The sequence below is a fragment of the Rhinoderma darwinii genome, chromosome 5, assembly GCF_050947455.1.
Source record: "Rhinoderma darwinii isolate aRhiDar2 chromosome 5, aRhiDar2.hap1, whole genome shotgun sequence".
Lineage (NCBI taxonomy): Eukaryota > Metazoa > Chordata > Amphibia > Anura > Rhinodermatidae > Rhinoderma > Rhinoderma darwinii.
This window is the reverse complement of record NC_134691.1, coordinates 71,304,740-71,448,918: the sequence shown is the minus strand read 5'-3', so window position 1 is coordinate 71,448,918 and position 144,179 is coordinate 71,304,740. Positions and strand designations below refer to the sequence as shown.

General features: G+C 38.4%; 1 protein-coding gene across 4 annotated transcripts; it reads right to left on the bottom strand.

Annotated features, from left to right (window-relative positions):
- Positions 1-44,624: 44,624 nt before the first annotated feature.
- On the bottom strand, positions 44,625-133,536 carry EYA1 (EYA transcriptional coactivator and phosphatase 1). 4 transcript variants are annotated; one of them, XM_075828229.1, is made up of 18 exons: positions 133,334-133,536; positions 131,342-131,469; positions 126,493-126,558; positions 117,557-117,634; positions 114,236-114,302; positions 112,841-112,986; positions 111,600-111,722; positions 103,658-103,740; positions 102,999-103,185; positions 93,733-93,872; positions 93,268-93,351; positions 85,110-85,199; positions 57,778-57,836; positions 55,724-55,884; positions 54,070-54,184; positions 53,835-53,956; positions 51,617-51,717; positions 44,625-46,886 (listed from the first exon to the last, which is right to left on the bottom strand). In XM_075828229.1, the coding sequence occupies exons 2-18, from the start codon at positions 131,463-131,465 to the stop codon at positions 46,806-46,808; spliced, it is 1,827 nt and encodes a 608-aa protein (XP_075684344.1). In that variant the 5' UTR covers positions 131,466-131,469; positions 133,334-133,536; the 3' UTR covers positions 44,625-46,805. The 4 variants fall into 4 exon arrangements, with proteins under 4 accessions (XP_075684344.1, XP_075684346.1, XP_075684347.1 ...); XM_075828231.1 differs by lacking the exons at positions 117,557-117,634; positions 126,493-126,558; XM_075828232.1 differs by lacking the exons at positions 117,557-117,634; positions 126,493-126,558 and having other exon boundaries at positions 112,841-112,983.
- Positions 133,537-144,179: the final 10,643 nt, after the last annotated feature.

The following is a 144,179-nucleotide window of genomic DNA, read 5'->3' as shown; positions in this document are numbered from 1 at the left end:
AAACCTGCTTGCAGACATAAATATCATTTTATATCTGATATGCCTAATACCAAATAACTTAATAAACCTTAACAATTTTCATATACAACCAACCATGGGACTATTGTATAACTTTGTATAAACTTGTAAAATAACTATAAGTGCACTGTAATTCATTCTTCCAAGAGTGACCTTACATTAGAATACCATAGATTCCAGCAGGAACATCTCCTGGGAAGGAACAAGCGATGCTGCCAGCTAAAACAGACGTGAAAGGAAACATTCATAGTGAGAAAATACTTTTGGCCAAATTTCTATCATGGGGTCAAGCAAGAAAGTAAAACATTAAAATATGCTGAGGCATTGGGGAGAGTTACTAAAGGTGCTCTTAGTAGTATTGTGAAAATAAATGCCATTCAGTAAGTTTGCTCAGTAAAATTTTGACGTTTAATGATAAAGTTATTTGGCCCAGGGTTGGACTAGTTATTTCTAGTTATGACATATTAAAAGTGTTCTACTAGGTTAAGATCCCTTATTAAATTTACTCCCCCAATGTCCTCCATCATCTTCATGACTATAGGCCTTTTACATAAGCAGATGATCGGGCTAAATAAGCATTTGCACGAAGGCTCATTCCTGATCATTGCACTTTCTAAACATGGAGAAATAAGCCGACAGACGAGAAAACGCTTGTTTTTTGGCTGATCTTTTATGTGGCAGAAAAATTAATAATTTGTCGGCTGCACATCTTCCCGTCTAAACAGGGGATATGCTGCAGACAAAATGCAAACTGTATGGGGGCACATAATTTGGCACACGTTACCGGTCAGGAAATCTGGTCACGTAAAAGGACCTTATACGTGAATGTTATTGATTTACAAATTTTCACCTATAACCCTTTCACAGTGGTATAGACTTTCCCATTCGCGGCTCTTGAAGTAGTCACTGGCTGCAAACAGGTGCGCTGCTGTGGATGTCAGTTGGAGCTATGGAGATTGATTCAGATGTGTAGGTCAGAAAAGCCAAGATCAATACCAGAACCACAGTTAGAGACAAGCAGAAGTACTATGGATTATCAGAAACTTAGTCAGAAGAAAGAGTTAAGGTCAATATCAGAGAGTACAACAGGGAAACTACCTGGTATACATCCAAGGGACAAAGCAGAAGCAAAAGTCAGAATGTAGCAGTTTGCAACAAGAATTAAAGGGGTTTTCGGAGCTTTTGAAAAACACAGAAAATGACATAAATGTGTTCTATGTGAGTCTAAATGTTCACCAGATGATACTATTATAGCCCAAACGTAGTTATTTTTCATTTTCATTATTTTGCAGCACTGTGGTTTTCATTTTGCTAAGGCTGGCTGTGGGCTGGCTTACCATGTAAAGGACTATAATTTCCATGATTCCTCTGCCTTCCCACAGACATTGCCTATATTTACAGCTGACTGTATGTCCCTCTGTTACAAGGTGTAAGTGCTGGAATTACTCACCGTTCTGCTACTGACACACAGCTGTACTGTTCTGCTTCTTTACTCTTCTATACTGCACTGAATCTGCATATCTGATGCCTAGCATGTGAAACATGAACATTCCAGTGACTGGGAGGCGAGGGGAATAGCAGAGAGCAGTGGAGATAAGAGACATGTGATATGTAATGTTCCATACACAACAGGGGTGAGGAGGGGGAGCTAACCACATGTTCAGTGTACAGAACGATACACAAGCAGGAGATCAACACCAGAAGCATGGTCATGTGACTGCACATGACACTGGCTTACAGAGACATTTGAGCTACAGACAGTATATTAGCAAGTGACTAATCTTACTTAGGTTAAACCATCTGCACACAATATTTAAAGACCAAAACAACTACTTAACAGATATAAAAATAATAGCAATACTGCAAGAAGACAGGGTCAGTTCATAAGGGGGGATTCCTCTTGGCATAGTCCACCTAAGGTTATATAATCAGGTCACATTGGTTTCCATGGCAACAGAGTGCACCAAACACGGAGAGAAGGAATCCACCAGCAAGGGATCAGAAAAGTTATATTGGATCCCTGAGATGTGAGCTGCCGCAGTAAGCCACCAGCAGGGTACCGGAGAGTGGAGTTGGTTTGGCGAGATAAGTTAGGGCTCATGCACACTGGCCAGTATGTTAGTGTTTGGAACCTGTATGGCTCTTTTAGTACGGAGCCATTTAGCCTCCATGCACTGCCGTACTGGAAACTCCATGTGTATAGAGATATTCTTCCCTAGAGGCAATGCCTAATTTCACCATTTTTTTTCTGTCAGACTTGTATGGAATTCAAGATAAAAAAAAATCTATGTCTGCCTCCATATGACATTGTACAAAATAGAACCATAATACATGAGCCCTGACAGTAAATAGTTTGAAGTAGGCAAGATTACAATATTATGTAGCCAACAAGAACGTAATACTGTTGTAATCTTCTCAGCAGCAGTAAAGAGAATTTAAGATGACATAACCATCTGTATCTCATGATGATTGGCGATAACTTTATTTGTACCAAAGTAGTCTTTACAATAGGTTTTGTCCCATTCTGTGGGTATGTGGACCCACTGGGCCGTACCGCCGTAGCAGGATAGCAGCTGGCCAAACAGTGTACTAAGTCAATGAATATATAGTCCAAGCACAAGTGTACCTGTGGTAGTTCAGACAGTAGCAACGGCTAGGCTCAGATGGGACCTTAGCAGCAGACAGACACCAGGTGTGGTATAACACAGCAGGCATGACCGGTGGCACAACACGACTCCAACTTTCTAAGGCACAGGATACAGGTAGCAGGTACGGGAACACTGGGAACAGGATAACACTAAGGGACCATTAGCAAAACTAACACGGATAAACAAAACAACGCTTAGGCAAGGAATAAAGGGGCAGGGGCCTTCATATAGTCCAGGGGATCATGGGCTAATTAATGATTATTTTCATGTGCGAGCGATAGCCTTTTAATGCCGGGCACGAGCGTGCGCACGCACCCTACGGGACCCTGCAGACTGGAGCGGAAGTCAGTGCTGGCGTCTCCTAGGGAGGAGATGCGCTCACAGATCCATGGTTGCAGCGGTTGGGGGGTGAGTAATCCCGATGGTCCGCGACCGTGGAGGCTACAGTATCCCTCCTCTTTCGCCCACTCTTCTTGGGGCCAGAGCGAGAGAGGAACTTCTTAATGATGGTAGGAGCATTGAGGTTCTCTTCTGGCTCCCAGGACCTCTCCTCTGGACCAAACCCCTTTCAATCCACCAAATAAAAAATTCCTCCTACTTTTTTATCTCCTTAACCTCGAACGCATCGGAAGAACCGCTGGGAGCAACTGCAGGACTCAGTGTTTTTGTGTAGCAGTTCAGAACCACGTGCTTCAAGAGAGAAATATGAGAGGAGTTGGGGTGTCATGTCCATGGCTGCGGGCCGTCAGGTTCACTCACCTCCTGACAGCCGAAGCCATGGGTCGACGAGCGCTGACCCCAGTCTCCTCCTCAGGAGACGCCAGCGCTCACTTCTACTCACCTCAGCGGGGTGCCGTAGAGTGCACCGGACTTTAATGCTAAATTAGCCCATGAGCACCCTGGACTATAAGAAGGGCCCAGCCCTTTCCTGCAATGCCTGAGTGTTGTTTGTTGTATCCTAGTTTATCTAAGCAAATGTCTCCTAGTGTTTTCCAGTTCCCAGTGTTCCCTGTTCCTGTATCCTGTATCCCGTGCTATCCTGGTCAAGTGCCTTGTTGAGCTGTAGTCGTGCTGTGCTGTATCTATGCCTGTCCTGCTACTCCATGCCTGACGTCTACCTGCTACCTAGTCCCAGCCGAGCCTGCCATGCTACAGTCCGAGCCGCCACAGGTACCCTATACGAACTATAGATTGTGACCTGCGTCCTGTTGGACAGCTGCCATACCGCCAAGGCGGTACGGCCCTGTGGTTTCATGAACCCAGCGTGACATGTGGATCTTGATGGTAGAAGACAGCCAAAGCTTGTAAGAGACAGGGTTAATTTGCTGTAGGATCTCAAAAGGTCAGAGGAACCTTGGAGCAAACTTGTACAAAGGCACCTTTAGACCGATATCCCATGAAGACAGCCAGACTTTGGTATCTGGAAGATACTGAGGTGGCACTCTTCTTCTTGTATCTCTCTGGAACAGAAGTGCACCTGCACCAACAGAGGAAGCATCTACCCCCAACGAGAACTGTCGAGAGATGTCAGGATGATGGAGGATTGAGGCTGAGGTAAAGGCATTCTTGAGGCTATTAAATGCAGATTCTGCCTCTGGAGTCCACACCTTGGCGTTCACACCCTTCTTGGTAAGGGTAGAGATGGGAGCCGTCAATGATGAGAAGTTGGGGATAAACTACCTGTATAAGTTGGCGAATCCCAAAAAATGCTGTATGGACCGCAGGCCCTGAGGACGTGGCCATTCCAGTACAGATTTACTTTCTCAGGATCCATCTTGAGACCTTGATACGAGATGATGTAGCCCAGGAAGGGCAGAGAGTTTTTTTCAACTACATACTTCTCCAGCTTGGCATACAGACGATTCTCACTTAAACGCAGCAGAACTAGACGAACATGCCTCCTATGAGTTGTCGGGTCTGCAGTTAATATCAGAAAATCATTGATATGGACCAAAACACAGACATATAGAAGATTTCGGAAGATATCATTGACAAATTCCAGGAAGACCGTGGGAGCGTTACACAGACTGAAGGGCACCACCAGGTATCCGTAGTGCCCGTCTCGAGTGATAAATGCTGTCTTTGACTCAGCACCTTGACGGATTCGGATCAAATTGTAAGCCCCACGCAAGTCTAATTTCAAAAAATTGTTGGCTCCTCGTATGCAGCCAATTAGTTCGGAAATTAGTGGCAATGGATATTTGCTCTTGACCGTGATTTGTTTCAGAGCACGGTAGTCAATGCAAGGCCAAAGAGATCTGTCTTTTTTCTTGACAAAGAAGAACCCGGCCCTGGCCAGGGAGGAGGATTTTTGTATGAAACCCCTCTGCAGATTCTCCTTGATATAGGCCGACATAGACTGAGTCTCTGGCAAGGAGAGAGGGTATACCCATCCACGGGGAGGGGACGCATTTGGAACCAGTTCAATGGGGCAGTCATAAGCCTGGTGTAGAGGAAGTGTCTCAGCCTCCTTCTTGCTGAAGACATCCGCAAACTGAGAGAAATGAGGCAGTAATCCTGCCAATGACTGAGGCAGAGGAGGTTGGACAGGATGGATCTGTAACAGACAGTTGCTGCAACATTTGGTGCCCCATTGGAGAACCTCTCCGGAATTCTAGTCCAGGACTGTGGCATGTAGTCGGAGCCAAGGCAGGCCCAGTAAGACAGGATTGATGGCTTTAGGCAAAGCAAGAAACTAAATTGGTTCAGAATGAAGGGATCCAACTGGGAGCTTCAGCGGCTTGGTATCAGATACGATCGGGTCGGGTAGAGGCAGTCGATTCACCGAGGCTTCAGCCAAAGACGTCTCCAGAGGAACTGTGGGCAACTGGAGAAGATCCACTAGGCCTTTTTGGATGCGCGGACCCTGAGTCCCTGAGTTTGCTGCGGACCCTGAGTCCAGATAGGCAGAGACCTGTGCATCTTTTCACCAGACACTATGGTCACGGGAAGCAACAGTTTCGAGGAGAACTTTTTATTTGGCGCCGTTCCACCTAGGGTTGTCTCTCCAACCAATCCTAGGCATTGGAGATTTTTTGGCTTCTGAGGGCACAAACGCACAACATGGCCTCTGAGGCCGCAATACAGACAATGTCCCGAAGTGCGTCAGACAGTTTGAGCCGGTCCACCTGCATAGGCTCCTCTGGTGGAAAAACTGGTGAGGGCAACAGGGATTGCTGGAAGGTAGGAGCCAGCTTGGGAAATCTTCTCTGCCGATGAACCTCGTTGGATCGCTCCCGGATCCTCATGTCAATCCGGGTGGCTAGAAGAATGTGGTCATCCAGCGTAGGTGGCAGATCACGAGCGGCAAGCTCATTTTTAATTTTAGAAGACAGTCCCTACCAGAATGTAGCCACCAAGGTCTCATTATTCCAAGACAGCTCAGCAGCCAGGGTGTGGAGCTGAATGGCATACTTGCCCATGGAGGTGTCCCCCTGGCAAAGGATCAGAAGAGATGCAGCTGCTGTGTAGACTCGTCCAGGTTCCTCACATACCGTGTGAAAAGTCTGTTGAAAACACTGGAAGTCACGGGTCTCTGGTCCTTGACGTTCCAAGATAGAATTCAGCAATGCTAGGGCCTTGCCAATAAGGAGTGAGACTATAAATGCGATCCTTGCGCCATCAGAAGAAAATGCTCTGGCATGTAGACTGAAGTGGATCTGGCACTGGTTCAGAAATCCCCTGCAGGTCCTCGCGTCACTGTCGTAACGAGGAGGTAGTGGCAGCGAGAATCGTGAGTCATCACTGGTACTGACAAGAGGTGTAGCAGGAGGAACAGCCGGAGCAACAGGAACTGGTGCTGTGATGACTGCAGCTTGCACATCCAGCCGATGTGGAGGAGTTACTCCTGTCGTAATTGGCAGACTAACATGTCTGCCTGCATGACTTGTGATGTCGTCAAGGTCTTGGGTTGACCAGAGGGGTCCATGGTCTGAGCATACTATCACGATCTGTGGGTATGTGGACCCACTGTGCCATACCGCCAAAGTGGGATAGCAGCTGGCCAAACAGGGTACCAAGTCAATGTATATATAGTCCAAGTACTAGGGTACCTGTAGTAGTACAGACAGTAGCAATGGCTAGGCTCAGATGGGACCTTGGCAGCAGACACCAGGCATGGTGTAATACAGCAGGCGTGACTGATGGCACAACACGACTCCAACTTTCCAAGGCACAGGAACAAAGGTAGCACGGGATACAGGTAGCAGGTACGGGAACACTGGGAAGAGGATAACACTAAGGGACCATTAGCAAGACTAACATGGGTAAACACAACAATGCTTAGGCAAGGAGTAAAGGGGCAGGGCCCTTTATATAGTCCAGGGGATCATGGGCTAATTAATGATTATTTTCATGTGCGTGCGCTGGCCCTTTAAGGCCGGGCATGAGCTCGTGCGCTCACCATATGGGACACAGCAGACTGGTGCGGAAGGGAGGAGATGCAGGCCGTCGTTCACAGATCCATGGCTGCGGCCGTCGGGGTGTTACTAATCCCGACGGTACGCGGCCGTGGACGCTACAGGTTTGATACATTGCTTGAGATTTGATGCATCCATATTGCACTATAAGAGATTATAGTGTAAAATATTGCAATATAATTAATTAGGACATTAAAGCACATTTTACAGACAAAGTTTTATGTGTTATATTTGTTTATTTTGTGATTTTCTTCTTTAAATCATATATTAACTGCTTCATCTTGTTTAAAGTGGAGCTGTCATCGTTTTTTGTTTTTTTTTCAAAACCACATACCTCCTCTTATTTCTGGTGTCGTCTCGATTCCAGCACTGTAAGGGGAGGTCTGTGGTTTAAAAAATAAAACAAAACAAAACCTTACAGCTCATTGTACAAACACATCACTTAGGAGTTATGGGTGAGAGAGTGGCACTGGGGAACAGTCCATTAGCTGCTATCACCTTGTGTACATTTAGGTAGCCTGACTTATCTTCACAGTTGTTTAGCCAGAATAATTTGTCCTTCACTCCCCTCTTCTTTTTATTAGTTGGCTTATGTTCCAGCAGACTATCCAATAGCAGAGACAAAGGAAGGCTGCCTTAATTCCAAGATATGTCGCTTTGCCCCCCACCTTTCCTGGAAGATCCCATACATAGACAAGTGCTAATAAAGAATGTAGAAGCAGTGGGAGCAGAAGGTGCCATAATTTATCTGTCTCCCTTTCTATCAGCAGAATAAAAGTAAAACACGTTTTTTATGTAGCCAACCTCATAGACCAAAATTGCAATATGTGAAGAAACTGTGTAGCCCAAGCCTAACAGCTAGCGTATTAGTGTTGTAGGCATGTACAATGAGCGTGTGCATAAACAAGCTTAGTACATTTATACAGCCCCAGAACCATGCTCAGTACATATATATACAGCACCAGAACACATACAGTTCAGTACAGAGATCATTTGCAAATTCAGTTTAACCCCTGCCGTATACGTTTGTACGACATAAAACGACAGCTCCCAGTATAGTCTGAAATATAGTTAGGATATGCTCGGAGTTGCTGTTTAACAAAAAAAAAATGCTACCATCCGTCATCTTGCTGCAGATCATACAGTGACTACAGTACTGATCAGTCACAGGGAGAATAAACATTTACACTGAGTGACTCACAGGTGACGTCTCAGATTCTTTTTTGTTCTTTTTATCTTTTCTTCTCCCTCCGGTCCAGACCTCTCTGATGACATCTCCCAGCCATGAGAGATTTCTGCAGTTTGCAGCTCAGATGTCTTCGGTTCCTCAATTTTCAAACATTTCCGCACCTATAAAAGAAGATAAAATTCTGATGGTGCCACACTCTATACTTCTAAATATAATAGTACCATACACTGTGCTCCTGAATATAATAGTACTATATACACTGTGCTCCTGAATATAATAGTACTATACACTGTACTCCTGAATATAATAGTACTATACACTGCACCCCTGAATATAATAGTACTATACACCGTGCCCCTAAATATAATTGCACCACACACTGTGACCCTGTAGATAGCACCAGTCACAATGCCCCCTGTAGATAGTGCCAGTTACAATGCCCTCTTTATATAATAACCCTTGTAGTTGGTGCCAGTCACAATGCCCCCTGTAGATAGCACCGGTCATAATGCTCCCTGCAGATAGTGCCAGTTACAATGCCCTCTGTAGATAATGCCCCCTGTAGATAACGCCAGTTACAATGCCCTCTGTAGATAATGCCCCCTGTAGATATTGCCAGTTACAATGCCCTCTGTAGATAATGCCCCTTGTAGATAGCGCCAGTCACAATGCCCTGTAGATAGTGCCAATTGCAATTCCCTCTGTAGATAATGCCCCCTCTAGATAGCGCCAGTATCAATGCCCTCTGTAGACAATGCCCCTTTAGATATTTCCCCCAATGCTGCCCAGAAAAAAAAACACATTCTCACCTGTCCCTGTTCCCGCGCCGGACTGGTCAGATATGGCGTCATCCAGCGTAATGGTGCAGTCGGTGTGATGATGTCATCGCGCTGACTCTGTCATTAGTAAAGCGCCGAATGGGAGGAGGGGAACAGATAGTTCCCTGTCTCGCCAGTGCTAAAGTAAGCAATTGTATCCGCATCCTAAGGACGCAGATACAATTGGGTGAGAGATTCCGCTTCACCCCCGTTCTCTGAACCGCCTGTAATTTTAACAGGAGTGAATCGTGGCAAAATGGGCCCCTTTCCATCCTCAGGCCCTGGGCTCTTGCCCAGATTGCCCTCATTATAATCCGCCCCTGGGTATAATAAACAATTACTGGCACATGAGGCCAGGGGGAGGCACTTTAAATAGGACACTGCCTTATACGAGAGGCCATCAGACCTGATCCAGCATCTCAGTACTCTAGCAGCCTGGTCAGATCTATCAGCTGATCGGCTGCCCAGCCTGAAAGCAAGTGAGACTGACACCTGTATCTTCTGACACCTGTATCTTCCAAAGCACTGAACTATAACTCATTACGACTCTCAAATGCACAGATAAAGAAAGCTAGTCAAAATAATATGATACCTCAGGTGTGTAACTAGAAGTCATAGGGCCACATAGCAAAATTAGATTTGCCCCCACCACATAGCGATAGGAAACTTGAAAAATAGCAACATTATCAATAATTGCAGGTATGGATGAAAATGCCATATGTAAGAGAACCCATGTAGTAGGGCTAGATAGCGAAAAGTCATTAAGTTATTGTTCTCCTCAAAACGGAACAATGTTCTTGAGTTCGCCCCCTTCAACCTGTGCGCCAAATAGCAGCTTCTATGGCTGCTACGGCTATAGTTACACCCTTGGAAGGGGCCTGAATTTGCACATGCACATGAGCCGACGGACCAAAGCAGGCATAAGTCTGAGGCAGTAAACAAATTATTTACTTAACATTATGTTTTATGCAGTTTTAGCTGTATTAACTAGAAAGTGACCAACTCCTTGGTTGCTAGGATATACCATCTATAACCAATCTGTGGAGGTCTGACTACTATGACCCCTGCTGATTGCTGGAAAGTTTGGTTTTCTACAGGCCATATGGTCGGCCATTGTAATACTCAACTTGTATCCCAGCAGTCAAGCCCCCACCAAATCTAAAATCTACATTGATGTACTATACTATCAAAATGCCATTAATACCTTTATTGAGGCAATCAGCCGACAACAGAAGTGAGTTTAGAAATTGGAAATTTTTATACATTTTATAAATTTTGGACTATGAAAGCTTACTGAACAGTTATTAGTTTTTAATTAATCATTATTAATATTATTTATTATTAGATAATTGTATATTTTAAAAAAATGTCTTTATAATACTTATTTTAAAATATCTTATATCTGAAATCTTTATTTCATCTCTTTATTTATCTAAAACTTGGTAGGTGTTATCTCCTGGGGTGTCTTATAGCCCAAATAATATAGTCTTCAGTACAGTATATTGCTATTAATTTACTTTATATGGAGTATAGCTTGAAACCTTAGTACATAATCCTGTTTCTTCTGTAAGTTAGAAACATTCCTTACAAATCCTATATATATATATATATATATATATATATATATATATATATATATATATATATAAACAAAGTGTTAAAGACCAAAGTATAGCGGTGTTTTGGGTGTGTTGGGCAGTGGGAAGACTAAAAGGTGTTACATTAAATACATAAAAAAACAAGTCAGTAGCACACGACAACTCTCAAACATACATACATGCATAAGCCAAACATTATTCACGAAACCTACTCTAACAAATCCGGTGTGCGTATTTCGACTGTTCACATGGTGCAGCAGCAAAAGGGCAAGGGGTCCACAAGCCTCCATGCCACATGTGACTGATGATGGGACCCAGCTATGAACTCTCATCATCTTATATTAACCATGAAGCCGATTACTTTTTCTTCTACTGTCCATCAGTCATGAGCCCCGGACAGACCTTATCACCTCACAGCTGCTTCACGCAACTGAAAATGCGGGACAGACTCTCATAACTTCTTTTTAGGAATAATAAGAATATAATTCTGCTATGTAGCCAATTTTGAGACAAAAACAGTACAAAATTAGATGCTGAAAACAAATGGGTCAACAGTGTTGTTGTTGTTGTTTTTTTACTGTGGGTTTTTTTCTTGCCCCTGCTCCACTCGGTCAGCCATGCAAATCTATATCTACAATACCAAGTTATTGCTAAAATAAAGAAACAACCCATGAACGCCAAACATGAACACGTCTATTATTACTTTAAATGAGAAAAGTTAAGCTATATATACAATTTAAATGCTAGCAGTATAATAAAGTAACCGATGCTGAAGAACTGACAATCAGAATATAAGTAATGCTATGGCGCAAGACACATTTTTAGCTGTCCTATATTTCTTATTATTTCCACCATGAAGGTAGATGTGTGCCATTTCCTGTTCTCACATCCATGTTAAAAGGAAGGGTTATGAAAGAAGTAATACCTAATATATTCTGGATAGCCGTGGCCCAGTGCTGTGTCCCGTTATTCCCATTCTACAGAAATTGCTGTTCTGCTTCATTAGTGAATCAGCTTGTGAAGAGGAGATGCCAGGGGAGGTAATAAGGGGTGCAGAGCACCGTCTCAGACACACAGCTCCTGAAAATATTTTGTAGTCAACACTGGACACTGCCGGGAAATGTAGCACTCTCAAACCAAGGGGATTTAAATTAAAACAATGCACAGCAGTCAATAAATTTATGTCATGACAAGAATGGTAAACTGCACATCATAAATCATGATAGGACATACAGCAGGAATATTAAAGTTACTCTGCGACATCCTCTATTGTATAGCAAAAGAAATGTGGTTAAGTTAGGTAGAGCAACCACTGACAAGTCACAATAATATTGGTTAAGTCAAAACAGATTTAGTATAGATTTGTCATACTTGAAGGTTTCCATGCTTGTGCGCTCCATGATAAAACAGGGTTTTTCGTAAGATTTTATGTTACAGTAGGTATTTTATTATTTATTGAATTTAAAATAAAACTAAAATAATTTTTTTCTCCAGTACGGCCGTACAAAGAGTAGAGGGAACTCCATAGCAAAAAAAAAAACTTAATGGGGCCACATCTTGGTGCTGGTCCCCATGTTGACACATAGTCCCAATGCCTGCCTACCCCTCTTCTTTCTGCCCCTCTATTTGTAGAAGGACGGCTTGGCCCTATGCCAGTTACTCCTAAAAAAACTTAAGGCGAGTGGGAGCACTTTAAGAATTCGCTAGACGCATTGGGCAAGAGAATGGCATCAACCTGAGCTGTGGGCCTCTAACTCCTCAGGTCACATTTCAAGGGGACGTCCTGTATGCTACATACTCTCCTTATATAACAATTACCTTATTTAGATTACCTACTTTGCTGAGATCACCTTACTGTCAAAGTAAGTAAATCTCTCCTTGCTATTGAGTTTTAAAGAGACTCTGTCACCACATTATAAATGCCCTATCTCCTATATAAGGAGATTGGCGCTATAATGTAGGTGACAGCAGTGCTTTTTATTTAGAAAAACTATCTATTTTTACCACTTTGTGAGCGATTTTTAGTTTTATGCTAATGAGTTTCTTAATGCCCAAGTGGGCGCGTTTTTACTTTAGTCCAAGAGGGCGTTGTACAGAGGAGTGTATGACGTTGACCAATCAGTGACCAATCAGTGTCATGCACTTCTCTCTATTCATTTACACTGCACTAGCGATATAGCTATATCGCTATGTGCAGCCACATACACCACCACTAACATTACTGCAGTGTCCTGATAATGAATATACATTACCTCCAGCCAGGACGTGATGTGTATTCAGAATCCTGACATGTCTGAATCTTTTCTGTGAGATTTCCAGCCAGGCAAACATAATCTCGTTTTAAATGACAGTTTACATCATAATCTCGCGAGATTAAGTTTGCCTTGCTGGAATCTCATAGAAAAGACTCAGCCGGGTCAGGATTCTGAATACACATCACGTCCCGGCTGGAGGTAATGTATATTCATTATCAGGACACGGCAGCAACGTTATAGTGTGTTTATGTGGCTGCACATAGGGATATAGCTATATCGATAGTGCAGTGTAAATGAATGGAGAGGAGTGCATGATGCTGATTGGTCAGCGTCACACACTCCTCTGTACAATGCCGACTTGGTCAAAAGTAAAAACACGCCCACTTGGGCATTAAGAAACTCATTATCATAAAGCTAAAAATCGCTCATAAAGTGGTAAAAATAGATCGTTTTTCTAAATAAAAAGCACTGCTGTCACCTACATTATAGCGCCCATCTCTTTATGTAGGAGATAGGGCACTTATAATGTGGTGACAGAGTCTCTTTAAGCTCACTCGCTCTGATTCCTTTTATTTTCTTTGGTTGAAGCAGTTAGACTTGTTTAGTAACTGAAATGGGCAGCAAGGATGCCAAGTCAAATCAAGCAATAACATGGAGTCCATAGAAGGGTGACACCAGTACATAAATAGTTAATAGAAATGCGTTAAATTTCAAATGTACTGTATATGTCCTCACCAACATTTGCATGTGCTAAGCAGAGTAAGGTGACGGCAGACACTAATAAATGCACAGGAATGGAAGTGAAATAAAGTACATATATGCGTGTGCACCCAGCAACTAATGCTGAGCAGAGTAGGCAAATAACAAACAATCACATACATAGCATAGCATACCCATTGAATGTACTGATTCTGAGACCGGCATCCATCCTGACGTGCGTTTCGGATATTGAGCCTTCGTCTGGAGCCTTCTGCACCCCAGACGAAGGCTTCCTTTCAATCCAGCAATTTTAAAAGATTTGTCATTTTTGTATACAATAAAGTTGTGTCATTTTGTATATTGTAGCCTTGTGTGCTCATAATTCCTGTAGGTTAAATATTGCATTGCCGAGCACAGCTGTAACTATTATTCTTGCAGGGGGTAAACATTAGTTTATTTATCCGCACATTTCCCCTATATAAGACAGGCCGTTTCCTTATTGGTATCCTTCTTGTTTAGTAACTGAGTATAGCAGTGATTCCAAGTAATATCCAAGTTCTTATAAATCAGTCTGTTGAAAATAAAAACCCCAAAAACTTTTTTGGGAAGCAGAATAATAAATCGTCATAACCCCTAAACCAATTAAGACCCCAGACCAGACCCCTAAATTAATTCAGTCCCCGACAAGATCCATAAATTAATTTAGACCCCAGAAACCTAAATTAAATTAGACCCCAGACCAAACTCCTAAATTGTATTCAGACCGCAGACCAGACCGCTAAATTAATTCAGACCCTAGACCAGACCGTTGACCCCAGACCAGTCCCTAAAATAAGTTCATACCCAAGACTGCTAAATTTATTCAGACCCCAGACTAGACCCAAAAATTAATTAATGACAGTGCCTTCCTTAAAGGATGGGAAGATCTCCTAACTTATAGCTCCCTACGCATGCTTCAGTATCTTCTGGACTTTGAAAAATGTGCGTTTGAAAAAATCAATCTCCAGCTCTCAAAAGAAATTGAGGATATTAAAATCTTCAGTACTACACCTGAATTTAACAACTGTGAAATTAAATTACAGAGGAATATTGAAAACCTACAAAGAGAAATAAAAGAGCGAAAACATTGTAAATACATACGAGATCATAAGGATTTCGAAACAGGACAGGCGTATTCGTTTCGCAGACACACACCCCCACCGTACCTATAGAGAGGTCAGATCTACTGATTACTCTGAGTCTGATATTTCAGGCACAGATGATCCTAGACCCTCCTTTGATGACAAGAGATTAGGGACCAAACGCAAAACTAACAATAGGAGATACAACCCCCCTAAAAGAACTTTCTTGCCACCAAAAGGAAATAAACAAACATGTCCTGGGCCATCAGGACAAGAGAATCTATCCAGAGCACCCAACTTTGGCTCCCTCCTCTACTTCCTTCTTTGCACTACCCACTATGTTCACAACCAGCGCACTTGCTGCCCCCTTAACAGCAGGAAAGAGTGTGGGTTCATTGGGGACAAGTGCATCGATGTTAAGCGGGACTGGGAGGATACCAGCTGCTCTGAATATCCCTTCTCCTTTTTTAGGACCACGCAATGTGAGCTGGAGCCAGACGAGCTGAATGATCTTGACCTAAATGATTCCACCACCTATGAGGGTGGTATGCAAATTTACAATCTTTCATCTTGTCAATTGAACCCTTATCAGATGGCACTTTTACAGAAAGGCCTTTCCTATACCCCTACTCCTGGATATGATGAGTTTAATTGGACTAAAGACGTGAATTTATTTGCACGTAAATTAGCATTACATAAACATTTTAAGGCCAATTCCTCTCCTAATACATCTATTACTCTTAATGAACTAAAGACTCTCACCGATTTAGAAGCACTTCTTGATGAAAACGAATTTGGAGCCATTATGGCCACTGGCCCTTTTTCTTCTCTGCGGCCTAAGTCACACATGACACCACCTTTCTCTCAATATGGCCACATAGACATTTTTGTCAAAATGGTCAGTGCAGACTTGCGTAATTTAAAATACAATAAATCCAAAGTTCTTGGCAATCTCAACAAGATGGAGCAGGCTGCGTTGACTGAACTTAATAAGAACGAATCTATTATTATTATTTAGCCATCTGATAAGGGGGGCAATATTGTTGTTATGGATAGGGCTGATTACACGGACATGGCCCACAGACTCCTAGATGACATATCTACCTATACTATTCTGATGAAAAATCCCACCAACCATTTTCTTAGTAAATTACACTCTTTACTAACTCAAGCGAAATCTCAGAATCTCATCACTGTGGATGAGTTTAAAAGGATGTTCAATCCAAACCCAACTCTATCGACATTCTATGCCCTGCCTAAGGTCCATAAAGCATCTTGTCCAATACCTGGTAGACCCATCATTTTGGGAAACGATAACCTTACGCAGGGGATTAGTTTATACGTTGATGAAATGCTTGCATCCTTCGTTTCAGCCTTGCCCTCCTATCTTAGAGACACTAAGGACACTGTCACCAGAATTCAGGGAATTTCTGTTGCATCCTCCACTCTAATAGCCAGCATTGATTTTGAATCTCTATACACAAACATCAGACATGACCTGGGTTTAACTGCTGTCCAATATTTTCTGAGCACTAAGGGAATTCAGTTCCAAGCACATAATGCACTTATTATTTCATTACTCAAATTCCTTTTGTCTCATAATTATTTTATTTTTGATGGTAAATTCTATCACCAAATAAAAGGCACGGCCATGGGCACAGTATGCGCACCTACATACGCAAATCTTTTCTTAGGGTGGTGGGAAGACACTCTTGTTTTCAATGAAGATCTATCTTGTTTCACTTGTCACATTTTATTTTGGTGTAGGTATATTGACGACATTCTTATATTTTGGGATGGGGATAAGACACTTTTTCTAGACTTTATGGAGATTCTTAACGTCAATGATATAGGGATGAAATTTACATTTGAAATACACGAACGAGAAATTAATTTTCTGGACCTCAGAATTTCCTTGGATCCTGGTGGCAGTGTCCATACCGATATTTATCGCAAGACTACTGCCACTAACAATTTCCTCCACTGGGAAAGTTACCATCCTCCAGCCCTGAAAAAGTGCATCCCCATAGGACAGTATCTTAGAGTGAAGCAAAATTGTTCTGAAGAGAAATCTTTTCAATCCGAATATGATAAATTGTACCTCAAATTCCGTGCACGTGGATACCCTAAAAAGTTTCTACACAGAGCTTATGCTAGGGCCAGAGCCACTACCAGAGAAGAGCTACTTCACGGGAGAATGAAGGAAAAGGATGTATCAACATCCTCAATTAGATGTATAGGTAATTTTGACGTGTGTTCTCCACAGGTTTTTAAAATACTCCAAAAACATTGGCCGATTCTTCAAGCCGACCCTGACCTTAGGAACGCCATTTCAAATATACCCAGTATAACCTATCGCAGGGGTAAAAATCTGAGAGAGTATCTTGTGCATAGTCACTACTCCAAACCTTCTATTCCAAAGACGACTTGGCTTCCTTCTCCTGTCAAAGGCTCCCATCCATGTGATAGATGCTCGTTTTGCCATCTGATGCCAACCACTAAGTCCTTCATCAACCCGGTAGATGGTAAATCCTATATCATCAAACAATTCATCAACTGCCAAAGCAGTGGAGTTGTCTATGCGATACGATGCCCGTGTCCCAAACTGTATATAGGCAAAACTATATAGCAATTGAGAAGACGGTTCTCAAAACATCTAAGCACAGTTAGCAATGGTGAAGACACTCCACTTTCCAGACATGTCAGATCCATACATAATGGGAACACAAAAAACCTCCAAATCTGGGGGATTACTCAATTACAACTGGGACCCAGAGCTTGTAATCTCGATAGGAAACTCCTTCAAGAGGAAGCTCGGTGGATCCATAGGTTGAGCTCTTTGAGCCCCCTGGGTCTTAACGAGGGCTTCACTTATACAGCCTTCCTTTGAATAAGAGGTATTATACCTCCAATTAAACTCTCTCTTCCCTTTTAGGGCATTTTCTTATACCGCTATTCATATACTTCTTCCCTGTTCTTGTGACTTTTAATACATCGAATGAATACGGATATTTATAATTTAATATATAGACAATATGGATACTACTCCCGAACATTATAAAATTATACGGTGTATTTGATCTACTGGTTCAGTTAGATCTATAATTTACAATGTCTCTTCCATTAGCCCTTACTTTTATGTACTTATCTCTTTATTTCCAATTGACTCAGTTGTTTTATATGTTCCCTTGCCTAATGCCAGCACTATGTTCATAAGTCATCCCATGGGGACTTTATACTGGTACTTGATTTGGGTGCAAATATAATAATCTCATTCCCCTTTTATTTTTTCTTATTAATTTTTCAATGTCAGGAACCATATTGTTTATTTTTCATATTGCACTTACACTTCAATCATACAGAGAGCACATCCTATTATAACCCTCTGTTTCTCGTCTCACTTTACAACTCTTTATTCCCTTTCACACATTCACACTGACATGCTGTTACTTATTAACACATTTGCTCTTCACTATATCGTGTGCTCTACATCTCATAATTTATTATTCTTACATTTATTTATTTATTTATTTTCTCACTTTTAACTACTATTGTGCTGTTATCCTGCCTTATTCTAACATATTTGAGTCTTTCAGCATGGACGCAGCGTTATTTAACGTTAATGTACATTTGCATTCTTTCCATAATTGTCCAGAGGCATCGGTTTTTCGTTGATATGTACTTTCCCTCAGGCTTTTCGCCGATATTCTCTACTTACCCTTTCGTTCTCCGCCTCTGATTTTCTAAGAGTAGTGACATGCGCAGTCCCTACCTTTCTACACTTAGGTTCGATTCTTTGCTGCACCTCAGCACTTAGCACGCAGGCGCGTGCCTCTTCGGCTGGATTGGTGCAGCCTTTTGAGAGCTGTGATTGGCCCACAGACCTGCCCGTCTTCCGCATGACGGCCAGACTGTGTGACCTCTTTCGATTGGATCCTAGTAGTTCGACGCTTAAAAGGGACGGACTCTTCACGTGCCGTTAGTTGCCCCATTTGAACCCCTGAGGACGCTGCGGTTGCAGCAAAACATGTCGGGGGTGCTTCTCTTCACTTTTTAATTCAAATGTCTCACTGACTGCTAGATATTGACACTACTGATCCGTGTGTTGCGGTGTTCTGCAGACGCTGCGAGACACACAAACATAAATAGATTCCATTGTGTTTATTGATTGCATCTGTCTGATGCAAAATACATTCCTGTCAGTGAGCTTTGGCTTATTTTTAAACATTGTTCCTTTTTGTTTAGTTACCCGTGTATTTAATCATAATTAATAAAAGTTATATTTTAACATATTGCATATTTTCATAGCCGGCTGGGAATAAAGGCACTCCCCTTTCTTTGCCTAACCGCAAATTAGTATTCTCTTGTGACAAAAATAAATTCAGACACCAGACCACTAAATTAAGAAGATTTTATGCACCCCCGCAGACAACATTCTGATGGCGGCCAGTGTCAATACCTTGTGCCGAAGTTGACGTTAAACCACTGAAATCGTCAGACCAGCCATCATAGATGCATTGGAGAAGACAATGCTCTCTGGTCTGAGCGGTTGAACAATCAGTCCCGAGCGATGCAGAACTCCTGTTGTAGTCCTAAGGAACCCTAAAACCCCGTTTGGAAAATACATACTTTCATACTTATATTTTCTGCTTTCAGGCTCAATATCTTTTAAGTTATGCTTGTTCCCATTTGCATTTTACCACAGACTTTCCCCAGTAGTGGCCTTTTTGTGTAACAGTTTAGTGAATCTGGGCCATTTCCCAGTTGGCCGTCTCACAATAAGTGACACAGGTGAAGTGATGCCTCTTACCCCAATCACTGTACATATTTTTATATGTCTGAAGCTTACTGGAGGCTATAGGATGCATTAGCATGGGGCTTCTAATATGGAGAAAATCTGTTCGTTTTTTATTTTCCCTGTTTCCTGGTATTGTAAATGACTAATTTCATGTTGGTATAATTTGTACGTTCTAATCATGCAAAAGGAAACTCTGGTATAAAAATAGGCAGAATTTCCCAGTAGTGCTAATAAAGTATCACTGTTTGTATAGTCAACTTCACAAGTGAGAAGCATCTGGTAATAACCTGTAGGGTTAAATTGAACCTAAAATTGTCAGAGTTTTTTTCTAAAGACACATAAGAAGACAACCCCCTGTCTACCAGAATACAGGGTACCATAAATAACAGCCTGTATTCTGGACAACAAATGCAGGGGGAAATTCACTGCTTAAATAAGACAAAGCTGTATGCCCAATTTCTGTTTCATGATTAAAATGACTAGAACAAAATTAGTGACATTTCTGCATGTTGCCCCTCGCTAAAATATGATTTAGCAACTCTTAAGAGAATTTCCTATAAAAAATCTTTTAAAGAATTACTAATTATTTTATGATCTAATATGAGCTCTAAAGTGGCTCCTTAATACTTTGCAGTTCAATCCAACAACCAGTGGCATATATAGGGAATGGGGCTTATATAGCAAGGATAAGAATTAGGCACCTTTAATGTTCTTCTTGACACCACCAAACTCCTTACTAGCTGGTATAGGAAGTACTGTTGCCCCTATTTTAATTTCCACTTCTTTGTAGCACCTCTGGAGACCACATCCCTGTGCGGGTTCTCACCACCCTTAAATTTGGACTAATCCAACCTGGAATGGGCTTTCTCGCTCCTGAGGCCTCATAGCAGTTGCATGATCTACATCTATGGTACGTATTGTGTGGTTAGAAAAATGCAATTCAGGGATCTGGCACCAGGCACATAAGGATAGCAGACTTTCGAACGTATATAAGATTTATTAGGGTTACGTTTTTCATGATGATCTGATAATGTTCTGATAAAGGGACTGGTACGGTCCTGAAACACGTAATCCCAAGTAAATCTTTTGTATGCTCAAATGTCTACTATTGTGATACGCCTGGTGCAACATTTTTCAAACCCCACACTAGCCCCCCTTCCTGAATATAGCATATACCAGAGGGACAGTAGAGGGCGGCAGCCGACAGGAGCTTTTTCCCTTACTTGCTTATTTATGGTGTTATGCCTATACCATCCCAAACACAATAGGTCAGTACGATTTTAATACCTACACCTAAATTAAAAAGCCTTCTGCCCTGTATAATGTTACCTTAGAAGAGCAATGTTGCTCTCCTCTTTTTATCAATATTTCTCTATGGTATGTATGTTCTTTCCAGTAAGAACTGAGAATATCTTAGGGGGAGGGCTCCTTTGTGCCCCACAGTATTATCACCCTTCTTTGAGCTCCAGCACAGTAACATTTTCTGCAGCAATTCCATTACATATGGACAAGCCCTTACAGTAATGCCACTGATTGGACCCCACCATTTAAGTCGGCCTCCTGTCCCCCCTGTTAGCTACATTTCTGTGATGGAGCTTTGCTCATTTTAGCGATGCCCCTGTTAAAGGCCATATATATATATTTTTTATTTTTAAACACAGATACATTCAGATGTGACATATGATGCTACCTCCCATGCTATCACAGTGAGTGGTCTAATAAACACCAGCATAGACTATATGACATTTAAGCAATTAAGTACATTCTGGTTGTTTTTAAGATCATGCTTCAGGAATGTATTATAGTTAATATTTGTTTTACATTTATGCTGAACTTTTTGTTGATATTTTTTGCTAACCAAGTTAAAGTAAGTACGTAGGCTTTTGCCTTCTAGCAGTGTAACCTATTATTTACACTTCCAACATTGATGGCTTGGGGACTCAAAGTACAAATATAATTTGTTTAATTTAATAATGGTAAGTCAAACAGCCTGGACTTGGAAAAATAAAAATTAAGTATATCAGATGTGCATGTTATTTAACTTAAGAAATTGCAGTACTTACAAAGAGCAGTTGTATACTTTTTTAGATTGTCTACTTCTGACATATGCATTCTAATTATCACCTTTGCAAAAGACATGAGGGCTATATAAGTGTCATTTAAATGTTCAGTGATGCGCCATTTATACAGAAACAAGGCACTTTTTAATGAAGACTACACTGTATGAAATACTTTGTCTTTTTCTAACATTTATTATTTGGACTGGATCCAATTAAGTCTGATGTTAAAATCCTGTAAATTAATTTACATGGTATTAATATTTGGAAATTCTTTCCGAGTTTATGTAATGTTTCAAATCCATCTCAATCGTTCATTAGATTGCTCGTATGAATAAACCAACCAACTTTTAACATGCCAGACTGAGTGGCAGATCAGGAACATGTTTAAAAAATGTTGTTAAAACACAATGTACTTGCGGAAGATGTTGAAAAATTGGCTGTAATCACCCATTCACGGTGTATGAATGTATAGTTTTAGCTGAAAAAGTCCAACAGTTTCAATCACCTTATCCCTTGGTGGTCGGCCATCACAAACATTTGTTAACAAAAAGTTTTCACGCAATAAGAAACTGAAATGCTGAAAATTGGCCATTTCATTCGACTATTATCTAATGTGTATTGCTCGATTTAGAATAATCAATAATCGCTAGAGGTAGGCCCAAGACTTAACTACAAACCTCTAATTTAATAGATTTTCCCACCAATAACATTGATCACCTATCCACAGGATAGCTGAATAATGTATGATCGCTGGGGGCCTTACCCCTAATGGCATGTTCAGATGTAGCGGACATTTTCCGCTGCAGATCTTGCCGCAAATTTCAGATAATTATGCAACAAATCTGCAGCAAAATCTGCATCTGTAAGGGTGCATCCAGATGTGGCAGATTTCTCAGATTTGCTGCCGTTGTCAGCCTAAAATCTGCAGTGAAAATCCGCTGCTGCCCCTCAACAGACTGAGCATGCTGCGAAATGTAGATTCTGCACTGCCAGCTATTATTCCCCACATCATTGCTTTCTGCAATGTTTGCACTGTGCTAACTAAAAAGCTATAGAAAGCAAAGAAAGAAAAGTCTGTTGCAGATTTCCGCTGCAAACTGATCACAGCAGAATTCCGCAGCAAATCTGCCACATCTAAACATGCCCTAAATCCCCTACCGATCACTAAAATGGGGTCCCGAGTCCACCATGGTGTGAAGTACTTTGAATGGTGCCGTGGTCAAGCATTCATCCTGCTGCTACATTCAAACTCTGTTGGAGTGATGGAAATAGCTGAGCTCAAAGACCCCTATTCTAGTGATCGGCGGACAACCCAGATAATTTTTACCATCATTTTAATTTCTTGATTGAACAGTATTGCTTATCAAATCCCATAAGGGTGAATTCACATGTGGCAGATTTTTCTGCAGAAATTTCTGCGAGTGAAAATCAGTTCCAGTCACCTGAATGAAACTCAAGTACTTACTGCAGAAAAACCCCATTCAGATGATTGCCACAGATTTTCGCTCGCACAAAATCTGCCATGTGTGAATCCACCATAAAAAAGGATTTATATTGCATATTAAATTGTAAAATGTCTAATTCTATCTATCTATCTATCTATCTATCTATCTATCTATCTATCTATCTATCTATCTATCTATCTATCTATCTATCTATCTATCTATCTATCTATCTCTCTCTCTCTCTCTATCTATCTATCTATCTATCTCTCATATCTATCTATCTATCTATCTATCTATCTATCTATCTATCTATCTATCTATCTATCTATCTATCTATCTATCTATCTATCTATCTATCTATCTATCCATCCATCCATCCATCTAACCTTTAGGCCCCATGCGGGCACGGCCGGCCATGGACAGCCGCCCACATTTTTGGCCTGTGCTCCCATAAAAGTATGGGACCTTGGACCGTAAAAAGCAAAAGATAGGACATGTCCTATCTTTGGCGGTACACTTCTACAAGCCGGGTAGCTTCCCTAAATAAACGGGAACGTGTCTGTGGACAATAGAAGTGAATGGGTCTGTAATTGCGGACTGCAATTGTGGTCCGCAATTGCGGACAATTTTTACGGTCGTGTGCATGGGGCCTTACATGTAAACATAACCCTTAGTAATACACATACACTTGGATTCCCTTTATTCTTTTTCCTAACCAGAATGCGTTTTGCTCTCACTGTATATTCAAACTAGTTGCATTATATTGACTTCCGAGTACATATTGCAAACATATGTTCATTAAAAGTAGTTTTTTTTTTTTCCATCCAATATTATTCAAATTAATTAACATGTCATTTGGTAACCTACATCGGTATTGAAAAATTGTATTTTTATAGTTGTATACCTGATACATTGTACGCATTTATCATTTTTTAATATATACAGGTGGTCTCTCATGTGTTTCAAATTTAAATGCTTCAGAAAAAAACATGCAACACTATGCAGTATATAGACTCTGTAATTTGATGAATATTGAATTTTAATGTGTATGGTAATTAAATGTGTATGAAATATCAATGTCTAAAATTCATAAGAAAGCATTTCCTTGTTCTCATTTATTTCTAAGCTGCACAAGATTACATTGATTTAATAATATTAATTTTAGAAGATATATAGTGTACAATGTCAAATAATAACATTTAATATAATAAATAAAAGATTCTATTCCAGGATGCTATGGTAAAATAAGTTTAGGCTACAGACGCTGCTGCAAAATATATATTATTTCCAGGTGAGTGACCAGAGGGACTTACCACAGCAATGAACATATATCTGGCTTCTGTGGTTTGCATGACCATTAACATCCTATGAAAGCAATTTAAAATGGACAATGCTGTATTAAAGTACTCTGTCTATAGTTAATGTGCATATAGCGGGTAATGTAAACTAAGTCAATATGATATTATTAACAGCATATATTGCTAATAATTTAGGCCTTCTTAAGAAATGGTGTCACTTTCGAACATGGGTTTGCTTCTACTATGTGCAATGTCATATTTGCTAATCAAAAAAGAAATCCCAAGCAGCTTGTGAAGAATAAGAATATTTTGCCTAGGGCATAACCTTGATAAATATACTAGCAGTGGTAAGTAAAAACTAAAACCATAAAAATTTCTATATTCAATAAAAATAATTGAAAATCAATATATATGTCATCTATTCACAATTTTAGCCAAAATGAAAGCACATTTTAATATCAAATTCTTAGCTTGTATACATTAAAGTGTACCTGTTACGGTTTCTCAGGGAAGATAGTGAGCCCTTAAGGCCACTATTGGTTTGGCGCTGGCTAATTTGGGGTGGGGATTCTAAGGGTGCAGTCACACATGGTGTACTTGCTTTTTATATTGAAAAAATATTCCCTTAGGCTTACGTTGTAAAGTTTTCCCCAGTGTATGTTTATGCTGCGGAAATACAAATCAAGTAAACCATGTGTGACTGCATCCTAGGGGATTCCTGGTTTTTACCCTTTAACTCCCTTACAGAGATGTGTATTGCAGTGAAAAGTCAGAAGTTGGTAGCTGGATGCCGCAGCGACAACAGGATAGGATGTGAAGACTGGTCTGGAGCATAAAGACAAGCTGGAGCGTAAACATGGACACAGACTAGAAGCTGGACACAGGAGCAGGTTGAAGTAGGACTACAGGTACCAGACGGCTTGGGGCAGTATACAGATCAATAACTGGAAAAGAGTCAGAATTAATTGCACTGACCTTCAGGCAATAAGGAAAGGCCCTGGCTGAGTTTAAATGGTAGACCTTAATGACTTCATCCTGGAAGCAGCCAATGGAAGGCAATACTATGAGCAACAGAGCACAGCTCAGAAGGAGTAAATCAACACAAACTGTAGCAGCAGGGTGCGGTCATGTGCTGAAGGACTTCAGAGTAGCATGACACTCACTAAGGAAGGCTCCAGGATCAAATGGTGTCCTGAGAGTGACGGTATAAGGAAAGATATGAATGGACCGTATTCGCATATGGGTGTAGGCGTGCAGGAAAGGCGATTTCAAAGTCTTTCAATGGCCAAAAGTGTAAAAATGCACGCAGATGCGGCACTCAATAGCGTGCGCCGCATCTGAGTGGTTTTGGAGAGAGGGAGGGAGCTCCCTCTCTCACCCCACCGGCATCCTGCGTAAGATCGTAGGGTGTCGGTGTCTTCAATGGCAGCCGGGGAGCCTAATAAAGGCCCCCAGTTGTGCCACTAGTTATGCCTGCCAGAGGCATGGCCTAGCACATCTCTGTCCATTTTACACGGACAGGCACTAATACAGTAATACTAGTAATATTAGTAAAAAAAAAAAGTTTAAAAAAAAAGTTTAATAAAGTTAATTTAAAAAATAAGTGAAAAATAAAAAATGAAAAAAAAAAAACACTTTTTCCCCTTACAAAATGCTTTATTATTAAAAAAAACAAAAAAAGTTACACATATTTGGTATCTCTGCGTCTGTAACGACCCCAACTATAAAGTTATTAGGTAATGATAGAAGAGAGAAAAGGGATGGGAGGAAACCTCCAGCTCACCAGCTTCACACTCCTGTGTTTAATATCGCCCGGATCATCCGCGACGGCACACGGCAGGTAATGGTAGAAAAAAGGCAGAAGATCCAGCGATACATGGTATAAATCGGAAAAACTCAATTTCCAATTTATTCAAGTGCAAGCAAGACAAAGCTTAGAAAAAACACCAGGAGGAAAAACAAGGTGGTAGGTTATGGCAATGAAAGAAGCCTACGCGTTTCAAGCACTGGCTGTGCTCTTAGTCACGGCTGAATCAAAATCAGCCATGACTAAGAGCACAGCCAGTGCTTGAAACGCGTAGGCTTCTTTCATTGCCATAACCTTCCACCTTGTTTTTCCTCCTGGTGTTTTTTCTAAGCTTTGTCTTGCTTGCACTTGAATAAAGTGGAAATTGAGTTTTTCCGATTTATACCACGTATCGCTGGATCTTCTCCCTTTTTTCTATAAAGTTTTTACATTATTTAACCTGCACGGTGAACGCCATAAAAAATAAAATGAAAAAGCAATGCAAAAATTGGTGTTTTCTGTGAATCCTGCCTTAAAAAAATGTGGTAAAAAGTGATCAAAAAGTCGTATCTACTCCTAAATGGTAGCAATAAAAATTACAAGTCGTCCCGCAAAAAAAAAAGCCCTCATACATTTGCATAGGCGGAAAAACAAAAAAGTTATGGCTCTTGAAATATGGAGGCACAAAAACAAATAATTTTGAAAAAAAAAAAGTGTTTTTACTGTGTAAAAGTAGTAAAACAAACAAAATCTATATACATTTGGTGTCGTTGCAATCAACCCGCTGAATAAAGATATTGTGTCATTTATACCACACGGTAAACGGCATAAATTTTGGACGCAAAAAAGTGTGCCAAAATTGCTGTTTTTTTGCTCTTTTGCTATCAAAAAATACAACTTGTCCTGCAAAAAACAAGACCTTATACAGCTATGTCGACGCAAAAATAATAAAGTTATAGCTCTTTGAATGAGACGACTGAAAAACTAAAAAAATAGGTTGGTCACTAAGGGGTTAATGGGGGTTATCCACTTTGGGGAAAAAAAACCTTATCAGAGAATGTCTTGCTGCAGGTATCCTGAGCAATCAGCCACAATTTGTAGGGAAACCTTGTGCCAAGTGTTCAATATCCCTTTAGTGCCTCTGCAGGGGAAAGCAAAGTTCTTATTTAAATCAATGTACTGTCTGTGTAATGCATGTGTGTGCCAGGTCTTTCAAAGCTAGAGACACTCTTTGCAGCTGCATTCAGCTCTGACTAAAATATAAGGGTCCTAAATGAAGGAGCCCCTCTATAAACTCAGGGACTGGGGGACTGGAATAGGAATTCACGAGAAATAGGAGTAAGCAATAAAGGCAATTATTTTTTTTAAATCAAATAATTCTCTATTGATTTTCAAAAGTTGTACAATATAGAAAAATAAAAAAAATACCTTTGTCTTGTTAGCGCTATAGGTGCCAAGCCTGGCATGTCAATCCACGGGCCCCAGAAATAATTCAAACTTTGTATCTGCATTGCGTTTGACATATACAAAGTTTTCCATCAGAAGCATCTTATTGTCCTTTTTAATAAATAATCTGCTAGTGGGCAGGGCGCTCTGTATCAAATGCAATGCAATACTTTTTCTCGCTATGTAAAACAATCGTGCAATAGCAAGTTTACCCAAAGCTTCAAACGTAAGATGGTCTACATGACCTAGAATACATTCCAACAGAATCCTGTATCCCCCTGTAGACAGCGCCATGCAGCCCCCCCTGTAGATAGCTTCATACAGCCCCCTCCCTATATATAGAATCATACAGCCCCCTGTAGATAGTGCCATACAGCCCCCTCCCTGTATATAGCACGATACAGTCCCCCTGTATATAGCACCATACAGCCCCCTGAATATAGCACCATACAACCCCTCTGTATATAGCACCATACAGCTCCCCTGTATATAGCACTATACAGCCCCCTGTATATAGCACCATACAGCCTCCCCGTAGATCACGCCATACAGCCCCACTGTAGATAGTGCCATACAGCCCCCCATGTAGATAACGCCATATAGCCCCCCTGTAGATATCAGCATACAGCCCCGCTGTATATAGCACCATAGAGCCCCCCTGTAGCTAATGCCATACAGCCCCCTGTAGGTAACGCCATACAGCCCCCTGTAGATAACGCCATACAGCCCCCCTGTAGATAGCGCCATGCAGCCTCCCTGTAGAGAGCATCATACAGCCCCCTCCCTGTATATAGCGCCATACAGCCCCCTCCCTGTATATAGCGTCATACAGCCCCCTGTAGATTTATCATACAGCCCCCCTGTAAATAGCGCCATACAACCACCTCCCTGTATATAGCACCATATAGCCCCCCTGTAGATAGTGCGATACAGACCCCTCCCTGTATTTAGCACCATACAGCCCCCTCCCTGTATATAGCGCCTCATAGCCCCCTGTAGAAAGTGCCATACAGCCCCCTGTATATAGCGCCATACAGCGCCCTGTATATAGCGCCATACAGCCCCCTGTATATAGCGCCATACAGCCCCCTATATATAGCACCATACAGCCCCCCTGTATATAGCGCCATACAGCCCCCTCCCTGTATATAGCGCCATACAGCCCCCCTGTATATAGCACCATACAGCCCGCTCACTGTATATAGTTCCATACAGCCCCCTGTATATAGCACCATACAGACCCCCTGTATATAGCACCATGCAGCCCCCCTCTATATAGCACCATACAACCACCACCATCCCATAGATAACGCCATACAGCCCCCTGTAGATAGCTCCATACAGCCCCCACCGTAGATAACGCCATACAGCCCCCTCCTGTAGATAACGCTATACAATCCCAGCCCCCCACCGCAAAAAAAATGGCCTACAGCCTATGGTTTGTCCCACAAAAGACATGTATCCCCTATCCACAGGATAAGGAGAACGGGGGACCGAAAGTCCCCCGAAGTTCTCCATGATAAACCTCAGACTACTGGGGTCTGTGTCCGGAAGCTCAATAAAAATGAAAGAAGTGCTGGTCACGCATGCGCACAAGCGCGACCAGCGTTCCATTTATTTCTGCGAAGCTGCCGACACAGAAGTCTGAGGTTTCTCATGGAGAACTTCGGGGGACTTTCGTTTCCCCATTCTCCTTATCGCTGGGGGTCCCAGTGATCACACATGTATCCCCTATCCTGTGGATAGGGATACATGTGTTTTGTAGGAACAACCCCTTTAATTGCAGAGCAGGCATATACCTCCCTGCTCTGCCGTAGTGTTCAGTGGCGTCGCGCGGAGCCACCGCACAGGCCCCCTCATGCCGCGGACCCCATAGCAGCTGCCATGGCTGCTACAGCGGTAGTTTTGACTGTAGTTTTTCTTTTGTGGAGTATCGTCCTTTGAGCTCCCACCATTTCTGGGGTCTCTGATGGACAAAACTATTACCTATTTATTAATACACTCCCATTAATATTACTCATACTTTTGTTCTACTATCACAGAGCATGAGGGTGGGATAAATATTAAACCATAACTTTTAAAGAGGCAATAGTAAAACAAAACTCTACACCACCTTCAATGTAAAATATTAATTCTCCACTCCGGTACTCAGGTATTTGCGACACACTGTGGGCTATTCATTTGGGCTTGGGCCATTTTCTCTCCGGAGTATAGATTATACTTTCCCTAGGGAAATGCTAAGCATTCGCTCTGAAAAGAGCAGCCCAGCACTGCAACTTTTCCCTTCCTAGTTATACCTTATATCCAAGTGAATTCCATACATATTCCTTTATGTATGTGGATTCCTCTGGGGAATTAGATATTTATATCTAGCAGGAGTGCCAAAGTCATTGAAATTATTGTCGTGTTTTGGGGACTTTTGTTGGGGCCTTTGGTGCATTTAATACAATCATACCGGTGTACTGTATCTGAATACCGTAAGGTAAAATTATATTTGACACTTGGGGTAGTGTAGAGTTTTTTTTTACTATTGCGTAATTAAAACTTACGTTTTAATATTTATACCAATGTTGTGCTCAGTAATAGACTTTTTGAGCAAGGGAGGATTTCTGATAACCTGTGCTATTACAAATGCTTTTGTTCCCCCTAAGGGCACATTCAGACATGGCGGAATTGCTGTTGAATTCCGCTGCGGACAGTCCGCAGTGGGATTCTGCAGCAGACGTTTTTTACATTTCTTTCTATACATTTTTAGGAAACTTAGTTCAGACATTGCGGAAAATAACTGTGCGGAAATTAGCCTGCGGTGCAGATTTTTCCCTCCGCAGCATGCTCATTACATTGCGGAGAAGCGGAATTTCACTGCGTATTTCAGCCTTTGCAATGTAAAAACTGAAATCTGTGGCAAGTCCGCTGTGATTTCTGCAACGTCTGAATTACCTGTCAAATATGCAAATGTTAGTGCGGATTCATTGCGTAATTTCCCCGAATCTGCACCAACATTTGCAGCGGAAAAATTCTACCACGTCTGAATGTGCCCTTAAAGCTCATAACGATGGGGCAATATTAATGATGATAAGACATTTTGTAATAATTACATTATATTTCAACCCATAGGTAGCTGAACTTCTTATTGTTCACAGCTACTATCATGCACAGAAAAGTTAAGATTTTATTTCTTTTTTTAATCAAATTTTTATTATTTGAGAAGGAAACATTTCCCCATTTGTCTCAAACAATACAACAGTAATCATCAAAAGGAGCAGAAAGGTACAAAGGTATCACACATACGTGCATTTGAGATACATAAACATTTGAATTGACAATTATGCAGAATTATATTAGACAGGTATATATTGCATCTAATATTCCTAAATACAGACTAATTTAGTCTTTGAGAAATGCATACAGATATAAGCAACGGATATCCTGCACCCCACTCCAGGACACGGTGTAGATATGTTAACAGTTAATTCTCTAAGGTAGGTGGAAGTCATTCCTTAAAGTAAGGGCTTTGGACCCAGCTACTCTACAGTCGTTGTAAATAAATTTGGAGTTTTGTAAGTGTTGGGACAAGATCAACTTCTCGTATATGCAGATTATATTTACTAAATGTATTATCTCTTGTATATGAGGTTGCGAGATGGATTTCCAATATCTTGTTAGTACCAATTTTGTGGCCATAAAGTCATGTGCTACTATAGTGATAAAGGACCCCGGGAAGGCGTCTAAGCCTATAAATAATAGGGCTAATTCTGGGGTCAGCGGTAAGGACAATTTAGTGACTGTCTGAATGACATGGTGGGCTGCCAGCCATAATGGTCTTATGATCGGACAATCACAAAGAGTGTGTAGAAGAGTACCCGGAGTTCTTCAGTTCCTCCAACAGAAAGCAGTGGGTAAAGGGAACATCAAATGTAGTCTAGAGAGAGTAAAGTACCATCTCAGACTGGTTTTGAAGACTGCTTCCTGGAATGAGGTGCAACGAAAACTTTATATATGCAACCAAATGCATCCTTCCATTGGTCAATGAAAAAAGTTCAATTTAGATCTTTTTTTCCCATTTAAGTAATGGAGCAGTATTACGTAAACTGTTCTTGTCTCCCAGAACATTATAGTGAAAGGAGATACCTTTACATTTCAGAGTTGAGGAGGTGAGGTTGAGTAAAACCTCCCTAGTAATATAATTGGAGGAGGGGTGAAAAGGTGTTTCATTTGTGGTATTCTGGATCTTTGTGTTTGAGATTTGAGTTTTTTAGCGAGTAGCGCCCCGAATTTGTTATCTTGGGAATAAAATCGTGTTTTCAGTATTTTAAAAGCTTTGTTGCGCTTTTGGAGAAGTAAGTTCCTCAAATGGAGTCTAGAGTTGGTCAATTCAGTATAGATATGGAAGAAGTATTGGGGTTTATTCTGTAGCTCTAAGTTTTGGATTTTGTCTGAAGTGTCCCAAATAGCTTTGTATCTTTGTTTCTTAAGTCTACTACCTAGTTGGATAAAGGTCCCCCTTATGTAGGCTTTGTGGGAGATCCAGAGTGAGAACTCATTAATCCCTGGGGTAACATTAAATTGGAATTAATCAGAGAGTGCTGATTGTATTTTAAAGTAAAAATTTTTGAATGTTCAGAAATAATAAAACTGAGCTGGTATTGTCAATCAACAATAATTGAACGCATAACACAGTGATGTAAATGCCATGAACAGACATTGAAAAGGTAAGTGAATAAATGCCAATTATGCCACTGTCTGACAAATTAATTGTGATGTTCACTACTAGAAAATCAGAGCAGGATTTCCTTCCCAGAAATAACCTGCTCCCAGTGAGTAGGGCCAAAGGTTCCCTAAATTACAAGCCCTTCCTCACGTCAAAAATGATCCGTCAATTTGTATAATTATACCCTTGAAGAATTAAAAATTGAAGAGTGGAGGAAACGTTTCAACAAGGAGTAACAAGTAAATGAATGACTGAAAATGTAGTTTAATCATTTGCTATATATGTGGTTATGACGCTTTCTGTTATTGTTGGGTATGTGTTTATATGTGGTTGATGTTCACATTCATGTTGAAAAGCTTAAGATTAAACAGACCATGTAGAATGTTTACATTTTTTTCATTAGAGTTTTTTTTATTTCATGTCTACTTGGCTAGAATAGCTAGCTATTATGTAAAAGCATTTCTGAAAATAGGTACAGTGTTCTTTCATGTATTTTGTGCACTGGTGTAGGGCAAATGTTTAGACGTGACAATTTTATTGTATACACGTTGTATAATACCATACAAGACTGGATATTTGAAGACATCAAACCGTGAAGATTGACATTTATTGCTGTAAATTGGAGGAGAAGGAGATCCACTGCAATCCTTTCCTTACCTTGGATGCTGGTAAAATGCAATGGTTGTTTTTATTATTTATTACTTCCCAATAGCATGAATATAGCTTTGTCTATTCCATATAACAAGGGCAAGCCTCAGTGTTCTTCAATAGTAAAATTCAAATTTTAAGATAAATTTGTTTCACCTTAGTTCTTTTCATTTTTACCAGCAAGCTCTTCACTTGAAACCAAACTCCACTTACAAAACCACTTTTCTGTAATCTAACCTGCTGCTGTTCATTTACCCCTCAGATACCCCTTCTTTGTCTTCTAATGGTTACCTTCTCCCCAGGATTGGTGACCATAACATACATACTGTATAAAAAAACTCAGTTGGAGAGACTGTTGATAAATCGAAAAAAGAATGTCAGGTCAGACCCGGCATTTTTTTCCCAAGTGGAAAATTGTTCGAAAATTGTGATAAATAAGTAGCGCTCGGCAGGACTCTAAAGCCCCTCCACACAGAGGTTTCATTAATATATGGTTAGGGTCGAACGTCATATTTTTCAATGCATTTACGCAAAAACAAATTGATAAATCTGCCTCAGTATCTCTATCATAGATGAACACACAGAGGACCCACCCATGATTAGAAGGCAGCAAGATTGCTCCTTATCATTTCATAAGATCGGAGGAAAGGAAGGTAGTTAGAAGGAGGGTCATTAAAAAATTACGTAAAAAAGAGCTAGAAGTGTTTATAATATAAAACTGTGTTATGGCAGGTTTTTGAGAAGCTCTGTAGCTTTATATAAAAAATGTATAGTATAACTAAAATACCAGAACACACATAATGCTTTAACTACAGCTCTTGGAACCTTGGCTTCTGCAGATATGTGGAATAGAGGTTTGGGCAGTGTTTACATACAGATCTGTCCTACCTTTCCTCTTATCTCAACATATCCTGAAATGAGTGGTGTGAGTGAGATGACCAGCTTTGAAAACAAAAACAATTTCACGATACTCTGTCACGAGATGTCTATGCTACATGTGTCTATGTTTGGCCACCCAGTGGTTGTTATGTGACTTGCAGTCTGTCAAGCGTTTTGCTAGCATGTGCGATATTATATTTAAATGGTTTCATGAAAAATTAACCAAATTTTAGCAAAGGTAAGGGTGGACACATCTGTACATATGGGAGGAACATAGGAACATCCAAAAACTTATTGTCTCTCTTGCCTGCTCCACATTCCTAACAACAGTCCCGTTCTGCAGAGGCATAACTTCTGTGCTGGGCTCCAGTTCAGAAAAAGTATCCCCTGGAGTTGGAAAAAATACAAAAAAGAGCAACAAAGCTAACAAGGGGCATGGAGAATCTAAGTTAAGAGGAAAGATTAAAAGAATTAAACTTATTTAGCCTTGAAAAGAGACGACTAAGGGGGGGGGGGACATAATTAACTTATATAAATACATGAATGGCGCATACAAAAAATATGGTGAAATCCTGTTCCATGTAAAACCCCCTCAAAAAACAAGGGGGCACTCCCTCTGTCTGGAGGAAAAAAGATTCAACCTGCAGAGGTGACAAGCCTTCTTTACTGTGAGAACTGTGAATCTATGGAATAGCCTACCGCAGGAGCTGGTCACAGCAGGGACACAGTAGATGGCTTTAAAAAAGGCTTAGATAATTTCCTAGAACAAAAAAATATTAGCTCCTATTTGTATAAATGTTTCCCTTCTCCCATCCCTTGGTTGAACTTGATGGACATGTGTCGTTTTTGAACCGTACAAACTATGTAACTATGTAACTTGCCCTAATGTAAAATTTGTAACCAGGCCCCTCATCTATCATGCAACATTTAAATTACTAGTGTCTTCATACATGGCAGAGGAGTCTTTGGGCACCATAAGGCACCAAGATCCAGGATCACTACGATATCTGCACTCCTTGTAGCTACTCCCCAGCAGTTTTGGTTCCCATTCAAGATGGGCACTTCATCATGAACATGTCCTGTTAGTTCTGCTGTTGTGTGCCATTGAAATGAATTGTACCCATTGGTAGTGTTTTAAAGGTACAGCAAAGGTAACGTTCTACTACTCTTTCCTGCCAACTCACTCTGAATATTACCAGTCATCTCTACATGTGTTTTTTTACAGCCCGTAAAAACATTATAAGGCCTCATGCACACGAACGTAAAAAACGCCCTTCTATTGGCCACGGGTACCTTCCTGTTTGCCTACGGGAAGGTGCCCGGGCCATTGAAAAATATGGAACATGTCCTATTTCAGGCCGTAATTACGGTACGGGCAGGTCCATAGAAGCCTATGGGGCTCCCGTAATTACGGGTGGCTATGTGTGTGCACCCATAATTGCGGGAGCGTAGCAAGGCTACGTCTGGGGATAGTCACTGTCCAGGGTGCTGAAAGAGTTAACTGATCGGCAGTAACTCTTTCAGGACCCGGGACAGTGACTACTGCTCTAGTTAATAGTATTAAAAGTTAACTTACCCAAAACTCCCTGCTTCTTTCTCCAGTCCGGCCTCCCGGGATGACGTTTCATCCCATGTGACTGCTGCAGCTATTCACAGGCAAATCACAGGTCTATCACAGGCTGCAGCGGTCACATGGACTGCCGCATCATCCAGGGAGGTCGGACTGGATGTCAAAAGTGGGACGCGTCACCAAGACAATGGCCGGGGTACGTATGAACTTCTTTTACTTTCAATCGCTGTGGAAACTCTGCCCAGGGCTTGCCCTTCTCTCTATCCAGCACTGATAGAGAGAAGGGGCTGCCGATTAGTGCAGAGAAAACGGGTCCGTAAATACAGGTGGAATACTGATGACAACAATAAATACTGGTGAAATACGGGTCGATTACGTGTGACAAAGGATCCATATTTACACCACTTTTTACGGGAGGAAAAAAATACATTCGTGTGCATGGGGCCTCACTCTGGCATCTTAAGCACTGAACGTTCTATTGGCTTCTTTTCCTTGTCAAATATCTGTATGTTTTTCAACATGTTATTGTGTATGGTTATTGCTTCATCTGATTGTAAAGCATTGCAGAATATGTTGCCAACTATTTAAAAAAAGTTATTAATATTTTTCCATTGTCCTGCATAAACACGGGATTAATAAAAACGAACTATATACAGTATATTGCAGCAGTATGAAAGCTTTACATTACTCCTTGTCCCCCAATTGCTTTTTAAAATTTTAACTTGGTTCCTGAGCAACAAATATAAGTTGTATACTTAACTTTTAGTTGCCCTTATTTCCTAGTTAAGTAACCAAACAGCCTTTGCATTTGGCAAGAATTAATACTGATAGAAACATGTTCTGTGCTTGTATTTCTCAGTGTTTAATATATTTCTAAAAATGTATTACACAGTGTATATTGTGCAGGCACAGGTCTCCCAAATAGCATGACTATGTGCATTATTATGATTCAATGTGGAAAAAGTCCAGGCAAATTTTTTTCTATTCATTTGGGGAGTACATGATTCTGTATTATTACGGAAATATAAGCTTAAATCACACATTTATAGGTAGTTATTAATGTACAGAGTTAATTTTCTTCCATGCATCAGCTAACTACTCATTAAATCCAAATTCTGATTAATATAATTACAATAAATGTATTTTTTTGCCATAAAAATCAGTGACCTGTCTCGTTTACCACCTTAGAATTTTATAAAAAAAGAAAATGAAATTAGGTATCTGGTTTAATTATTTTTTTTTTCAAATAAACTATTAGGGAATTCTGAGTTATAAGAGGAGGAGTCCAATTACTTAAGACCTCCATCAAGCTTTAGTGGAGAGTGGCTAGAAAGAAAATGTCTCTCTCTGGAGGACCCAGCACATCTGATTTCAATAATCATTGTGTAATGCTTCTTTTCCCCTGTGGTGGTGCTGCAGAACAATTGAACACTTTTTACCAAGTATTGCCAGCTTATCAAAGCTAGGCATCCTGTGATCACTCTATTTTTGGGGAACCCTTCTAAGCCAAAAGTAGTATCAAAATCAGACAATCTAACAATCTATGATAAGCCATAAATAAGGACACAACGCTGTCCGAAACGCGTAGGCACAATCTAATATTGCTAACCACCCTTGCATTTGGAATTTTTTAAGAAGTCTTGAAATATAATTGGAACCTTGTTTCCTTTTAAATTACTTGGTGCTGGATCACTGTTTCTTTTCCATTACTTGCAATCTATTAAAGAGACACATAATAGTGAATAGAATGTCATGAAATATCTTCTTGTTTTCCAATATAAAAATAGTCACCTTTTAGAATAATCCACCAAATCCCTGGGATCCAACATTGGATAGAGAACTTGGCACATCTCTGCCAAAATAAACACATGGGTTGCATTGATATAGAGTGTGACACAACCAGGATTTGCTTACTAATCTTATTATTGTTAATTTACAGAAATTTCCTTCACAGGCATTTTAACTGTTTCCATCACAATGATTGAAGAGCGGACAAAATAGTTTTCATGAACAAATTAGAAAAATAAAAAAAGAGATGGCAGTCACTAGGGTAGAAGTCTCATAACAACAGTGAATGGATTGTGATGTTTGTCAAACAAATGGAAGCTCACTCATCTAGGTGAATTGTACTATATTAGCACAGCTTAAATGACAATGTTGTAGCAATGATCCCCTGGTGCTTTCCACTGCCTTCTTTTGCCAGGGCCGATACACAGTGCTGCGTATGGTATCCTGAGCACTTTCCTTTTAATGTTATAGTCTGAGGAATGACTCAGTTTATTGCGTGAGTAAATCATTTAGTCATGTGGTATCATTCTCCTTTAACCCCTTAATAACCGCCGATACGCCTTTTCACAGCAGTCATTAATGGGCTTTATTCTAGGCCATCGCCTTTTCACGGCGGCCTAATCAATGACCTGCATGGGTGTCCCATGCAGGCTGGAGCCGGAACTTAATTGTCTGATGACAGCCGGGCTCCTGCTCCAACAGTAGCGATCGAAGTTTAGCGACTGCTGCATTTGAGTTATTTACAGAGGGAGGGAGCTCCCTCTGTCACCCATCGGCGGCCCACAATTTCGGGCATCCGATGGGGTGCCTTGGCAGGCAGGGGCCTAACAAAGGCCCCCAGGTCTGCCCTGGCTATATACCTATTAGTTTTACACTGACAGGCAGTAATGCTCTGGTATACAAAGAATACCAAAGCATTATAGCTGCGATCTAAAGATCGCATAGTAAAGTCTCCGAGTGGGTATGAAAAAATAAAAAATGCAAAATAAAAATGTATAAAAAGGTACACATAAAAAAAATACAACCATTTTGTTCCTATTAAAAAAAAAAAACTACACATATATGGTATCCCCGCAATCATAATGACCCAAAAAATAAAGTTAGCATATTATTTAAACCGCAAGGTGAACGTCGTAAAAAAAACACAAAAAACAACAGCAAAATTGCTATTTTTTCCAATTCCCCCCGAAATAATAATAATAATAAAAGATTAATCAATAAGTCCCATGTACACCAAAATGGTAGCAATGAAGTCCCGCAAAAAAACAAGCTATGGCGACATTGACGGAAAAATAAAAAAGTTATGGCTCTTGGAAAGTGGCGATGCAAAATAAAATAATTTTAGTTCAAAAGTGTTTTTATTCTGAAAAAGTAGTAAAACATAAAAGAACTATGCATATTTGGTATCGCCGTAATCATACCGACCCATAGAATAAAGGTAGCATGTTATTTCTGCCGCACAATAAATGGCGTAAATGAAAAATGCATAGAACAATGGCTAAATTGCTGGGGGTTTTTTATATCCCCCCCAAAAAAGTAAATAAAAGTTAATAAAAAAATTCTACATACCCCAAAATGGTACCATTAAAAAATACAACTTATCCCGCAAAAAACAAGTCCTCATACAGCCATGTCCACATGAAAATAAAAAAGTTATAGCTCTTTGAATCTGGCCATGGAAAAACTAAAAACATTGCTTGGTAATTAGGGCCCAGAATGCATGCAGGGGAAGAGGATAAAGCAACGGCAGTATTTCAGCCTATATTCTGGGTCACCAGCACCATCTAATCCTTCAGCCCTGTTTTATCTTCTCCAACAATAGGAACCTCTATGCAACAACATTGATTTAAGGGAAACTAAAAAGGTAAATATGCTAATCACATTTTTCCAGTAAGGCTGCATTCACATTGTTTTCGGGATATTTTACATCAATATTGGGAATGGATTTTAAAAAGGAGAAGGTCATTCCCCAACATTTCATTAGGGAATGTTTCTCTTGTCATTTACACTACCAGCCACCCCCAACTTTGATAAAAAAAAGGACATACTAGAGGATGATAGAGGGCCACAATGGGGGAAGGCAGATTAGACGACCACCAAGAGCGATATTGAAGGGGCAGGGTACAATTTGTGGAATAAATAGAGAGACAATGCTTTACCTTTAACTTTCATTCTACAGCTAATTGGACACTGTGTCTGGGCGGCTATATATAATGCTGTATGACGGAACCATATATACATTTATGGAGGTTACACACATAAAAGTTACATACACAGAAAAATCATGGATGTTCAGCTAAAACAATTTTGCATGTCACTGGATGAATTAGGGCTGATAGATGTCACCATTACAGTTTGTGTGATTACAACATGTAAGTGGTCACACTTTGATTTAAATGTTCATATCACAGTGGTGCCAGAGTGGACAAAATGGTTTTGATGGACAAATTAGAAAAAGAAAACACGACCCAGGGAAATTTATAGAATATAAAACCTGTAACAACAGCCAAAGGATGGTGATCATTGTAAAAAAAAAATATGAAAACTCACTCACCTTGGTGAATCATAGTACTTGTAAAATTGTTCTTAATTCATACGATTCATATGTTGTAATAGTCTAAACATCCATCTAATGCTTGTAATAATTTCAGGGGGTTGGTGATAATTATTGTTTCGTTAAAAAATAGTTACATGTAAATTTACCGTACAATTTCTGACATTCTAATTGTATTACTTGTATTTTGTATGGCACATGTTGCTTGTTTATTAACATTGCTGTTTAGTGCCTGCACTGACCCCGCAAATTCTGGAGTTTGCTGGCCGGAGTATACAATTTGCATGCAATGTGTTATTTCTATACTATGGAAGAGTCAGAAGTATACACATTTATTGTTTTGTAGTAGACAATGTAGATTACAGTATATATGTTCTTAGCATTATGGCCATATTGGTGGCTCAGTGGTTAGCACTATTACCTTGCAGCGCTGGGGTCCTGGGTTCGACCTTGGACAACATCTGCATGGAGTTTGTATGTTCACACTGTGTTTGTAGGGATTTCCTCCAGCTTTCTCCCACACCCAAAGACATACCAATAGGGAATTTAGATTGTGAGCCCCAATGGGGACAGTAAAAAAAAAAAAAGAGGACCTCTGTACAGCACTCTGTAATATGTTGGTGTAAAATAAGTAACTGAAATAAATATTGTATAATTAATGTAACACTGTACCTTCCTACCAACACCAGCAGATGATGTCACTGACTGTGGAAATGTCACACTGTACCGCAAGCAACTTGGATTGATTCCTCTCCAGTCTCTGGGACCTTGATTTCCAAATGAAATGCAACATTTGCTTTTTTCTGAAAGCAGGACTTTGGACCACTGTGCAACAATGTTGGTCCACTGTGTTATATCAAGTCCAGAGTCAACGCAGCCGTCTACCAGGAAATTTTACAGCACTTCATGCTTTCCTCTACTGACAAGCTTTATGGAGATGCTGATTTCAGTTTCCAGCAGGACTTGGCACCTGCCCACACTGCCAAAAGTACCAATACCTGGTTTAATAACCACAGTTTCACTGCGCTAGATTGGCCAGCAAACTCGCCTGACCTAAACCCCATAGAGAATCTATGGGGTATTGTCAAGAGGAAGATCAGAGACACCAGACCCAACAATACAGACGAGCTGAAGGCTGCTATCTAAGCAACCTGGGCTTCCATAACACCTCAGCCATGCCACAGGCTGATCGCCCCCATGCCATGCCGCATTGATGCAGTAATTCATGCAAAAGGAGCCCGACCAAGTATTGAGTGCATATACTGTACATACTTTTCAGTAGGCCAACATTTCGGTATTAAAAATAATTTTTGAAATTAGGCTTATAGTACATGGGCTTATAGTATATGTGCAGCACACAAGAAAATGGCAACAGCACTCTGTGAACACTAATGCCCCCTAAGCACTACAGATATATAGAAGAAACAGTAGAAATGATCCAGCGCTAAGTCCAGTTGTAGATTAAAAAGGAAACGATGTTCCCATCTTTATTGGGGTGATATGAATAAAATAGAAGGGAGACGCAGTCCCAAGAAAAATGCGAGCGGGCAACGGTGCCCTGGCCTACGCGTTTCGAGCAGCTCCTGTGCTCTTAATCATGGCACCGTTGCCCGCTCGCATTTTTCTTGGGACTGCGTCTCCCTTCTATTTTATTCATATCACCCCAATAAAGATGGGAACATCGTTTCCTTTTTAATCTACAACTGGACTTAGCGCTGGATCATTTCTACTGTTTCTTCTATTATATACCGCCAGCCGTAGCGGGGATCCGAGCAGCGAGTCAGGAGACGCAACAAACTGGTGAGCTGGAGGTTTTCTCCCTTTACTATTTCACTACAGATATATACATATGCATTACTGCTTAATCTACTTACAAATAGTGAAGTTCTTAGCGTACAGTTTGATCAAATTGTGTGAGCCCACCTGCCATGACAAGGCATTCTCTATAAGGTAGGAACCTACGCTGCACATACATCCAGAACTGGGACTAAGTCTACATATATCTGGGGATGGTAGGAACTAACATTAAACTAATTAAAATCACCCAGGGAAGAATGGGAGGAGTGCAAGATCAAAAAATGGAGGCAGTCACTAACCCCACATATATGGATCACACAAACAACACAAAAGTTTGAACAGCACATTCAAACAAAATGAAACAAAATGTGTATACAGGTGCAAGAATGCCTGTGACTGCAAATTTATACAGCACACAAGAAAATGGCGACAGAACTCTGCGAACATACTGTATCTATCTATCTATCTATCTATCTATCTATAAAAATATTTTATGTTATGCTTTATTTTTATGTATTTCTTGATGGGGTGCCTTAAGTCATGCTATATATCTTGGCTATTGCATATGAAAGATTATGTATACATAAATATATGTTTTAAAATGCATGTTTTTTCCACAAGTATGTGCTGATTGCTAGCGAAGAAGAAGAAAGCTGGAAACAATAGTAGCGTATGCACCACAATGTTTTCACCAAGGCTATTCTTACAAACTGTTATACAAACAAGCTATAGCAATAAACCGTCACTCGCTTAGATCATTGACAAAAATGACATAATATATCAATTATGCAAAACACCCATTTATTTTACATTTTCCCATGGGAAGTCTTAACAAAAGTCTGCACTGTATATGAATCGACAAAGTTGTTTCCCACGATCTTTTAAATTAAAAATCTAAACAGGGGGCTATCAATTGGCAGCTGAATTTAAAAGATGAACTTCTCAGGCCTCCCAAAGGACAATTGTCAATCACGTTACATAAAAATTTAAATCTTTTAAATTTCATTTAATTTCAAAATTGTACTTATACGTTTTAAATAAAGTATTCTGCAGATATTACTATATACTGTACCAGTTTTATAGCGCCTATTGCATAGACAATCATTTGATACAGAAGAACAGAGCATTAAGAGTAGGAGTCCTTACAACATAACTGTCAGTTGATATGCATTATGAGGTCTTTCCTACTGCATCATTGTGAATTTTACATTACTCTGTTTCCTTGACTGTTTGATGTTACAGATTAATGACTTCATTCTATAAATTAATCAAAAATACCAATGCAGTTGAACAGTTACCCACAGTACTGATATCACCTGCACAGAACAATTACTCTATGACATCACCGTCACTCAAGCACAGAATAGTCACCCTATCACCAGGGGTGTAACATTAAAGGGATTTTCCAGGTTCTGACAACTGATGACCTATCCACTGGATTGGTCATCAGTACATGATCTGTGGGGGTCCGACACCCGGGGCCCGCACAGATCAGCTGCTCCGGTGCCTCCGTGCACCGGACGTACATGCCGGAAGCAGTTAGCTCCGGCGACGGAATAGCGTCCGAGCTGCAGTACTGCAGCTCTGCTCTTATTCAAGTGAACAGGAGTGGACCTTCAGTTCTGCAGCACGTTCGCTATGCAATGGTCGGAGCCAACTACTTCCGGGCTTCATCCATAGCATTATGCACCACAACATCCGGTGCCCGCCGGTCACCGGAGCGGCTTATCGGAGCAAGGTCCGGGTGTCGGACCCGCACCGATGACATATTGATGACCTATCCAGTGGGTAGGTCACCAGTTGTCAGAAGCTGGACAACCCCTTTAAGGGGTGCAGTGGTTGCAGTTCTACACAGGCCCTGTGGATTTGACAGTGCCTCAGTAGCAATGTAACATAATGCCTAAGTAAATACCATCATACAGTGCTTAAATAATACCAACATAAGGGGGAGTTCACACTGAGTTTTTTTAAACGGAAACCGCAACGGAAAATGCGCAAAAAAACGGCAGAAAATGCCTCCCATTGATTTCAATGGGAGGCGGAGGCGTTTTTTTTCCTGCGAGTGGAAAAAACGTCTCACGGGAAAAAGACAGGACATGCCCTATCTTCGGGCTTTTACGCCTCTGACCTCCCATTGACATCAATGGGAGGCAGAGAAAGCGTATTTTGCAGCGTTTTTTGCCCGTGGCGCTCTATGGCCGCGGATGAAAAATGCAGCGAAAATCAGGGTGCAGGTAGATTTTCCGCCTGCAAAAAAACTCAGTGTGAACCCAGACGAAAGTCGCCAAATATCAATACATAGCGTAATCTCATAACAGTGCTATACAATGTCTAAATAATGCTGCTATATAATTAAATTAATATCAAGATTCATGGTGGCTACTAAATCACAGGCCATTTGTGACACCACCATAAAGCAAGAGCAATGGATGTACTCTGTGCAGAGGTCGCTTGAGCTAAAGGCCAGCCCTCTCCCACAATGAGAATCCTTCCTAGAGCGGAGGTATAAACCTATAAGCGAATAGCTATTAGCACTAGTTGAGACATATTTGTATTATGTTTGTATTTCCATGCAGAGTGTTTTGTAGCACACTAGAATGTAGATTATGTCTTCTCAGCCAGTCTTTTTATTAATAAGCCTTTATATTATCATTGCAAATGTCTGAAGTGTAATATATAATATTCTATAAAAAAAACATTCACATAGTGGGAACACATATCGTAACTGCTAAGACTTACTGTAAATATATTACATATTTTTTTTAGTTATAGTTTTAATTAGGCAAGAAGTTTATATTTAAGAATATAGGCAATAAATAATCTCACTTCAATCGCGCTGGCACACAAAAAAATAAACACTATTCTTTAATTGTAGTCTTTTGATTTTATTTAAAATGATTCACTCTTTTCCAAAGTTTCTAATGTTTTCTTTCTTTTACAGAATCTTCAAAAATAACAAAAGTAATACAATTATAATTACAATAGGTGCATGTAAAAATAAAATTAAGCACAATTTAATTAATATTTCACAAATTAAATTTATTAATTTAACACAAAATTGAATAAGAGAAAACTGTACATATCTGTGGGTACAACATGCTATTTTTGTACAATACGGCTGAAATATTCACTTGAACTGTAAAAAAAGAAAATATTCCCTGTGTATTTTCCTTAAGAAAAAGATGCAAAGTCATTTTAAGATCCACAAGTTACTAATTCTAGCAGCAGTGTGAGTCCGTAGTTTAGGGGGATCTGTCATGTCTATAGATGTATTTTATATATTGTTTGCAGGTAGATTTCAAGCAGATAAATTAAATTCAAGAAAATCCTATAAAAAATGTCAATCTGATACAATGACAGTTAATACATTTATACAGTTTTCAATGGTTCATTTAGATCAAAGTCACATGTGCTTGTATTTAATAGTAGCTGTATTTTAGGTGTATGTGTTTAAAATAAGTGTGCCTATTGTAGTCATTTTTAAAAATGATGGGAGTAGAACTAGAGCCTATAACTGAGTGGATTGCAGCTATAGGATGTTAACAGCTCAGTATGGGCAAATCTGAGGCCAATGTAGGCATATATTCTCTTGCAGCAGAAGTTTTTCAAAAACAGAGAAGGGCAGATACAGGGGATTCCATGAGGTGCCCCCTAGAGTCTGTTGACAAACCACAGTCTAGCAAGGTGGCAGCAGTACAAAGTCATAAAACAGTCTATCACTATAGCAAAGCGGTGGGAAATTTTATTGTCCCACCACTTTCAAGCTCTAGGTTGTATTGCTCCTTATTTTCTTGTGTCTATTGTAAGTAAATGAGTATTGCTCATAATGCAATTCCCCAATGTTTAATCCCAGGTAGCTCCAAATCAGAGGGACACTTTAAATATATATATATATATATATATATATGTTACTCCCCTTTAAAGAGAATCTTTGACTAAGACGGATCTCTATAAATAATGTTCCCAGCTGCCCTAATAATGCTAAGTTAGTGGGTGCAATATTGCTCAATCAAGATCTACCAAAATTTCCATTTGGGTGCCAAAGGGAAGGTTGGTGCTCACTGTATATAAAACAGCACATTCCTCTCTGCTGATTAGCCATGAAGAATCATCTGACCGTTTCACGACTACCTTGCAAGAAAACTGCAATACAGCCGGTGGTCCCTTCCGACCATCATCCAAGCGAATGTACTGTTTTGCATGCAGTACATTATGCCCTGAAAGTGAATATCAAATTTATAGTATTGTTTTGGTATATTGTTGGCGAATCTGCCTTTATGTTTTGTTTCAGATTACTTTTCTACAATGGTATTGGCGTATTTTTGCAGATTAAAAAGTATGAAAAATAGTGTTGTAGTTTGTAGAACGCCAAAAACCTTGAACGATGTTATTGACACTTGACATCCGTGTGATTGGTGTTAACAAATTTTACTCTATTAAAAAAACACCGGTATCTACATATTTATAACTAGCACTTTGATAAGGCACTGCACAACAGTTTGTACACACGCCGTCCTGCACATCTGATCTACGTAAAATTACCCATTATTACAAATTTAAACACACAAAAAATCTTTCTGTACATGATTGTCGCAGTGATGTACATATTTCTATTTTAAATTACAGTATACATACTTTAGATTAGAGGTAGGCAACCTGCCGATTACCTGATGTGGGCAAAAACAATCCTAGAAACCTCGGCTGAGATCTGTATATCTCCAATGTTTGGAAATCCTAGATTGCCTACATCTGCTTTAGACTCTTTTTACCTAAAGTCACTTCTGAGTCACAAAAACGGGTCCTTGGTACCTTCTTTATCCTACTATATCTCTGTACGTCAAGCTGAAATGTCCATCCATAAATAAGACGTAAAAACTTTCTAGGGCACTATACTAACAGACTTTAGCATAGCTGTTTAATGTGCAGTAAAACCTGCCATTCCACAGTCAACTTTCCTTATCTGGAAACCATGAAGCCTATAAAGAGGTTGCAAGGTCTTATTTTCAATTTTCTTCACAGGTATGAACCCATTGATTTGCCTGTGGAGATATAATGAAGGCTAGTGTTCTTTAATTTATTAGGTTTTTGTATTCCCATTTAAAGTCCTATTGCTTAAATTATCAGCAGTGTATCAAACGGAAGATAAGCGCTTCCGGTTGAAATTCCATTTCAGCAATGTTGCACAAGGATACCGGAACATCTGTTTAATGTAACCCATCAGCAGGGTTTATTTGTATTTGAAAAAAAGTGCTGTCTTCCTGCTACAAGTACTCAAGTTCCAATGCGTGGTGCAGTGCCATTAAATCTGAGTGGCTTGATATTCTCCAGAATGGCATCGAATGCTGAAACAAAATAAAAAAAAACAAGAACAGTGTTAAAATTTAATGGGGCAAATATTTTTTCCTTGAATACAGATTCTCCAATTTTCAATGTCAGTGTCCGGGCTTTCTAATCAGTAATCTAATCTACAGAGGTGCTTGTTATCTTTTTACTACCTGAGCCAAAAAGTGATATCAACCCCCTATTCTCCCTTGGAAAGCACAATGATAGAATGAACATCTGCCAGATGTTTTCTTCATGGATAGCGCACCTCTGAATCTGTGGATTAACTGCGCTGTAGAGGCCTATTATTTGTCTAGGCTGTTTGTGGTCTAGCAACCAACACTTTCAAAAATGGGCCACTATTACAAAAAATAATTACTATTAGAAATGCATATGTCTATTACTAAGTTTTTACTTCCCAATAAGTTATTTTTTAATATTAGCACTGTAGAAAACATCTACTAATCTAGTGTGTACAGAACACTATATACCTGGCACCAAACTTGCAGGCCAGATGATGCACTTTCTTTCCAGTACCTCATCTTTACCGAGTCTCTGGCATTTGTTAAGGATGCGTAGTGGCAGAAGAATATAAGGCTAACCATTCTTATTGGTGGGCTTGGCATTATTAATACAGTGTGTGCAGAGCAGCACTGTATTTACATGCCACCAAAGTTACAGGCCAGATGATGCAAGGCGTTATTACACCGACCCATTTTGGCTGGTGCAACGAGCACCGATCAACGAGACAGAAGGGGGTTTTACACCGGGCAATTATCGGGCAAACGATCACTCATAGAACGCTCGTTGTCGATCATTTCCCTGTGTAAACAGAGCAGCGATTAGCAGATTAACGAGCAAATGTATCGTTTTAAAAAAGTAAAATAGTATCGTTGTCAGCAGCACATCTCCCTTGTGGCAGGAGCAAACGAGTGCCGATCAACGAGCTGTCTTGTTGATCAGTGCTCCCTGCACCGGCCAAGATCGGCCGGTGTACTAGGTCCTAGAGACCGTTGATCGGCGCTCATTTGCTCCTGTCACAAGGAGCTAGTATGGGGACTAGCGCACGTTACTCCGATCGCTCTTCCCCATACATTATTATCATATCGACAGTGCGTCTCCCGGTTTACACGGAGATATGCTGCCGACAATGATAATATTTTAGTTTTTTAAAATTATACGATCAGCAGATGAACGGGCGTTTACTCGTTCATCTGCTGATCGCTGCCCTGTTTACACGAGGCAATTATCGGCAAAGAGCGTTCTATTGTAAAAGGGCCTTAACCAGTACCTCATCTGAACAGAGTCTCTAGTCTTTTATAAGTATGTGTGGTGGCAGAAAAATATAAGGACATATCTCATTGACTTAGAATAGTTCTGTAAAAGTAAACCTCTACCAAAAAGGGTTGTTTGAAACATTTTTGGTTCTCACATATGCCCTTTGTCTCCTCTAAAAGGCTTACAATAAATATTCAGAATAATGACGTGTATGATTAAAATCTTTTTTTTCCTAAATTGCATTGTTCAAAGCCAATGGACAAATAGGTGGTTATATATTTGTTCTACTCTAAGTAGACTTAAGTTTTAACCACTATCCACACGAGTAAGTAACTATACGTCGTCGCGGGAGGTTACTTTCCACACGAGGACGTATAGTTACTGAGTTGTTTTCGGTGCACACTGTCGGTGACAGTGTGCATCGGGAACCGGGAGGTCAGCTGTCGCCGACAGCTGACACTCCACTCTTGCCGGCCAGCGGTCCTTTGCCACTTATTTCTGCGAATTAACCCCTTAAATGCAGCGATCGACGCATTTTAGAGGTTTCTAGCATATCGGCAGACCCCGGTCTGAAATCGCAGGGTTTGCCGATAGTTAGCATGGCAGACGGAAGCCAAACAATGGCCTCTGTGTCTGCCATGGACGGAAGCCCATCAGGACCAACCTCCGGCTAGTCCTGATAGGCTTCCTGTCGGAGTGACAGGAAGTCACTGTGTTGTTCCCGATGCACACTGTCGGCGACACGGTGTGCATCGGGAACCGGGAGGTCAGCTCACCACGACAACTGACACTCCAGTGTTGCTGATCAGTGGCTCATCGCCGCTGATTTTGGCAATTAACACCTTAAATGCAGCGATCGATTTAGGAGGTTTGTAGCACATCGGCAGCCCCCATGCAATTGTGGGGGTTGCTGATGCTTGTGATGCCATCCGGAGGCACAGGCAATGGCCTCTGGGTCTGCCATGTATGGAAGCCTATGAGGACCAGCCTCAAGTAAAAAAAAAAAGAAAAAAAAGTTTATAAAAGTGTAAAATAAAAGTTGTTTTTTTTCCTTTAGGAAAAAAATGAAAATGTTAGAAAAAAGTACACATATTTGGTATAACCCCATTCGTAACAACCCAAGCTATGAAACTATGATGTTATTTTTCCCGCACGGTGAACGCCGCAAACAAAATAAATGAAAAACGATGCCAGCATCGCTACTTTTTGGTCACAGTGAAGGCCGTAAAAAATAAAGAATTTAAAACGCCAAAATCTGTGTTTTTTGGTCACCTTAGCTCTAAAAGTTTTTTAATAAAACGTGATCAAGACGATGTATGTACTATAAAATGGTATCAATAAAAGCTACAGCTCGTCCCGCCAAAAATAAGCCCTCGACCAAAAAATAAAAAAGTTATGCCTCCCAGAATGTGATGATACAAAATATATATATTTTTTTAACAAATAGTCCTTTCTTTGTAAAAGTAGTAAAATATAAAAAAAAACTATATAAATTTGGTATGACCGTAATCGTATTGAGACGCAGACTAAAACTAAAGTTGTCGTTTTTACTGCACGGTAAAAGACGTAAAAACAAAACACCAAAAACAATGGAGGAATCACAGTTTTTTCCAATTTCTGCCCGCAAATAATTTTTTTTCAGTTTCCCAGCACATTTTATGGTACTTTAAATGGTGTCAATAGAAACTACAACTCTTCTCGCAAACAATAAGCCTTCACACCACTCTATAGATGGAAAAATAAAAAAGTTTTGGCTCTTGGAAGGCGGGGAGTGAAAAACTAAAATAAAAAAGCAAAAAAGATCAGTCCTGAAATGCTAAATTCATTTCTAATAAAAAAACATTTTTGACCACATGTGGTACTCGGGAGAAGTTGCTTTACAAATGTTTGGGTGCTTTTTCGCCTTTATCCCTTGTGAAAATTAAAAAATGCAACATTTTATTGGACAAAAATGTTGATATTAATTTTCACGACCTAATTATACTAAATTCTACAAAAAACCTTTGGGGTCAAAATGCTCACTATACCCCTAGAAAAATTCCTTGAGGGGTGTAGTTTCCAAAATGGGGTAACTTTTGGGGGGGTTTCCACTGTTTTGGTCCCTCCAGGGCGTTGCAAACCCCAAAATCCAAAAGGCGCTCCATCCACTCTGAGCCCTGCTGTGAGTCCAAACATCAGTTTATTACCACATATGGGGTATTGCTGTAATTGGGAGAAATTGCTTTACAAATGTTGTGTGCTTTTTCTCCTTTATTCCTTGTAAAAAATGAAAAAAATCTACGTTTTCACAGCAAAAAAGGTGATTTTCATCTTCACAGACTAATTCCACAAAATTCTGCAAAAAAACTGTGTGGTCAAAATGCTAACTATACCCCTAAAGAAACGCCTTGAGGGGTGTAGTTTCTAAAATGGGGTCACTTTTGGGGGGTTTCGTCTGCTTAGGCACCATAAGACCTCTTCAAACCTGACATGGTGCCCAAAATATATTCCTAAAAAAGGAGGCCCCAAAATCCACTAGGTGCTCCTTTGCTTCTTAAGCTGGTGCTTCAGTGCATTAGGACACTAGGGCCATATGTTGGATATTTCTAAAAAATGCAGAATCTGGGCAATAAATATTGAGTTGCATTTCTCTGGTAAAATCTTCTGCGTTACAGAAAAAAATGTATTACAAATGAATTTCCGCAAAAAAATTTAATTTGTAAATTTCACCTCTAATTTGCCTTAATTCGTGTGAAACGCCTAAAGGGTTAAAATACTTTCTGAATGTGGTTTTGAATACTTTGAGGGGTGCAGTTTTCAAAATGGGGTGATTTATGGGGACTTTCTAATATATAAGGCCCTCAAAGCCACTTCAGAACTGAACTGGTCCCTGAAAAAATAGCCTTTTGAAACTTTCTTGAAAATATGAGAAATTGCTGCTAAAGTTCTAAGCCTTGTAACGTCCTAGAAAAATAAAAGGACGTGAAAAAAATGCTAACTTAACTAGTTAGTATTTTGTATGGTATTACTATCTGTTTTACAAGTAGATACATTTAAATTTAGAAAAATGCACATTTTTGCAAATTTTCCCAAAAATTGTACGTTTTTCACAAATAAATATTGAATTTATCGACCAAAGTTTTTCACTAACATAAAGTACAATATGTCATGAGAAAACAATCTCAGAATCGCTTGGATAGGTAAAAGCATTCCGAAGTTATTACCACATAAAGTAACACATATCAGATTTGAAAAAATCCTCTGTGTCCACGAGGCCAAAACAGGCTGTGTCCTGAAGGGGTTAATGCAGATCTCTACCACAAACCATCATAGTAATGGAAATACATTTATGTAATATTTGTTTTTGTTTTTAAATAGTCCAGATTTGTACTTTTATGTATAGATGTCTTTTATGGTCTGTGAACAAATACTGAGTAGGGGAAAATAAAGTAATTTTAGTGAAAACATATATTCAACAACAACAACAAGTTACCTTTTTGGCTCCTTGCTCTTCCTCTACACCATCTCCAACTACAACATAGACTACTTTTCTTCCAAACCTCTGCACTATCCTTTCAAAGCAGCTTTCTTTACCTGTGCAAAATAATGCACGAGAAATATTATACAATGTAAGAATAGTGCATTATATTTATGGCTCATATTTAATTATATTATATGGTATGTTAATAAAAAGTGTGTACATAACTGTGATGTGAACCAGTAATCGCCATAATACAAATTTTGGAATAATGTCTAGACTCATACATTTGCAAATACAAAAAGACTAAGGGTTTGTTACCACGTAGCGTAAACACAGTGGAATTTCCGGCTTAATTTTTCGCAATTATTTACAGCATAAGCAAAGTGGATGAGATTTAACAAATCTCATCCACACACTGCGTATAAAACCTGCAGAAAATGCGCAAAATGACAATCTAATCGGAATTTTGTTCGACAGTATGTCAATTATTGTTGCAAAAATACAGCAGAATTACCACTCGAAAAATCCTATTGGAAATACCACAGTTTTTACGCTATGTGGGAGCATAATCTTTGGACACTTTCACAAGTACTGATTGTGCAGCAAGAAGCTTTAACACTACTGCATTGGAAAATGTGTGCAAGAAATAAAAACCCTTTTTTTTCCTTAAAGAGGTTGTCTGATTTTTAAAAATAATTTCGAAATTCCCTATTCTGATTTAATAAATGAAACACTCTGTTCAGGACCCTCTTCTATTAGCCAAAGCAGAGATAAGCAAGAAAGAGTGTCTCTCACTCTAAATGATCCGACATGCATTACATGGACAGCCTATTCATTTTAATGGAAACTGTGTAAGGGTATGTTCACACGAAAGAATTTTGCAGGCGGAATACGCCACAACATTCCGCCACCCATTAATTTCAATGGGATTTGGATGCTTTTTTTTCACGCAAGCGGATTATTTCCGCTAGCGGGAAAATGAAGCATCCTGCACGATCTTCAGGCACGATCTTCTGCCCGAACCTCCCATTGATGTCAATGGGAGGGAGGCGTCTTCTTGCAGTCGGCAGGAACAGTTCCACGTCGAATTTTGTGGCAGGACCCGCCACGCAAAATCTGCCGTGTGAACTAGCCCTAGTACTTCATTTCTTATGTGGTGGTGTTGTAGGGCAATTCAACACTTCCTGCTGGGTACCCCCACAGATTACAGCTGATTGCTGGAGTTCCCTAATCCTAACATCAGGGGACCCTTCTAACATCAAAGGATTGTTGAAAGTAACATTTCTAGGAAATGGTTCTAAAACTGCTTCCATGAATAACTGATTTGATGGAAAAGTCAATGGGAAAGAACTGAAATAAAATGTGACATAAATGTAGCCAAAATGGTACATACACTTAAAGTGAAACATAGGCTGCTGTATTATTATTTTTTCCAGTGATTCATCCTGAAGCTTGCCAACAATAGTAGGGATTGTCCCTGACCATAGTATACCACTGGTGAAGAAAGTGGAAAAACTTTCATATGCTCTTGTCTACAAAATTATAAGAGGTTTTGTGGTTTTATGTTTATTAAGACTAAGCATTGCATATTGGAGAGCTTTGGTAATTTCTAATGTATTACTGTATTAATTTATAACCATGTTTAAAATCTCTTGTTGCTAGATGAAAACATTCCAGTACACACACCTCACAAATGAGAGGTGAATACAATTGAACTGCTCACCCAGAGGACACTATTTTGTTTATATTATTACCAGTCAAACAAAGCCATCAAGTACAATGTATTAATATTTTTAGGGGCACAAAAAGTGCAGCAATGATTTGTTCTTCTGACTCCTGAGCTCACATCTCCTAGCATGCCTTGATGGTTCAGATTCTGTATAGATCATATTTTTGTATTTTGCAATCTGGAAGTTTAGTCTTTACATCAGAGAATGTGCAGTAAGAAAGTAATGCATTATGTTTTTTTACTTAAGCTGTTTCTGATGACAAACCATGTATTAAACCGTATAATTCCAATAGCAAACTTATAAATTCTCAGTCCACATCCCGTACAACATGCTGAAAATCACGACCAGTACAATATAAGTAATACATTTACTACATTTAATACATTTAATACATTCACTTTCTTTTTTTTTTAGATTAAATCTTTGTGTAAACGGTAAAATATTGCTCGAAAGTGAACATATAGTGTAAATATATGCATAATACTTCATACTGTACTCACCTATTTTAGTTGCACTATAGATATTTTCAATTGGGAACACCACTCCTAATCCATATAGCAAGACCTTCGCTAGTGCTGGTATAAGTTGGGTAGTTGTTACTAGTATATTTACACAGTTCGTTCTATAAGAATTTAAAACACAATATACAAGTGATTGAAAATAAGAACAATATAATTTAATATGTAGCAAAATTATTGTTCATTTGGTTCTATGTATTTAGCAAAATAAAGTTACCTTGAGTGAATTAATGTAAGGGCCTTCAGTGCAAGAGTTAACCATGAATCTGTCAGGGCTTCGATCTCGGCCCTAAGCTGTAACCAGGCTTCCCTTTTTGCTGGGCCAAGCAAACCTGTGATAACACAGAGAATATTATTCTTGCAACATTACAGTTGTTCCTTGAATTTTAAGGTATAAGGAATTATTCTGGGCGAGAGCAATATCACACCCTTGTCTATAATTGTATTTTTTTTAGCCAACGACAAAAACACAATTCTGCTAGACAAAACTGCTAATCCTTCAATTTATACATTTTCATACGTCAAGATATCAAATATAGAGTATTAGGGCGGGTTCACACATAGCGGAATTTCACTTAAATTCCGCTGCGGACACTCCGCAGCGTTAATCCGCAGCGGAGCCGTTTCTCCATTGACTTTCACTTTAATTTAGAAGTGTTCGTTTACACGATGCGTACAATTCCGCTGCGGAGCATAGGCTGCGGAGCGGAATTTGGTGTCCGCAGCATGCTCTGTCTGTTGCGGAGCAGTGGCGGACTGGTTGCGGACTCATGGCGGAATTTCTCCATTGACTTCAATGGAGAGTCAAAATTCCGCAATGAAGTCCGCAGATCTTATGTGTGCTGCGGAGCGTATTGTTTTTACTACCATGACATTTCTTCATTCTGGCTGGACCTATGTATTTCTAGGTCTACAGCCAGACTGAGGAAGTCAATGGGGCTCCCGTAATGACGGGAGCGTTGCTAGGAGACGTCTGTAAATAGTCACTGTCCAGGGTGCTGAAAGAGTTACGCGATCGGCAGTAACTGTTTCTGCACCCGGGACAGTGACTACCGATCACAATATACATGTATCTGTAAAAAAACATATAAGTTCATACTTACCGAGAACTCCCTGCGTCTGTCTCCAGTCCGGCCTCCCAGGATGATGTTTCAGTGTAAGTGACGGCTGCAGCCAATCACAGGCCAAGCACAGGCTGCAGCGGTCACATGGACTGGAGCGTCATCCAGGGAGGTCGGGCCGGATGCCGAAAGAGGGACGCGTCACCAAGACAACGGGCGGTAAGTATGAATTTCTTTGACTTTCACTAGGGAAAGTGCTGTCCCTTCTCTCTATCCTGCACTGAATAGGGAGAAGAGAAGCACTTTTCCTGCAGTCCGCAGCGGCCAGTCCGCATCAATTTTCTGCACATTTTGTGCAGATCCGCTGCAGAATCTGCAACGCAGATTCTGTGCGGCATTGATGCGGACAGTTGCGGAGGAATTCCGCCATGTGTGGTCATGCCCTTAATTTGAGAAAAAGGAGGACAGTAGCTACAGTGATATGGGGTGGGGACATTCAATTATTCAGAAAGGACTACAGAAATATAAGATTTATATTGGGCTGACAGGGTAGTCATGAGACATTTGGGTTCTTCACAGCTACTGTTCTCTATTATCAGGAAGCTCCAATTCCGTTAATAACAGCATATTGGGGATTACTCTATTTTTGCAATACCCTAATATATGAGTGCAAGTGAATATACACTTTAAATATATATTTAAATTACAATATATGTTGTAACTTTGCGGTAAAATTTGAGATGTGCTTACAAAATTCTTGAAGACCTGTCATGCAAAAAGTATGGAGAAATATAATGAATGTGTATTTACCTCCAACATTATTTTTATAGGTGTTGTAGATTTCTTTTACTCTTCTATAACGAAAAGCCAATTTTCTCATCCAATCCACACCACCACGAACCCCTGTTGCAAGGCAAAGGTTTGCACTAGTTGCTGCTGCTGGAAAACCATCTGTCCCAAAGTTATACGTGCTATATTGGTGGAATAATAAACTCATTAAAGATAAAGTAGAAAATCCCTGTACAGCATTTTTGTATATCAATGTGTAATTTTAGAACTTTAGAAAATGGGAAGAGTTATTTTACAGTCAAAACACTTCTCAAGAGCAGGCACAAATTACCTAGCCCCTTAAGGCCCTCCCATCAATAAAGTCACGCTCAAATTGGTTGCTGTGGACACAGGGCCTCCGCTTTTTTAAGACATATTTGATATATAATGCCCATTGGTGGCATAAAAAAATGTCTCCTAGCTATCAATAAAGACAATAGGCTTCATTATTGAAAATTAGAGAAGACAAGAAGTTGCACATATGAGCCAATCAGACCATATGTTTTATTTTCAACCCTGTACTAGTAAATTACATCAGTAATCTCATTGGCTGCTGTTGACAATGACTTCACTTCTTGCCTTAAAGAAGTACTCCAGGAAAATATTTATTCTTTCCCTCCATTTGTAAACTAGGTTTGGTAAAAGGTAGTGAAAGAAATTCTCTTACCGGTGGCTTTATTGAAATCTTATCCATACCGGCCGGTCGTTAGATCACATGACCCGCACTCTGACTAGTCAAATTCTACTGTGTGGATCAGAAACCAGCCTCTCTATGCATTCCTTTGAGAGCCTTCATGTGAGCTTTACAGGCTTGCATAGATAGACTAACCACACAGCAGATACTGTAGTATTTGGCTAGTTAGAGTGCAGGTCATGTGATCTAATGGCGGGCCGGTATGGACCAGTTAATTTTACAATAAAGCCACTGGTAAGAAAATTACTTTCTTTACCTTTCAACTAACTTAGTTTACAAACAAATGAAAAGAGAAAAGATTTTCCCAGAATGTTTCTTTAAGAAGGCCATTGAAATTAAAATAGGATCGATCACCATGCAGTCGATCAATTATACGACGGATGTTTTGTACGAATGATCCAGCTATCTACAAGACTGAACTAGCAGATCACAGAAATAGTTAACAAAATGTGTTAAAAAAATAAATAAAGCAACAAAGTGGTGATCAATGGGCCATTATTAGTCGATCATGCCCTACAGACATATGGCCTCATTTATCATAACCTAATTTATCTAACAGAAAAACTGGCTTTGTTGTCCCATAGCATCCAAAAAGAGCTCAGCTTTCATTTCTTAAACTACTCTGGAAAAATTAAAACTACACTGTAATTGGTTGCTATCGGCAACAAGATTATTTTCTTTACATTAGACAGTTTTGATAAATCAAGCCCATTCTTTTGTTTGTAGGCCCAGCCTACGAACAGCACAAACCATACATTGGTCAGGCTCGGGCTATTACATAAAACTTTAAAACTATGATTGGTCGAATTGGGTGATATTCAACCAGTTTCCATAATGTTGGCTCCAGGGGCAGGACTAGGGATAGGCAGACTAGGCAGTCGCCTAGCTCATTATTTAAGCGGGGTGCAATTTATGGATTTTTTTTAAGAAAGCAATGTTCTGTTTTCAAAAAATGTACCAGTTAAAAACACTCAGGATTGATTTTGGAAAGGTGCAACAGGAGACAAAAAAAAAATTATTGATTCTAGATATGACAACTATGTTGTAGAACTTCAAGCACCAAGGGGGCATTCTGAAACCCCTAACTTGGGCACCAACAGGAGCTTGTCCTGCCCTGGGAGGCTCATGAGATATTGCTTTCCAACTACATGCTTTGTGTAATTACATTAGAAAGATAAACCCTTACAATCTGCTGCTATGGACAACATCCCTTTCACTTCAATGTCTGCTAAAGGTGGGAGTTAACTGCCTAATACAAGGAATATTTAATACATTATCACTTGTTTTATTTCCTCATAATGACCATCACAGGACTTGAATTCATTCCAAAACCTACACCTACCTCAAATCTTGTCCATTGTCATCTGATGATACATCATCTATATGAACTTGGTCACATTCCTACAAGACAGAAATCATGAGCTTTTATTGTGTCTGCCACTTAGCGCAAATGAGTAGACAATTAATATCTCCATCTTGAAATGTTATTACATGTCTTTTAAAGCAGTAGGTGGTGGCCTTGTAAAATATCCACTTTACGTTTTAAGTGCCTTCCAAAAAGTTAGCTGTCATTACTTTTTACTGACCTCCATCTACTTCTTTAGAGCTCATTCTCAATATTTACTAAGCTGCTAAGAACAATTAGTATATGTGCTTTATAACAGTCTTCTTACTCTTTAGGGTACTTTAAACATCGTACTGTTTAAAGCTGACACAGTCAGTACTTAGCTTAACTCAAACCAGACATTTTCAGTAATGTAACATGCTACAAAAATTAAACCCGATGGAAACCGCCAATGAAATTATGACCTCTGATTGCTGTTGAGCCACACACTAACACAGCCTGGGGCCAATGTTTCTGAACAGTGTACACCAAAAAATCTGTTACTAGTTTTCCATTTATTTGAGACTTGTGAGTTTTATTTATTTTGCCTTAGTTAAATAGGAAAAAAAAGAAAAAAGTATTCAGATTCTGAAAATATGAATTCCAAAAAAAGCCGATCAGACCAACTTTTTTTTCTTTTTTTTTTTTTAAGTTTAAAGGTATCCACTACTTGTGCTGCTTACACAAAAGAGCCTTGTTACCAATAATGCTAAAATAGAAAATAGTATGCGAATTACAATTAAAGCAATTTACTAGTAGAAATTCTCATTATTTCGTACTAAGGTATCACATGATTCAATAGAAGTTCACCAGGCACGAACATTATGATGTTTATTTATAAATCCTTAGCCAAATGCTTGTATTATAGAGCTCCTTACAGCGCACAGGGTTTTGCGATCCATTGCTATTGTGGAATGACTGACAATAAAACCTTATGTTGACATTCCACGTACAGGAAACCAAGGAATGCCTAGCATCCAGGCATACCGAGAGAGCCGACAATTGCAAATGACACACTCAATTCTCACATATCACAACGGCTTAGAGAATTTTTTTTTACATATGCACAAAGTTTAAAAATGTGAATACTATCAGTTAGTTGTCATTTAGGTAGTTAAAATGCTATTAGATATTTTTTTATTTTAAAAATGTGTATAGTGTAAAAAACAAGCAAGTATTTTAGATTGGAAAATATTCAAGTAGAATATTTCCCAAAAATTTTCTGCCCGTGTTACGAATGCAGCATCCTCTTCCCCTTCCCCTCTGAGGTTCTATGAAATTGAACTTAAATCACTAAAGAGCTTTAGGGTGATATAAGTTTTAGGGTTCCCAGGGGGCTATGGCTGTAATATGAATGCTAGAATGTGGCCAAAGTACAGTCATGGAAAATCCTCCCAAGTCTGGGTTTATATTGACACTCCGTTGGAGGATGTTTGATTCTGTTTTTGCAACTTTTTTGGGAAATTGTTGGCATTAGTTGGACATTGACAGTAATTTTAAGTAAAATGTAAATTTCTTTTAGAGCAAGCAGTGTTTTTTTCTTGCTTTCCTTAAGTTGAGTTTTTTTCTTATATTTTTCACATTAAAATTGAACAATTGATGCAAAATAAAAAAAATATAAAATGAGTTACCTAATTCATTCTTTTAAAAAATATATTTTTCAAATGGCGCTTATGTGTACCCAGCCCTTTATTCACCTAAGGTATTATAAGACAAGGAAGCCAATGCATCTGCTATAGGGCAAATGAAAAGGGTGGAACAGCTCAGGCTAGCCCTGATCAATCTTTGTATGGTCTTTGTAAACAGGGCTCCCCAACATTATAATCATGGCAATGTGTACAAACAAGTGGGGGATAATGAGAGGTAAAACTGCTATTCTCTACTACAAGGGATGAGAAGGCGTGTTAACAAGCATTGGGCTATCCTGCACCCATAAGATGGGGTATGGTGCTAAGAATTAGCACAGGCAGAGGGGCTCATTTTGATTTTTTTTATGAGGCCTCCTCTGCTTTGTGTACACAATTGTTATAAGGAATTATTTTATTAAAAAAAAAAATATTAGTCACGTTACGTTAATATCAATCCCGTGTATCACATACTGATATATTACAAACACTGAACCGGAAAAAAAATGGCAGCTACCAATTGTCTACAATTACTTTCTTGGGAAACTTTAATTTTGAACTTCCAACCATGGCAACAACACTTATCTCATGCTTATCACACTGTTAGGGTATGTTCACACGCACTGTTTTCAGACGTAATTCGGGCATTTTACACCTCGAATTATGCTTGAAAATACGGCACCATTACGCCTACAAATTTTACGCGTCGCTGTCAAAAGACGGCGTGTAAAAAGACGCCCACATCAAAGAAGTGCATGTCACTTCTTGGGACGTTTTTGGAGCCGTTTTTCATTGACTCTATTGAAAAACAGCTCCAATAACATCTGTAAAATATGCAGCGAAAAACGCGAGTTGTTAAAAAACGTCTGAAAATCAGGAGCTGTTTTCGGGGGCGAAAACAGCTCCGTATTTTCAGACGTATTTTGCTACTGCGTGTGAACATACACTTATTCTCTTATCCATCGACGCAAAATAAATATGTAACATGGGATTGATACACTTTTTGTGTACAATAACTATAATTCTATAACTTAGGTTTTGAATTCTGTCCAAAAGCAGTGAGTTCAGAATTTAGTGTTTCCTAAAAGTAGCATAAAATGTGTACAAATATTGAATCAAAATGAGCACATATAGATTTTACAAGCAGATATTTTGCATTACTAACGCCTTCTGAATATTTGGCCTTTCTTACTTAAGTAGATTTTTAGATGGGGGAGGGAGGTTGGAGTCGAAGAAAAACTCAAACCAGCTGTTCTGTAACAGAATTAAATAGTAACCTTCAACCTCAGTTTTAAAACATCTATTTTCCAGCCACCCTTCTCGAGCAGAAAGACCCAAGGAGGAAAAGACTTTGACCCTATAACCTTTTACTCCTCTCTTGAGGTCAACTTTTACAGATAAGGGAGAAAAGGATTATTAGGCCTCGGATGATAGCTCTCAAAGAAAAATTAAAATAAAATACTGGCAACAGTGTACAAAGAGTTCTTAAATATAATTAAATTCTACACTTTGCTAAATAGTTTATCTCTGTGTTACTAAATTACATTCTGGTTCATAGTTTCATCTATAATGTACCTATACAATAGATGTATCCATGTATACAATATCCCATCTGTGGTTATAAACAGTAGGAGTAATGGTCAAACATGGCTTTTTATGGTGGCGACCCCAATAACTTAAGAGTGGGTTGGGATTATAAGCAATGGATGTTTCTAGAAGCCCTTGCTATATCAATGGGTGGAGAAACGTCTTCTTAGAACTTATAAGATATATAAAAAAGAACCTGAAAATATCAACAGTGTAATATTCACTTGGCAGATGAAGTTTAATGTAGATAAATGTAAAGTTATGCATCTGGGTACCAACAACCTGCATGCATCATATGTCCTAGGGGGAGCTACACTGGCGGATTCACTTGTTGAGAAGGATCTGGGTGTACTTGTAAATCATAAACTCAATAACAGCATGCAGTGTCAATCAGCTGCTTCAAAGGCCAGCAGGATATTGTCGTGTATTAAAAGAGGCATGGACTCGCGGGACAGGGATGTAATATTACCACTTTACAAAGCATTAGTGAGGCCTCATCTAGAATATGCAGTCCAGTTCTGGGCTCCAGTTCATAGAAAGGATGCCCTGGAGTTGGAAAAAATACAAAGAAGAGCAACGAAGCTAATTAGGGGCATGGAGAATTTAAGTTATGAGGAAAGATTGAAAGAATTAAACCTATTTAGCCTTGAAAAAAGACGACTAAGGGGGGACATGATTAACTTATATAAATATATTAATGGCACATACAAAAAATATGGTGAAATCCTGTTCCTTGTAAAACCCCCTCAAAAAACAAGGGGGCACTCCCTCCGTCTGGAGAAAAAAAGGTTCAAGCTGCAGAGGCGACAAGGCTTCTTTACAGTGAGAACTGTGAATCTATGGAATAGTCTACCGCAGGAGCTGGTCACAGCAGGGACAGTAGATGGCTTTAAAAAAGGGTTAGATAATTTCCTAGAACAAAAAAATATTAGCTCCTATTTGTATAAATGTTTCCCTTCTCCCATCCCTTGGTTGAACTTGATGGACATGTGTCTTTTTTCAGCCATACTAACTATGTAACTATGTAACTATGTAACTATGTAACTATGCAATATCAACAGACTAATTTTAAATATCAAACAGTGTTCTTGTTAGGGTAGTCACTGGAGAGGGAATGGAGGTATGGTAGAAATGGTGGTTTTATGTGCCAGCTAAGTTAAATTATGGCCAGCTAAGTGGTTAATTTCATAAAGTGGCTAGCATCAAGAGAGTCATGGGTTGGAATCCAACCAGGCAATAGTCACATAAAATTTCAAAGGAATTCAGATAGAGTTTTCCCTTGTGTTCACATAGGTTTAATCTACGTACTCGTCCCATACCTGTACTCATAGGTTAAATAGCTTCCGAGGAAACATCCGATGATACATCTTTAAAGAGTATACAAGGTAACAATTCAGCTCAAATATTTATAATATTAAATAATGAATAATTTCCATCAATTGTCTGTTAGGATTATGTCACAATCATAAAGCGGGAAAGTGTTATTTAACTGATTATTCGAGGTATATTACATAGTAAAACAGTAAAGCCCCAATGCACACGAACGTGCTTTTGTGGCCGCAATTCCCCCAAAAATCCACGGGACAATTGCGGCCCCATTCATTTCTATGGGCCAATGTACAAGACCGTGGTTTCCACAGTCCGTGCATGGCCCAGGAGCCTGGACTGCAGAAAAAACGGACATGTCTTATTATGGCCGTGTTCTGCGGTCTAGGCTCATAGAAAATAATGGATGCGGCCATGTGCATGGCCAGCGATTTGCGGGTGGCTCGCGGGTGACACTCGGTGGCCGGCCGACCCGAAAATCACGTCCGTGCTCATGGCTACGGTCGTGTGCATGAGGCCTTAGGAAATATACATTGTGGAAAAGGAAAGATTAGATTGCCTGATTTCAGTAAAGACATAACTTGCCATTACATGACATTGTTTAATGGCAGGTCATTAACTCTGTGAGTGCTGCCGAGATGTTAAGAAAGGTGTTACTAGATATCATTCAGCTAGTTAACATCTTCGCATTGTCATTGAAGATAACTCTGCACATATTTACCTTTAACTACTGCATGACCTTCTTATCTTTTAGCTGATAATGGGACTATTATGCAAATTTCCTTATTTGCTACCTTTTGTGAAGGGACTGCCACTTGTGTTTGCTCACAGCAAGATAATAAAGAATCTTAAGCTCTGATTGTCAACAGCTAGCAATCTTCAATTAATGGACACAGTTCATTGAGATTTGATTAAATGTTTAGGGAAACAACTGCAGGGGGCTAATCTTTACTTGATGATAGCATGTCATTGCTGACACATTGGCTGTGTACAGATTAGGTTAAATTCACACCATGTCTCTGGTGTATGGCAACATTTCCTGATCTTCTTATTGACTTTAATGGCAAAAGATAGTCCTTTTGGAAAATGTTTTACTGGGATGCGTCTGGATCCTGCAACACCAACTGTATTGAAAGTGCGCTTTTCAATACAATTATATACATAAAAAAACTAATACACCACGGTATACTTTTTTTTTTAATAGCAATATCAATGGCAGGCATAAGCAACTTTATAAGCATAAGGTTGTAATTGTCTGCCATACGTTTGGGGAACCACTTAGAACAGTCCCACTGAACACTGTGTGCTTTAGGACTTATAATTATCAGTATGTCATGGATATTTCCCTCAGTACAATCATCGTACATATGACGCCAATTTTTTAATGCAATTTCAGTCACTTCAGAATACATATGGTAAATGTTGGATTTATAACATTTACATTTACCATTACACCTTACTATCATGTATACATGATCAATTTTGATTTTATTTTGTGCATTTAGGACTTGACAATAATTGTTATGATGGTTCGGAAATAATGGAATTTTAGCGATTATTGCTCCGTGCGTACGTCCCTATAGTAAGCGTGCATGGTACAATCATTCTAAAATAAGTGCAGAATAATTATCATTAATTCCAGTCGAGAAAAATTATTACTGGGAAGTGAGATATCAATACTGAAATATTCTCCTCCCATAAAAAAATAATAATAAATGAAATAAATAAATGCTTAGTGAATATGCCTTGGTCCTCAGTTTAAAAAAAAAGAAAGAAAAAAGAAACGGAAGGGCTTATACACACAAGTCAGTTAGTTAGATGGGGTTGGGTAACGTCAAGTGCTGGCCAATCCCATCCACAAAAGTAATAACCTTTTTCCATCAGAACAGAAAAGATATCGGTCTCTAGTTTTTGATAAACAATTGCAGCTTAGATAAATCCATCTTGTAGTCAGAACTCATTTTCTGAATGGTGACAGGCAAAGGTTTTTATGTCGATGGCTTTCGTTATTTTACTATGGATTTAGGGTGTGATTATGAATGTTGACCTAGAGAGGCACAAATTCCAACAATGATTGTGTGTTAAGGTGAAAATATAACACCATTTATGATGTAAAAACAAGTTTTATGAAAGAGCTTAACAGCGTTACAATCCTCTAAGTATGATTATTATGGCAAAAATAACACACTTCCACATTTACTCAGTATTCCCAGTTTATCGTGAGAAAACTAACACCGTCCTGGAGCTTAATTGTTTCAATGCCTTATTCTGAGGGGTAAAGCAGAAAGAAAATTCCCTCTAGAAGCTGCAATTTGCGTTTTCTTTTTACATCAGCGAGCCCATTGAGACTAGCTGGAATCGGGCCAGCATACAGGAAATGATCAGTGCATTCTCTGTTCTCTTCATATCTGTCATTAGGCAATTACTTCAACTCCTTCCTTGTCCGTGTTGAATAATAAAGAACCCTGGCTATATCTGTGAGAACCTGCATTACATTAAAATGTTCAGACTTCTATTTTCAAAATGTATGTTGGCCATATAAAACTTAAAAGGTGTTATAAATATTCTTCAACTTAACTTTAGAATGTTATTATGTGTGAGCACAATAAATAATTATATATATAGACTATATATTACCTACTGCTTGGGTATTGGCAGCACAGTGATAGTACTGTCGCCTTGCAGCAAAGGGATGCAGGGATTAACTCTTACAAGGGCAACATCTGTATGGAGTTTGTATTCTCCTGCATTTATTTGGGTTTCCCCTAGGTACTCTGGTTTCCTCTCACACTACAGAAAAATACTAGTAGGTTAACTGGTTTCCTATAAAGTTACCCCTAGTGCCTAGAGTGTGTTGATAATTGAGAAATAAAAGTGAAAGGTTGCCCCGGTTAATAGCGGGTCTGGCTCTTGGAACCCTGTGGATCAACTGTTATCGTTTGGCCATACAATTTATTCTGCCATACATTTTCCCTGCAGGAGAAATCTAGTATTACATGCCGGCCAGTCAAATGAGTGGGAGGTGCTCTTACCTAGCGGCTCCCCGCTCTGGCTCATAGAGGAAGTTCCTGAACAGGGGACCCCTTTATGATATTATTATGTCCTAATAGAGCATAGGGGTAGGGGGTCATCATCATGAGGCAACCCCTTTAAATTGTTCGTTTTACTTTGGACAGGGACTGGTAAATCTATTCTGTACACGATGAAGTGAAATAAGTTGGTTGCAAACAAAATGTTAATATTTGATAGTAACTTTACAGTTATATTGATCAAAGGAGAGCTAAGGAGATTTTGCTATGTTTTGTATTAAAGAAGTGTTATTTAGCTAAACCTTATGAGGACAAGAGGACTAGAAATAAATAAAAAAATAAAGTATAGTGTATGACGTAAGAAAATGAAAATATAAAATGAAATTGGAAAGTGCTATGCACAAGATAGGACAGAAATCAGTATACAAGATGACATTTTAAATGCTCTAAAATTAGAACGCTAAACTGGATTATGGTTTTCAGTTCAAGTCAATTAAATCCTTTGATCAGGAATGAGTGTCTTTAGCCCATCATTACTTTGCCTACCATTCAGAATAAATGCATGTGAATAAGAGGTGTCCTTAGTTCACAGGATTTCAGCACTAACAGTTGGCAGAGCCTGTCACACCTTGCCTTGAGTGGTGTACTTTGTGACCCCTTCATTTTCTCTACTTTCCCACCACAATTACTGAGGAAAGAAAGGTACAGATTACCTGTGGATCCAACACAGGATATAGAGAACAAAGACGTCTTGAAATAGCCAGCATTTTGTTTGAAAATCCAAGGAGAAATAGATAGAAAACCAGTTTATTTTCAGTCCCAATGACATAAGAAAGAGGATTATAAATTGTAAAAAAAATTCTATTTTACGAGCTATTCGAAATCTAAATGTTTATTACCTCTTTTATTATATTGATTCCTCGTCCTTTACCACCTCAAATAATTCAATTATATAAAGTATTTTTTAAAGTATATTTGTTTTATCTCAGTGGTACAGTACACGAGGGCTTGAGCGTTGTGTAAGATAACACAAACAGTGGGTATGAACATTTCGGATGCGCACAATGGATACTATACTAGCATGTCCTGTCCCAGGCGTAATACCATTTTATAGACAAATGATACAATTTATTATTTTTGTTATAAATATTTTGATTGCTTTTATGGTACCTAAACACACACAACGAGAGAAAGAATGATAGAGAGAAAGAGAGAAACGTGATGCTACAACCATCACCATATCAGGACTATGAAGCATGTTGCCAAAACACCAAACCCATGTAATAAAACTAAAAAATTAGGTCACTACATTCAACAGCCACGACATAGACACAGTATCAAGGACATGATAAACACTAGAAATGAGCAATTCTGGGAAAATTCTCTGCACTGATTGGCTAATGTCCTATTACAGAGCTGTAATAGACAGAATAACACACAGTTTTAATGCAGTTTTTAAGGCAGTTTTTGGCTCAGTTGTTTGAGCCAAAGCCAGAAGTGGATTCAAAGGGAAGAAAGTGTATAAAGTAAAAACTGATGCATCTCCTTTTTTTCTGTCCACTTCTGTATTTTGCAAAAAAAAACTAAGCCTAAAACTGCTGCAAAAATTGCACCAAAACTATGTGTGTGTTCCTGGCCTTACAAACATATTAGACAATGAAGGCTGAAATGGTGAAATATGGATCAATATTGCAGACTCAATTGTCTTATGGGAAACTACTGCTCCGTATTTGGAAATTTACCTTCCAACGGAGCAGATTTTCACAGATTCACTCATCCTTAATAAGATCTAAAGAGCCAAAAGGTAGATATTCTACTTTTCCAAGCTTATAGACAGAAGAATACTATGTTAGCAAAAATCCATACACTGCTGATTCTATTGCTTTATCCAGCAGTCAACAGGATAAATGTCCAAACTGACCATCAGATCAGATCAAGTTTATTGCAGACTTCATTGTATCCTATTTGTGTGATTAAGAGTTTGCCACATATTTAGGTTATAAGCACTTTTGGGGATCTTCTGCCAATGGAAGTGTCTATTCTACCAGTGAAGATCATCTTGATTTTGGAGAAGATCATTATGAGGCAAGGATTTTTGTTTTAACACCAAACATAATATAGTAATGCTCAATATCAAATGAATATTATCAGCTGCTCTATTGAAGGGTTTTTGTAGATCACCAACCTAAAATAATGGAAACATATATTATTACTTTTATTATATAGCCAAAAGCCTGGATTTTCAGAATGGTAAAATAATTCCAGAACATTTTATAGGATTTTATTGCCCCTCCACCAACAACCACATTTTAAAGGCTGCACACAACAAATCTTTTCAAAGTGTAAACCTTCATTTCAACAGGTTACAGCCAAGGGTGTGGTGTCTAATTGTTATGTCAGCAGCTCATCTTAGCTCTGCTGTTCTTATCTTATCTCTTCACTTAACCTTCTGCCATGGGGTCATTAGTTAAAATACTTTGCTAGTTCACAGAAATGTATCAAATCAAATAGAATCTAAGTACAATCAAACTTTTTTTTTTAGTCTCTTTTTCTTTGGAGTATCCTGAGAAACTTTTGCAAAAAAAGCTAAATATAAGCAAGGGCTGACAGAAATCATATAAAAATAACCCGGATGTCAAAACAGCCATAAGCAATTCTACAATTTATAAAATATACATCAACATTATAAAATGAAAATGCTCATGTAACAAAAGGACTTGGCAAGAAAATGTGAGCAAAGAGCGTAAAAAAAATATTAAGGCCAGTGAGGTTTAGATACAAAGCATTGGTTTAAGCATAAGTCGTATTCATCAGAATCATGTAAATTTTCATATAAACGTTTAGTAACTAAGGAACACAAATCTGAAAATGTTGTACCATGTACATACACCAAACCAATGGCGAAACATTTAGCGTGGTATTAAATGGTTTGTCTCACTACAGACAATCAGGGCCAGCCTTAGGTTGGATGGCGCCCTGTGCGGTACTCTATTGCCGCCCCCTACATAAACCAAAAATTAACCACATATATAGACACTCGCACATACTCGAACATATATATACTGCACATACATAAAGACAGATATATAGATATACAGGCAAATATACATACACACATCTGGAATATATACATACAGGTAAATATATAGACGTACAGAAACATATATACACACACACACATACCGGCAGATAAATACACAGACAGGGACATATACAAATAAATAAAAGGCACATATATACAAGCACAAAGACACAAACAGACCCATATATACCCAGTACAGATAATGCAATAGATGTTACCTGCAGTCCTATGTAACACCACAGATAACACAGTGATAACTCCCTGAGTACAGATAATGTAGTTGATGCTACCTGCTGTCCTATGTAACACCATAGATAACACACAGTAATAACTCTCTGATTACAGATAATGTAGTCAATGTTACCTGCAGTCCTATGTAACACCACAGTTAACACAGTGATAACTCTCTGATTACAGATAATGTAGTCGATGTTACCTGCAGTCCTATGTAATACCGCTGATCACACACAATGATGAGTCTCTAAGTACAGATAATGTAGTAGATGTTACCTGCAGTCCTATGTAACACCACAGATAACACACAATGATGAGTCTCTGATTACAGATAATGTGGTAGATGTTACCTGCAGTCCTATGTAACACCACAGATAGCACAGCTCGCACACCCCTAAGGCCGGCCCTGCAGACAATGATGGTATATCACTAGGATGTACAATCGGTGGGAGTCCAACTACTTTCACCACCACCGATGGCTAGAATAAAGCAGCATCAACCCTAGAAAAACTCTTTGTCCCTTCAGCTCCTGTCAGCTTGCTCTGTTTTTTTCAGAGGTTACATGGTTGACCATTGGCTATAACAGCTCCAATGAAGCTTTGTTTTAGCGATTGGCAGGGTGTAGACTGGTTCGAACCTCACTGATTTATATTTAGTGAGACAATGCCTTTAAAAAGGATCTGTCACTAGGTCGTATACGTTGAACTGGTTATCTGACCTGAATGGGGCTGTCTCCCTGATTCCAGCGCTGTATATATTTTTTTCCTGGACCCCCCCCTGTTCCCGAGATATGGCCCACTGTTGTGTTGGCTCCCTATATGCTAATTTGCTGTAATTAGCCAACAGGGCGTGAACTACCCTCAAGCTGCCTTGCTCCGATTGGTCAGCATTAGAGGCAGGGGAGCTAGCCTAACTACAGCAAATTAGGACATAGGGAGCCAATACAACAGTGGGCCATATCTCTCGAACAGGAGGGGTCCAAGAAAAAGGAAAAAACGGAGCCTGAATTAGGGAGACAGTGCTATTCAGGTCAGAAAACCAGTTCAAATATGACCAGTTTCAAACTTGAAATAAAGAAATGTTTCACTTTTAAAAATATATTTAATACATTTTCTCGTTCTCTGAATGTGAACAAAATTTGTATTTACTGTGATTGCTATAGCTATATCCAGGGTCATGTATGAGAAGGATAGGAAACCCAATAGCCAAACTGTAGCTGGTTGATGGTACCACAACCACTCCTGGGACAGGCACTTGTTTAGCCACCTTCTTTCCCATTCCTTGTGTGAGAGAAGAAAGTTTAGACTTTAGGGCTTGTTCTCCCTTCCTTAAAGGAACAGTGTCACGTAAAAAAAATTTTTAACATCTGTTTGATTTTAGTCTTTTATTAAAAACTTTTATATTTATTTGTGTGTTTGTGTTTTACTTTTTTTATTTTTACACTTTTTCTTCCCTATGGGGGCTGCCATTTTTTACTCCATTTCTGTATGTGTCGATTAACGACACATACAGACATGGAGTACGGCAGCTACAGTCCCATAGTGAATGCGAACGGGGCCCATTCCATCCACTATGGTGTACGCTGTCTGTGTGGGAACGGCGCATGCACCGCTCCCACACAGTCAAAGTTGAACTGTGCGCCGTCCGGCGCCATTTTTCTGTGAACCGGAAGTCGCGGCCGGACAGTAAGAATACTACTTCCGGCCGCGGCTTCCGGACTTGTGCACTTGGAGCAGCGGCAGCAGACGGAGCGGACGGACCAGAGGGAGCGGCAGAGACTTGAGCAGGTAAGTGATTTCTATGTATGTTCGTGTTTCAGTGTGTGTTTACTACTGTATGTAAACCTACTACACTGTGTGTTAGCTCAAAAAATGGCGACACACAGTGTAGGAGGTTTAACCGTTCAATCCCCTCGTTTCTCCCGGCATTAGCCAGGATAAAGGAGGGGGGGATTCTGAGAGCTCACTAGAGCGAGTGAGTTTTTCCCAATTTTGCAGCATAAAGCAATGTGGTTGCTTTACCACATGCAATGCTGCAATTTTGGGAATTGCTCCATCTAGTGACCAGCACTGGGAAATATTATAAATTAGAATCTAATTTATAATATTTCCTGACTCGTGAAAAAAATAAAAAAAATTAGAACAATTTTCAATCACCTACACACTAATTGTTTAACTAAAAAAAATAATAAATTTTTTGCTAGCAACACATTCCCTTTAAATGCTAACATATTTTAACATTATGGTGCATGTGGAGAGAGGCTACCCTGTTCAGGTTCAGAACACCTATGTAGAAGAGTCATGATGCCAACAAGAGGCAGCCAAACTCTATAGGCACGGTATTAGCTTGAGGTGAGGCCTTTATGGTATGTTTGTATTATCTAGCCCTGGATGAACTTGCCATGAAATATACCTGGTTTTGTTTACCTTGATGTTGTACAAAGGTCGTACCAACATTAATACATTATCATTTATTTGGCAAATTTGTCTGTAAATCTTATTAATGGTTGCCCATTATAGTCAGTAATATTTTACCTTTAATTTTAATGGCACAAGTGCTTTTGTAATACATTAAACTGTAACATAACATCAGTCAAAGGAGGAATGTGTATGAAGAGCGAGCAGAACGTGTGAAATATAGCCCCTTGCACATGTGGTCTCGTGAGAACACTGATCTTGGTTCCAGTTATTGGGATCCTGGACCAGGTTTATGAGGAAATAAAAGAAACTCAGCTATAACTTACATTAAGACACATCTGCATTATTGTACTTTGATGTAAAATCACACCAACGAGCCATCAACAGCTAAAGATCGGTTCATGTTTAGCTTGCCAAATCAGCAGGGTTTTGAGATCTCATGTGGCGTTTTCATGTAATTTATTGCAAACATCAGACTGTTTGTGATTTTTACATCGATTACTACTACTATCTGCATTGCTCTTAAAGTGGTTTTCAGATCTTTAAAAATTGTGTGCAAATGGTTTAATTGCAGTAAGATAAGTCACTTACTAATTAACTTACTGTACCTGAAATAGCTACCATGAGCATGTTCCTGGTGTTAATATCCTGCTTGTGTGACGTCTCTGAACATGGAAAACATGGTTATATCCCTCTCCCCTCCCAGTAGTATGAGACACCACACATCACATGCATCTTCTCTCCATGGCTTCGTGTAATCCCCATTCTCTCCCTTCCTCTAAAGGAATCATGTGTCACATGCTAGGTACCAGATAGTACAAAGTCTAGCAGTACAGCAGAGCTGTGTACCAGTAGTTAACAGTGAGTAAGTACAGCACTACTTTACTCAACATATGAGAAAATAGACTGCACGGCACACAAGGAGCTAGTATGGGGACGAGCACTCGGTACTCCAATCGCTTGTCCCCATACAATATTATCATGTCGGCAGCACGTCTCCCTGCTTTCACAGGGTGATGTGCTGCCGACAAAGATAATATTTTTCATTTTTAAAACAATACGATCAGCAGATAAACAAACGTTTGCTCGTTCATCTGCTGATCGCTGCCCTGTTTACACAGGACAATTATCGGAAATGAGTGTTCTATGAATGAGTGTTTGCTCGATAATTGGCCCATGTAAAAGGGCCTTCACACCTTTCAGCAGAATACATGATGATATTTTCTGCAGCCTGAGCACTGAATGTGCAGTCTGTGCCTGTGATTCTGATATTGATATATTTGACTAACTAATTATTTAAAGGGTAACTAAACTTTCAAAAAACTTTTGACGTGTCATTGTGACATGACAGAAGTTTTATTCGGTGGGGTCCGAGCACTGAGACCCCCATCGATTGCTAAAATGAATCTGCAGAAACGCAAGCCAAGCAAATGGTTTACGTGGTCATAGACTTTCTATTGAGCCAGTGCACCACTTTCTTGACACTCTGAGGAAAGCGGATCAGAAACTAAGCGGCACAGTACTCACTTGAGCACTTCTGCTGCTTCATTTTAGCGATCGATGGGGGCCTCAGTGCTCGGATCCCAACCGATCAAAACTTCTGACATGTCACTATGATATGTCAAAAGTGTAATGGCGGAAGGAGGTGAAGGGAACAAGTGAGCCCTAATCTACCCACCGCCCTGTCCCTGCCTACTTGCAACGACCCGCCCTAGGCGACGGGGTACAACTGGGCGGCGGTCCCTACGCTGTCTAAGTGCAAAGGGGTACAAACAGGGAACACGCAAGGGAATACAGTAGCCCACGGAACGCCGCGAGGAAACGGAGCGGGAAAGAGCCAGTCAGGATCAGGAAGTAGTGGAGTATACAAACGGGAGCACGGAGCAGAAGCAAGCCAGGGGCAGAGCAACGCAGGATAAACGGAACTGAAGCAAGGCAGAAGCACGGCAGAAGCAGGCTGGAGCAAGGCAGCAGTGGAGCCAGGAATCCAAGAGAATAACAAGCAAGGAGGAAGAGAAAACGGCAGGTATAAATGGACAGGGGGCGGAGCTAACTCTGACTGACCAGGCCGCGATAGGCTCTCCCACTCCTGAGCCTGCCACCCTGATTGGTGGGAGCAGGTGTCAGTCTCAGAGGTCTGGCCTCAGGTGTCGACTGATTAATCCTGGGAGTATACCCAGACATAGTGCCTGGCAGATCCTTTACAGTACTCCCCCCTTTATGAGGGGCCACCGGACCCTTACTAAGAGGACCCGGTTTAGTGGGGAAGAGAAGGTGGAACCTCCTGATCAATACCCCAGCGTGAACATCTCGAGCAGGAACCCAAGTCCTCTCCTCCGGCCCGTATCCTCTCCAATGGACCAGGTACTGGAGGGAGCCCTGGATCATCCTACTGTCCACAATCTTGGCCACCTCGAATTCCACCCCCTCAGGGGTGAGAACGGGAACAGGAGGTTTCCTCGAGGGGGACCAGGACGGGGAGCAGCGTTTCAGGAGGGAGGCATGGAAGACGTCGTGTATACGAAAGGATGGGGGCAGCTCCAGACGGAAGGATACAGGGTTGAGGACTTCAATGACCTTATAAGGTCCAATAAATCGAGGAGCAAACTTCCTGGACGGGACCTTAAGGCGCAAGTTCCTCGACGACAACCACACAAGATCCCCGACGACAAACCGGGGGTTAGCAGAACGTCTACAATCAGCCTGAATCTTTTGTACGCTCTGGGACGCCTCTAGGTTCTTCTGAACCTGGGCCCAGACTGTGCACAGTTCCCGATGAACGTCCTCTACCTCGGGATTATTGGAACCACCAGGGGAAACGGAGGAGAACCTAGGATTAAACCCGAAATTACAGAAAAACGGGGAGACCCCTGACGAGTTACTGACCCGGTTATTCAGGGAAAATTCGGCGAGGGGAAGGAATGAGACCCAATCAAATTGACAGTCAGAAATGAAACACCTTAAATATTGTTCCAGGGATTGGTTAGTCCTTTCCGTTTGGCCATTAGTTTCGGGATGGAAGGCGGAGGAGAAGGACAGATCAATCTCCAATTTTTTACAAAAAGCTCTCCAAAATAAGGAAACAAATTGTACCCCTCTGTCCGAAACGATATTGACAGGGGCCCCATGGAGACGCAAAATGTGTTTCACAAACAAAGAAGCTAACGTCTTGGCGTTAGGTAGTTTCTTAAGGGGCACAAAGTGGCACATCTTGCTGAAGCGGTCTACTACCACCCACACCACCGACTTGCCCTGAGATGGAGGCAAATCGGTGATAAAATCCATGGAGACATGGGTCCAAGGTCTCTGGGGAATGGGCAAGGAACGTAGTAAGCCCGCAGGTCGGGACCTAGGGGTCTTGGACCTAGCACAGACCTCACAAGCGGCGACGTAAGCCCTAACGTCTTTAGGCAACCCAGGCCACCAATAGTTTCTGGTAATGAGGAGTTTGGTACCCAAGATGCCAGGATGACCAGATAGAGCGGAGTCATGGTTTTCCCTGAGCACCCTTAGCCGGTATTGCAGGGGGACAAACAGTTTGTCCCCAGGGAGGTTCCCGGGAGCTGAACCTTGATCAGCCGCGATGTCAGAGGCTAAGTCAGAATCAGTGGCAGAAACAATTATACCAGGGGGTAAAATACAAGCAGGATCCTTCTCAGAAGGAGGATTAGCCATGAAACTACGTGACAGTGCATCAGCCTTAATATTTTTGGACCCAGCCCTATAGGTAACCAAGAAATTAAATCTGGTAAAGAATAGTGCCCAACGAGCTTGTCTAGGATTAAGCCTCCGGGCAGATTCTAGGAAAACCAGATTCTTGTGGTCAGTAAGGACCGTTACCTGGTGTCTGGCCCCCTCCAAGAAGTGACGCCACTCTTCAAAAGCCCATTTAATGGCTAAAAGTTCGCGGTTGCCAATATCATAGTTACACTCCGTGGACGAAAACTTCCTAGAGAAGTAAGCACAGGGGCGGAGATGGGTGAGGGAGCTGGTACCCTGGGACAAGACGGCACCCACTCCCACCTCGGACGCGTCAACCTCCACAATAAATGGCTCCCTTTGGTTGGGCTGAACCAGCACGGGGGCCGAGATAAAGCACTTCTTGAGGGTCTCAAAAGCCTGGACGGCCTCAGGGGGCCAATGGAGGACATCAGCACCCTTGCGAGTGAGGTCCGTAAGAGGCTTAGCGACGACCGAGAAGTTGGCAATAAATCTCCTGTAATAGTTAGCGAATCCCAAAAAACACTGTAGCGCCTTCAGGGAGGCAGGTTGGACCCATTCCGCCACAGCCTGAACCTTGGCAGGGTCCATGCGGAATTCATGAGGAGTGAGGATTTGACCTAAAAATGGTATTTCCTGTACCCCAAACACACATTTTTCGGTCTTCGCAAACAGATTATTTTCCCGAAGGACCTGGAGGACCTTCCTGACATGCTCCACGTGCGAGGACCAGTCCTTGGAAAACACCAGTATGTCATCAAGGTACACTACAAGAAAATTACCCAGGTAATCTCTCAGGATTTCATTAATAAAATTCTGGAAGACGGCAGGGGCATTACACAACCCAAAGGGCATGACTAGGTATTCGAAATGACCTTCGGGCGTGTTGAACGCAGTTTTCCACTCATCCCCTCTTTGATGTGGATAAGGTTATACGCCCCCCGTAGATCGAACTTAGAGAACCATTGGGCCCCCTGAACCTGATTAAAAAGATCCGGAATCAAAGGCAGGGGATACTGGTTCCTTACTGTGACCTTATTCAAGTTCCGATAATCAATGCACGGCCTAAGACCACCATCCTTTTTCCCCACGAAGAAGAAGCCAGCACCTACAGGAGAAGTCGAGGGGCGAATGAAACCCTTGGCCAGGCATTCTTGGATATACTCCCTCATAGCTTTACGTTCAGGACATGAAAGATTAAATATCCTCCCCTTAGGAAGCTTGGCATCAGGCACCAAATCGATGGCGCAATCGTAATCCCTATGAGGGGGCAACACCACGGAGGCCTCCTTAGAAAACACATCAGCGAAGTCCTGAACAAACTCAGGAAGCGTGTTTACCTCCTCCCGGGGAGAAATAGAGTTAACCGAAAGACATGACATCAGGCATTCACTACCCCATTTGGTGAGATCCCCAGTATTCCAATCAAACGTGGGATTATGCAGCTGCAACCAGGGAAGACCTAATACCAGATCGGACGATAATCCCTGCATCACCAGTACAGAGCACTGCTCCAAATGCATGGAGCCAACACGGAGTTCAAAAACAGGAGTATGCTGAGTAAAATAACCATTAGCAAGAGGAGTGGAGTCGATACCCACTACGGGGATAGGATAAGGTAAATCAATAAAAGGCATCTCTAGAGACATAGCAAATTCCACAGACATGATATTAGCAGATGAGCCCGAATCCACGAAGGCACTGCCAGTGGCAGACCGGCCAGCAAACGAGACCTGAAAGGGAAGCAAAATCTTATTGCGTTTAGTATTAACGGGAAATACCTGTGCGCCCAAGTGACCTCCCCGATGATCACTTAGGCGCGGAAGTTTTCCGGCTGCTTATTCTTGCGCCTGGGACAGGTGTTCAGTAGTTGCTTGTCGTCCCCACAATAGAAGCAGAGACCATTCTTCCTGCGAAACTCTCTACGTTGTCGAGGGGACATGGAGGCCCCGAGTTGCATAGGTACCTCCGAGTCCTCCGTGGAAGAGCGAGGAGACGGGACCTTGGGGGGAATCGCAGGGCAGTCAGAGGGGAAAACATTGAAACGTTCAAGCTGACGTTCCCTGAGACGTCGGTCAAGTCGTACTGCTAGGGCCATAATCTGGTCTAGGGAGTCAGAAGAGGGGTAGCTAACCAGCAGATCCTTCAGGGCGTCAGATAATCCTAACCTAAACTGGCACTTTAGGGCCGGGTCGTTCCACCGGGAGGCTACGCACCACTTTCTAAAATCAGCACAGTATTCCTCAACAGGTCTCCTACCCTGACGTAAGGTCACCAGCTGACTCTCGGCTAAGGCAGTCCTGTCAGTCTCGTCGTAAATGAGACCGAGGGCAGAGAAAAACCGATCAACGGAGGAAAGTTCAGGGGCGTCAGGAGCCAAGGAGAAGGCCCACTCTTGGGGCCCTTCCTGGAGTCGGGATATAATGATACCCACCCGCTGGTTCTCGGAACCTGAGGAGTGAGGTCTTAGGCGGAAATAAAGTCTGCAACTCTCCTGGAAGGAGAGAAAAGTCTTACGGTCCCCTGAGAACCGGTCAGGTAACTGGAGGTTGGGTTCTAAAGGTGAGGTGAGGGGTACTACAAAGGCAGCGTCAGACAGATTGACCCTCTGAGCCAGGGCCTGGACCTGTAGGGAGAGGCCCTGCATCTGCTGGGTTAGGGTCTCAAGGGGGTCCATTATAGCGTCAGCGTAGAAGAAATGGTAGACTAGGTAAGGGCTTGTTATTATGTAGTGGCGGAAGGAGGTGAAGGGAACAAGTGAGCCCTAATCTACCCACCGCCCTGTCCCTGCCTACTTGCAACGACCCGCCCTAGGCGACGGGGTACAACTGGGCGGCGGTCCCTACGCTGTCTAAGTGCAAAGGGGTACAAACAGGGAACACGCAAGGGAATACAGTAGCCCACGGAACGCCGCGAGGAAACGGAGCGGGAAAGAGCCAGTCAGGATCAGGAAGTAGTGGAGTATACAAACGGGAGCACGGAGCAGAAGCAAGCCAGGGGCAGAGCAACGCAGGATAAACGGAACTGAAGCAAGGCAGAAGCACGGCAGAAGCAGGCTGGAGCAAGGCAGCAGTGGAGCCAGGAATCCAAGAGAATAACAAGCAAGGAGGAAGAGAAAACGGCAGGTATAAATGGACAGGGGGCGGAGCTAACTCTGACTGACCAGGCCGCGATAGGCTCTCCCACTCCTGAGCCTGCCACCCTGATTGGTGGGAGCAGGTGTCAGTCTCAGAGGTCTGGCCTCAGGTGTCGACTGATTAATCCTGGGAGTATACCCAGACATAGTGCCTGGCAGATCCTTTACAAAAAGTTTTTGGAAAATTTGGTTACCCTTTAAAGTCAATTCAAAGCTTCACCTTAAGTTCTTGTCTGTATGGTAGCTAAAACATATGTAAGGAAAGGAATTGTCAAGTGAAGCCCCATTGGAATCAAAGCAATAGGGAATTGCTTAAATAATGATTCCATAGTATAATCTTATTATTGGAATCACTCAACTGCGAGATCGACATGAATCTACCTCTTAAAAACAAGATGTTTATTTAGCATACATAGGAAAAGAAGAAGATACTACCATCTGGTCAGAATCAGTAAAGTCTGTAACTGTGAAACCAGTAATGTTTAGTACAATACATCACTCTGTGGTTTTCATCACTATGTACTTTATTTTCATTTCCCTTTTTATCTTTGTCGAATGTTAAAAAATTCCTTTCGTTGCTGTCATGGTTATGCAAATCATTAACAAGATGGCTTGCTGATGTATTTATTATATTGGTCATAATTGTGGAAAGGAGATACATCTACAAGACACTTAACTGGCTAATTGGAAAAATGAAGTGTGAGAACTCAGCAACAGAAAATAACACCACAATGTTAGGAAAAATTATCCATCATTCAAATGAAGCAGAACAGACAACATGTTTGAATTGCTTTTTTTTATTACTTTTGGTTTGTTGCCTAATAAAGTAATTACTGTGTGTAACTCTACAGATCTTATAAAAAAAAATAAATATATATATAGCTCCTATATCTCTCAGATAACTACTATTGAGTATTTGGGGTGATTTTCAACAGTCACCTCAAGATCTTGCTTCCATGTGTACCAACATATCTGAATGTACAGTAAAAGAGCACATTTGAATACCAGTCTTGTATTTGGTATTGTAGCTAATTAATTTGTAGACAGTTTTTAGAACATTTTCTTTTTGGATGGTTACATCTATGCTTTGGAGTAGAGCCATTTATTTACTATTTACAATGACTTTTTGAATAAGAATTTGAATAAGATGATTAAATAAATAATTATTGCCCCTCTAAATTCTGCCTAAATGTGCAGCATTAAAAAAACCAAGGCTTTGTACAATGTAGATGTACTTGGAAAATGCCTTAAAGAGGACCTGTCACCTCTCCTGACTTGTCTGCTTTAGTAAGAATTGTAGTCCCCATGAAATTACAATTCTGGAGCATTTTTTGTTAGAAGTATATGTTGTGCCTTTCTCTGCTGTTGCTCCTAGAAATGTATAAATAAATTAACAACTGGGTGTTATCAGAGGGGATGTGTTCCTACACAGAATGTCAATTTACAATCAGTATCAGACTGTGTAGAAACCCACTCCTCTTATTAGGGAAATGCTAACACCCAGTTGTCAATTTAATCATGTTCTGGAATTGTTATTCCATAGGGAATCCAATTATTTACCAAAATAGATATGTCAGTAGAGGGGACAGGTTCCTCTTTAAAGGGGTTGTATAAAATTAGAAAACTGGGTCCATGTTTTTCCCAAAAAATCTCTACTCTGGTCCACAGTTTTTGGGAATTTAAGTGAATGGGGCTAAGCTGCAATGCCAGTCACATCCCATTGATTAAAGAAACAGCATTTATATAAACTGTCAACCTCTATTGGTCCTGTTGAACCATGTGCTTAAAGCCGGAAAATTCAAGTAGATAACATCGGCAAGCACAATAGTATCTACTAGTCAGTAGGATTTGATTTTTTTACTTCTTGATGTCAGTAACAAGGCGTAGGAGGTGGTTATTAACTGACATCCCAAAAGTGTGCACGCTGGCCATGCTGGTAAATGTAGTGAACATCACCAGCACTAATCTAAAACATTGGTGTGGCAAAAAATTCTTATTGAAGACTGTACAGCTATTTGCCCTGTAACATTGAGCATAGTGAGAAGATATATTGGACAGAAATGACACTCCAGAAAGAGTCAAAATACATACTGTAGATCAAATAAAATACTGTGGAGAAGAGAAGGGCAGCTCCCTCCCACATTATCAGTCCTATGGCATGGACATTAGCTAGAGGATCTTGAGAAGAATCAGAATTGGCGTGGACTTTTGGCAGTGTTTATAATGGCTTATTTCTTTTTTGAAGCTTGCTTGTCCTAACGTGTTGTCAGGATACGCAATGAATCTAACTTCCTTTTGCCAAGTATTGGTTTCTTAGGCTACATTCACATGAGCGTATTAGATTCACGCACGTGAAAAAAACGCATGTGAATCTGGTCCGTGTGTGTTGCTTTATGCATCAGTGTTCTTTGCGAGTGGAATGCGTTATTCACATACATGTTTTATATATAGATTTTTTAATTGAATTGATGTGCAAATCACGCACCCCACACGCTGCGGTGTGTGGTTTTCACGCAACCATTAACTTCAATGGGCACGTAGGTGCGTGAAAACGCACCAATATAGGACATGTAGTGAAATCAATGGGTCCGTGTGCTGCAAGTGATTTCCATGTGCAGCACACGGATGTTATTCACGTTTGTGTGAATGTGCCCTAATAGTAATTTTTTAAAAAATTCTGACCCCTTTTAGAACAAGAATATCCCAGGAGTCAGTCTGATCCTGCACAAAAAATGTGCTGCTGGCACTTGCTGAGGACAATTTCTAAAAATGCTGCCTGATTCATTAAAAGGGTCAGCTGTCTCCTTGATGAAACCAGTCAAAGTATAAATTCCATGTAAATTTGAACATGTCAATTCATGAATTTCTATTTCTCCCTACCTAATTTTTTAAACAAAATGCTACAGTATAGATAAGTTATAAAACTGTGGCATATTTACTGGTATAATGCCAAGCTCATAAATCAGCTCTAGGGCTTATGTACGTAGCGGGTATTACTGATCCGTGTTGTGCGTATCCATAATACAGCAATCATACCACTGTGTGCCTCCGATTTCTTACAGCAGCATGCTGAGATTTTTTCTTACAGATTAATATGGAATCCATGAGAAAAAAAGTGTTGCAGGCTCCATCTCATGCTGTAATACGAAAGTAGTCTACTACAGATAATGTGGTATCGCTGGAACTCTATGTGCCACCATTCAGGCACCATGCACACAGCTTTGCTTTGTGCTTAAAGGGAAGGTGTCATGGTTTTATTTTATTTTTTATTCTATTGCTTTTAATAAAATATAAACAAAAATTTTATTTATTAGTGTTGTCACGTTCTAATTTTTACTGTGTTCAAACTTTTACTTCTCTATGGGGGCTGCCATTTTTTTTTCATCTGTGTATGTGTCGATTCACGTCACATACAGAGATGGAATACGGCACATACAACCCCACAGAGAATGCGAATGGGAGCCTTTCCATTCTCAGAAGCGTACGCCGTCTGTGTGGGAACAGCGCATGCACCGCTCCCACACAGACCAAAACGAAGCTCGTTCGCAGAGCAAAATCCGGCGCCATTTTCATGTGGACCAGAAGGTGCTGCCGGACAGTAAGATGACGACTTCCGACTTCCGGCCGCGGCTTCCGGCCATATGTTCAGGCACAAGGAATATGAGCGTAGACCAGCGGAGGCGGCAGGTAATTTATTTTCTTGTATGTGATGTGTATATTATGTTCGTGTGATACTGTCTGCTGAACCCTGTATCTAATCCTCCTACACTGTGCACTCGCTCAGAAAATGGCGGCACACAGTGTAGGAGGTTTGAATATTCAAACCCTTCCTTCTCCTAGCTCTAGCCAGAAGAAGGGAGGGGGGATTGTGTGAGGACACTAGAGGAGAGTGTGTCCACCCCAAATTTGCAGCATAAATCAATGAGGTTGCTTTACCACAGTGACCATGCTGCAATATTGGGAACTGCTCCCTCTAGTGCCCAGCACATGGAAATGTTATAAATTAGAATCTAATTTATAATATTTCATGACTTTAATTTGAAAAATTAAAACAATGTGTAATCACTCAAATAATAATTGTTTAACTGAAAAAAAATAACAAATTCTAGCGACACATTCCCTTTAATGTTTTAAATAAACCTTATCTTGTAATAATAATTTCAGATTATCTATGCAACAAAAGAGTAACACCTTATTCACATGGCAGAGCCATGTGCATGGGGACTATAACGAGGCATATAGTCCAAAGGATGTCAAAATTCAGCACTTATATTAAAATTATCTCTTTATTTATTATCATATCCTTAAAGCCTGTATACATAGGCACTCCCTGTGCTGCCATGAAGTGCCTCAACACGGCGCCGTCTTATGGATATTTTCACCAATGGAACATGGTACTTCTTTTTTTTTTTTTCTAGATTTCTATGGAAAACGCCTGTATGTCTCTGTATGAAATCAGGGGTAAATAGAGGTACAGTATGTAGCGATAGAATTCTATGGTTGCCCTATTATGATGTGTGGCTTTAATATGACATATAATCAATTATTGTATCATTAAAAAATCTGCAAATAAACATGATTGAGAGCCAAAATACCACAAAATGCCCTGTTTAAACTGGCACCAGTAATCAAACTGGATTCCGTCTTTTCTGTACATTAGTAAGCAAGAATACTGTCATAATTTTAATTACAGACTTTCTTAGGCCTTAAATCATTTGTGACAGGTTATTTTTTGTTTAAGAATTTATAATTCAATTTAACTCTTTACCTGGAGCTTTTAATTTTTCTTTAAGTCATACTGGCAGTCATATTACAGATTTAAGTATAATAATTGAAAGTTAAACAGTAGTTTAAAAAAGTGTTTCAGTCAAAATACTCGAATAATATAATGCCAGGCCCAAGTAACAGTTTATATTTCCCTAGATAAACATAGACCAAAAAAATCTTAAAAATGAATGTGACATAAAATAATTCCTAAAATGAATGTGACATAAAATAATTCCTAATAATTTTCAATCTAGAGTAGAAGGAACACTTTGCCCTGGAATGTAAGAAAAATAAAGCACATGTAAATTATTTGATTGCAATATAATTTGCCAGTTCATCCGCGAGGAGATTCTCGTAAGATGAAAAGGAATCAAAATACAGGACAGATGTGGAAGAAACCACACTGGAAGCCTGTCACATACTGGCATTTTTAAATGATTTTGGCTCATCCATTAAATAAGGTGCATTTCGCCTGATTTTCAAGAAGGAAACATCAGGGAATATTTAAAGGCCAATTGCTGCCAATTAACTTTGATCAGGAGAAGATGTATTCAAAACCTTTCAGATTCTTTCTTCTGTCTGAAATAACATACATTTCCAAAATCCACTGAAACAGCATCTTGATGATTAATGCGTGTTGGCAGCCGTGCCACAAGCTTGCTTAACGAACGGGCTTTAAATAAACAGCTGTCTATATCCCGGAGAAACTGAATGTGGCTTGCATAATGTACTCCAGTTAAAGTATGGGAGAAAGCAGCTTCCTTAATTAAATGAGCTTGTTGGAGTAATATGCCCATCATTCCATACCTACAGGCAAGTATCTTATCCATGAATGGGCAAATCTAGTTCTCAAAAACCTTGTATTTACAAATCAATTACCAATGTCTCAGCTCTAATCCTGACATGGTGCTCAGCAGTGGCAAACAAGCACATAGCTATGAAAATATCTAGACACATAAACCTGCCTTTTGGGAAAGAAGGGACTCCGCTACTTATATTAAATGTTTTAAAGGCACATTTTAAAAAGTGGATTGATCCATTAACCCCTTGGCGTACCATGATGTACATGTACGATGGAATTCCTTGTGATAAGGTACGATGCCATACATGTACTTCTTGGCATTTCATAGGCATGAGATAATTGTCAGCCAGGCTTCTGCTGTAACTGCAATCGGAGGGTGCCAATGTCAGCTACCATGGCAGCTAGGAGCGTTTGTTAGTTTACCATTGGTATCTGCCTATTAGGCCATGCCAAACTACACACAGAGTTGCCACAGGTTTTTTTGCATTCCCCCACCAAAATAAAAATAATAAAAGCTTAGCAATAAATTATATGTACCCCAGAATAACTCGTCCCACAAAACATCAAGCCCTTATACACCTAAATCAACGAAAAAATAATAAAGAAAATGCTTGGTCCCAAAATGTCAAAAACAGGCTTTGCTACAAAAATCAGGATACCCTTTATTCAGATTAGTACATATGTCTGATGTCCTATAAAAACTGGAATAGTGGGTGGACTTTAATACATTTAGTCCCCCACTCACCTCATAGTGCTAAATAGGGGGGCAGAAGATGTGAATCTTGCCCCATCAGTTCTTAGGAAGCAGGGCTATTCCTATTTCTTAGCAGTCAGGGCAGCAGGGAAATGTGACATGACCCCTCTGAGCCCTGCGTAATGACTGTGGGCTCACGGGGCAGAGGAGCATGTATGGTTAGTTGTTTTCTAGCAGTCTTATTGTAGCAAACGTAAAGGCGCCGGTCAGTTTATTTGGACTATGAGCTGATTTTAGTACTCATTTTCCTATTACCTTGGCCTACTGTACATTGTCACTGTAGTTTACAATATAGGCCACATAAAGATTTGGCAAATCTTATATTATGCCAATTTCAACATTCTTTTTTCAAAATTAAAAAGATCAACAAATATTTTCAATATAAAAGAAAAAAAAAACATTACAGTTCTAATGATAACAGTATCAAAGTTCAAATAAAGTCTAATAAATGTTCCTTCAGATTTAATAGATTTCCACAAGCTCAATCCAATTTCTTTCTATCATAGATGCACCAACTGCTGATCAGGCTACTTGTTATTAACTGTATCAGCTCTCTTAATGCATATTTTATTTTTTAATTTTAGTTTTACATTGATATCAATATTCTAAATAAACGTCAAAACATGCATGTTATGGAAATAAAAAGAAAAATAATAATAATAATAATAATAATAATACAAAAAAAATGCTGAACACAATCAGCTATCCTTGCACTTCGAGAGAGAGAGAGAGAGAGAGACACAGAATACCTTTTTTAAAATAAAACCCCAATAACTTCGTAATATCTTTTAATTCAGTATTATGTACTCACTTCTAAATCATTGAAAAACAAGTGTGTATCCGCCAAGTTGAAAATCATTTCTTCCATGCGAAGTCCAAGTGACACAGAGGATGGTGGATCCTTGTGGGATAAAAATCAAAATCAAACTTGGGCTTATCTATAACCGAATTTATTTAGGAATTATTTACATAGATATATCATTAATCATAGTAAACCTATGACAAAGCAGATTCATGGGAAGATACATGACAACTGTTCTTGAAAAATAAGGCAATAGAAATGTGACAAAATAAGACTTTATTTTGATTTAAAACTTAGAAAACTACTATATGTTATGATTATTACTGGTTGTATATTGTATAATATAGGACTTCACAAAAAATGTTCCTACAAATGTCTGTGGTGTAAATCCTGCCCCGTTTACAGATGAAGAAGAGGAAATAGATACAGTAGGAAAATGCCACAATAGTATGCGCTAGTTAACTTGAATTAAATGGATGTTATAACATTTCACAATCAAAAGTTACTAATTTGTAACAATTCTTACTGTTTCTGTCTGTTTGTAAATTAAATGAATGAGTGCATTTCCAGGATGTAAAAATAAACTTTTTTAGTTGTAACTGAAAAAATCTGTGATAAAATAGATGGTCACTCCTTCTTGTGTTTCCCGTAACAACTAGGGAGACTCCCACTTTTTATTTTTTAACTAAACATTAGAAAAAAAAATCTCATGACTTGCTAGAAGCAACTTTTCTACTATTAGTCAGCACTAGATTTCATAAAGCAGGCCTCAAAGGTGTTGGCTGCTTTGGACAATCCCTTTTTGTTGGATGATCGGGTGGGGACCATGTTTTTTTTTCTGGGATCGGGCATGTTGAAATCTTTGCCGTCGGGGAGAGTAGGAAGATTGCTCATACACATTAGAACGTCGGTCGTTACCGCCAAAATCGGCAGGGTTCGGCCAACAGTTCTCTAATGTATATGGCCAATTTACAGATTAGGAATAGCATGAATGCAAACCCACAAGACATAGAAAACTTTAGCCACAAACAGAACATGGAAATAACAGTTCATCTCCTTAATGCATGAGTAACTATTCCTACAATGGTTTACTGCTGTCTTCTTATGTGGCTGATAGGCCTTTGGGTCCCCTCAGACACCAGAGCTTAGGTATGCCTGCAACCTCTGCATCCTGTGATCCCCAACCTTTTATACATTGTGAGCCACATTTCATTATAAGTAATGACGGGGAACCACATTTAAGTAAAACATTTTTAAATTTAAACAAAGAGAAATACAAAACCATGAAATTTCAATTTGCAGGTAAGTACTTCAGTTTTAAATTTAACACACTGGTAATCCTCCACCCAAATTGGCACTTTTCTGGTGATAGGATATGTCTGTAATATTGTTAATGTGTATGTCATAGCATAGCAAGAGCATATGGTTAGACTTTAGGGTTCCTATGGCGAGCCACACAGCAGGGGGTTGTGAACCACATGTGGCTCCCAAGCCACTGGTTGGGGGCTACTGCCTTATACTATGCCCCTGGATTGCAATATAAGATAGAAGAAAGACAAGGATATCATGGTAAGTGTTGCTACTATTTTTTGTACATTTTTTAGTATCTCGCTATTTAACTCTGTCTACTAATATAAAATACTGCAAAGACGACAAACAGGGAGAAGAAATATATATAATAAATAAAGCACCTTAATAAACTGTATAAAAGGGTTTATACAAAGACTGCTGAAAAGTTTTATTATGATGGAATATATTTATATTTAGAAAACCGATATGATCATAATCAAATTCACTTCATAGGTTACTGATATTCCAAGTAAATCAGTGATCTAAAAAATATCTGTAGAGAATCACTGATGTTATGTGGGTCAGGCCACCCACAAAGACTTAAGGCCTTTTATTTGCGATTAACGTATAACACACTTTATGTTCTCTGAAGAAATTGCCGTATCAACTGGCTCCTTGCTGAGCTAATAAAATAAAACACAGTGTCCAAAGCCGTGGTTTCTAAATATAATGCAGATGTCTGTCTTGTTTTCATTTGTATAACATTTTCATGATTTTATACATAGAACATAAGCATTGATGGCTATTTGTTACATTATGTATTTGGCAGTTGTTAGGAAAGAAGGTAAAAGTCTTCCAATTTGTTTAAAGTACACAATTTTTATGATGAAAAAAATGAGTTCTTTTTTTTTTTAAATTCCTTAAATGCTTAAAATAGCATTTTGTTGTCAAAGAATATATATGATCACAATACTCAGGATAGACAGTTTTTGTCTATTTTTTTAACTGTGGCACTTTGCAACTCATGAACAGGAATCTCTACTTTACTGGGGTATTCCAACCAACATTTCTCAGTTATAGGTGATAAATGTTAGCTCGGTGGGGGTCTGATTGCTGAGACCTTAGTACCTCATCCTCAGCAGTGGTTGGGAGGAAATGTATGGGGCAGTGGACGAGCATGTGCTCTGCTACTTCATACAATTGTATGGGAGGTATTAAAACAATCTATCAGCCGGGGTTCCAATAATCAAAATCCTATGGATAAGTTATAAATGTTCACGCCTGCAATATAATTACCATGTAAATCACACAGGCTATTTGTTACGAAACTACGAAAGAAGACTGAATATAACCTTTTAACTATGTAGCTATCCCTCTTGTCCCCTGAACAAAAATAAGTTCTGTATTAAGGCCCCATGCACACAAGCGTGCTTTTGCGGCCGCAATTCCCCCAAAAATCCACGGGAGAATTGCGGCCCCATTCAATAATGGACGCGGCCAAGTGCATGGCCCGCGATTTGCGGGCGGCTCGCGGGTGACACTCCGCGGCCGGCCGACCCGAAAATCACGGCCGTGCACATGGCTACGGTCGTGTGCATGAGGCCTTAGACAAAAATTTTAGACATTACAAGTGCTGTAGTTCAGCATATGAGACTTAGTCTATACTAACTCTGTGCTTTGCGATACTGAGCTGGGGATCACAGATATTAGACAATGATCGCTAAATATTTTCTTCTTTCAACAACACTTCATGCCTTAGTTTATACTAATCAAAAAAAGATTTACAACAAAAATATATGTTTAATATTCTATGGACAAAACTGGGCCAAAATGTATTTTGATATAGAAATTCATATCCAATCTAAAGTGTGGAGAAAACATCGCTTATGAGTTTACAATCGTACAGATATCGGAAATTTTCATGTTTCCATTCAAAATGTGAGGGAACTAAAACCTGACAGGTCAATTGCAATTAACTGAACTGATTGGAGATCTCAATAGAAACATTTGGACAAACAGAAAGAAATAAAGTAATAAGAAATGACTGGTGTAATCGGCAATCTAATAATGTGAGATTTCTGTTCTTTTATTAAAATGTAGATTCTTTACAAAGTTAAGCCATTTCTTCAAACTTAATTACAAAAATGATCAATAAAACTTTTTTTCTCAAAAATTGTCCAGTTTATGTAAAGCAGTGTCATATTGATGAATTAGCTTTACAAAAACCGAGATAAAGAATAGGATCACTGCTTATTTGGATCATCAATGTTTGTCCACCTGTTTTTTGCTATCAATACTGTCAATGAGATGTCGACATAATTCACCTTCCAAGACCAGTCTAGAAGCAGCAGCTGGCTTCATACATCAGGATGAGAGATACGAAATGAAAAAAGCTTCATTAAATATGGACTAGAAGTATGACAGTCTATAGGTGAATCGCTTATTCTTGATGTGATAGTATCTATGTGATCGCTAAGAATAAATACAACCAGACCTCCATATTATTTAGAAGCCTTTAAAAGGCTAAGATATTTCTTAAAAACGATGTACAATTTTGTAAGCCATTTTTTTCAATTAAATCAATGTCTTATGTGTTTTTAAGAAACGTTTAAAATCACTTTCATGAAAAAAACAATTTTCTTCTATCTACAGCTTCTATCTATCCTGTATATATAAAAACTGTATTGTTCTCTCTCAGCCGATTCCGTCAGTTCAGCTGAACTGACGGCTTGGCTGAGAGCCGGTCCTGCATGTCTCTAAGATGATATTAGGTGATTGATATTTGTTGGATCCTGTCTGTCAGAGATAAGCAGGACTCGCAGTGAGCCAAGCCGTCAGTGCATCTAAACTGACTAATTAGACTGAGAGAGAATAATACAGCTTCTATGTATACAGGATACCTAGGAGCTGTATCGTAAGACATAAAAATAATAATAATAATAAAAGTGAATTTAAAAGTTGCTTAAAAACACATTAATTTAATAATAATAATAAAATAGCTTATGTAGGTGTACATAGCCTTTAAAGAGTTATTCTCATCTCAGACATTTATGGCATATCCACGGATAAGCCATAAATGTCCCATAGATGCGGGTCTCAGCCAGATGCTACATCCAGGTGGAGAATAAATGAAGAGGTGGCTGTGCATATTCACAGGATATGCCAAATAGATCTGAAAGATGCGGGTCCCAGCCGTCTACTGCAACCGGGATATGAATGAATGGAGAGGTAACCGCGCATGTGTATGGCTCACTCCATTCACTTTTATAAGAGTTACAGAAACAGCCATGTATGTTTGCTCAGCAGTTTTAGTAACTCCCATAGAACAGAATGGAGAAAGCTAAGCACACGCGCGGTCACATCTCTATTCTTTCTCCGCTTTTATGCGGCGGCCGACTGGGACCCGCATCTATTAGACATTTATGGTATATCCCATAGATATGCCATACATGTCTGAAATGGGAATAACCCTTAAATTTGACCACACTTGATCCAAAATTAAGGTATTGGTGACAGTGTTGAAATTGGGTACTTAGGGCTCACCAGAACAAATAATTATGAGGGTCCACTGTTATCTATACAGACCCTGTGCATGTCCACTTTTAGTTTGATTGTAATCTTTTTGTTAGAAGTACAAAAGCAAGACAGATCATAAATAAGGTCTAATAGATTGTTTGTAAATCAACTCATATGAAATAGAACCTATCTGTAAGTGATTGGCTAAAAAGCTCCAAATGAGGTTCTCTTCTGCTGGACCATGATTGTGTCAGAGCCTTGCCACTGGACAATCTCGTACTCTGATGGGCCAGTTTAAACCCGAATAGGGACCAAAATAAATCAGGCTAAGTTTGGGTATACACATAAAATAGATTTTGGTTGCACATTCATTTAGCTGAGAGCAATCTCCCTTGACCTCCCTATAAACATGCATGCTCGGCTTAGGTAAGTGTTCATGTTTATTCAATGGGGGAAGGAAAATAAGCTTCTGCCAGTTAAAGGATTAATTTATGCTGTTTCATGATGGAATCTATTGGGAATTGGCTGCTTATAGTGACCCCCACATAGTGGATTTTTCCTAGTAAGATTAGTTTCAAAACTACGATTTCCATTTTACTGAATATACAGAAACATTTGCCAAGAAAACTACATTTTTACAATAAAGTTTTCATCCTCTATAAGGATGAACACACTGTCTCCAGGAAATAAATTGAAGAATCCAGGCTTACTTTGTCATGGCAACTACGCGTATAGCTTGAGACTACAAAAATGCTATCTACCATCTACTCTGGCTGTAGAACAGTAGCAATTACCTCTAATGTGAAGATTGCTGATGCATTAGGTAAAATAAGTACTGTCTAATGAGATAAGGGGTGATTCACCTCCCCATCTCCGCCCTCCTTTCACTAAAAGCACACATTATTATTGGTAGGCTAATTGACCTTTTGTGCCATTCATTCCACAGCCCTGGGCTATTGTTCTTTAAGAAAGAGTATAGAGTCATGTCCTGTCTGAAAAGTGTAGGCATTGCCTAATACAGATGAGATCCAGCATCTAAATTACTAGCTTTCATTAAGCACACCCTGCCTTTAATATATGATCCCTGCCTTTATTTTAAGAAAAACCCAGATCAGTTCAAGCTTTTCTACTACCATTAGGGACAGTTCACACATTGCGTAAATACTGCGGTTTTTCCATAACGGAATTAGTTGCGGAAAATCCGCAGCAAATACAATAGCAGCAAAGTGGATGAGATAAAACAAATCTCATCCACACGCTGCGTAAATACTGAACGTAAAAAAATGCTCAGAAATTGACCTGCGTTGCGGAATTTTATTCCGCAGCATGTCAATTTTATTTGAGTAAACGTTGCATATTTGTTGCATTGTAGCAGTTGTTGCGTTTTTTTGCGATGGGTTCACAGCGATTCCGCCGCAAGAAACGTAACTCAGAAAAAAAACAATGTCATACTTACCCAGAAGTCTGTGTTCCTCCCTCCAGCGTGGTTTCTTGGGACGACGTTTCATCCCACGTGACCGCTGCAGACAATCACAGGCTGTAGCGGCGGTCACATGGGATGAAACATCATCCCAGGAGGCCGGCCTGGACGATACTTCATCCCATGTGACCACCGTTGCAGCCAATCATAGGCTGCTGCGGTCTCCTGGGATGAAACGTCATGTCAGGAGGCCGGCTAAGTGCTGCAGTTTTCCGCAGAGGACATTTCGGCAGAAAAACTGCACCACAGTATGGTGTGGTTTATCGCCCAGAATTCCCTGTGGCGCAATGGTCGGATACGATGCATGCTTTTACGCAGTGTATCCTCCCTGTGTGAACTTAGCCTTACTGTGTACTTGACAACAAATAATGATAACGTTGATAAACTGTGGTTTACCAAGGTTATACACACTCACATATTGTCTTCAATTTATAAACATAATTTTTTTAGTTGTAGTTGTTAGAAATTGTGTAATCAATTCGTCGGGCTCTAATTCGAATATAGAATTTTCTAAGATTCACTAATTCAACTAATTCTAATTGGCATTGAATGTACTGTATAAATACTAGAAATGTATCTCCAATATTGAGATCAGCAGGCTTGATCAAGTTTTGCTGGTTAAGGCCGCTTTCAGACAGCGTAATACCGGCACTTTTTTTGTGTCCATATTATGAATGTAACACTCATACCTCCAGTGGTTCATCAAGACTGGAGTTAGAGCGCAATAGCAGCCTATGGTACGCTAACTCTGGTTCTGTTTGACCGCGGGAGGTCCTAGTGTTGTGTCTGTATTACAGACTCAAAAAAGCACTGTATTAAGCGGCTTATATCTGAATAAGAACACATCACATAAAGACTAAGCATGATATTCGGGATGATCTTTGGGGAAAGGGTCGTATATTAAAAGATATTTCTCCTGATACAAAGATTTTGCCTATGAAAAATAATTTGAATTCTGGCAAATATTATATCATTGCATTGTCCTACATGTATTTTTCTCAGACAATGGTGAAATAAAAGCTACAAATGTAATACTAAACCAGAAAAATGTACAACATGTATGTAAGTGTTCCAACTGATGAAGCAGACTTTCACAGGTCAGAACCATCATTTTAGTACCATAGACATTATGATTATTTTTAACCAATCATTAAATAGTTTGGATAATTAACAATAATTTTTAGGTTTTTAACCGGTTAAGAAAATATAATGATGAGATCGTCAATAGTACAAGGTATGAGTCATGTTATACCAAAGTTAAAGTCAACTGCAAAACTTGCAGAAGCGTCAAGTCACACAAATTGTGTGACTAACTACTTTCTATAGGAGTTTCAGTTGTGAAGGCATTATGTAGCCCTCGTCTTAAGCTGGTCATACATAGGAGATACAACGTTCATTTAGATGACAGCTGTTCCTCCTAACTTCCCGATATTTAGTTCAATGAAGAGAGGGTCCCCTCTGGCAGCAGCCGGATCGGGTATGTAAAAACCAACATGTCCAATACCTCTTTTGCCTGACATCTGCTGTCAGGGAAGAGTTCGAGGCCCCCCTTATACCTTGAACCATTGAGCTATCCAACTGAAATTAATGGGTATTGCAGAATTTTGTCTTATGTGTAGCTTAAAGCTACACACTGACTATTGTAGCTCAAAAGGTATCAAGTGCAACTTTTTGGCAACTTGCATACAACTTCACCCCATGTCTTTCTTACTAAGATATTTGTCGTGCAATAGTTGCATGAAAATCTCTTTAAAGATTAATGTACTTTACATACAGCTCAATGTGAACTTTTATGATCTGCAACTGTTATGCCATAGAATGCATGTGGGTAGTCTTAGTTTTTCATAGTACAAACACAAGAAAAAATCCTTTCTTTCTCACCCTTCCATATCTGTTTGCATAGGATCCTGTCAATAATGAGTGGAAGACAATGATCGTCTCATCCAAATCCCAAATAAATACTCTCTGAAAAATGAATGAGAGAGAAATAGGTATGGACAATAAAAAAAAAATCAAAAAAAAAATCTTGTACATTATTGATGGCCAAAATGTTATGAAATTGCTGTGTTATCATGAGAATAATATTAACAATTACTGATGATGAGAATAATATTAATAATGTATTCAGTACATATTCTACATATTCTTGAACATATAGTTGACTAAATAATTCAATTCTAAATTAAAAATATCTGTAAAAATTAATTAACAATTTAAATGAAAATAATCTAATGCAAAACATTAGCCGTGTCATTTTTCTAAAGAACCTCCAATATGACTAATGTTTAATGGAACCTACTGGGAAAATAATTATTCGTATTAGACTCAGGTTACTGTGTTACATACTTCAAGGTCAGAGTCTGGAGGTGGGGATGGGTTGTTGTTTCTTCTTCCTCGTCCACGTGATTTTCCATCTGATGCACGCCGCAATCGCTCTGAATCTGAATCTTTAATAGGCGTTGATGGACTATGAATTGTGCTGTATTCTGTTAGAAAAAAAGGAATGACCAATTGAAAAACATATACATTGTCATCAAAATGTACATCTTCCCCCAACCCCAAAAATCGGAAATTGGTTTGTCAAAGAAATATCCATAACTTATTTTGCTTATCAATTTAAAATTTAAGAATAATTCAGTTATATTTTGCTGGCCAATAATATTCTGAATGAAAACCTAAAATTACCCGCAGTCATGTAGGGTAATATTTGACTGCTCCTATAGCCATAGTTCTTGTTTTCCCTAATATATACATAGTAAGGATATCTTTTATATATATATATATATATATATATATATATATATATCCTAAATACATTCTTTATGCTCAGACCCCCAGGCTCCTGACTATAAGCCAAAAGGTAAGGCCCTGATGTATGAAACTGTTCGCCATACAGGTGCATATGTCTGCGCATTGACTCCTATGTATACTGTATTGAAAAGCATATTCCAGAACAAATCGTGAAAAGAAATGGTATGCTTGCGCATACTGCCTAAACGTATGCTTAAAGAATACTCTTTAATACTGGCATTTGTCGGGCCTATTATATGCTATGGACACATTCAGTGATTATGTTGGAATCATTCCTGGCGTATATGGTGAACGTACACTGTGGTGTGAACAAGGGGGAGTCTCATGTTAATGGCTAGCAGCTACAAATGACAATTATACTACAGACGACAAATCTCTGGTGGCATATGTACCCAAGGCTCTTAGAAAAATCAGTCTGGTCCCTAGAATAATCTGTCTCCTAAATGTAATGCAACTTTGTCAGTACTAATAATGTTGAGGACTGAGAATGCCAGGCTTCCTGTTGTCGTCAGTTGATTGCTTCTGAATATTCATGAGAGGCACAGTAAGCTTTCCCCCTCGCTGCAAAGTTCAGACGATCACATTACAGGAGTAAAGAACAGGGTATTGCCAAAACCTTTTACTAATACAAAGAAAGCCAGACACGGGATAATTATCAGAGAGGTAAAAAATCACTGACACAAACGTAAGTGCTTCAACTGCAGGTCATAGGTACTTGAATTTCCATATGAAGGATACGAGAGATCATAGGAAAATAGATTTCCTAAATGCCACACTATATTCCTTACAGAATTAAAAGTTACAGAGACTAAAAAAGGGAGGAAACACTGGAAATATTCTAGCATGGACTTCAACATAATGCGATATATCAATGTGTGTGTACAACCTTTATTGTGGGGAAATTTTACTGAACGAAAAAAACATAAAAGTTCCATAAAAAAAGGATGGATATTTACTATACAGTTTAAAAATAAGTAACTAAAAAAACATAACTATTTGTTCAGACAGACTTAAAGCATCAGTACACATAGTGTGTTTAAAACAGTTCTAGAAGATTTCTTAGGACTTTTTATACTGATACTAAATGTGGAGTAATACAATATTGAAGGTCTTTTTTTTACTAGTACATTTATCTAAGCTATACTACACTACTATACTAACATATATAATTAGACAATCCTGGACCATAAAAAGAACCCAACTATATTAAATCAAGAAAGGAGCCTCAGTTGATGATGCCGCTGGGATTCACCCTTTCATGTCAAGAGTCCCCATTGATATAAATCATGGTCAGTACTGACCACAGTGTTTACCTGATAAAATGGTGTAGATCAGCGATACATGAAAGCTGAATATCCTGTTTTACTCAAAATAACACTAGCAGTGTGCCCACACAAACATCGGGGCACATATGTACATCCGGATGCAATTACTGATTAAGAAGATTTTGCATAACTACACCTGGAGAATGCAGTAAGATATTTCCTGTCAATTGGTCACAGTTTGCAATACTCCCACTCCTCTAGTCCCAATCTGGAATCTGCGCCACATCAGGCGAGATGTGGGGGGGGGGGGTGACAGACCCCTGTTTTCGATATAGGTGCGGATCCCAGAGCTGTGGATATGACATAAATGTTTAAGTTGGGAATACCCCTTTAAGCTATTATAAAAAGTTAGAAACCTAATTTCAACCACACACCGCACAGGGATGACATCACTAATGGATGTACACAACCCCTGGATTAGACAAGGTCTGAATATGCCCATCTGATTATAGAAGAATACACAAATGTGTCATATATCCCTCACAGTTATTCTTTTGCAAATCCACCTGTGGCTCAAATGTTATGTAAAATAGGCTTTGGGCAGTATTTTCACTCCAGACATTTAAAGCCTCTTTCTCTGCTTAACATACGTTTTACTTTAAGATCTTGCAAAACAGAATGAAAAAACTTTCAACCCACAAGAGTCTGATTCCCAGACTACCTCCTGACTACTTATTAAGGAATGTACATTTTTCACAGCCAACTGGACCACAAACATTCAATGCACCGTCCTGTGCAAAGACTGCTACAAACTGCTTACAATAAATGAGACCCTTCACCTGGGTTGTTTCATATACATATAGTATTACTTCATATACAGAAAATATTCCAAGTATCAATTTATAAAAGGACTTCCCATAGGTCTTCCTCAAGAATATAATGATTAGGAAAGCCACATGCATGGACCCTGTACACCACCTCTTGTATTCCCTTCTAGAAGCTTTCCCACACCATGCGATGCCACATCCTATATTTTTGATTCAAGTTTTTTTTATCACTCATAGACTCAGAAGAGATCAATAGCTGAACAATTGACATGTGCTGTCTACAGGTACGTAACTAGAATTGAAGCAAAATGAGGTGGGCCTTCACCACCCAGTGACAGGAAAATGAAATATTAAAAAATTAGAGGTATGGATAATAACATCATATATCAGAGCTCCCCCATAGTAGTGCTAGATGGCAAAAAGTCGCCAACTTGTTATTCTGCCCACAAAAAATGAACAAGGTTCTTACAACTGAGTGGGCTTCCTCAACCTCTGGGACCCGCAGCAGCTGCAATGGCTCCTACAGCTATAGTTACACCCAAGGCTATCCATATTTGCCAATTAGTCTAAATAACAGGATGTAAAGCCAAAATCAAGAGATTCAACCAAGATTCTGAAGTTAAAATATAGAATTAAAAATCGTTCTGGAGTTGTATACTCTCTAGACAGATGACATCTATATGAAGCACAGTAACAGATATCTGTACAGTTCAAATAGTACAAATAACCAAATACAGAAAAGGAAAAATAGCAAATATTACTGGAAATTATTTTCCAGATAGATAACAGAGGTTTGTCCATTAATATATATATAAAAGAAACAACCAATTACAAGAACTAATCCGATAACAGGTATGATGAAGCACTCAATATTGGACAGATAACATCAGTCCAGTTCAAGATTATCCAACTCGTTCCTGACGAGAAAGTGAGGGAACCCTCCTTAGCTGCTGATGTTGGGTAGAACAATTGTGACCTGAGGTAGAGCAAACATACAACATAGAGTTGTAATGAGGTCCCAATAATTGTCTGATCACAGGTAAATGAATAAATCCTGCTTCTTTGCTACTTCAGCTACTGGAATATTGAATGAAAAAAAATTAATGAATGAATGAATGAATGAATGACTATCACTGTGTCATTGGACAAGTTTATATATACTGCCTGTAGAAGACAACAACCTGCCTACACATGTGGTCACTTTTATTAGGAAAGACGGCTCTCAAACACCTTCCTTCACCTAAAAGAGCATACAAAGACTTTGTTTTCTTCCCTGATGTGTTTGGAATCACACAGAGGAAAATATACTTACCACTAACTCCTATGAAATAATATAAACAATAACTATCGAACAAATGAACGAACGAGCAAACGAACGAATAACTTTCCTAATAGGTGGTTCTTTATGAAATGATTTCTATACTGTGTTGTCACTGTTTGGTCAATCCAGATATTAAAAAAAATCAGAACTCAAGGGGATATGTTATTGGAATTATAGCAAGAAAAAAAAAAAGTACCCTTAGGCTGCCCTCTTGGATGCCCATACATTTGCTTGTATGGTGTTTTTTTATTTGTTTTATTCTTATTGCTAAGGGTTATACAGAACCTAGATCATATGCCTGTACGATCACTCCCTGTCATTGCTATAACAGTAGAATAATTTGATTCCTCCTGGATCCCAATAGATATAATTATATTTTGAAGAACACATGCAAGTCTTCCAGGAGTTAACTGATAAGAATGCATGTAAGCATATTTAGTGAAGTTGCCATATACAGTGAAGGAAATAAGTATTTGATCCCTTGCTGATTTTGTAAGTTTGCCCACTGTCAAAGTCATGAACAGTCTAGAATTTTTAGGCTAGGTTAATTTTACCAGTGAGAGATAGATTATATAAAAAAAAATAAAAAATGAAAATCACATAGTCAAAATTATATATATTTATTTGCATTGTGCACAGAGAAATAAGTATTTGATCCCCTACCAACCATTAAGAGTTCAGCCTCCTCCAGACCAGTTACACGCTCCAAATCAACTTGGTGCCTGCATTAAAGACAGCTGTTTTAAATGGTCACCTGTATAAAAGACTCCTGTCCACAGACTCAATTAATCAGTCTGACTCTAACCTCTATAACATGGGCAAGACCAAAGAGCTTTCTAAGGATGTCAGGGACAAGATCATAGACATGCACAAGGCTGGAATGGGCTACAAAACCATAAGTAAGACGCTGGGTGAGAAGGAGACAACTGTTGGTGCAATAGTAAGAAAATGGAAGACACACAAAATGACTGTCAATCGACATCGATCTGGGGCTCCATGCAAAATCTCACCTCGTGGGGTATCCTTGATCCTGAGGAAGGTGAGAGCTCAGCCGAAAACTACACGGGGGGAACTTGTTAATGATCTCAAGGCAGCTGGGACCACAGTCACCAAGAAAACCATTGGTAACACATTACGCCGTAATGGATTAAAATCCTGCAGTGCCCGCAAGGTCCCCCTGCTCAAGAAGGCACATGTACAGGCCCTTCTGAAGTTTGTAAATGAACATCTGGATGATTCTGAGAGTGATTGGGAGAAGGTGCTGTGGTCAGATGAGACTAAAATTGAGCTCTTTGGCATTAACTCAACTCGCCGTGTCTGGAGGAAGAGAAATGCTGCCTATGACCCAAAGAACACCGTTCCCACTGTCAAGCATGGAGGTGGAAACATTATGTTTTGGGGGTGTTTCTCTGCTAAGGGCACAGGACTACTTCACCGCATCAATGGGAGAATGGATGGAGCCATGTACCGTCAAATCCTGAGTGACAACCTCCTTCCCTCCACCAGGACATTAAAAATGGCTCGTGGCTGGGTCTTCCAGCACGACAATGACCCGAAACATACAGCCAAGTCAACAAAGGAGTGGCTCGCTCAAAAAGAAGCACATTAAGGTCATGGAGTGGCCTAGCCAGTCTCCAGACCTTAATCCCATCGAAAACGTATGGAGGGAGCTGAAGATCCGAGTTGCCAAGCGACAGCCTCAAAATCTTGATGATTTACAGATGATCTGCAAAGAGGAGTGGGCCAAAATTCCATCTAACATGTGTGCAAACCTCATCATCAACTACAAAAAACGTCTGACTGCTGTGCTTGCCAACAAGGGTTTTGCCACCAAGTATGAAGTCTTGTTTGCCAAAGGGATCAAATACTTATTTCTTATACTTATATATAATTTTGACTATGTGATTTTCAGTTTTTTTTTTAAATATAATCTATCTCTCACTGGTAAAATTAACCTAGCCTAAAAATTCTAGACTGTTCATGTCTTTGACAGTGGGCAAACTTACAAAATCAGCAAGGGATCAAATACTTATTTCCTTCACTGTACCATATACCATATTGCCATATTGTCTGATTTTTAACCTCATGTGAAAATTGGTTCGTAACCAAGAGTTGTCTTCTCAAGCTTTGTACATTAAGTAGCCCCTTACATAATTACTTGCATGTGATGCTGACATATTTTCTTATTATCAAGCCTTATATGGGAGATATTGAGTGTTTCTGTTGACTTACTGGATTCAATAATTCACAAATAATAGCGTAGTCTTAGAACCTACCAATAAATGTTGGTAAGATATGGTAACCTATCCAGTATTTTTATAGTCTTACAGATTTCAGCAGGAGACTGCAATGTCAATGGGACCTTAAAAACTAGAGCTGCTGTTGATGGAAAAAAAAAGAAAAATAATGTATTTTGGAGCCAGAGGTGTCTGGCAGCTGCTTATCCCCGACTGCTCTGTTGAAATAACATGCACATTTAACCAAGTTGAATATGCATGTTAATAGGGAAATTGGGGCTCATAATATAAAATTGAACACTCAGCTGACAGTTTTTCTATGCCTTGTTTATACACATTAGACAGGACTCGGCCACCTTCACTGTGTATGACTAGCCGTTTAATGAGTTTGTCTTTGACCTGCAAGAAATATATATCTATTGAACTACTTTAATACTGTGTGTGGTCAACATAAAACAAGTAGATACACTCTTAACAATTCTAAATGGCTTAGATAACTAATCAAATATTGAATCTCTTTTTCTAATTTCATACTTTATATAAAATATGAATTTATTTTTGATAGGATCATTTTAATGAACATCAGACTCTGACTAAGGCGTAATTACTGAATGTGATTATTGAGGGAGATCGCATTTTGCACATCTTTAAAAATGAAGGCAGCCCTATCATCACACACACTGAAGAATGTTGTTTGCTTTGTATGAAACACAACATTGCTAGACTAGAATAAATATCTGAGGTTCACCAATCAGCGGAAAAAGTTACTGACCAGCTAGTATTTGATAAAAAAATTTATAAACATACAACAGGGTCAGTTTCTATTTGATCACTATAGTTTTGCATGAGAACAAGAAGAAATATACAGAAGACGCCACTATTCTCGAAATCAGATATTACTATTATTAATAGTTGACATTTCACACATCAAATGGTACAACAAATTGCATAGAGAAATGTGTCATTGGTCAAGTATATATATATATATATATATATATATATATATATATACATACTGCCTGTAGAAGACAAAAACCTGCCTACACATGTGGTCACTTTTATTAGGAAAGACAGCTCTCAAACACCTACCTTCACCTAAAAGAGCATACAAAGACTTAGTTTTCTTCCCTGCTGTGTTTGGAATCACACAGAGGATAATATACTTACCACTAACTCCTAAGAAAGAGCTAAGCCAGCTTTCAAGACTCCCTGCTATAAGGGATAGTAGAGTTACAAGTGGCAGCCAGCATGGTGTCGGGAACTTAAAACCAGGACCAAGTCAGCTGTTCCTCATGACTTGGAGCCGGGTGTTAACCTCCTTTTACAAGCTCTGTTTCCTGATAAAACGACCAATCTGGGCACCAAAACCCAGCACACTTGTGTCTTAATAGCAGCTCTGCAGCTGTGCTCACATTTACAAGTAGAAAGAACACAGATCCCTGCTGAGCACCAACACATATTATTCATACCGTATACCCGCTATCCAATGTTAGTATCACATGGAACCTTTCCTTTCCACTAAGGGCTGGAATCTGAACCAACAGCCTTGTAGGAGACCAGAAGACCGAGAAGCACAAACTGCCTGAATCAATGACTGGATGTTCTGATAGATGTGAACCAATAGTCAACCACTACTACTACTAATAGAGATGGGTCTACATACAATACTGAACCAAGATAAGCTATGTAACTCAACACTCAACTCATATTACAAAATCACAAAGGGAATGATAAGTTAATGTATTTTATAACATACTTTTTTATTGCCATACTTGTAGTTATATTATTTTGAGAATGTGGTATATAAGAAGATCCAGCTCATTGGAAATAACAATTAGCCTCAGAAAAAGTTGAAGAGAAGTATCGGTAGCAGATGACCAGTCACAACATAGATTATTAGAATCCCTGAAATCATGAACAAGTCATTGAGAAGACTTAAGACACAATCAGAAGAAATGCTAAACTAATCACATGGTTACCAGGGCTGGAAACCAACCTAAAGGCACTAAAAACATAGATGCCATCCTACAATTTTAACTTTTCTTAGATACTTGTTTTATACTATACTAGTTCCTTCATTCTGAGGATAAATAGAAGATAGATGGATGGATAGATAGATAGATAGATAGATAGATAGATAGATAGATAGATAGATAGATAGATAGATAGATAGATAGATAGATAGATAGAAAAAAAGATAGATAAACATAATATTCTGAAGAAATTCTAAACTTATCATATGGTTGCCAGGGCTGGAAACCAACTTAAAGGAACACTGAACATAGAAATGAATGCTTGAATGCTAAAAGTAAAGAGTAGAACCCCCCCCCCCATACACTGTTTATCAGTCTGTAGAATTTTCTGCATGTTTCTGAAACAGTCTTGTAGAAATCCTGTAGAGAACACAGGGGTTAATTTCCTGCTGAGAACAGCTGAGGGGCGGGGTTTAGAAAATGGGGCATGTGATAACTATCTGTGTGTCCTACTGCAGACAGGGCAAAGGGGGGAGGCACAGGACAGTGAGGAGGAGGAGGAGGAGGAGGAGGGTGGAAATGACTGATCTAGGACACACAGGAAAGATTTCTTTATATATTTCTCAGTATTAATTGCAATATGAGACAAAATAGGAGCAAAGGAAAGAAGGAGATTAAGAGTGCTGAGATTATTATTTTTTTGTGTGCATTTTCTATATTTAGCGTTCCTTTAAATCCACATAAAAAAAACCATAGATGATGTCCTACCAATTTAACTTTTTCTTAGTTACTTGTTTCATTTTTGTTCCATCTTTTTGAGAATATATAACTCAAGGAAATAGGCAACACTCCTGGCTTCCAAGTGAAACAAAGGTGACTTTATTCCATAAGCGACGATTCGGCAGATGCAACTGCCTTTCTCAAGCAAATTGTGGTGTGCCAGCAACAGGAATTAGGCTAAGTTCCTCTGTTAGTCAAATCCAACAAAAAAGCGGCACTCCCATTTAGGTGAAGCAAAAAAAAAAAAAAAATGGACTTTTATTCCATACGTGACGTTTCGGTTATAGACCTTTCTCAAGCACATATGGAGACATTAGACATATAGAAAGATAGCAGAACTCCATTACAGACCTAGATGAAAATGACCACAGCCCAGTGATAAATCCCAGAATAATTACCTGTGGAAGGATCTGTTACTGCTTGACTGGTGACGCCAGATGGTGGTTCTTGCAGCTGGTATGTTGCGTTAGTGGAGGGAATAGTAGGACTTGTGTTGCTACTTGTCATGTAGTGTGATGGATATGGAGAACTGTTGTAATACTGTGCATATTGACCTTGGCCAAAGTTGGGATAAGATGGGTATTCCTAAAACACAAAATCAGTAACTAAATCAGAGTTTGTTAAACATGTTGCTACTTCAGGGAAAATATTTCAAAATTCTGTATAAGTACAAACATATGCTGATGATACTTCCCACATGGAATTTATTGACCCGCTTGTTGGCACATGGTAAGAGATAAGTGAAAGGTATTGGAGGACTTTACGTGTGCCACAAATGCAGCTATTAAACAAGACCTGATATACAAATGCAATACAAATGTATGTGGGGTGGCCAAACACATGGTAGCTCTCCATCACATTACAAGAACATTACTGCAGCACATCTGTCAGCGATGGAATTAAGTCTGGATTTATAACACAGCATGGAGAAACACTCGGAGGTTGGAAGGACAATGTCACGGCCTAGGAGTTATTAAGGTAGGAACACAGAAGAAAAGGGAATAGGAAAAAAAAGGCTTGTGTACAAGTGAAATACCCCTTCTTCTCCAACATTTACCTGCTGGGAGCTATTAAATCCTGTTGAATTTGTGAGTGAATTGCTTCCTGCATAGATTACTGATGCTGTGGTGAAACTGCTCCCTGAAATGAAAGGAGAAAATGCTTCAAATTACTAAAATGTGTACACAAAGACCTCCCAGACCGCGGCATCAATAGACTCCATGTCTGTGCCGGGTAGAAACAACAGGTTTGCTCCATTCCTGACTAGTAGAAGAGAAATCCTGATGACTGCATTAATGTGGAAGGAAAACTACCTAATAGGACGCATTTTGACTGACGAAAGTCTGAGACTGATCCTTATAGTCAGCCACTGCAGTCACCTAATTCTGTATCAATGTACGTTCTTTTGAATAAGTGTTACCATTAAAATTAAATAAAAATGCTATATCCCAACTTTCCCAGACTCCAGAACAGCAAGTTATATAACAGATTAATATTTAATTTCAAGTTTTAAAGGGTAACTAAACTTTCAGAAAATTTCTGACATGTTCTAGTGACATGTCAGAAGTGATCGGTAGGGGGTTCGTGCACTGAGACCCCCACCAATTGCTAGAACGAAGCAGCAGAAGCGCTCAGATGAGCACTGAGCCACTTAGTTTCTGATCGCCTTTTCTCGGAAAGCCAAGGTAAGGGTCACTATGACATGTCAGAAGATTTCTGTAAGTTTAGTTACTTTAATGATCTCGTAGTACCATCTGTTTTATATATATATATACTTTTGGATTATGCTATGTTTAATTAGACTAGATAAAGAGTGAACAATGGAGCACAAATGTGGAATTTCATTATATAACTTTTTATTGTTATATTATTTACTATTCCTATAAGTGCAGGCATTTGTGCATATCCACAAAGGAAGAGGAGTGTATTGAGTTTAACTCTCCCTGTATCATCTAGCTGTAAACATTGTGGCAGCCACTAGTTTTACATTTGAATGCATGGAATGTCTCATGGTCAGAAATAGACTCTAGCTGTTTGCGGAGTAGCATACATGTATCTGGTTGGTCAATGACTCATATAGCCCAAGCATGCAAATATCTGATATATGTTTTTGTATTACTTGATTTTAATGGCATTTTGTCTGAAGAAGGCTATAATGATATGGTGTTATCTGATCCTCATCCAACAGAATGGAGCTGAGCTGTAATACCAGACACAGTCCATGGACAAGAGTGTACAGTATATGGGTAATCCTTAACAACCCCTTTAATTTCACTTTTGGTACCCAAGCGTATAGATTATTTTGGGGGACAGTCATGAGGCCCCTATAAATCATTATTCGATTCTGTCTAAATAGTTGGGTATCGCCAACTTTAATCTGTACATGGTCAGTTTAAAGTGTAACTAAACTTTTTAAAACTTTTGACATGTCATAGTGACATGTCAGAAGTTTTGACCAGTGGGGTCCAAGCACTGAGACCCCCACAGATTGCTAAAACAAAGCGGTAGAAGCGTTTGGGTGAGCAGTATGCCACTTGGTTTCTGATCGTTTTTTTCACTAGGAAGTTGAGAGAGGGGTGTACTGGCTCAATAGAAAGTATATGAGTCTGAACACTGCTCAATTGTCTTTCCGTGGAAAGCCGATAAGAAACAAAGCAGCACACTTCTGAAACTACATTTTAGCGATCAGTGGGGTCTCAGTGCTTGGACCCCCACTGATCAAAAATTCTGAAATGTCACTATGATATGTCAAAAGTTTTATAAAAGTTTAGTTAAAGGGGTTTTCCGAGATACCATCATATTTTCAAAAACCCCTTTAATGCATGTAATTTATAAATGTAAATACATTTGTAATATACTTACCTTTTCCAAAGTGGCCCCGTTTCCAGATCCTGCCGTGGGAAACTTGATTGGTGACGTCACTCTCTGCTCCGGCTCTGCCGCTTTGTTGATCTTGAATTCTTTGCCAGGTATACGACACGTCACTTGTCACGTGGTGTATATCGGCTTGTTCTGTTGTAATGCGCATGTGCGGCCCCTGCTGTTATCTCGAGAACAGCAGGGACCACAAGAACAGCAGTGACAGCGCATGCGCATTACAGGCTGTGAAGCAGAACAAGCCGATATACACCACATGACAAGTGACGTGTCGAATACCCGGCAAAGAATTCAAGATCAACAAAGCGGCAGAGCCGGAGCAGAGAGTGACGTCACCAATCAAGTTCCCCACAGCAGGATCTGGAAACGGGACCACTTTGGAAAATGTAAGTATATTACAAATGTATTTACATTTATAAATTACATGCATTAAAGGGGTTTTTGAAAATGTGATGGATCTCGGACAACCCCTTTAAGCTTTAACTTTTTCCTACATCAGATTATTGTATATTGCCTGGTATAAAATAAAAATCACTTCCTAGAATTCAAATCGACAGACCTAAATCTGTACAGATATACAGCCAGCAAGGTATAGTAGGTCATTTTAGGCCTGAAACCTGCAGAATTATGAGTTCAGCTGTGAGCTATAAAAAAAAAAGCTGAACTTCGGGATCAGGACAAGATAAGTAATGCAATATATTTAGAAAGTTACTATACTTTTTATGCAGTTCTTTGTATAAACTATTAAATGGTGCCTAAACTTAAACATATACTCTAGGAGAAGAGCTCAGATAAACATCCTGATAATCTCAGCTATCTCTCCCGACCCGCTATACAAATGCACACTCAGATCGGCAGAGCGTGCATATTTATTTCAATGGAGAGAAGGGAAAAAAAAATCACTGCCACACTGCTCTAGTAAAGGCATAACTCCCAGGGGAACAAAAGATTGAGGAGTTCAGATGACTTTGTGTACGGGCAGATTGACACTCATTGTCTGCTTGGTATTAGGTATATGTCCACAGACCCTTATGTATGTATTAAAACCATAGACAGACATTTTGTACATGGCAATATCCATTATATGGCCATATATATATATATATATATATATATATATATATATATATAAAAATATGAGCTAAACACAAGAAATGGTTATAAACCATACCTAATAGAAATCCCAAAATATGCAATCCATATATAGCACGGTGCCGTTTCGGAGAGCAATAATTCAAAAAGAAAAAAACAAAAAATATTTTCCAAAACATACCAGGCACTCTTTGGGATAAGAATAATTTTATATACATTTTTATTAAATTCCATATAAAAATATATTTTAAAGATTTTTCATATATAAATATATCTCTTTCCTCTTTTATCCATAATACAAAGATTTTTTATAGGAAAAGAAAAGGGTTTGAGAAAACACATTTGTTTCAAACTAGATGTACATAATTTAAAAAAATGTCTCCTGGCCAGGATACCAACACAGACTTTTATAACATTACTGCCATTAATTTATCCCCCTCTAAACACAATGACATGTCATGATGAGATATCTAGGTAATAGGTGTTCTATACATAAGCCAAAATCAGACCCATATAAGAGATTAGCTATAAGAACCGGTTCTGAAGATTTTTTTATCCAGACACCATTGGTCTCCGTTCACACTTGCGCTTTTTTCTTTTTACTCCTTTTCTAATTTTGGTCCGAAACCAACAGAAACAGTTCCTCTTGTGTGATAGCAATGCAATTGTATATAAGGAGTTAAATATTCATCTTTAAATCTTCCTATACTCGGGGGCAGCCGAGATTTCACCCAAAGGTGAGCAAATTTAAGCAATGGAGCACGCTCCTACATTTAAGAGTCGGAATCCTGCTATGCTGGTATCCACGTTAAATGTTTATTCAGACACCATTGGTCTCAGTTCACACTTGCATTTTTTGCTTTTTCCTCCTTCTTTTAGAATTTTGGTCCGAAACCAACAGGAGCAGTTCCTCTTATATAATAGCCATGCAAATATAGATAAAGAGTTGAATACTCATCTTTATGTTGATCTCGCAACTCAAGGTGGACTGAAAGTTCACTCTTTTTCACTATGTTCCTCCTCCTGGAGCAATTGTAGAGTTAAGGCAGATTTTAAAAAATATATCAATCGCGTTTTTCACCCCTTCAATCTCATCATTGGCAGATCACAATTCCCACATGGAAGGTTCTCCTTATATCCACTCCATCCACGGTCAATCCTTATGTTGAATAGCTTGGATCTTCCTATACTCGGGGGCAGCCGAGGTTTCACCCAAGGTGAGCAAATTATAGCAATGGAACACACTCCTGTTGAATAGCTTGGATCTTCCTATACTCGGGGGCAGCCGAGGTTTCACCCAAGGTGAGCAAATTATAGCAAATTATAGCAATTATCTCCAATGAGGAGTGTGTTCCATTGCTATAATTTGCTCACCTTGGGTGAAACCTCGGCTGCCCCCGAGTATAGGAAGATCCAAGCTATTCAACATAAGGATTGACAGTGGATGGAGTGGATATAAGGAGAACGTTCCATGTGGGAATTGTGATCTGCAAATGATGAGATTGAAGGGGTGAAAAACGCGATTGATATATTTTTTTAAATCTGCCTTAACTCTACAATTGCTCCAGGAGGAGGAACATAGTGAAAAAGAGTGAACTTTCAGTCCACCTTGAGTTGCGAGATCAACATAAAGATGAGTATTCAACTCTTTATCTATATTTGCATGGCTATTATATAAGAGGAACTGCTCCTGTTGGTTTCGGACCAAAATTCTAAAAGAAGGAGGAAAAAGCAAAAAATGCAAGTGTGAACTGAGACCAATGGTGTCTGAATAAAAATTTAACGTGGATACCAGCATAGCAGGATTCCGACTCTTAAATGTAGGAGCGTGCTCCATTGCTTAAATTTGCTCACCTTTGGGTGAAATCTCGGCTGCCCCCGAGTATAGGAAGATTTAAAGATGAATATTTAACTCCTTATATACAATTGCATTGCTATCACACAAGAGGAACTGTTTCTGTTGGTTTCGGACCAAAATTAGAAAAGGAGTAAAAAGAAAAAAGCGCAAGTGTGAACGGAGACCAATGGTGTCTGGATAAAAAAATCTTCAGAACCGGTTCTTATAGCTAATCTCTTATATGGGTCTGATTTTGGCTTATGTATAGAACACCTATTACCTAGATATCTCATCATGACATGTCATTGTGTTTAGAGGGGGATAAATTAATGGCAGTAATGTTATAAAAGTCTGTGTTGGTATCCTGGCCAGGAGACATTTTTTTAAATTATGTACATCTAGTTTGAAACAAATGTGTTTTCTCAAACCCTTTTCTTTTCCTATAAAAAATCTTTGTATTATGGATAAAAGAGGAAAGAGATATATTTATATATGAAAAATCTTTAAAATATATTTTTATATGGAATTTAATAAAAATTTATATAAAATTATTCTTATCCCAAAGAGTGCCTGGTATGTTTTGGAAAATATTTTTTGTTTTTTTCTTTTTGAATATATAAAAATATGTTTGTATAGTATGCTATAGAGAGATTAATTAAAGGGGGTTAACCCACCAAAACGACATCACCTAGCACTCGGCGATCTCTGGCAGTGCCATATAGAATGTTAGGAGCGCAGCAGCGCACACATGTGACCACCGCTCCATTCATTTAGGAGACTCGAGATCCCCATTCTCTTCATTGGTGGGGGTTCCAGTAGTCTGACCCTCAGCAATTAAAGAGTAATCACCTATTGTGGGGATAGGTGAAAATTTGTTTTGGTGGCAAATGTCTTTCAAGGCTGTGAACCTTATTAGCAAAGTAGTCTTGTGCTTTTAGCAGCAAAGTTAAGAGTTAATGTTAATATCCACCTCAAATATTATATTAGGGAATTGTGCTATAAGCAATTTCACCAAAAAGTTTTATTGTTGGAATTACTCCATTGATAATTTTTCAAAGCTGTGGCAAAAATCAGAATACAGGAATAATTTAGGTGAATTTAGGTATCCTTTGAATTGGCCGCTCACACAGGTAATATCCAGCACAACAACATTTTTCAGACGTCAATTCACAGTCTACCAACCCGTGGTTGTCAAGCAGCCAGTGATCCCCCTCCCTCAATAAAATAAAATTTTATAAATATTTCATGAATATTCAGACGTGCTGAATGCAAATGTTAATGAAGAAACCAAGGATGAGTGCCAGCCAATAGTTAAATGATGTTTTTGGACTGCTTTAGATTTTGTTAAACAAATAATTCCAAAATAAATTAAAAAAAAGTAGAAAAAAGTAACAATAATACGTCTAAACATCGGAATACCAAAACTGCCATATAAATTTTATATGGAGAATAACTGCCAGAGTGCAGTATGTATAATAAAATAGAAAACAAAGCAAGCCATTCTATTTATATAAATATAGAACATAAAAGTGAGGGAGGAACAAAAACAAAAACACAAAAAAAAAAAACACAAAAAAATGTGGATTCAGCAAATATAATATTATGGTATAGTTTATAAACATAGAAAGGCATCTGTCTTCTAAACAAAACTTTTGGTACAGTGCCTGTTATTGTAAAATCCCCCACACAACAATGAATTTGGGTTATGGGAAACACTGTTTCTTTTTTGGGGCTTAAATTCGGACGGTTACGACATAGGTTTTAGTTTGAGACTTCGAACAGAAGTTCATTTGCTTCCTACAATCAGTGTTCTTGCCATGGGCTATGTCTATCATCAGTGTACAATATACGAGGCAGAAGTTAGTGCCGTCCTCTGGGGAAAGCTCTATGAAGGCCAGATGGGCTCTTTAATCCCAGATCTTTTCCCTTTTTACATTTGCTGCTGTTCAGACATCATTTGCACTGTTTTTAAAATGTCTCTCTCGGTTCCTGGCCATTAGACACAAACATAAAGTACTTTCCCGAAAATCTGTTTTCATCATAGACCTTACAGAGAACAGTTGGCCTTTACAATGACTGCTTAAATCACAATTTTGGAGAAAACATTTTCTCAAAATAGGCTACTTTGTATAAAAATGTTTAAATACGATATATACTAATACGATATATACTAATATATATATATATATATATATATATATATATATATAAAACGTTTTGTCATAGAACACACATTCAATATTTATTTTTAATATTATATTATATCAATGCTATCACTACATCAATATCTTATCCTTCTTATATACATAACCATATAAATCCCAAAGCAGGAGTCCAAGAAAACATAAAAACACATTTAAGAATGTTAAAAAAAACATGTTTACCACAACAGAATTATCAAAATTGCTTAACATTTTTGATGTTTGCTTATATAATGCAACATTTATAGCAAAAGCAAAAACGTAAAAACAGGTTTCATGAAAGTTTGGTAAAATTAGTAGACAATTAGTTGACTATTCGGGAAATTGCAAAATCTTATTTATAGAGTATGAGGTTTGCAATAAATGTATTTCAAAATGTACTTATTTGATTATTAATTGAATTCATTTAAATGAATTCTTAATTAATTAATTAATTAATTAATTAATTATCCTAAGAATGTATGGTAAGAAAGTGTAAACAAGGGAATAAGAAATTGTAAACAAGGTCATATAAGAAGCATAATAAAATATTGATACTTTAACTATAAACTATATTCAGTGTATCAAGACATTGCTCTGTAAAAGGACTGTTTGAAAGAATATCTATGGTATTTAGCCAGCTGAAGGGCACCTTTACAAATGGCATCAATTGTTTGCATTTCAACCATCTGTAAAGCAGATCAAGCAGAGCGGCCTCACTTAAGGGACTTTGTATCAGATGGTCAGGCCAGCAGCACTGTGGTTTCTCAGCCAACAGTTCAAAGGTACAGAGACCTCACCAGATTCTGACATGCCCAAAATCAATATGCATTAAGAAAGGGAGACAGAAGTGTTATTTCTAGGACATCAAACACATAGAAAGCCATACAGAGAGCATATTATTTTAAAATGCTAGTGTGATATGCAAAAGTGTTCTAAGTTCAGTTATTATAGAAGGCAATATGCCATATGGAAGAGTTAAACAGCAGTAAAAAATAAGAAAATCCCCCTACCTTGCATTTGGTAACTATATGGAGCCTGGCCTGGTTGAGGGGCACTGAAGCTTGAACCATAGCTTTGAAATCCCGCTTGTCCCGGAGACTGAGATTGCGGTAATCCTCCTTCCGTCTTGATGCCTGCCCACAATGCACCTAAACCAGTTAGTGACATCAGATTTGTGTGTCCAAATGCAGCTAAAGAATAAACTTTAATCTGCATGAACATGCTACAATTGAACAATTGGCCTAAACTGACAGAAGCAATAAAAAAATAAAAAAATGGAAATGGAGTGTGCAATAAACAACAGACATAGGAATTTGGCACAATAAACCCAATAAGGGATTTGAAGAATCTAAAAAATTTCATGACAGGCCCAACAAGCATAATTGTACAAATCTTGTAACCGCATGCTGGACAAATAAACCTTATAACTTATTGAAGACTCGCACCAGACGAATACATAGCAGTGGAGGAGTACCATATCAAAACGTCAAAATGGGTCACCTCCTGACGCTTTTTTATTACACCATATGCCTATATCCTGGGACAGGAGCCCATGCCACTTGTTTCCCCTTCCTATCCATTGTATGAGAGAAGGCCCTAGGGTTGCCACCCCCACCCTGTGGGAAAAAGGGAAACCCTGCATATGTCTACGAAACCATAAGGAAGCGAGATAGGCACCCGTCTCATCTTAGTCACATAGCATCTATGGTTTAAATGTTCTTTAGTCTCCCTGTTCATGTCATGAAAGCTCAATGTAAAGGCAGGCAGAGGAAAGTCATGAAGGACATGCAGGGCTGCATAGCTTTAATACCAGACGTAAACTACTTAAATGGAACTTGGGATAAATGATATACATTGCAAACATCCAAACTCTACTCTAGTCTGTTCTGAATTCAAATACAAAACGTCAAACTATTATAAACTTATTTGAGGACCAGGCAATTCTGATAAGTGCTGAAGCCCAGAGCATTCCTTGTAAAGTATGTTAGGAGAACAACAGCTGGAAAGCTACAAATGTCCTACCCAAAGTGTATTGTCCTGTCGTCATCTATATATACTTTTAAATACATCTAATATTTCGAGCAAATGTTAGAAATAACGTTTTTCTGCAGTCTATTAACATTCCCAAGAACTTGAATATATAAATATATATATATATTACAGTTTGCTGAAAAAGTCATCATGTGTCCGTCAAGGAAAAATGTACGGTAGAATGGAAAGAGTGACATTTAATTAATGACAGACTGCCTACCGTAAGGAGGAATTCCATAGGGCTGTCCTGGCTGGGGGTATGTAGCATATGCTGTGGCTTGCTGCATTCCTGTGGGGAATGAAGTCTGCCCATATGCAGCCATCGTTTGTGAGGAAGGGGTGGGCAGGATATGTGGGTAAGCTCTGCTATTAAAAATACAGAAACAAGAAGAAACATACTTTACTGAGAAGAATGACTTGTCAACATCTTCATCAACATGACTTCTCTGCTGAATTAAAAACCAAAACGCATACCGAGCTTAAACGTCTAGTACAGATTTCAGGAAATGGGGGGAGTAGGGAATAAAACAACATAAAAGCGTACTGGGTTTTAAAGGCTAGTACGGATTTCGTAAAAGAGTGCAAAAGTGAAATGAAGAAATAACTTAATATGCCCAATTATAGAAAGTATACATAAAGTGTATTTCATCATTGGTAAAACTGCTGTTATGTATTTGGAAACTGTATAAATATAAGTGGTACATTTACTTCCAAAGGTGACCCTACACTTTAAGGGTACGTCCACGCACAGCGTAAGCACTGTACAATTTCCATCTGGATTTTTCAGTAGCAGCAAAGTGGATGAGATTTGAACAAAAAACCTTCAGAAAATATGTGCGTAAATTGTTCTGCAGTGTGGATTTATAGTCTGCAGCATGTCAATTTCTCTTGCGAAAATGCTGCAGAATTTCCACACAGAAAATCCGGATGTCAATTCTGCAGTGTGTATGCTGTGTGCGGACGTACCCTTAGGCTAGAATCACACATGCAGTTTTCATGGCAGTTTTTGATACAGTTTTTTTGAGCCAAACATAGAAGTGAATACAAAATAAAGGAGCCATATCAGTCTTTCCTTTATACTTTCCCTTCTTTTTGGATCCACTCTTGGCATTGGCACAGAAATTTACCAAAAAATGTGCCACTTTATGTGTGATTCCATCCTATACGGATTTTCTAATAGCATACCTTTATGAGAGCCCTCAATATACATGTGTGATCATTCATGCATTTGTGATCAACTCTCATTCAAATGGAAACTGGAACCCCCTTAATCTCAGCTTCAGGAGTGTCCTGACTTTCAGACTCCTTGATATATTCAAGTTTAGAAAAAGAGGTGAGAAGAAAGAAAGAAAAATATGGAAAAAGGAATTAAATGTTTCATTTAGACAAAGTAGGTAAAGATTCAGACAGTTCAAGAGACAGCGGGAGACAGGACAGAGGACATTAGAGCATGTAAAGGTGGTAACCTAATGCCTTTGCTGTCTCTTATAGCACAGCAGTACAATATGTTAGAATCCCTCTGCAATGAACTGGCAGCAATACACAAAAACAAGCAATGACAGGTTTATGGATGCCATGTGTTTATTTCATTAGTGCATAAAGAATAAAATCTTACTTGGATGGGTAGATTTGTGGGGAAAACTGGTGCGTTTGTCTGGGGCTAAATCCACTGCTTCCAATCACTACACATAGAAAAGTAAAAGAAGACGGAAATATATTAAGCACCCATACTAAACAAAATATATCAATAATACTAATCATTATGACATTATAATAAATATATCGATATTATATGATCTTTAAGGTTTGGTCAGATCATCATAATTGCTCTGTGTAAATCCAGTCTTAGAATAAAATTTATTAGGACATAATTAAACAAAAAAAACTTTAATTTTCACATAGCATTGAGGGGGTACAAACAATTGTTCATTCAAATCCCCTCTCATACACTTTACAATATTGTCGGCAGCACATCCCGATTACATGTGCTGCCGACAAACGATAATGTTATATACCCGCATGAAAGATGCGATCAACGACTTGAACATTTTCTTGTTTGTTGTTTAATCGAAGGGCAGGTTTACAAAGGTCAATGATTGGGAACCAACATTTGTACGAACAATTGTCAGGCGATCATCTCCTCGTGTAAAAGGGCCTTTATTCAGTGAAACAGGACACATCTAAGACACACTCACGAAAAAACACATACAGGGTGCTATGCCTAGTAAACGGCATGAAAGGGGTGGTGCATAACACAGGGTTTCAAGAAACAACAAAGAGACGGCCTCCGTGTCATGCACCGCCCCCTTTGTCTCCACACTAAGCTTGTGGAATAAATAAAAGTCAAATAAGATTAACATACTTAACAGATATAGTTAAAAGAGAGCTCTCAGAAAATCTTTTCAAATTAAAATTGAAAAATTGTTACAATTTTAATAATCTTATTACTAAACCTTGTTGAGTTATAAGTGGCTGAAGTCACCGGCTGCTTGTGAGAAGAGCTTATTTTTATAGCCAGGGATGCAAAATTTCATAGCAACTCATTAGAGCCCAGTTTAATTTTTGTAGCACAGGAAATAGAATAAAATAAGTTTGTTTGGTTCTTATGAGGTCAAGTCTTCTTATGAAAACACTGAACTGCTAAAGTATAGGAAGTGTTGTCATGGGGATTCTTGAATAGACCTTATTCTCACACCTGGCCTGTCATTTCAACTGCTGATAATACAGGTATTAGATATCATTATTTTTCCAGAGATCGTTTTCCTGTTTGGCTATGCCTTCGTCATTGCATCTAAACTAAAAAATAGTCATCTGTATGTGATTGCATTTCGGTCAAAAAAATTATACATGACAGTTAGGAAAAATATATCGAACCATATTTTTAAATGTTTAGCATAATAGTGGGCGAGTTCATTTGCCAATTCCATGTTGATATGAAAGGGAACTTAAATTTCAGTGTGCCAGTGCTGTATATGTATATATATATATATATATATATATATATATATATATATATATATATATATATATATGTTCATTTGACAAGGTCCCTCTTAAAACTTCTAGAGGGCTGAGAAGCTGTAAGTGATTCCAGGCTTACAAACACACTTGCTTGCCAAATCCCCTGTACTTGGGAATCCCATTAACATGAAGAACACATACAAGGTAAAATAAGGAATCACCAAGCTCTACTCTGATTCCACATTGATGCCTTAAAGTGTGGGAGGGAAAGATTTGGTATTTGTAGGAATATACTGAAAATTATATTTATAATAATTCAGGTACCACGTTATTGCTCATGATCGTGGCTTTTACACAGAGTTGTGCATTTTTCAATGAGGAAAAAAATGTCCAAACAATGGACACAGGGCATAAGACAGTAAGGGACTTGAGCATGCACAAAAAGTTTAGTGTTTCTAGCGGCATTGTCTGGCTAGAGTTTTGTAAAATTCCATACAATACAATGTAATATCTGACACCTATGGTAACATAATGCTATATTGCATTAATGAATAAGGCAGAAAAATCTGACTGGTAACCATGCCGTAGGTAAGTAATCAGTGATAAACATTGCGGAATTATATTAACTTTTCATTCTGCATTGAAAGCCTCACAGTACAGCACAATCCTAGAAGAGTTACAATAGATCTATATCCAATCTTATAAACCTAGTGGCAAACCGATAATATCCCTAACCATACATGATTTCAAATTAATTGTTCATTATTTAAATCTTAAATTAAAGGGGTTGTCTAGATTAGAAAACATATTTTAAATTACTCTATTAGGGAATTCCGAGTTTATTAGGCAGGTCCCCATTCAGCGTCCGTGTGGTGGCGCTGCAGGGAAATTTAACACTTGCTGATGGGTTCCCCTACAGATTACAGCTGCCTTTAATGTTTTCTATACATTGGAGTTACATTATTCAATTTTAGGGAAAGGCTTTTAGAACAATTTCCTAATACACATACATTATGAAATATTCTATGTCATCTTATATAGCAGATGCAGAATTTCCAAGCATTTCAATACAGTCTTAAACAAACCATTTCCTAATTATTAGTATATAGTGTGCACTAAGCTACTCTACAGAGCTACACTAAGCTGCAGCTAAATTTCATATAAAACTTTTAGAAGGTGACTAGAGGCAAGAAAATGTACAGAAGCAACAGTGGTGGTTTAACTGCACTACAGTGAAAGTCTTCAAAAATACTTTCTTATACAATAGGAAAAAATCACTACAAAAATAAATACTGGATGGAAAATTTCGGGAACTCCAACCCTTCATTAGCCCCCAGAGTGATATTAAACAACATCAAAATTAAATCCGAAATGTAGGCACAAACTCATCCATTAAAAACAATAACCTTTAAAATGGCCTGTGTTATAATAATATTGGAAAATATAGTGTTTAGTGTTGTAGAGAACGTCAACCAACTCACTAGACAACTGAATCGGTCAGACTTGAATCACACAAAACTTTTATCACAAGATGGTAATCTTCATGGATCCTACAACTGCCATCGTCTACCAAAGGTATAAGAAATACATACATAGTGAGTGCTGATGTGCTGCATTGTAACACACCATACATCTAAACTTATTGTAATGCATCCCTGTAGAGTGCAAAGGATGATCAGGTAACCCTATTGACCTTGACCGTTTTCTCAGAACTTAATCAATGTTTCATGTGCTTTGTGATATACTGCTCTATTTATTGCAAATGTCGAAAGTGAAGTCACTCTGAACACTTTGGTTTGTTCGCAACCAAGCAGGATCTAGAATAATGCATATTCTATGATTCGGTTAGACAGAACTGTATAACTTGTCAACTAATGGGTCTGCAGAACAAAATAAATAGCTGTCATTTTGGCACTGCATGCTATGCAAGCGCTTAAGGAGAAACATCGCCACCTTGTCATAAAGCCTTACTTACCTGACCCTGAGTAGTTGTCTAAAGATCCGTCTGCAGTCGTTGCAGTGATGTCACTACCACTCATTGGCTCTGTTTTAACTAAAAATATAACAGCAATTATTACACCACATCACTAATGGAATATGGTCATAATATTTAAAAAGAACACTATGCATAAAAATTTAAAAACTCAAAGTAGATTTATTGTATTCTACCAATAAGTAGGTTTGGAAAATAATACTAGATTGAAAACAACCTACACTGTAGTGGTTATACTTTAATAATAGAGCAGATCATTTAATGACTACGTGACGCCATATTCCAGGGTATTTGCTAACCTGATGGTCATCGTACATGTTTTTCCTTAGTATGTTAAGCATTTAATACATATTTTGTAGTCTATATAGGTATAAATTCTCACCTGACAAAGTTAAAGGGGAGTTTCTAAATCTCTGTTAGTACATTTTATTGTAGAGGGCACAGAATTTGTCATATAAATCTAATAATATAATCCCTGAGCTCTGACATGGTTCCGGTGAAAAAGCATGGCCATGGATGAGTAATGCATAGAGAGACTCCTAAACCTGGCCATACAGTAGAGATTTGAGACATCAGGTGCAGTCGTTGACAATACTTGGGAAGTAATTTGTGCCAAACAACAGATGTGCATCCCATCAATAGAAGCCCAGACAAGGTCATAGAGCAAGACAGAGATTGATCTGACAATTGTCATTGATTTATCATTTATCTTCACAGACTGAACATGAACGATAAGTCATTCAGAAAGTGGCTATCACAGATTTCAGGATTTCAAGGTTAGAATTGTCACTCTTAAAACATTTGAAACTTTTGGGCCTTCACTGTGCTCCCTTCAATAAACTTTGTTGACGTAGTCTACAAGAATCTTTTTAAGGGTTTTAGAAATCCACATACACAAGAAAGTAGGATTAAACTGCATTGACACGAGCGTATCAGATTCACGCTAGTAAAAAACGCGCGTGAATCTGTTCTGTGTGTGTTGCGTTATGCTTCAGTGTGTTTTGCGGGTGGCATGCGTCATTCACACACTCGCAAAGCATATCTTTTTTTTTCAATCAAATGGATACGCAAATCACGCACCGCACACGGATGTGCATCCGTGTACAGTGCGTGATTTTCACGCACCCATATACTCCAATGGGCGTGTAGGTGCGTGAAAACACACCAATATAGGACATGCAGTGAGTTTCATGCAGCGGACCCTCGCTGCGTAATAACTCACGCATGTGTGAACGGTCCCATTGTAATCAATGTGTGCTGCGCGTGATTTCCATGCACAGAACACGGATGTTATTCATGCTCGTGTGAATGGGGCCTTAAATCTTAATATTAAAAAATAAAACAAACAAAAATACCAAAGGACTGATATTTTATAGCAGGGCATAAAAAAAAAATGCAATTTGTTAAAGGCAACTCTTGTTGGGTGATACTTTTGCAGACTAAAGCTTGAGGGCAGGGCTGGGTGAAGTTGAATTGAGTAAATATTATGCAGGTTAAACAATCATTTCACCCATGATTTCTCTTTGAAGAACACAATCTCCACCACAAGGGTAAACATAGCCATTGACGTAAAATATTTGTTAGCTGATCCAGACAATTTTTATGGAATCTTTTGTGTATGGTGGGTCTCCCAAAGTTATCTGGATCTGACAACAAATATCTAATGCCTATTTCAACTATAACTGTACTGGAGCTGAGAAGTTACTGCTTTAGTTGTAATTTTACTGGTCTAATATGGTACTGTAGACATGTTCCTAATAAACAGTCCCTAGTACAGTACCAGTAAGCTTCTCTGGAACTTTTCTATTAGACCTGTGCAGTGAATACTAATTTCCTGGCAATCGGCATTTTAATGGAATCATTTTAACCCTTTCCCGACATTTGACGTATCCATACGCCAAAGTCGAGTAGGGGAAGTATGGAACGGGCTCACGGAGTAAACCCGCTCCATACGATGCCGGTCTCGGCTGTATGTTACAGCCGACACTTCAGAGTAACGAGCGGCATCGTGCTCGAGCGCGATCCCACTCGTTTAACTCGTTAAATGCCGCAGTCAATAGCCACCCCAGCATTTAAATCGCTAGAAAGAGGGGGGCGAGCCCCTCTAACAGTTCATCACACCCCCCACAACGCAATCGCAAGGGGGCGATGGTTACTATGGCTGCCTGGGGGCCTAATGAAGGCCCCCAGGTCCACCATCTTTGTGCTCCTATTAAGCGCTGCCTCCGGCAGGACTTTATAGAAACCTGTCAGAATCACAATATACTGCAATACATTAGTATTGCAGTATATCGTGCAAGCGATCTAACGATCTCTGGTTGAAGTCCCCTAGGGGTACTATTAAAAAAAGTAAAAATTTGTAAAATAAAGAGCATAGTAATAAAATTAATAAATAAACTTAATTGGTATTGCCGTGTCCATAAAAGTCTGAACTATTACAATATATAATTATTTAACCCGCACGGTGAACGCCGTAAAAAAATAATAACTTGTAAACGCCAGAATCTCTATATTTTGGTCACCTAATCTCCCACAAAAAATGAAATAAAAAGTGATCAAAACGTTGCATGTACCCCAAAATTGTATTATTAAAAACTAAAGCTTATCCCGCAAAAAAAAGCCCTCATACCACTTAATCGACGGAAAAATAAAAAAGTTATGGCTCTTGTAATTTGGTGACACAAAATAAATGTTATTTCTTACACTTAGGTTTTTACTTGTAAAAGTAGTAAAATATAGAAAAAACTATATATATTTGGTATCGCCGTAATCGTATTGACCCACAGATTAAAGTTAACATGTTGTTTTAATTGCACAGTGAATTTCGTAAAAATGACGCGCAAAAAACAATGGAGGAATTGCTGTCTTTTTAATTTTCTACCCCACAAATAATTTTTTTCCTATTTCCTAGTACATTATATGGCACAATAAATGGTGCTACAAAAAACTACAACTTGTTCCGCAAAAATCAAGCCCTCATAGGACTATATCGATGGAAAAATAAAGACGTTATGGCTTTTGGAAGGTGGGGAGGAAAAAACGAAAATGAAAATCTGAAAAAGGGCTGAAACGGGAAGGGGTTAAAGGGGTTCTCTGCTTTGGCCCATCATAATAAGTAGATCAAAAAGTGTCCCCCTGCTGGGACTCCCAGTGATCAGCTGTAATCTAAGTGTTCAATTTCACTGCAGCGCCACCACAGGGAAAATTAAGGATTACACAGTGCCTATTCAAATCAATGGGTTGTCTGTGTAATGCAGCACAGGACAGTTGCTCCAGGGGAAAATACCCTCATTGTAACCGCTCTCCACTCTTGCAAAGGGATGAGGCTCTTGAATAGGGGATCCGCTGATATTAACTCCAAATTCCCTAAGGGCTCATCCAGGCGTAGCGGAATTGCTGCGTATTTTCCATCCAGAATTGTGGACGGAAAATATGCAGCAGAATACAGTAGCAGCAAAGTGCGTGAGATTTAACAAATCTCATCCACACGCTGTATAAATATTCAGAGCAGAAATTGACTTGTGGTGCGTATTTTTCGGACTGCAGTATGTCAATTCCTGCTGCGGAAAGTCGACTGAATTGCTGCGTTTTTCAGAGGAGATGTCACCATCTCCCAACATTGAGAAAATCGCAGCAACATACGCACCATTTTCTGCAGTTAAAAACGCAGGAAATGGTGCGTTTTCGCCACAGCGGAAAGTCTGCTACTTTCAAAGGAATTGCTGCAGAAATTTTCTGCAGCAATTCCGTTACGTGTGTTCAAGCCCTAAAAGTATATAACAATAAGTTTTCTAAACTGGGGAAGCCCTTTAACCCCTATTATAAATCTGTAAAACATGCCTTCAGCAATTGCATCAAAAGGACTGGTTGCATTATGACTTAAAGTTTATGTCCGAAGTTTTGGGATTATGTTTAATTATATTTTTAAGTTGCACATATATAAGCAATTCACATTGTTGTGTGTTATATTTTATTTTGTATGTCAGTTTATTTCCTACTGTATATTCAGATCTTTTTCTTGACAATTTCAAAAAACATTTTAAGATTCCACTAGAAAGGGTAAGTTCTAGGATAGACGAGTGATAACAATGTTACTGGTAAGCTATCACTAATAACTGTAAGTGATGGGCATTTTATTCCGAAAAGAAAATAAACATCCTCCTATCCGTGTTGTGTTTCTTCTGCATTAATAATATTGTTGTTGAGACTCATTGTTACCAACTCTGACAAGGAATCTGTCCTCCTTGTGAAGATCACAATGGGATTAATTATCCTTGTAGCATACAGCTTTAACACTAAAGAGGCTCTGTCACCAGTTTATAAGTGCCCTATCTCCTACCTAATCTTATAGGCACTTTAATGTAGATGCAGGTTTTTTATTTAAACGTTTATTTTTGACCGAGTTATGCCGATTTTTAGTTTTATGCTAATTTGTTCAAAATGCACAACTACGCGTTTTTTTTACTTTTGACCAAGTGGGCGTTGTAAAGAGAAGTGTATGAGGCTGACCAATCAGTGACCAATCAGTGTCATACACTTCTCTTCATTCATGTCCAGCTGTACTCAAAGCACAGCGTGATCTCGCGAGACAATGATTAGCTCTTATGCTCGTAGACCATTCTCTTTGAATGGTCGGCATGTAATACTACAGAAATATATCACTAGACGTGGCTTTTTGATAACAGTTGAGCGCCGGGATAGTTTCTATTTCAAAAGGGTTTGTCTTCATGAGGCAACCCCTATAATGCCTTTAAGTGTACCACTCCTATTGGTATTAACATGCATTTTACAGCAAGAATATCTCTACTGAATACAGGAGCCTAGAAATACGATGGACCCTGAGTATTTCAGTTGCAAAATGTTAAACAGAAGAAGAAAAAAATTATAAAAAACAATGCAAGATACATCTATCTATATATATATTTTTTACAAATAACAGCTTTGTTTTCCTCACAATATATGGGAAGAGGAAGGGGGGAATATTTGGGCTGTACCATGGCCACAATGTTTACATGCGGCCGCGGCCAGCCAGGCAGAGCAAATTAGTTTTTTCTCCTGTAACATGGTAACATATTGCCAAGAAAAAAAAATCAATCCTGGACAAACCCTTTAAGCAAATGAGCAAATGTGGTAGTCACCTTACAGCTCTTATAAAAGTCATAAAAGCAAACTGGAATTGTTACATATAAAATCAGGTGGTCATTTCCTATAATATTCAATGTAACCATTTCATTTAGCTCCACATTTTGCAAAAGGACGAGTAGGACCTATTGCTTTGAGAGTTAAAAGTACATGTTCCTGTAAGTGCTTTATAAATCCAAACAGAAAAGGCTATTTTCCTGAAAAGATATCAATCTTCCCACGCTGACACTAATATCTACAATACAGTACTAGTCATTACTTTGTTACCAGTACTATCGTATGATCTAAAGTGATTTACTTTTTAAGCGAAGGATGTATTTAAAATAAGAAAATACACCGTTTCCAGCTCCATTGTCTATATAAACATAGGGCTTACATGTTTTTTAAACTTAGGTATATCTATGAGATGACGTTTGCTCACCAAAAAAAAAACCATTACATTTTTAAAGGTGAAGTAAAAGTAAAAAGCAGTAATTCAAGAGTATAGTATAGTCTAATGTAGTAAACATGCAAATATACTGTATCTTAAAGTTAATTTCCACTATGACATTTTAAGGTCTAAAATTCTGTGCTAATTGATTCTGACTGCTTTTGACTACCACTAGGGAGAGCTTACTGAATCCAATGTTACTATTGAGTTCAATCTATCTGCAATATGCAGTAAGTTCCCCTAGTGTTGGTTTACGAATCGTATCATTTAACTCGATTTCTATACAGGAGATTTGGAGGTCTTTACCACCATAAAATATTTTATTATTATATTTTTGACTTCATAAAATTAAAAAATACAAAATAAATGGCGTAAAAGGGCGGATATTAACGTTTAGCAACTCTGTGTATACTGTTACTTTACTTAGCCTGAACTAGGCGGAAGCTGTAATTTTATGCTAAAAAAAATAAATAAAAATGAATAGGAATGTTTAATTAGAACATAATTTAAAAATGATTTAACAAACTGTATCTTCAAAGACCTCAGAATAGTTTGATAGATAGGGGTAAACCAGAATAGTTTGATAGATAGGGGTAAACCAGAATAGTTTGATAGATAGGGGTAAACCAGAATGGTTTGATAGATAGGGGTAAACCAGAATAGTTTGATAGATAGGGGTATACCAGAATAGTTTGATAGATAGGGGTAAACCAGAATAGTTTGATAGATAGGGGTAAACCAGAATAGTTTGATGGCATTTGGCCTTTGTCCATCAGGTAGACAGATGATTGGGTTACAAGCTCCAGCTGATCTGTCAAATTTGCTATTCACAATTCACCTGCCATTGTGCTATATTGGCCCAATAGATGAACTGAAGAGAAGAATAGGAGAAATTATGTCTACTATATTCTATGGGTTGGTAGATTGAGTAAATTTGTGAATCTCGAATTGAGCAGATTGACTTGTTCAAAACCTTTATCTAATTAATAAAGGAGAAATAATGAAAATGAAAGGCAGACACACACGTAAAGGCCACCCTGCCGCCACCGTGCCAACGTGGTTCTATCGCAAATAGGTGCATTTTGTAAATTATTGTTATTATCTGAGCATTTCTGTAGGTAAACAATCATTTAAAAAACATGCCGATTTTTTTGTAAAACCATGCTTGTTGACTCGGTCCCGTTATGCCACTGTAACATATGCCTCTACCTAAAAGAAGTACTAATCAAACTAACAAACTGATCCGGGACGTTTGGGGATTTTCATATAATATGACAGTATACACTATACTGAGCTTGTGACTATTAGTAAAGGATAGGAAAGTTACAGGATTTTTTAAAAATCAATGCATAATATCTATCACTATTAATAAATTAAAGTCCAGTTACACAAGCAGTTATTTGGTTAGAAATCTTTAATACATTTGCTGTAAGCAATCGAATAGCGATCACAGACAAGTATTTACACTCAAAGTTATTGTCTTAATAATCGTAAATCGTCTGGTCGTCTATTTCAATGTCACATATCTGCTATCAATCAAACCATTGATATTTACATACCACAAAGCGTTTTATCACTAGGCATTCAGTTGTTACTCCTATTCACATTAAGCGATTGTCGTGCACGATCGCTTGTTAGCATTATACTAACTCTACTGCTCGCAAGAATATTAACATTTAAAATCTCAGAGCATTTTATTTTTAAAGTATAAGGACAAATATATTTTCTACAGTGAAGCTAATAAATGGTAAAAAACACATGTGCACAGGACAATTCTCCAATGAGATCAGTACAATGACAATATTGAAAAACTGCTCGGGCACATTAGATAAAGGTCAGAAGATCCCACCAACAATCTAATATATACGGAGGCTGCCTGACTGGAGACAAGAAAACAAGAACTGGGCTTGTTGATTATTTTTCCCCCAAGACATAATCACTGCGAGAGGTGTCTCCTTCTCTCTATAGGAAAGTAAAAATACTTATAGGGGAGCTAGAAAGAGATAGCTTTCAGTCAATAGCTACCTTATGTGCCAAACGATCTTATGCCAGTCTTGCCTAGCTTATATCCTGATCCACTGATCCAGCAGTATCTGTAAAGTTGACCATAGACATTAGACATTTGTTATGAAATCCAGGAAGTTTTGGTGGGAATTGTTGCTATTCTAATGCTGATGGAGGGCTTTATTATTAATATTAGTTGATTGGTTTTACCAACAGATATCTAGTGTCTATGGCTATCTTAACAATCTTATATGTACAGCCAGCTTAAGTTTTATTTATTTTATCTCCAATCCATCCAAATAGGTTGGCTGTGCCTGCAATGTTCATAAAGTTAACCATATATTGGTTGATCATTATCCCTGGCCAGAGCGCTAAACAACTACATTACATTTTATCTAAATACCACAAGCTGTTGGCAAAGCTGAATGATATTTAGCTATTCAACACTCAAACACAGAGGCATAACTCGACCCAAATATCTAATCTACCATTTATAATACTGCTGTCCTCTTGTTTTGGAGTAGCCATTAGGCCATAAGCCCCCATTGCCCTGGTGTGACAGCAACCTCCTAAATTTTTTCCGTCTCATACAGAGCAATTGGATCACAGTGGAGCTTAGAACTATGAAAGTGAGGTAAGGTAGTAAGAACCTATAGAGTCTATACTATCTTTATCTACACATACGGCAAGACTTATCCTTAGGCTACAGTAACACAAGCGTGACAGATTTCCGTGCGTAAAAAACGTGGGTAAATCTGTCCGTGTGCGTTGCATTTTTGCATCAGTGTGTTTTGCGTGGGCCATTTGTTTTTAATGCACTTGCAAGCACTTTTTCTTTTCAATGTAATTGATGTGTGAAACACGGACAGCACATGGATGTGTGTCCGTGTGCTGTCCATGGTTTTCACGCACCCATTGACTTCAATGGGCGACTAGGTGCGGGAAAACGCACCAATATAGGACATGCAGTGAGTTTCACGCAACAGACACTCGCTGCGAGAAAACTCACGCATGTGTGAATAGCCCCATTGAAACCAATGGGTCCATGTGCTGTGCGTTGTTTCAACGCACACCACATGGACGAGATTCACGCAGAGAAGAGATTCACGCTCGTCTGAATGAGCCCTTACTTCTTAAAAATTTGTGAACTCTTTCTATATTTTTTGGGATGTAACAAATTATTACTGCAGAGACATAGTGTAGCCTAAGCACTATTACAATACAGAAGATGATCATAACTTAGACATATATTTTCATACATTACTAGACGTGTCTCTGAATGGGGTAATGTCATACAATGCATGCTAATAATGTTATATTTGTTCATAAAATGTACACAAACCTGCAGTGGTCTGCGTACTAGCACATAGCAACCAGTCTGCAGTGTTCAGAAGAGTCATGCTGTCCCCTGAAGGCAAAAGGCAAACAAAAGAACCCGTTGGGCATCATTTCAAGCATATCTTCCTTTAATAATACTTTTTTGTGTAAATAATTCATTATTTGGACTTAGTTGGAGCCGGCTGCCCTACTGCTTTCTCTAGACGTGTTCTTTACCCCAGAAGAACTGTTTGATAAGGAATGTAAGATATGAAAAAATATAAAACAAACCAAAGCTTTGTCATTTTTAAGTAAGCAAAATATAAAGAAAAAAGTCAAATGTAAACAATTGCTTCCGATCTTTACAGTTTTATATCTATGTGTAATGCTAAACATATTTATCTATGTAAATGAGTTCATTGTTTGCGTGCACACATGAACAGAATGGTAAAAATGCAAATAGAGTTTCACATTTGCATTTTTTGGGGTATATATTTTTTTCTTTTCTTTACAATTTATCCAAAATAATTGGATAACTAAAAATAAAGGAAAGAAAGAAAGAAAGAAAGAAAGAAAGAAAGAAAGAAAGAAAGAAAGAAAGAAAGAAAGAAAGAAAGAAAGAAAGAAAAAAAAGAAGTTAGAGAAAACATTAAAAGCTGTATTCCTGAAAAGTATGTTTTTCTGGGCCATTGGTGGGACTGGATCTACAGTAATTTAAAGTAAAGTTAATTTTAAGTAAATGGTATGGCTTATTGATATTGCAAAATCAATGTCATTTTGTGTATTAGTTGGCCAGTCTGTCACCTGTTGACCTAAATAATACAAAAACAGATTTTTTCTCTTAAATAAGGCCCATGTCGTAGTGCAGAACTTTTTGTATCCTGTGAAAAATTAAGTCAAGTTAGAGTATAAACTGATACACTTTAGCGTCAGTTTGAATCACAGACAAATCAATGGGAAGCTTTTTCATGACTTTTTTACAAGGATGTCATTAAAAAAGTTAGTGTGTAGACAGCAGAATAAATTAACTAATTGTATTATAATACTGTTGTGCTCAATGCAAAATGTTCATAATGTAAAGGCGCAAGTTACAGCATGGGAATGGTTAACTGCAAAAAATAAGTCATATAATAATAAAAATTCAACTTTGACTGAACTGCAATTTTTTTTATCTCTATTTAAAACAATGAAGAACATTGAAATGCTGGCAAGGGCTCCCTATACTAGCAGCGCAGAACATTACTAAGATATCATCTGAAGAATTTCTATATAAAAGTTCCACATAAAATCTAGAATCAGGGCTTTTAGTATGGAGATAATTGTACTTCTACTGCAGATTTACATCTATTTACATCACATCTTTTAAGTGGTATAAATCATGTAAAATGAGAAGCCTTCTCCATGTTTGGATCAAGTGGAGAAATCTCAGTGACCTTATACTTATCAGGGACTGGTTTTATGAGGCAAAATCATTTTATTAATGCTTTAGTCTTTATAATGGTATGATATAACCAGTAGTCAGTAAAACCTTGAGGACAAATGACAAATTACTCTAAACTCCATAAAAATGTAATAGTGATGATAAAACAAATCTGAACAAAATTATAAAAAAAATGTAAACAATTTTTTTTAAAAAATGGCCAAAAATACAGTACAAGAGACTAAATAACTAGAAAAATATCAGGAAGTTAAGGAAAACAAATATCTATAGTAGATAAAATATTATTCTTAGGAGTTGGCTTTGACACTTCTTCCAATCGTCGACAAGAAGCAAGACCTAAAACACTAGCATGACGTTGTTGAGTAATTGTATAACATCGACGAGTAGTAACATTCAGGTAAAATGTCATGGAGTTGATTATATCCAGGACTATTGACTACTTAGGTACTTATGTTATCCTGAATTATTGGTTCTATGAAGAAAACAGGGCTTCAGCTAAAGTATAGTAAATGTATTCTCTGCTAGGATACTACTACTAGTGATACTACTTGTGTTATAAAGAACTCCTCCAGCTGAAAAGTAAGAGGAAAGACCAGAAATAGGAAGAAGGTGGAAGAAAGTAGTTCATTTTTTTTGGCTAAATTGAGACATAAGCTACGACCTGTGCCATATGTGGTATCTCGTTCGAGAAGGGCAGGCGGCAGTATGGCAGCCGGCATGTGGCTTTACAACACTGGGTTCAAATCTGGGGTTTCCTCCAGGTCCTTCAGTTTACACCCACATCCCACAAAAACATACTAATAGGTTAACTTCCTATGAAATTGGCACTAGTGTGGGAGGAAAATAAGAATGGGATTGATCTAAGTGATCATAATCTGTGTATGACACCGATGAATATGATGTTCATATAGAAGCAACGGCAATAAAAAAATATATGGAAAAATAAAACTTCACTAAAAACCTTAAGTTAGTTTACATCAATAGCGCATAAATGTCATCCAAATGTTCTATGTTTGCAATGTTATATGAGAATAAACACTGAGATCAATTCTAATTGTTGAAGTATGCTCATTTGGTAAAGTCTACTTTTAACCAATGTATATGTGAACTAACCCTGCACAGATGAGCGAGTCTGAAATGTAATTCCTGGACTTTATTTTTTATGTATTTGATTATTTAATTTTGTCAACGTAAAAGCATCAGACAATGAGAAAGACACATGTATCTATTGAATCCTTTTACCTTTGGTATTAGCTTACTAAAAATATTAGTAAAATGGGTAAATAGCTGTTCCCTAACGTGATATTTTTAATGGAGTTGCCTTTAGCTGCAGATCTAAATTTAATCTACGGTCATTTGCAGAGGAAGTTCAAATGCTCTGTGGTTTCTGTGTGGCTCCGTCAACAGGTTAAAGATGGCAGTGTGTAGTCTGCAAAAGGAATCAACACTACAAGCTTCTGTGACTCAGGTTAGCTTGTTGATGAAGGAGACATAAGCCATGAGGAATTTGAATGTCTTTAGTTAACTCCTGTAACCAAAGGGCGCTATTGTAATAGTCATATTATACTATACCATGGAACTGCTACATAAGTAGTATGCTTACATTTTCAGAATTGTGACTCTAACGCAGATATATATGCTTAAGTATGTAGCATGTAAAACAACAACATCCAGGTAAGAAATAAAAAGAGAAAAAGACTGATATGAAGATGTGTGGTCATTCTAAATGTATGTCCTATATAAGCAATATCTAAGGGAGTCCTTAAAGTTAAGGATTTAAGATGTAAAAATGTATTCAAGTGTATTTTAGTTAATGAACCCGATAGAAAATCTATAGGCCTCAGTCCAGAACCAGATAGACCAAATGTTAAAATCATCATAATACACTTACAGTTATGACACATATTTTTATAACATATTTATGACTAAATATATAACTGTAAAATGCTATATGCTTATTACATTAGTAAACATATGACCCAGCGACATCAGTGACACATTGGACTGTTTTCTTAGGAGACATAATTAAATCTGAAAAACAGCTGCTCTTGGGGGTTCATCATAACTGACCATTTGGCTCATAAAGTGAGAATGAGAATACAGTCTTTGGTGGTCAGCACTAGTCTGTTGTTTCTAACATTTCTAACCTTACTTCCAATTCTTAATAGGGTAAAAAATATAAAACCATTTATTATTATATTTGTTTCTACTAATTCATAAGAGCTATTTTGCAAAACATATTCATTGTGGGAATTTCTATTGTTGTTACTTATGCAAATGCTTTACTGAACCCTTAACAGAAACTTTTTGAAGAATTTTTAGGTATTCTACTCTCCCACTAGGTATGGCATGAAAATATAGTAACTCTTAGAGTGAAAGTATTCAAGTGGAACCCCATTCAAGTAATAAATTCACCCATTTGTATAGTGGCAAGAAAAAAACTGGCCTGGGATTTTTATCCAGCATTCAATAAGTGGGAGTGGGCAACATTTGGCAGACCAATGGAAGTAATACAAGAGATGTGATCCTAAATTCAGCTTAATGGGAGGCCCACGCCACATTTAAAGCCTATACAAAACATATTCTGTTCCTCAGGTATTGGCAAATTTGGTAGTTTTGAAATACATGCAATACGCAATGTTAAATATAGACATTTTCTGACTACTTGTAGGCCTCCCGCTCCTCAATCTTACACCACAGTGTGTACAACTCTCAGAATAACAGCAATCAGATAAAATATATAACTTGTGTTTTATTTGTACATAACAAATATGGAGTTTTAGACACATGACTTATCAGGTATACTGCTAAGGTTGTCACAGACTGGATGAGCACATTAAGGTCAAAGATCATTACAAGCCACAGGTTGCAGACCCCTGGTCTAACCATTTGAATCTACGTTGGTGTCCACCAAAGAAATGGTCTGCACAAACTACATTCCACATATCTATTCATTTCATATTAACGGATGTCTAAGACCTTATTCCCAAGGCCGCCACATAATAACCTACCCAAAGTTATTCTGTTCAAACAAATGCTCCATGAATCTATAGTATGAATGGCCATATAACATACTGTCAAGAAACTTTGGGATATTCGCAGGTAACTGCAGTTTCTTTTTTTATTAAATAGATTGTAATACTGTTTTAACAGCCTGTGAAATGTTATTCTTCAGGGATATCTACTGGATTCACTTATTTAATTTGCACCTAAAATACCTGTATGGAAAGTTTGCTTATTAGTATGTACCAAACAATAAAAAAAACGCACATCTGAATTTGTATATTATGCACACTTTATTTTCTAAAAGTTTCAATCTGTCTATGAAGTTTTTAAAAACCTACAATATTTGATATATGTTAACTCAGATTCCATAAAATAAACTCAATAGGAAATGACCATAGTCAGAGGCCACTGATTTCATGCCACTTACCTTCTGTGCCATTTGGTGTCATGGAATTGTTGTTTATGTGTGAGTTATCAAGGCTTGTCCCACTGGGAGAATCACTACTGCCACTAAGTCGACTATGAGGACTAGCTAGATCCTGCATTTCCATAGACCTGAAATGAAGCCAATTTCAGCCATGAATACAATGGACAGCTATCATAGCTAATCCACCCCCCTGCTCCACCACAGAAACAATCTATTAGTGCATTGCTGTACCATATGTTCAAGGCTCCATAGCATAAGAAACACAGCCTGTTGCCTGTGCTTTAACAATAATCCACTAATTTCTAAGATTTTGCTATTGTAAAGTCTCACATTTTAAAGCAGATGGTGAAATTTCAAACATATCTTATAATATCATAATAATAATAATAATAATAATAATAATAATAATAATAATAATAATAATAATAATAATAACTAGAATAATAAATATAATGCTAATATAATAATTCTTATTTTTTTATTCACTGGTAATAATTTTACTATTTTGTATTACCATTATAATAATAATAATGAATTATTATTATTATTATTATTATTATTATTATTATTATTATTATCAAGAGTTATGATACTATTTGACTAAATACTTTTTAATAATAAAGTTTGAGGTTAAAAGAGGTTGTGAACTCTTTTGTAAGTATTGTATTTGTGTTAGAATATTATAATTGTTATAGCACACTTGTTCTATCATTGTGCACTCCTGCCCATTATACTGGTGCTTTATAAACACTAATATTAATATTAATGATCAGCTGCTGCACTAATATTAAAGATTACCAGCCTGAAACCAATGTGATTGTGCAAATTCAATATGATATTGTATTAACCCTCCTCCTGCCTTCTAATATAGATAATTATTGCATTATCAGCCTATTAGTGCAAACAGCCTACTGTCATTGAATTAGCCCTTAGCACTCACAAGCTGCCATGATTTATCATCCAATTGTGTTTTAAAGGGTCTACAAACACTTCAAGCAATTGATGTAGCCTGCAGTCCTGTGACAGCAAATGGGGTATTCATGATGCACGTGTTTACTCTGGCAAACTACTTAATTGTTCCTCTGTTTCCGTTGAAACAAATGCAGCATTAAAACATTATTATGTCTGCTCAGTTGTTTGCTTTGTGGATTATATAAAGCGTGCCCAATTGAAAAGGGATAAGACCAACATACAGCGAATCCATACAACTATTTTACTACAGTGCTGTAGCTCAGCTGTCACTAAGGCAATGAGACTGCATCACAATAAGTTCCAGCACAAAGCGTTTTATAGATTCTGTACACATTAGCTATAGCAAATGGTAAGAAAAGAGATAATAGTCCTAGAATGGACATACACGTATCATCATTTTACATCATTGTATGCAATTTCTACAATAAAAGAGCGAAAACTATAATAATGATAATAACAATAATAATAATACACTTAATTTTGTGATATAAATTGCACAAAAGTTCTTTGTGGATTTCTGTAATTTTTTTTACAAGGTTAATAATTTTTTTTCTAATTATTTCCAATTTCTAAAAGATATATCCGCCTCATTAAACCATATGTGCCAAACTGTGCCAGTACAAAAAATATATATACCAGTATGCTATAATAATTAAAAATATTGGAAACATAAAATACTTAGAAAATTAGGTTATACAGTAAAATTGGTAAAGATAAACAATAAATGAATGCCATAAAGGCCCCATTAGATAACTAGTTCCAATTTTAATATAGAAATATTTATTTCATATTCTATCTATCTATCTATCTATCTATCTATCTATCTATCTATCTATCTATCTCTTTCATTATCATAATAATAATTATTATAATAATAATAATAGCAAACTCCATACAAGTTGCTTATTATTTTCATAAGATCAACCAGAAACGTCATGTAATAAAAGTGACCCAAACAGATAAATTACTATCAATTAATAATAACGTTTCGAAAGGAAATAAAATAAAAATGATTCTTACCTTTGATAAGGAGAAACCGCAACATCTGAGCTGACATAAAAGTGGTTTACTCTTATACCTGGAAATCACAACATACGAGTGGTGTTATAATATCCAACTCCAGCCTGAATTGGTAGTCACAGTTGAGCCTCACTAGACTGACACTAGACAGAAGCTACACATAGAAGAAGACACTGTGGCAGTAGAGTCATTTTGTCTTCATGTTAGAAGTCTGAAGTGTGGATTCTCCCTGCTGTTCCCCTCCTCTTTCTCCCCGTCAGGGGGAAGGCGGCCAAATGGCAGGGATAGTGATTCATCATTGGTCTATGACAGCTGCAAAATGGATTACCCCTCCCCCAATCAACATGCAAAGCAGTTTTTCTAAGGTAGTTAGGACAAGGTGCATGGATATGGTAGCTATTAACAATAATCATGCTGAACAGAAGTAGATGAAGCATTAAACCCAGAGCAGCATCCTTGAAGTATCTCTCATCTCTTGTGATCATTGTAATCTATATCCCCCTCAGACACCATCCTAATTTTATCATCTAGCTTTCTTCTTACAAGTCCTTCAAAAAATCTACGGGTCAATTTATAGCTTTTCTGAGAGGAAATGGAGGAATAGGGTTGTAATTTGTGCTGTGATTCTACAACCCTTTTATTTTTCTCGTCCTAATTGGGCAAACCTATAAACCGCACATGAGGTAAACACCAAAAATGCAATGTAAACAACTGTAAATTTGTATACTGTGTAATCAGTACTTGCCTTAGAAAACCCATACACTATGTTTTCTTTCACAGAGAGGATGACTCAATTTCTGTGTATTTGTATAAGTGAGTAAGCAATTTGTATGTGTATAATAGAGCAGTGAGGCTTCCTTTCTCTCTTTTGTGCGCAAAATTGCGGATCTCACGCATATTGCCTTTAACTTGGATGGAGACGGACTCAGAGATTGGATCTCGAGTAGGTTGGTGAGAAGGATTGGCAGATCAGTAGATTGTTGATGAGATGCATTACTGCGGGCAGTGTATACAGCAAACAGGTGATAAGGACCGAGGTGTAGAAAGAGTTCTGGCTAAGGAAGCACAAACAAACTTTTCACAGGCAACAGGAACGTATTGTCTATAGGCCTGCACCCAGAAACTTTGATGTGTTCTTCCATTCATCTAATGTCTCTTTGATTCTTTCAGCACAAAAGTTAGAGATGAGGCATTTTAAGTGCAATATGGTGTGTCAAAAAAATGTCACTTTTTTCTGCTTTTACTAATGCATATTATTATCTAAATATTCCGGTTCTTACAAAAGAATTGACAATTTAAAAATGTATTTAGCCACTTCACCTACATTATCCATTTACTCCCTCTTGTGAATAATATAATATTACTTATGATTTAACATAGCACGGCCCTATCATTTGGGTCTCTGAAATTGTTGTTTTTTTAAATAACAAATGTACAGTATATAAGGTACATAGATAGACTGGGCTGCATATGTGTTTGTATTGAAAAGGGGACTATAATTTTTTTTTTGTTAATGTATAATGAATAGATCTGCAAATTAATTAATATATATATATTAATTAAATATAATGTATGGATAGATAGATAGATAGATAGATAGATAGATAGATAGATAGATAGATAGATAGATAGATAGATAGATAGATAGATAGATAGATGATAGATAGATAGATAGATAGATAGATAGATAGATAGATAGATAGATAGATAGATAGATAGATAGATAGATAGATAGATAGATAGATAGATAGATATGAGATAGACAGATATAGACAGATAGATAGACAGATAGATAGATAGATAGATAGATAGATAGATAGATAGATAGATAGATAGATAGATAGATAGATAGATAGATAGATAGATAGATAGATAGATATGAGATAGACAGATAGATAGATAGACAGATAGATAGATAGATAGATAGATAGATAGATAGATGATAGATAGATAGATAGATAGATAGATAGATAGATAGATAGATAGATAGATAGATAGATAGATAGATACATTAATCTGCACTTTTATCAATAATATATGTAATTGTACTAAAATTCTTAGGACAAAGTACTGTATTCAAAAAATCACAACTACAAAAACACATCTAACCATTGGTGTATATATGTATATTTTATAAAAGAAAACAAGTTATCCAAGTGTATTTAAAGAAGTATTTAAACCATGTGTTCTGTGTTACCAGATTAAGAAGAAATGACTCCTTAATCAAAATAACTTTAAGACAACTAATCCTCACTTAGGCTGGTCAGCTGAATCCACATAGTGGCCCAGAGAAAATAAATGGACTCTTAAGAATGTGAAGGCAGACAACAATTAGACACAGATGTGAGCAAAATTAGTTACAGTTTACAAAATGCTACACTTCACATGCTCACACCCCTCTCATACGCTTTCTGTTCGTGGTAAAAAAAATGATGATGTTAAAGAGGGGGGCAGAAATCTAGACAGGGAGAATTCATCTCTGGGTAGTGCTGACATGTATTTTTTCACCGCTGTATGTGTTATTCTAAAGTGATCCCACACTTATTGCTTGATAAGTGAAAGACACATGGACTATTTCCATCATGCTAGAAATATATTTGGCCTAAAACAGATTATACCATGAAAAAAACATCATATAAAAGGAACATAAAGGCATAAAATCAACTCCTGCTCCTTTATATATATATATTTTTTTTTTTACCAGCGTCAGCACGCAGCCTCTTATAGAATCCTCAGATGTAAATTTAGGACCAGCAAATTTGAGTACTGATTAGTTAATGATGTAGTTAAGTCGCCTGTTTTTACTAATTAAACACATAATTCTTCACAGATGGAAATTTCTCTGATTGGCTGACAGAATCATTTTTGTTAACCTCTGTAAGGCTGGGAAGAATTAAAGGGGTGTTCCAAGGCTCTGTGGGGAGGAAGGGGTTAAACGTTGCCTAGTATCCCACCAATCCATTGAATAGCCACATTAAATCTGTTAATACCATGCACTTCAACCTCCAAAAATTATTTCCAGAAGGCAGACTTGCTACGCGAGATCATCAAACAAGGCTTTAGGTTCACATTTTCTCACATTTTCCCTACCACAGAGCTCAGGATGCGGAGGAGAATTCATGACTTATACAGTGTTTATTATACTTTGTAAAATTACAAAATCAAAAGCGTCTGACAGCAAAATTCCGGATCAGGCCAAAAAGTTAATAACGTTCTGTGAAACGTAAACTGTAAATGGGAAAGGATTTAAAAATTCAAAGCAAAAGCAAAATCAACACAAATTATGGGGTTTGAAGCCTTGTATTTTTGCTTACTTGAAGCATTTTTTATAAAATGACTATAATTTGAAATATTTTTTATTCCAAAAGCAAGGAGATTTTCAAAATGGAAGCAGCAGTCTTATCAAAATAAATGCAGCTGATGCAAAAGTAAGTGATTTTTGTCGAGTTGTATTTTTAATCTTTCCAAAGAAAACAGGTAATTTTCTGCACTTTCAATTCATTTATACAATAATCATATCCCAAAAAAATCTGCTTGCACACAATTTCAATAAGAATGGTATCCATGAAGTTATCAGCATGATTTCTTCATGAAATATAAATTTATCATTTTTTATTGCAAATTGTAATACATTTAATTTATTTGTCTGTCTTTTTTTAATGTAATGTGTGATTATTAAATTGTAATAGTTTATTATTATTATTATTATTATTATTATTATTATTATTATTATTATATTAACAATAAGTATTCTTGCTATTGCCAATCTTATTATATTTTGGCTATAAAATAAAAATCTACATTGACTTTGGTCTTATCAGTAAGATAAAAAAAATGTCCAATCCAGGCCTAGTATTTAGAAGAAAAATATTTACACGTTTTTATAAAAAAAAACTAAATACATTAGAATCTTATAATAATAATAATAATAATAATAATAATAATAATAATAATAATCATCATCATTACTATTATTATAATAACTTGTGCCAAATGTACATATTTAGAAAAATACAACAAATTTCACTGCAACAGTCTATTTTGTGAATATAATATTTTACTATGCAATGTTAATATAAAAAAGTTAAAACAAACTTCAAATAAAAGATCTACTAATTTATAAATAGTTTTGATTATAAAGGCTGAATAATTAAATTAGAATATTTTCACTTGCAATATATAAATTCATCAAAATGCTGGAGTTTGGTGGTGAAATCTATACTCACAGTAGTTTGGGATGTCATTTGGGGTTGTCTTCAGCTTTCCTCCCACACAATTCCTATAAAAGGAGATTCCAGGATACAATAGAGCATCGTTTTATGTCGCACTGTCCTGGAGTGAACATCAGAGCGCAGAGTTCTTTTATCCGGAAAGTAAAACCAGAAGAAAATAGTTAAAAATCCTGATTAATGTCCCAGGCACTGAAGCCGAGCTGCTGCGAGACTGAGAACTGGGGAATGGAGCTTCCACATGGAGGTTAGAAGCAGGGGCAGGCAGCCTGCTTATTGCACTGCAGCACTGAGCCCCTGGCCATCACACTGTACACTCAAGTCAGTTTCTTCCTCTGTAAATAAGATAAAATCTCAGATCCTTAGACAAAGAATCCTCTTCCCTCCTATTTGTTTGGTTTCTCAAGTAGATCTGCCCATGTAGCCGGAGGGCTTTTTACTTCTTTTGGAAAGTAAACCACACCAATTCCCTTGTTCAGATTTTAGTGGTTGGAATATAACAATTGGACAGAGTGATGGGGTGCTGGAGCTCTCTGAGTCAACCTTGGAGCTCCAGAAAATTGTATTATGTAAATGAATCCATTGCTGTGTCTCAGTATACAGCTGTGTGTAAAGAAAAAAACCTAGGCAAAGCCGCCTGTCAACATGCTATAAACTTATTTCGTGGATTCTACTTGATATTCTAAGGTTGCATTAAGAAACTACACCTCATCAGATGTAAAACCTTTTCAACTGAGTAGCAGGCATTTCACTGGTTGCAGCACAACACAAAGTAAACATGTTAGGAGATAGATAGATAGATAGATAGATAGATAGATAGATAGATAGATAGATAGATAGATAGATAGATAGATAGATAGATAGATAGATAGATAGATAGATAGATAGATAGATAAATAGATAGATGTAGTCACATCTGTCATTGTAATCAGTTCTTTTCCTGTAATTGCAATCTATTAACCAACCAATAAAACACCCCATTATTACAATTATTCAAGTAAACACCACAGATGTACCCCCCTCCTCCTCCATGCACACTGTATAAACTTATAGTGATGCCTGATTGTTCACTAAAACAATTGAACTGAGCTGTGCAATGTGTTGGCACGTTATAAATACATTACAATGATAAAATTTGCAAGAAAAAAATGAAGTGAGAATGTATAACAGATGTGATTGTGAAATATGACTCTAGACTTGGCTGTCTGGTTGTGTTTTTTTCTTTCTTGTCCTAAAACAGAATACTACTCTCACCAAGATATATATACATACATGTATGTATATATATATATATATATATATATATATATAAATATATATACATTTATAGGCATCTATATATATATAGATAAATATACATAGATATTTATATGTACAGATATAGACATAGATAGATATAATTTTATATATATATATATATATATATATATATATACATACACACATACACATTTATGTGTGTGTGTGTGTGTGTGTGTGTGTGTGTGTCTTTATGAGTATATATGTGTTGATATGTCAACGGGTGGCAGCAAGTAGTCCAGATCCAGAGATTAAATTGATATCCCAGAGAAATAAATCTTGCAGCACTCCGATAGAACACACACACACACACACACACACACACACACACACACACACACACACCCACACACACACACACACACACACACACACACACACACACACACACACACACCCAATGTTAAAATGCCAACAACAGTTGTGGAGGAAGGGTTTATCAGCACAGTGACATACACTTTCCCTGCTGTCGGGTTTTGATAATAGGAACTTTATAAAAACAGTAATATGGATGGACGTTCAGCATAAGTTGGGAACAAAATATGGATGCAAGTTATAAAGATATACAACGACTAAATGCAGTACAAAATTATATTACCTAAGCAAACTCCTGCAGAAATTATTTAGCAATGTAATGTATGTATATTACTGAATGTTATGGAAATTACGAAAACGTTTTTTGTATTTTTTCAGGCAAATAGTAGTAACCTAAAACCAACATAGGCAGGATGTGGCCCCACTCCCTGAGGTATTTCAGGCTATCCCCACATCCATTCTGGTACAGGAGGGCCCAACACTTGTTTGTCACTGCCCCCTACCATTCATTGTAGTAAAGAAGGGTTCCTCTTGCTTTTTTTGCTAATGCTTCCGTGTCTGAACAGAGGGGGATTATGCCACGGAGGGTGAAGGAGGATTGAACCAACCTGAGCTGGGGCCACCTTTCTACAGACATCAAAGACTTCTCTATAGCATGTACAGTATACACTTGGCATGAACATATTCAAAAATCATAAACTAAAACAGAATAATAATTGCAAACTTAACTAATAAGCTAAAATATATGTTTTAGTATTGTCTTACCTTCGACTCAGAATTGAATGTTTCAAGTAGTGAAAGGGTTATATAACGCTCTAAAGCTTGGCTGCTCTTTCCACTCTACCCCCACAGGAGGCTCCTAGTATCTACTGATATGTTTTAGTTTAGCCACCTCCAGAGAGAATAGAAACCAGTAAGAGAGGTGAAAAGTCACTACGCATTCTAAGCTCCGGGAAGACAGAATGCAGTGTAAAGGGAAAGCCAAAGAAAATGTGTGTTTGAGCTTCAAGTTCACATTGATAGTTTTCATTAAAGTATTTGTCAACGAGTAATCTGTTTATATCAAAATGCTCTTGATAGGTAACATCGTCTTAAAAGAAGACACTACCTGATACCAGGAAACCCCTATTAGAAAATAGAGTCCCTGTAGCCATAGTAACAAGAACTCCGCATTCGATCTGTTCATATCTTGAGCTTTGTAGTTCTTGGCCACGTGGGAGTGGACAGAAATAATAAAGGTGAAAATATAACAAGAAATATAATTTAATAAACATTAAGTAAAAAAGTAAATTAATAATACGCTAAAATAAATAAAAAACAAGTAATTGAAAAGAAGCAAACCTACAGCAATAGAAAGTGGAATAATACAGAAAGGGTGTTCGTAAACTATAACAACTAGGACTATTAATCTCCTAGTCCTATAAAAAAAAATTGTATCTTATGAGATATCATGAATATACATACTACGAAACGAAACCACTCCCCCTAGAACATGGACCGATAGCCTCTAACCCGGTCCTGTTTAAACTAGACTTTGGGGATATAAAAACTGTAGTAATAACCTCCATTTTCTATGCCTACTGAAGACCTAGGTTCTAGGTTGAAACGCGTTGCATGCCAGTACTGTTTTATTCGTTTTTATTTTGTTTTTATTCTAACATGTAATCAATTTCAAGTTTTACCTTAACGGAAAAGCGAGTGTATCGTTCCTTACCGAACAGACGAGGAACCAAGAACCACATAAAGCAGATACAAGAGCACCATGAGAAGGAGTATTTGTTTTGCATAATCCATTGGATAATATGCTAAAAGAGTATCCTTTTGGCATACATTTGTTCGGTATGTGTTGGTATACCTTTTTTTCCCCACTGCGTTGAAAAGCACAGTTGACTTTGCCTACTAATACATGGGGACCCGGCAAAAAAACAAAAACAAATACTGTATACCAAAAACTATACCATATACCATAAACATATATAGTACATATTGATTTTTAACGATGGGAGTGATTAGGGACATATAGCACTTTCAGGTAATACGTCGAACATAAACATCGCCATATTATAAGTCCCCCATAGTCATACCCATTTAGCTTGGCACAATGGGCATGTTTTTGTTCTAGAGAGAAGTAAATAAGTAGCTGTTGAATAACGAGCATTTTTCTCATGAAAATTATCGGGTAGGTTAAATTTCAAGATGTCTCACTGCTTATTCACAAGTCATTGGGAACAGTCAAGTTCCCACCATAGAAATTCAATTGTTGGTGAATAACACTAAAAAAGTAATGATCTGCGAAAAGAAAAAAAAGAAAACAAACATGACTATGGCCAGCTTTAATTCATTTATAAGTTACTGTAGAAGAAGCTTAGGTATCTCCAAAACGAATTTAGCTAACTATTATCAGAATATCCAACCATCTACTGTAGAGCTATATATGAGCAATCCAGATTGATGTTTCAATATCACTAAAATAACTGATACCAACACTGGCATTCTGACGCCATTCTGAACACCAGAAGTAATCCACAGCCAAACGCCTAACCAGAGGTAGGAAAGCTTGAAAACGGCCTGCACTATATCACACAAGAAAGCAGTATGTCACCTCAACGCCAGGAGGAACGAGTCACATCACTCTCTATTGTTGATGTACATGGGTCCGCTGGAGGGGGGGGTGCAACAGCGCTAAAGTGTTATTTCAAATTATACTGACTGACTGACTGCGGTACTGTTTTTTTCAATATCCTGAAACACCAGTTTATTGGATTGGCGAGAAGAACAATAGCTCTAAAGGGCTTCCTACAAACCATACTTGTTTATTCCAGTATTGTAATTTCAAAATCCTCCTGCAACAAAAAGGATTGACACCTATAGGATGAGTGATCTTTAAAATTCTGATATTCACATCAGATCATATACCGTGAGAGCCCCACGGTGGACAATGATTATACATTTCCTGGATTATGACTGTCGTCAAGACTCCAATTGCACTGATTAATTCATTTTTATTGATTTTCTATCGATTTTTTGTATTTTTACTATATTATATTTATTGCATTTTTTTTACTTTATTCTAATTTACTGTCTGTGTTCTTGACATGTTTGTTTTTTTATGCTGAAGCATTTGGAGATTTGGTGTATTTGTCAATTTATAGCCAGCTTTAACCGAAAGTGGCAACAAGCAGTCAGAATTCAAGATTACCTGATAACTTTTCTCAATTTTTGAATTGCAATGTAAATTTATGGTAAGAATTTTTTACATAAGAACTAGGTAAAATACAGAATGCTTCCCTGTAAAGCAGCCAATCAGAAAAACATATCTAAGATCACATGGGCTTTACCATAAAAATCCTCTAACCTTGTATTAGTGGATTATGCTACAGGTACATTTGGGAAATTGCGTGTAACAATATTTCCATTGTTACAACCAAATCCCATCAGTTTCTGAGAAGCGAATTCAAAAGTGACACTGTCTACACTGCCCATATTCTTCACATCTTCAGTCTGGTGACTAACATGGATGGTCAGAATGGACACTGATCTTGTTTCTTGCTAAAAGAATGAGCAATTAAATCAGACTGTTCTTTATATGGTAATTACTGATTATATTTGTACCCTTGAACTTTTTCTTTCTTAAAAAAGGGAAAATGTAGTTCACTCACCATGCAGCCAGTTATCTATGGCTATCATCCTACCTCATTATATCTTCTCATTCTTTTCTCCAGGACTTCTCTCATGCTGCACCCATCTTATGGACTTGCTCCCAACATTTTAGCTTTAAGCAAGTCTTGAAAACAAATTTCTTTGAGGTGGCCTATATTTGATAACTTCATTACAGCTGCAACCACAGCCCATGGCCCATGCACACCTCTTCACAGTACGCTGCTGTCCTTAACTTCTGTCCCTCGTACTTTTTCTCTCTGTGTTGGCATTACTACTGGCTGGATGACTGGTTTGCGTAGTTTCATGTATATTTCCACCCATTGTACATACAAGTGGCTAGTCCCCTAGTCAAAATTATCACTTTCTACCTATAGTGTCACTCTCATTATGCCCTTTAGATTGTTTTCCCTTACAGGTAGGTTTCAGTTGTTCTTATTAATTATTTTTATGTACTAATTCCTTCTGCTTTTTAGAAAACTGTGTAACAACCGGAACTCCCTGGTGATGTCTCTTAAACGGAACTTATATATCCATAGAAGCCTAGGTGTTCTAAGGTTTGGATCAGTAGAACCACCTGTCATCTTGGTGTTTTGGCAGTAACATGGATGCTAAAATGGGACTGTATTACAGCCACCTGATCTAAATCGGCCAATGATAATAAAAAAAAAAACTAATTTCAAAAAGGTCCTGCATAGACTTTTTATATGTGCAGTTTGTCTATAAGTTTCATTAAAGTGACATTTTCATAATAAATAAAGTGGAGCTACTAGGAACATTTACAATACCAGGGCTGGATTTCTTTCACCATGGTCCCTAAAATGCAAGATTCCAAAGTGCTCTGTACACTATAGGTCCTTAACACCACAGGAAATAACAAAATGTCTGCAAGTTACTGAGCTGTAGAGGAGAGGTTGCCAAAACACCTCCACCACAGTCCATGACAACTTTGTTCTTCACAAGTCTAGTAACATTCAGGAGCTATTTTGCATACTTTTCCCAGGAAGCATATCATTCTGGACATAAACAGTTGTCTTCGTGGACTGCAATTCACTTCCCAGGGACAAATTAGTTCATAGATCACTGTGTTCCAAGCTCCTAAAGTCAAGGAGAATGTTATGATCACTTCTGCTTTTTGCAGCGAGGTCACAGGTCATCTCACCCACAGGGGCTTAGTTTTTAGAGCATTTGTTTTCTTGCTCTAACATATGGTTATGTGTCAATATAATCTCAGCTTTTTCAGCTTCGTGATACTATTTTTTCTAACTAGTAATGGGAATTTAAATATAAGGAAACAAATCATTCAGTGGATCACTATTTAATAGAGTACTGTATGCGCTCTTATA

Coding starts and splice junctions, on each gene's coding strand:
- EYA1 (XM_075828229.1), bottom strand. CDS start 131,465: ATGGAAATGCAGGATCTAGCTAGTCCTCATAGTCGACTTAGTGGCAGT. Junction 117,635..126,492: donor TAGTACGCAGACCACTGCAG/GTTTGTGTACAT, acceptor TTATATTTTTAG/TTAAAACAGAGCCAATGAGT. Junction 103,741..111,599: donor ATATAGTTACCAAATGCAAG/GTAGGGGGATTT, acceptor CTTTCATTTCAG/GGAGCAGTTTCACCACAGCA.